The sequence below is a fragment of the Ricinus communis genome, chromosome 7 (assembly GCF_019578655.1).
Source record: "Ricinus communis isolate WT05 ecotype wild-type chromosome 7, ASM1957865v1, whole genome shotgun sequence".
NCBI lineage: Eukaryota > Viridiplantae > Streptophyta > Magnoliopsida > Malpighiales > Euphorbiaceae > Ricinus > Ricinus communis.
Window position 1 is genome coordinate 3418965 of NC_063262.1, and position 117106 is coordinate 3536070.

Sequence of the window (117106 nt, forward strand, 5' to 3'; positions counted from 1 at the left end):
GTATATCCAAAAATGTGTGAACATGATCTAACTATATTCTTCATTTAGATAAATCTCAATGCATATGCAACTTGGTTGGTACTTTAAATATGGCTCAAACTTGGCAAAAGTCGAGAATTATCTTAATTATTAAGCAGATTTTTTTTAGAAAAAGACACTTTCTAATTTTTAATGAAAGAATAATTATAAAATCATAATTTAATGAAATTAAATACCATAAATTTTATGAATTTTACTAGATTGAGTGATAATATAATGTGAAAACATCTTATCTATTTATAAAAATTTATTCGTCAATGTCGATATAATTAAAAATTATATATTAATAAACATCAACTTATTATACTTATTATTGTTCCCGGAGTTTTACTATAGAATTCATCTTTATATATATATATTGTAATGGGTCATAGCAATAAAGATAACCATCTTTTCATTTACCATAAAACTCATAATTCAATTGGTGAAAAGGAAGAACTTGGACCAAAGATCTTTTATCCTAAAAATAAATATTTTTACTATTTAAACTGGAGCCTCAAGTGATAAGTTGCTGCATATATCAAAGCACAAATAGGCCAAGCTTTAGAAAGCACCAATTTAATTCTATATGGGAAATATGATTAAAATTGAGATTCGGATGTGAAGTGAGCTGGGGCCAAATGGCTTAAAAAAAGTTGAAAATAAAAGTATTTGAATGACATACCATGTGAGGGAGGGCCCAAAAGCTATGTTATTACATCTCTAAGTCTTTCGGTTTCTTTCACTTTTACTAAATACCATGACTTTATGATATAACTAACTAACTAGTATGTTCCCTACCTCTTCACCGTCCAAACAAACCTTTATATTCCTTTGCACCGTTGCCAACTTTACTTTACAAGCACCAACCTTCCTTTTAAGTTTTGTTCTTAAATTAGTGTACCTTTCTTACACAACAGCTCGTTTGATGCAGACACAGGCCTTTTCTTTTCTATGAAATATGCTTTACCATGTACTTCTATCCTCAAGTTATGGGATACAAAACAGATCCGTAAGAAATTAACATTGACCCATCTACCATTTAGCTTATTTTTTGCTTCCCTGTTTAACAATTGCTTCATTTTACTTGAGAGTATACTCTTATTATAATTATTTTCAAATGGTTGAATTAATATTCATTTTAACTCGTTTTAAATTTATTATTAATGTAATTAATACTATCAGTATATTATCTGATTTTAAATAATATAATTATCAAACTTATTTATATAATTTAATAAATTTGGGCACCGGTGGATAGCCATGAGTATATATCAAATTCATCGTAGTACCAAAACATCAAATCTAAAATCTGCTCAAAATCAATTATCAAATTTCTTAAGTACATCCTGTTATTAGGTCAGATAATATCAAATATGAGTAACTACCCGAATCGTTGGCATGGTGCCACGAGTCATAACATAGCTCCAAAACTGATAATAAATACAAGTATTTGTTCTAAACCGATTGAAGTAAATCCACTTGTCCCATCCGTTATATCCCAGAACAATCATCATCCTACTTTATTTACCTCATTATTAAGTTTAAAAAGAATTAATAAGTGGGTCTCACGGTAGATGCCAAAATTTGGACTGTATATAGAAAAAGAGTATTATACTATATATATTTAAACACAGCATCAGAGACTTTTTAATATATATAATTTTCTTGGTTTTTGGTCAGTATATAGTATACTTAACTGGTAGCTAGCCAGCTAACAGCAGAGCAGTGAAGAACAAGAAAAATGATAGTCTTATATTTGATTCAATCTATATTCTAAAGAAGTTGTTGTTGTTGTAGATTTTGTGGGTTGCTGTTGTGGTAATTGTTGTTATCTTGCAGTTACAGTTATTCAAAATTCCCTCTCTTAGAAACCAACCCGTGTTCTGTTCTATGTCTTTCTTGTTCAACCATCATTTTGCTTCTTCTCGAATCTTGAATCAAATCTGATTTTGATTGTACATTTGCACAAAATTAGAACCCCTTTTTTTCTTTTCCTTAATTCTCCATTTCTATCAGTTGTTTGTTTTGTTCATTAATAAACGATGGAGGCATCAGAAAACTGTAGTGTGAAAGTTGCAGTTCATATTCGTCCACTTATCGGCGATGAACGCATTCAAGGTTGCAAAGAATGTACTACTGTTACGCCTGGAAAGCCACAGGTAACCCGCATTCTATTTTTTCTCTTATTTTGTTTTTTTTTTCTTCTTCTAATTTTGAGCTTAATTATACATAGAGATCCTTTTTTCTTTTTAGTTAATTATGAGAGTAGGTTATAATAATATCTCAATATGTTCCTTCTAAGATTTTGATAATTACTCTCTTGCTTGTCTATTTTCTTTGTTTGCTCTATTAAATCTTGAATAACAAACAAAACAAGTGAAGTTTATGTATGCATATTGAAAGGTCTGAATTCTTAAGTTCAGTATGCATTTTAGTTTGATAATGGCATTTGTTGTAATCTAATTATGCTGAACAGAGTGTGTATATTTATATATACAGACACATACTACAAGTATGCTTTGTTTTCGAATAAATCACATGCAAAAGTTCAATTGAATTTAATTCTTGCAAACTCATGTCATTTTCTTGCATGATTTCATTAATTGCAATTTTCTTTTTGAATTTGATATAATTGAGTTGTAGCGCCTGTAAGTTTTCCAAACATGAGAATCGACTAAATAGATTCAATTGAAGTGAATTCTTGTAGTTTAGACTTTCCAAACAAGGGAAGTACTGATTTTGTGCGCCATACTGGAATTATTTCACTGGTTTGATTATGGTGCAGGTGCAAATTGGTACACATTCTTTTACATTTGATAGTGTATATGGAAATGGTGGTTCTCCATCATCTTCCATGTTTGAAGAATGTGTTGCTCCACTTGTTGATGGACTATTTCAAGGATATAATGCTACTGTACTTGCATATGGTCAGGTAATTTTTGCCTTGTTTTAATTGTAATTTGCTTTAAGTTGAAAATTTGTTTCTCATGCGCTTATGCTTTTCAATTAGTTTCTTCTTTTTTTACATAGACTTTGACTTGCAGACAGGATCAGGGAAAACATATACAATGGGAACTAGTCTCAGGGATGGCTGCCAGACTGGATTAATTCCACAAGTTATGAAGGCATTATTTAATAAGATTGAGAAATTAAAGTATCAAACAGAATTTCAGTTGCATGTTTCCTTCATAGAGGTATATTTGGCGCATTAGTTTATTTCGTACACCAAAAAGAAAGAAAATACGTGGATTGTTTTCTGGGCTATTGATTCCTATGAGAAACTCCATTTCTGGACTATACATACTTAGGCTGAAGTTATCTTTTGATGCTTTGCTCATTCTCTGATAAACACCATGTTTTCTCTAGTAGACTGTCTAATCTTTAGAGGTTTTCCCCTCTGTAGTACAATCTACCGAGTATGGAGCCAAAAGATGTAACATAATTAAAACTCCTGATCTGGAAATGAATTTGGCTGTCATATGGTATTCTGTACTTTATTTTCGTCATCCTTCTTTTGTTTTATGATAATGACATAGCAATTCAGAAGAATTCCTTGGGGAGGAGTGAACTTTGAAGCACTGCATATATTGACAAGCTGATATAAGATTCAACTTTGTGGTAGCTCATTTTGTGAGTCTTTCTATCTGTGTACTAATACTTGGGCTTTGATTTTGAAGATTTTAAAGGAAGAAGTAAGAGACTTGCTGGATTCTGTTTCTCTGAGCAAATCAATGCCTGCTAATGGACATTCTGGGAAAGTTTCTGTTCCTGGGAGGCCCCCTATACAAATTCGTGAATCATCGAATGGAGTTATAACACTATCAGGATCAACTGAAGTAGCTGTTAACACATTAAAGGAAATGGCTGGTTGCCTGGAGCAAGGATCATTAAGTAGGGCAACAGGAAGTACAAATATGAACAACCAGTCCAGGTAAACCTTCAATATCAGAGATTGCCTTTCCTGCCTAATTTCAAGATTTATTCTAATCAATCCAAATTTTTATTCAAGCTAAGAAGTTCAGGTTTCTGTTAACCATGATATTATGTTGATCTTTGAGGCTGTTACAAATTCTATTAATGATAAAGAGACATAATACTAATAAGAAATTTCATTTTAACATCAATGTTAACCTTATTGCTTTAAATAATTAATTAATTTTCCTAAATTTTCTCAGAGATAGGCATAATGAGAACCTGTCTTAAATGCAAGAAAAGGTTCTAAAAGGAAGAATAAGAGGCTGTACAACATTGTGCGGCCTTATAGAGAATTTTGTTACTATATAAAGGAAGCAAATGTCTCAGAACATTGGTGTTTTTGTCTCTGAGACTGTTATCTATCTTTATTTGCTGAGTTTACCAAAAAATATATCATTATTTATGTCCCTTTGGTTGTGAAAATGCAATTCTCTCACCTTTTTGTTACAAAAGTGTAGTTTAAAATAATGATCTCGGATGCTGAAAGATTATTTCATGGTTATATTTTGCAATGGTTTTAAATCTAATGGCATGCCATTCCCTTCTGCATATTGATTAAAGTCGGTCGCATGCAATATTCACGATCACATTAGAACAGATGCGCAAACTGCATTCAATTTCTCCTGTTAATGACACTCCAGATGAGGATATGGGTGAAGAGTATTTCTGTGCTAAGCTCCATTTGGTAGATCTAGCTGGATCTGAACGAGCAAAAAGAACTGGTTCTGATGGTCTTCGCTTGAAAGAAGGTGGGTAAATTCATATTATTTCTATCTATTTTTCCAATGCTTTATCATCAGCAGTTGTTTCTATCACAACTATTATGATTCCTTATTCATTTATTTATTTATGTTTTTCTGCATACAGGTATACATATAAATAGGGGGCTTCTTGCACTTGGTAACGTCATCAGTGCACTTGGAGATGAAAAAAAGAGAAAAGAAGGAGTGCATGTTCCCTATCGAGACAGTAAACTGACTCGACTCTTGCAGGTTAGATTGGCTTAATTCAGCCTATGTATTAAATTTGATTCGGGAAACTGCAACCATATGTTGCTTTCTGATGTTGAAATGATGCACTTCCCAATCTCAATGCATGCTAACACTTTAGATTGCTAACATATTTTAGGCATGTTTTTACTATTTTCTTAACCTGTCTAAGCAAATTAAATATGACCATTTAGTCTTATCCATACACGATAACAAAATTCTCATAGCATGATGAGTTTAATGCAATGTATCATTGCAAAATCCAAAAACTATATATTTGGTTTAATAGCCTAGTACTTTATACAGTATCTCTCTCTCTCTCTCTCTCTCTCTATATATATATATATTTATGGTTGTCAATTAATTTATATCAGCAAAGGTGACCTATTGGTTTGAATTTTTTAAATTGAGTGGTTTTAACATAACAAATTGTATATAAAAGCTATCTTTCTTAAAAAGTCCAGAGTTATCAGTATTGCCGACGGTGTTCCAATGCCTATGAAAAGAATACTCTTGTGCCTGAGGGTTTAGTTTCCTTCTATTAAACCATATGTTTTACTGGAATATGTCACTAGTCCCTTTATATTTCAAAGTGTGCCCATGTCTTAGCAGCCTTATCTCTTTTCAGATATCCAAGATGGCTCTATTCCTTGTCATATTCAATACCCTTAGCTCAAACACTCTGTTTTTGACAAATGCTTCGGACCATGCAGAAAAAGGGTGTTTAATTAACAATATTATCATAGAGAGGTTTATACATAATATGGTCTATGGTTTATACTCTTACGCTCTAACCTGTTATCCAAGAGATGACTTGTTATTGCCACTTGTCAATGTACTAGGCCAATATATTGGAATTTGCTTATTATTTTCTGCTTCTGTACAAATTCTTAGTATGACGTACAACAGATAGGTGGTACTGTTGGTACTAGAAATGAACTACCTCTGCTATCTGTTTCTGGGCTTTGACAGGTGCTAGTGTAACTACAAAATAAGTGCTGATTTCTCTTTCCATGGCAATCCCTTTCTCTTAAAGCTTTCTAATCATTTAAGGTTGCTTATGCTCTTTGGCAGGATTCACTAGGTGGAAACAGCAAAACTGTCATGATAGGTGATTATTTTTCGCTTTCTTTCCAGAAGTTGTACCATGTGTTTGGTAACAGCAGCAGCATATGTCATGTTCGAAAAGAATATTTAATAAAAATAGCAGCATATTATTTTATTCCTGTCTCATTTAGAATGAACTTTTGTGCCCTTTTTCTAGCGTGCATCAGTCCTGCTGACATCAATGCTGAGGAAACTCTCAACACTCTCAAATATGCAAATCGTGCTCGAAATATTCAGAATAAGCCTGTTGTAAGTTTGCTTATAAATTTTTCTATTACTTGTTATGTTATCATCTCTTTTTCATTTCTACAATGGTGTAAATATAATACTTCTCTTCTTCTTCTTCTTCTTCTTCTTCTTCTTCTCCACATACAGGTTAATAGAGATTTAATATCCAATGAGGTGCAACAGATGCGCCAGCAGTTAAAGTACTTACAAGCTGAACTTTGTGCTCGTGGGGGAGGATCTCCACCTGATGAAGTCCAGGTATGTACCTTTCGCAAAAAATGTCTTTCGACCCAATCTACCTTTTGTTTTCACATTGTTTTTGGAGATATTTGCATTTCCATTGTGTATCGTGTAATAGCTAATTAATTTAGTTTTGATAGGCGCTGAAGGAACGGATTGCTTGGCTTGAGGCTACAAATGAGGACCTTTCTAGAGAACTTCATGAACATCGCAGCCGTTGTGCTGTTGTTGACCAGTGTGAAATAGATTCCCAAGTATGTCAGGTGGAAATAAATATGGCTGCATATACATTCATTCTATTGATATAGCAATATTTAATCTCAATTGCTAGATTTATAGTCTCCATTTAAATTTTAAATCTCAGGAAGGCCATGCCTCTTTTACAAAATGTGATGGACTGAAAAGAGGCTTTCAAAGTATGGACTCATCTGACTATCAATTGGATGAAGATGTATCAGGTAATTACTTATTTAATCGACTCGGCTGTGTCATTCTTGATGCTAGGACTAGGATGAAAGGAGCTTATGCATGCTTTATCCACAGATCTAAACTGGATTAGCATTTGCTCTAGATTATTTGACTTGGCATTTTATTGGAGTTGGCCCTATTGTTAATCCGTCAGAGTTTTTCCTATATTCTGCAGTACATTCATTTACCTTGGTCATTTCTCTTCTGTATTGGTTAAAATTGCATCCTATATCTGCAGGTGAAAGTTCAGGGGAAATTGATGAAGCAGCAAAAGAGTGGGAGCATGCCCTTATTCGAAGTACTATGGATAAAGAATTGATAGAACTAAACCGACGTTTGGAGCAAAAAGAGGTTTGTTTTTATGGGCATTGTTTTAGGAAACACACAAAATTGTTGGGTAAATGGATATATCTGTTTTTCTTAATATTGAATAAACAGATTTGTGATTAAAGAATTAATAGAGAACAGTTCTAAGTTTATCAATATTTCTGTTATTATTGGAATTGGTTTCTACCTAGGATTTTATCATAAGAGTCTTACACTAAGAAACAATTAAAAGCTTCACCCAACTGGAATACTGTCTGTAGAAAAGTGATGCAATGCACTTTAAGCAATTTTGAGTAATGTGATATTGGAATGATTTATTTCCAGATTCTATATAATTGCTTCTAACCTATCTGAGGAAGCTATTTGTCCTTGCTTGATGATCATATTAACTTCATGGTGATGTATTATCATGTTCTTATATTAATTGCCTGATCGTAAGTCATGACCAAGTAGAATCAAGTCTGTGGTTGGATGAAGTCAATTTCACTCCCACAGCAAACTTAGACTATTGACAAAAGCTTTTTGACTAAAATCTATTCTTTTTCTTTTTTAAGAAAAAAATTAAAGCACTAACAATTCTGTGATCAGAATCTTTTGTTTAATTTTGGTATATCTAGGGCTGCTTAATTCTTTTTCTTCTATTTTGATGCAGTCTGAGATGAAACTTTTTGGAGGGGTTGACACTGAATCTTTGAAACAGCACTTTAGGAAGAAAATCATGGAACTTGAGGAAGAGAAAAGAATTGTGCAGGTCCAGTTGAACATTATTCAGCTTTCATTGTTTATTGTGGCTTTAGTATATATGATTGACATGAATAACAAAATGGCAGCAAGAGCGTGATCGTTTGTTAGCTGAAATAGAGAACCGTGCTGCTAATTCTGATGGACAAACACAGAAAGCACAGGAGAGTCATTCACAGAAGTTAAAAGCACTTGAGGCGCAAGTAAGTTATGTGGTTTTGACTAGATAATCTGTCATCATAGACTGTTGGTCCGTTTTAACTTTTCTTATTCTTATTCTTTCAAATCCAGATTTTAGATCTTAAAAGGAAACAAGAAAGTCAGGTTGAGCTTTTAAAGCAAAAGCAAAGAAGTGAGGAAGCAGCAAAGAGGTTGCAAGCTGAAATACAACACATCAAGGCTCAAAAAGTTAGTTCTCATTCTGGTGTGTCTAAATTTCCATTATGCCTCAGTAAAATTTATTTTTCAACTTTTATAATCGTCCTATTCTTAAATTTGTAGGTCCAATTGCAGCATAGAATAAAACAAGAGTCAGAACAATTTCGACAATGGAGGGCTTCGAGAGAGAAGGAAGTGCTGCAGGTGCTTCATCACATTAACAGTAACTTTTATATGTTTGTTGATACTTTATGTTGCAAGCTGGTGGTGTGTGGCTTTACTAGATATCGCGGGTGACTGAAATTTAAAGATAAAATTTTTTCTAGTTTTAATCAAATTTTAAGAAGTTCTTGGCTTGGATCACCCAAATCATTTAAGAATTCAGAAAGCATTCTGAGAAGCAAATTATGTTTGATATGAGATTTTTTTTTATCCATATATTTCTTTGTTCTGTACTTTGGATATTCTTATTCTAGTCAATCCAATCTGTTTCATATTGAAATAAATCTATTATTTTATTTGTGGCTTCGTATAGTCTTGCTGCCATGCGCACGGAACGCATCGGTCATCAATAGACTCCATCCATAACATTGTAGATCTTATCAATGCTCTAACCTTTCCTTATGTTTCAAAGCATTCCTTTTCTATAAGAAACTATATTCTATTTTCTAAATCTTTTTCCTCTTTTTCACTGATTTCACATTTGTATGATGTTTTCTTGAGATCTTTCATTGTCGGATTTTTGCCTTCTAGTTGATGCTTCAGTTTAACCCATATTTCTCTCTCTATTTGATGGTTTATTTATTTTCCCTTTTCTCCCTGTAATCTTTGATGTTTTTTAAACATCTGTTGGCCTACTCATGCTCGTAAGTTTCTATCATATTGAAACATTTTGTTTACTGCTCCATTTCCCCTGAATATTGGTTTTGCTCGAGCAGCTGAGAAAGGAAGGCAGGAGAAACGAGTATGAGAGACATAAACTTGAAGCACTGCATCAACGGCAGAAACTGGTAAAAATTATTATCTTTCAAGAATTTACATTGTCTTTTAAATAATTACTGCACTTATCCTGTCTCTGTAAACTGGCGTCTGTCACTCTGATTTACCTCAAGTTGCAATCCCTGTGTGATGGAAGGAACGTGATGATCAATGTTTCATAGTTCTTGTTTTGTTCATCAGCTTTTCATGCTGTTACATCAGCATTCTTTTATATCTGTCTCCAAGTACTAAATTGGTCCACCATAAATAGTATTGGTCCGATCTTGCTTATCGTGCATGGTATATAGCTATTAGTGTACAGAATATCCACTTGGTTTATAATTCAAATTCAAACTGGCTTGGGATATGCTGACTCCAATCCTTTAGAAAATAATACATTTAGCCAGATCCAGCAAAGCAGTAGGTTATGAAGTACATTTGTTAATTTTCTTAAGAGTAAGTAAGTTGTATTTGTTAATTTAAGAAAATTACACAATCTAATCTCTTGTTAAGTTTACTTGGACTTTCTTGGAAAAGTAGAAAATGAAGACTGAACCCTTCAAGCTTCAATGTAGTAGAAGTTGAAAGGAACCCTACATCCATTGGATTTTCCTTTTTCTTTCTAAGATAATAAGATTTTAAGAGATTGATGTCATTATTCTCTTTCTTCAAGATTCTACAAAGAAAGACAGAAGAGGCAGCAATGGCTACCAGAAGGCTAAAGGAGCTTTTGGAAGCTCGCAAGTCTTCTGCATGTGAGACCTCAGGTAATTCTATTCTCTTTTCTAAGAGGTTCCCGTAGTAGCGACAAGCAAAATGGGAGGAGCCTAAATCGAGTTTTAATTAGTTAGTCAGACATTTGGACATTCTGATTTATTGTGAATATCTTGCAGCTAATTCGAACGGGCATACATCATCTAGTCAGGTGACTATCTGAGATTAAGTGATTGCTTATGCTCTATTTTATTTATTAGGAGTAAGACTGTTCCCATACCTGCAGCCTCTACAGATTGGTTGTGTTCAGATAAGCAGGGGCAGATCAACCTTGTGACTAGAGGGGGGGCATTGCACCCTCTAAATTCAAGAGATTTCCAGTTTAGCCATATATTTCTATTTTTGTTCTTACATATCATATTTTGTTGTGGTATGTTTGGCCCCCCAATATGCAATGAGCCTCCTTTTTAACTATTTATAATTTGTGTTCTTACATAAATAACATTTAATTGTGCCATGATTTACGTCAACTTAAATTTTTTGTCAAAAGTATCCTTACTGACTTCTACAACGTCATTTAAAATATATGATAATTTTATCTTTTATATATCTTTTTAAGTTAATTGTAACATTAATTAGTTATGAAATAGGAACCTATCCTATTTGACATGATAAAGATTTAATCTTAAAATTCTCTGAAATCATTTTCTCTTGCATATAAAATAAAAAGAATAATCTTACAAAAAATTAAAAAATCCCGGATTCATTACTGCAGGTGAGTCTGCTAATCAGATCATGAGTCATAAATTCATACATGATATACCATACTCAGTTTCTTTGAAAAGATTATTTTGTGACAAAACATACAATTCAGCTGGAACTGTTGGCCAGATTGTTATGCATTTGGTTATCTACAGCTTCATAGCCTTAGGACTGCACGCCTTTAACCTTGGTCTACTTAAAGTGAAATATCAATGTCAAGTCTTTTTGCTTTAAGGCTAAGTTGGAATAATATTGATTTTGAGTTGCACTGTTAGGTCAATGATAAATCTCTACAAAGGTGGCTTGATCATGAGTTAGAAGTAATTATGAAAGTGCATGAAGTTCGTTTTCAGTATGAGAAACAGAAACAAGAGTATGTCATCTATACTTTTCTTAGTTTCCATCAGTCATAAGTTCTCAACTGCTGGGATTATTTATGCTAAAATTTGTTTTTACAGACAAACTGTAATGGCAGAGGAATTGGCCTTGTTGAAACAAGTAGATCGGTTTGGTCCTAATGAAGGGAAGAATGGACATCCTAGGTGTGTAACTATACATTTTTTTATCATTTTTTTAATTGAGTGGATTGAAATCTCCACTGGATTCAGCAAATTAAGGACAAGTGCAGTTGAGAAAAGTCAAGAAGATATCTTACAATTAAGTTAATCAGACACGATTAGATCAATCCTATTTGACTCCGATTATTTACTGGTTTTTTTCTTTTTACTTTTTCTTTCAACCCAATTAGATTATCAGTGATGTCATCAAATGCAAGGATGGAGAGAGTGGCTTCTTTAGAGAACATGCTGAGCATATCTTCAAATGCACTAACGGCAATGGCTTCACAACTTTCGGAGGCAGGAGACAGGGAGCGTTCCTTAATTGGTCGTGGACATTGGAACCAATTACGCTCAATGGGAGAAGCTAAGAACCTGCTTCAATATATGTTTACTGCTGCTTCAGAAGCAAGGTGACATATTGAAACCTTAAAAGGATTTTTTTGTTATTAAAATAGATACTGTTATTAGTGATAATATGCTGGGGGTTATAGTAATGTCAATATTTATCTGTGACAGGTGCCAACTTTGGGATAAAGATATGGAGATGAAGGACCTAAAAGACCAATTGAATGAGCTTGTAGCCCTACTGCGAGAAAGTGAGGCCCAGCGGAAAGAACTTGTGAAGGAGCAAAAGCTGAGAGAACAAGCTGTTGCCATTGCCCTAGCTACATCATCTTTGGTGAGAATATCCACTGATCCTTAATTATAAGCCAAGTCTTCTTTAAATTCTAAGCTTGCGCATCAATTGTGATATCCTACCTTCTTATTGAAGTCAATTGAACATAAAAATCCTATGGAATTTAATATCAAGTTAACTATCATAGTATAGCATGTGGCTAAAAGACCTTGTGTTAGTTTATTGCTTGTTAGTTCATACAGCATCATATCTGGTTATTTAATGCATGCATCTTCAATAATATTTTGAAATGTGGGAGAGAAATCATCGCTGTTTTCCAGAAATATCTTGATTTATTGCACTCTATTGTCCAGCTTGGGGCATTGGCCTTAAGTTCATTTGTGTCAAGGCACCAGCCTTTTTGATTATTGTTAAGGGCCTAGGTGCCAAAGCACTATTGGATGGGAAGTATTTTCTGAGAGTTGGACCATGTTCTGTTAAATAGGAAAAGTGAATTTTCTTTTAGTTAAAAAGAAGAGCCAATGCTACTGTATTTACACTTCTGAGTGAAAATCAACAGGGTAACTCGCGCAATTCATCTAAGCACTATGCAGACGATCTGAGTGGTCCATTGTCTCCAATTTCACTTCCGGCACCGAAGCAACTGAAATTTTCACCTGGGATTGTTAATGGGTCTGTCAGAGAATCAGTGGCCTTTATAGATCAGACACGGAAGGTGACTCCCTTCCTTCAAACTTTTTCTTTGATTGTGGCCTTCCATGTGAATAAGAAAATTAAGGTACTCTCAGTGCAGATGGTACCAGTTGGGCAGATGTCAATGAAGAAACTGGTAACTGTTGGGCAAACTGGAAAGCTCTGGAGGTGGAAGCGGAGTCATCATCAGTGGCTGCTTCAGTTCAAATGGAAATGGCAGAAGCCATGGAAGCTTTCAGAATGGATAAAACACAGTGATGAGACAATCATGAGATCAAGGCCTCGCTCCCTGGCCCTTATTGATATGATATGAGAACTTAACTTTCACTAGCTTTCTGACTGCTGTATGTACAACTTGATTGCCCTCAATGATCCAATACAGAGCTGATTGGGACCTAGAACAAGTGAAGGTACTCTACTTTTCTTCTCTTTTTTTTTTTTTTTTTCTGTCCATATCTTAATATTATCAAGTCTGATGCCTGCAGAACAAAAACAATTACTTCATGCTTAGTGAATACCATTTCTTGTTAGCTCATGACCTAAAAGCGTGCAAGGCCCAGCACCGTAAAGTGGATCATCCACTTTTTCTTCTATATTTTCTATATGTCTAGTTACTTGAAACATTATGCTGCTTCTGCATATACCTATTTATTAGCAATCTAGCTTGATCACTTAGCTAGTAGCAGCAGTTACATATCAACTAGGCCAGTCCCAGTTGCCATCTTATGAACAAAATTGGTTGTTTTACTGGTTAAAATGCAGACATGTTGTACATTGGGAAGGTGTTCTGCATGGTCCTACTGGCATGAGAATATCAAACGGGGTGATTCTGTCTTTGGACTTGGACTGGTAATCTTTACATCCAAGGATCTGGTTATGCTAATGACCTCTAAATGAGGTTCTGGAAAATGATCGAGTGGTCGAGTGAGTGCACATGGCCATGCATAACGGAAAAAATTGGCTCTTGATTTGTATTGCACGGCATGATATTGTAGATTTTGTTTGTTAATTCTTTTCATGTTCTTGGCATGATAATTGATGAGGAAATGATGCCAAGTGTAGGTTTTGTGTAAAAGAAGTTTGCTATTTTCACGTACATATTGTGATTTTTTTTTGAGTTATATATTAATTTTTCAATTTAGGATAATTTGTTTTCTCTAGATTATCGATTTCCCCATTTCACCAGTAAGTTGAATTGAAGAAAGGAAAGAAAGACAATGGTTAATTAAACCAATTATGATTAGGTTCTGTAAGATCAGGTTGTGACAGAATTCAATCTCCATGAACTCGGAGCCTGCAAAACCTTGGGCAAAGTGCAACCTTCTTCATTGTCAATGATATATAGTTATCAACTCATCCAACTTGTTCGCCAGCCTGTATCGTACAGCTATTGGCCTTCCCCAACTGAAACCATTACCATAAACATCAAACGGGGTTGAGCTGCTAATGCTCAATGTGTTTCGATGTTATTAGATTAGGTTATTTATCCATGTCTTTCAGCTTCTCTTTCGTGCAGTCAGCAACCATCTCGTTCATCTCTACAACTTTGTTCAATCTAGTAGCGCTCTTCCTTTTGTTGTCGCTGTACCACCCTTTTTGCAGTTCCCAAATACACTTTGGTGATAAATATCGAGCAGAGATAACTATCTTGTTCAGGATCAAGGTGTTGACAACTTCGGATTACTGATTGCCAAACATGAGCCAAGAGTGATTTCAGAGAGATCTTCTGAAGCCTATCTTCTGAATACCAATTTGCAAGTGGAAGATCTTCTGAAATGAAAAGTTTATCTTCAAGATATGATAGAGTGAACTCATCATCAATAGTTTTCTTTTAAGATTGAGCCAGGAAAGCTGATATGAGAAAACAGCTTTTCTCGCCAAACCAATTCTCAAAACGCAGGAGGTTTGGAGATGTGCTCTGAGTTGATGAAATGCCATCAGCAATGAATGGCTTATGAACCCTAGCTATTGGCCCCAAAATCGAACCCAAGTTGCTAAGGAAAAACAAAATTATTTATTCATTTTTTCTCTAAAAATGTCACATGGTCAATGATATTTTAATACCAGATGTTGGAAATATTGACGAGAGCAAAATATTTTATTGAGCACAAAACTTGCACGCACAGTCTGATTCAACAATTCAAAGTGCATTGAAATAGGCTTGACACAATAATATTAAATCATTAAAAGAGAAATGTTCTTATAGCACTTGAATTAATTTCCAACAGTGATAGCATCCATGAACTCGGAGTCATTTCCAATAGCCTGCAAAACCTGGGGCAAAATGCAAACTTCAATATCTATACTCCCTTCTTCAGCTCCTGGAAATATTGTTACCTTCCCATCAAACTTGTTAGCAGGTCCGCTTCTTACTGCAATTGGCCTTCCCCAACCGAAATCATTACCGTAAACATTGAACCTCGGTGAACTGCTTGTGATTAATGCGTTTCTTGTCAAAGTGTTCATTGTTACTAGCTTAGGACTCTTTATTGAAAACTCTAAGTTGTTTCTCACATTGTCTTCTGTGTAGCAGGCAATCATCTTGTTAATCTGGAGGGCTGCGTAGCCAACTCCATGCTCTACTAGCTCTCCTGCTTTCAGATTCACTGTCCCAACCTGAATTGCATTTCCAAAATACTCTTCTGGTATTTTTGGCTGCAATCTTGATCTAATACCAATTTGCAAGTGGAAATTTGGTTCCTGATTAGGATCGAGTTTTCGGTTTCTAATTACGCCTCGCCACAAATGAGCCAAAAGTGACTGGAGAGAGGAGATTTTGTCAATGCCCGCCTCTGCATTTGCTCTTGCTTTGAGCCCTGTAATTTTCTCCTTGCTGAAATGAAAAACTCTTTCTTGCAGCGGTGGTGGAGTGAACTCATCGTCAGTTTTGATGATCGAGATAGGCAACCTGACAGGGCAATATCTTTCGCTGCGAAACCAATGTTCAATGACAGGAGTTCTGGGAACGTGATCAGAACCACGAGCGATTTGAGACCAACAATTGATGAAATTCCAAAATGTCGTTCCATCAGCAACTGTATGGTTCATGGTGCAGCCTATAAAGATTCCATCAACTAGCTCTGTAACTTGAATTGCGACAAGTGGCTGCGAAACACCCTCGTGGTTTTTGATCCCATTTAGAGGGAAAAAAGAGTGAACTATAGGAGGAACGTAGATGGGTTCAAGAACATCAGAAATGGTGACGTTTTCAGCTACAGCGTGAACAAACTGAGCTCCTGCGTTGTTGCAGGAAATGAAAAAACAGGTGGTGTCGTCGTCGTTTTGGAGAGTTGCTAGGCGGCCTGCAAGGGGAAAGAAGAAATCAAGCGTGCGAGAAAGAGAGGTTCTCAAGTGTTGGAGTAAGTTTCTGTCATGCCATGATTTTGGTTTAGGGAAGAGAAGTCCCTTTTGGATGGCTCCAACCAAAAGAAGCTTAAGATCGCTTGAAGTTAACTCAATCCTTTGTATTGATTCCTGGTTAGCTGTGGCCTGAACGATAGTAGTAGAAAAAGATAGAATTCCTGCCATTTTCTCACTCCCTCAGAACAAGCTTCGTTTATATTCAAGAATTTGAACTTGGGAAATGAACCATGTATCTACTTTGGCACTACCATTCATTATCACCGAGTCCTACCAACCTACCCATTACCACTTAATTTGGACCCAGCAAAAAGAAAAAATTAATTCAAATGGTTCTTCAAAATGTTGTCGTGAAGTGGCGTTTGACATGTGACAAATAAAATAATTGTACCTTGTACGAGTCTTTTGGGGGTAAATTGCATCCTTTGTCACCTAACTTTTGGACTTTGGCCTTTGTTCCCAAAAAGTATGGTGAATTTTATTTTATACTTTTCCTAATAACTTAACTTTTAATTTTTTAAAGTAAAAATCACTTATAAAATAAAGGTTTATTTTTATCAAATACCTTTAGAGCAAAAATATTCTAAAAATGTGCTTTATTTTAAATATCACATCAAGATCCATGTAAGAGATTTTCTTACGTGGATGATTATGTGATGTCTAACAAGAAGGATGCAATTTACATTCTTAGAATATTTTAAGAGATTTTGTGATGTCTAACAAGATCCATGTAAGAGATTTTAAATATCACATCAAGATCCATTTGACATAAAATACATTCTTAGAATATTTTTACTCTGATGTCACGTTAATAAAAAATAATAATTTGAATTTTACAAAGGATTTTTACTTGAATTAAGAATCAAACTTAAGTTATTAAAAAGAGAAAAATAATAATTGTCAGACTATTTTGAAATAAAGATCAAGATTAGGTGACACACAAAGCAATTTACCATTATTGATGGTTTTGCCATTCCTAGGCTCTGCCTCTGTTGTGAAGTACAATAATTTTGTTTTGTCTGTATTAGACATATCAATCCTTGCATCTTGTGGTTGAACCTTATAATATATAAAAAAATATATGTACAATTTATAATAGGAAAAAGAAGGTAAATAGATATTTATGTTACTAAACTTTTTAGTTTAATATTTAATTTAATAGATATTTAAATTTTATTTTTTAATATTTAAATATTTTTAACTTTCAATTTGATTTAATATACATTCAAATTTTATTTTTTTATTATAATTAAATATTTTTGTACAATATATATTAAATGTATTGCATGAACACACTTGTTAAAAAGTGTAAGCTATCACAAAAAAAATAAATTCATTTATTTATTAGATTATATCGAAAATTAAAATGTTAAATTAATTAAATAACCAAAAATATTGGTTACATAACAAAACAAGGCAAAACTCTAACTAATAAATCTGAAAACTTGTTTCTTCCTTTGGGTAGCAAGAAGGAAGACCTAAAGACCACCCACCTTGAATCTTCAAAGTTTGAATAGACAAAGGATCAATTCAGTATTGCCTTCTCAATAAAAATGAGACATGAATAGACATAATATAAATGATATATAAACTTGTTAAACTTCATTAAGAAAATATGAAGTTTTGTCATTTGCTAAAACATCTCTTTATTTTAACTTTCTTTTGAGAAGATTTTCAATCACTATAAACTTATATTTATGTCATCTGAATTGAATCCATTTTATACGTAATACTAATGATTCCTATATATATATATATATATATATATATATTTAAATTTTGCTTGTGGAAAATGCTTTTAATATTATTTAATTTGGAATATTTTATGATAGTTCAGTATATAAAATTTTGGTGTAATTTATTTAATTTGCATGTTTCTTAGTTATGATTTACTTACATCTGTCTGATTCTCCTAAATTCAAGAATATTAAGTGTTGAACTTTTTAGCACTGATATATTCAGAGCATTAAGAAAGGGATGTTACAGGAAATGTTCTGAATCTGAATATATCAGTATTGAACTTCATTTCTCTCTGTGTACATACAATTTGCAACGAAAGGAGAAAAAAACAATTTGCAATAACAGGAGGAAAAAATTTATCCTGTCTATATGCAAATTTGCAATATTTAAAATTATATTGGGGAATTGATGGAAACAGCATTACTAATGATTCAGAATGTTAAGAAGAGAAAATCTGATTTTCCACTAATCCCCTGTAGACGCACTCTAACTGACTCCTCTGCTTCTTGAAGGCTCAACCCCATTTCCTCCAATTCTTTCCCAACCTTGACTGATGTCTTTGTTTGACTTCAATACCAGTAATTCGACATCAAGAGCTTTCAATTTTCCTTTTGTTTAGAAATGAACGAAAAGATTGACTCAAAACACTGCAACTGTAATTTCCTCAGCACCTTTTAGCATGCTTTGAGCGACAGTTGAATTAAGTAATCAAGACTTTCATACAACTCTTCCAGGCTACCCAATTTGTGACGTATTGATAGTGATTTGAATTCTTCAACTTGTAAAGCTGTTCTTCAATGCATTCTGTTAGAGGATGAGATCCAGAGGGCAAGCTGATCGAACGGAGATGAAAAAGCAGCCAGTTTTCTATTTCTGCAAAGGCAAAGGATATCAAGAAAGTGAATGTACAAGTTCTTTTGCTGTTTTAGCCACCCCGTTATACCTATTTTATATGGAAGACTAATACAGCATATGGTATCCCCAGCTGTTATGTTCGAAGTTATGTGACAAGTCACGCCAATGTCTGATCATTGTTGTACTGCAATTAACAGTAATCCTGTGAAAAACTCCCTGACAGGATTATAATATTTCCAAAACAGTCAGAACTTTGCTTCCATGGCTCCCAGACAGAGAAATCACCAAGAAATTGCATAGTATTTAATTATAATAACCCTTGCGAATGATAATTAACATAGACATCCGACACAGTTGCTTCCTGCTTTGTTTCAATGATGAATGCAGGAGCACATTGACTTTCAATTAATAATTGATACCTAAAGAATAGAATATAAACATGCACGAGGGGAGTCTCGCCTGGTTTACCAGATAGAATAACAACAAATTATGAGTTTGTTGTGCCAAAATACAGCTGGAGTTGATGCAGGTGCATTTATCATGCAGATGAATTAGGAAACAGTTCTGCCAGAAACATTAAAATAGTGCTCCCTTAATTGATTACGATAACCAAATGATAAAAATTAAGAGATTATAAATTCAATGATATACAAGTTGATTGTATATATACCAATTGATTATGCATGGTGATAGACTGATGAGATCAAGGACATGACAATGATATGAGAAATTGGTGGGACTGTTACGAAAATCAGGACATGACAGCTATTGTAGATCAAGAAATATGGTATTCTTTATAGTTTATTGCTTTTATATATATAAGAGGTGCAAATGAGATGGTTTCAACAATAACCAAGACCGCTTGAATATTCACATTCTTTCCTTGTGCAAGGCTTTTATGCGCAAAGAAAAAGAAATGGCAGCTGGTCATCTTCGTTCAATCAGTTTACCCTCTAGATCTCATCCTCTAATTTCAGGCATTGAGGAGCAACTGCACAAGTTGAAGACATCGGAATCTTCATTGATCGGTTACAAACTGAGTGGCCTAAAAGATTTGTACGATTGCATCGACGATTTGCTTCAATTGCCGCTTACTCAACAGACTCTCTCCCACGAGAAGCAAAGCCAGTGTGCGGAGGAGGCATTAGACGGATCCCTCAGGCTGTTGGATATGTGTGCTTCCACGAGAGGTTTTTTCTCGCAGATGAAAGAATCTGTGCAAGAACTTGAATTATCTCTTCGAAGAAGAAGAGCTGGAGACACTGGCTTAACAACTGAAGTTAATGCATACATGGAATCTAGAAAAAAATTGAATAAAGTGATTTACAAGAAATTAAGAAATTTGAAGAGACATGAAAAAGACTGCAGATCATCAATCTCGTCTGATAACTCCGATTTGTCAAACATGATCAACATGCTAAAAGGTGCTGAGGAGAGCAGTCTTGCATTGTTCGAGTCCATCTTATCATTCATTTCTGAGCCAAAGGTGAAATCAAAGCCATCAGGCTGGTCGTTTGTGTCGAACATATTGCAAGCTAAGCGTGTCTCAAGTGAAGGCAAAGTAGAAGCCAACGAAGTAGAGAAGATTGATGCAGAATTGATCACCCTGAAGGCCAGCAAAGACATCAATTCAGCAGAAGTGCACAATATTCTGAAAGGACTAGAGGCATTGGAATCAAATCTTCAAGAAACAGAGGAGGAGTTAGAGTGTGTATACAGGCGACTGGTGAAAACCAGAGTTTCCCTTCTGAACGTTTTAAATCACTAGTGGAGTTACTTCCGTTAACAACTCCACCACAATTTTGTATCAGAAAATATCATTTCCAAATTGTATATATACAACATACAAGTACAAACAAAGTCAGTATAAATATACTTAAATTCAAAAAAAAAAAAAGAATTCTCAGTATGCCATCCACCTTTTTTTTAATCTCAGTATATGCTGCAGATCAGTAAATTATTGATCAAATTTATAACAGTCCTGTACGTGGTGATGAGAATCCCTATGCATATGATAGAGGTCAACACCTTACATTTCAAAAGGGTTTAAGTAATTGATCTCTGATATCAATTTACTGTTTTAAAATATTGTCATTGCAGTAATAGATGCTAACGCATCAAGACTTGGAGCTAAACAAAGATTATCAAACTAATGGGGTGGGTATTGGAAATTTGAAAGTATAAGGTGTGTATTTGGTACAATTGCTTCAAAGATGAAATATTTCAGACCATGGATGTCATTCGTATATCAGAATGTCTAGTATACTCTTCCATTGATTCAGATGCAAGGGTGTTCCTCAGGTGTTAAATCAGATCAAACCCCATGTATCTGATAGGCAATTAATGAATTTCTGATGACTAATATTGACCCTGTCATGAACAGTATCATAAGACCAAAGACGGTCTTTTCTCTTAAAGCTGTGTATATAAAAAAATTTGGTTCCATTATTCATACAAGTTCAGTTAGTCTTTCCAAATTATTCTCTTTATGTCTTTTAAAAGATGAAGTTGTAAATGGTAAAATCACCATAAAAAAGCAACAAAACAATCCATATTCTTTCTTGCTTGTAGAATCAGAGTCTATTGTAGCTTTGTATATAAACAAGGAACAAAACCTGAGAAATTGGTATACCGGCTATAAAGTTGAAAGTTTTCAGATAATGATGTTATATTTCAGAATCTCTAGTCTGCGCCTTCTGTTGATTTATTTGGGAATCGAGGTTTAATTAAAAGCTAATCAGATTAAACCTCATGTCCCTGAATAACAAATATCTGACGAATGATAAGGACACTCCCATAAAACAAGAAATATATCTCTCTCAAAGCTCTACTACAGAAATATCATGTGATAATACATCTTTTTCTTGGTATTTTACCTGGTTGCTCAAGAAACTCAGTTTTCTTAAGGTCAATGATATCACCTTCACATATTTAAGGATGATGTTGTTTGGAAGATAAGCAAAGTTTTACCTGTCGGTTCATAAGTTTTTGCACAAAATTTATATGCATAAAATTAAATTCATAGGAGAAGGAATACAAAATGAGAGAAATCTTCTCGTTCTGAGTATTTTCATTTGATATGTGTATATGTATCTACAGTTTGGTATAAGATTCTATAGTACAAAATCTGTGCTGGTGGAAGCATCCCCTAACCCTAATGATTCAAAATGTTAAGAAGAGATACTCTAATTTTCACCAATCTCCTGTAAACACAATCTAACTCCTCCTCTGCTTCTTGAAGGCTCAATCCCAATGCCTCCAATCCTTTCAAAGCATTTTGCATCTGATTGATGTCTTTTCTGGATTTCAAGACTTGCAATTCAGCATCAACCTTCTCCACCTCATTGGCTTCAACTTCCCCTTCACATGATACATGCTTCGGTTGCAATAATTTTGAGACAACAGAGAGCTTTGATTGTTCCTTTGCCTTAGAAATGAAAGATAAAATTGATTCAAACACTGCAACACTAATTTCCTCGAAATCTTTTAGCGTGACAACAACATCCCCCAAACTGGACTTGTTGGCCAAGGTTGTTATTCTGCGATTCTTGTCCTGTTTCTTTAAATGTTTTTGGTACTTCCGGATCGCTTTATTCAAATTTTTTCTTGATACCATGTATGAATCAATTCCAATCAAGCCGGATTCTCCGCCTTTTCTTTTACGGAGAGACAATTGTAGCCCCTGCACGCAATCCCTCATCTGTGAGAAAAATTCTTTAGTGGTTTGGCACATATCCAACAAACCCAAGGACCCATTCACTGTCGCCTCCACAGATTGGTTTTGCTTCTCGTGAGAGAGAGTTTGTTGAGTGAGTGATAGTTGAAGAAACTCATCAATACACTCAGACAAGTCTTTAAGGGCAGCCAGTTTATGGCCTATTGATGATGACTGTGATGTCTTTAACTTGTGAAGTTGCTCCTCTATGGTTACAGTTAGAGGATGAGATCTTGAAGCCCAACTGATCGAACGGAGATGAAGAGAAGCCATTTTTCTTGTTCTGAAAAGGAAGGCTATGAAAAATGTGAATATACAAGTGGTCTTGTTGTTTAAACCAACCCATCTTATATAATGGATTCAATAATGAGCGCAAGCAATCAATGCTTTCCTTCTATATTAGCTGTCATGTTTCCACTGTTTTATGACAGATCCACCAATTTCTCATCATTGTCCTGTTGCTATCAGTTGTAATCTCATTAAAAAAACTGCTTGTGGACTGTAATACTGTCAAATTCAATGTTTGTTTCCATGGCTCCCAGACAAAGAGATCCCGATCAAATTGCACAGCTTTGAACTAGAACCCGTGCATGTTATTATTCTGTTATTATAACTATGATGACATGCATATCTGACAGAGTTGTTTCCCGCTTGATTCAGAAGATGAATGCAGGAGGCAGCAAGACTTGTAAGAAATTAAAATATATCCATCCACGAGCAGAATGCTTCCATATCATTCTTTGTGTCCGACAAACACAGAAAGAATACCTGTACATTCACCGTGCAAATGAATTAGGGAACAAGTATATCAGAGACTCTAAAATATTGCTCATTTTGGTTTTTATAACAAAATAATTATATTATAGAGATTCATACTCAATAAATACATGTTGCTGGTGTGTACCAATTGATTATGCATGTACGATGATGAGGCATTGATGAGATGCACCAAATTATTAATCAAACTGTCTCAAAACGAACAACATGACAGCTAATGTAGATCGATACTTTCATTACGTTCTATTGCTCTTCTATTTATATATGAGGAGCAAAATGAGAGAGCTTGAAAAATAACCAAGACCACTCGTTAATTCAAGTTCTTGTGCAAGGTATTTCTGCAGAAAAAGAAAATGGCAGCTTGTCATCTTCGTTCAATCAGTTTATGCTCTAGATCGCATCCTCTGATTTCAAGTATTGAGGAGCAACTACATAAGTTGAAGACACCAGAATCTTCATTGATTGGGTGCAAGTGAAGTTGACGCATACATGGTATCTAGAAAAAAGCTGACCAATGTGATATTCAAATATCTAAAAAACTTGAAGAGACAAGAGAAGAACATGACCGTTTGGGTCTATTGTGAAATTAATAATTAAAGAAAGGTGCTGAGGAAATTAGTCTTTCATTGTTTGAGTCCCTCTTATCATTCATTTCTCAGCCAATGGTGAAATCAAAGCCATCAGGCTGGTCTATTGTGTCGAACATATTGCAAGCTAAGCGTGTATCAAGTGAAGGGAAAACAGAAGCCAACCAAGTAGAAAAGACTGATTTGGAATTGGGTGCCCTGAAGTCCAGCAAAGACATCAATTCAGTACAAGTGCACAATGTCTGAAAGGATTATAGGCGTTAGAGTCAAGTCTTCAAGAAATAGAGGAGTTAAAATGTGTTTATAGAAGACTAGTGAAAACCAGAGTTTCACTTCTTAACATTTTAAACCACTAGTGGAGTTACTTCCATAACAACTCTGTACGATTTTGTATCAGAAAATCTTGTTCCCAATTGTATACACAATATACGACAGAAAAGTGTAAAACAGATTCAATATAAATAAAAACAGAATTCTCATTATGCTGTCCATCTTTTCTATCTCTGTACATACCTTTGCTCATTCTCAAGGTTAATCCTATTAAAGAAATTTCCTGTAAAGCAGCATTCCATATACATTCTTCCCTTTAGGCTGCTGTAAGATAAACACATGTAAAGTATGTGGTTGGTCATCATTGTACTTCACTATCTAAGAATTTTATGAATGAAGCAATAAATTTCCTGTAGTACCACAAACCATGAAAACAGGAAAAAGCTTCCTCGTCGTTAAGACACATAAAGTTTTCCTGTCATATGCAAAATAGATTCTTTTTATTTAACTTTTTGCATGCAAATTTCCATGAGTGTCTTGAAGAACTCCAACTGTAACAATAGCTGGTGCCTGGTGTCCAGAAACTAAATACCGCCAAATGTTTAGGAGGATCAGTTGCAGCTATTTCTTTTATAAAACTTATATGCTCTGCAAATTCCACCACCAAGAATTAAAAAAGAAGAAAAAAGAAACGATGTGAAAGAATAATTAAAGAAACTGATTAAGTTTGAATTGGTTATATGATTCTCACCACGAAATGAAGAACATGAGGCAGAAGAGAAGCTGTGAAGAGTTGGTCTGCCGTATCGGAGAAACAGAGTGGTGGCGCGTGGAGTTCCATTCATTATTCCTCCGCCAAGCTTCATGTTCACTTACAGTGGTGCTCACTCTGCTCACTGTCACTGATCACGCTGTTGCCGTAATAAAATGGGTCAAGGACTAGGCCCAACGTCTTGCACTTGTCAATCAACAGAATTGAAAAGGCAAAATCCATTTTTAACTTTTTAAATTTCTCAGGTTAACTTTTTTTTGAGACAATAGACCAGCCAGAGAGCTTTGGTTTTGCCTTTGGCAGAGAAATGAAAAGATTGATATTCTGCGACATTTGTCTCGTCTCTTCAAGTTTTTGCTTAGAAATTTATAAATCACTTTATTCAATGCTTTCCTACATTCAGTGCATGCATCAATTCTGCGCAAGCCAAATTGTTCGCCTCTTCTTCTTCTGAATTCAAGTCCTTGCACACATTCCATCATCTGTCAGAAAAAATCCCTTGTCGTGCTGCACATATCTAAGAGCCCCAATAATCCATTCAATGCCTCCTCTGCGGATTGATTATGCTTTTCATTGGAGACAATTGGAAGGCTAATACAACATATATAATCCCTTTCTTCTGTTAGCTGTAATGTTCCAAGTTTTCTGAGATTGTCCCGCCAATGTCTCATCATTGTCGTGCTGCAATAGAGAGTAATCCTGTCAAAGTGATTCCTGTTGGATTATAATATTGCCACGAGCAATAGTTGGGTTCCATGCCTCCCAGACAGAGAGATCACCAAAATAGTGTATAATATTGACTTTGAATCTGTACAGGTTATCATTCATTCGATTATTATTTTTCCATGATAAATACAAAATCATGTAGCCTCCAATTAATAATAGATATCTGAATAAACATAACATGTAAATGCACGAGGGAAATGCACCCGTTTACTTGATAAGAAAAAGAACCAGCACTTATGAGTTATGTAATCAATTGATAAACAAAACCTTGAAAATAAATAGAGCAATTATGAGCTGGTTCTGGCAAACATAGCTGGAGACGATGCTAGTGCATTTATCATGCAGATGAAGTAGGAAACAGTTCTGTCAAGATCTTTTAAAATATTGCTTACATATTTTATTACGATAATAAAATGATTAAATCAGTTATGTCTACTGATTATGCATAATGGGACACTGATGAGATGCAGCAATATTATAATGACAATGATTAGAAATTGGCGGGGCTGTTACGAAAACTCAGAACATGACAGCTATTTTTTAGATCAAGAAATATGGTATTCTTTATGTTCTATTGCCTTCTATATATAAGAGGTGCAAATGAGATGACTTCAACAATAACCAAGACAGCTTGAACATTCACATTCTTTCCTTGTGCAAGGCCTTTGTGCGCAAACAAAAAGAAATGGCAGCTGGTCATCTTCGTTCAATCAGTTTACCCTCTAGATCTCATCCTCTAATTTCAGGCATTGAGGAGCAACTGCACAAGTTGAAGACATCGGAATCTTCGTTGATAGGTTACAAACTGAGTGGCCTAAAAGATTTGTACGATTGCATCGACGATTTGCTTCAATTGCCGCTTGCTCAACAGACTCTCTCCCACGAGAAGCAAAGCCAGTGTGCGGAGGAGGCATTAGATGGATCTCTCAGGCTGTTGGATATGTGTGCTTCCACGAGAGGTTTTTTCTCGCAGATGAAAGAATCTGTGCAAGAACTTGAATTGCCTCTTCGAAGAAGAAGAGCTGGAGACACTGGCTTAACAACTGAAGTTAATGCATACATGGAATCTAGAAAAAAATTGAATAAAGTGATTTACAAGAAATTAAGAAATTTGAAGAGACATGAAAAAGATTGCAGATCATCAGTCTCGTCTGATAACTCCGATTTGTCAAACATGATCAATATGCTAAAAGGTGCTGAGGAGATCAGTCTTGCATTGTTCGAGTCCATCTTATCATTCATTTCTGAGCCAAAGGTGAAATCAAAGCCATCAGGCTGGTCGTTTGTGTCGAACATATTGCAAGCTAAGCGTGTCTCAAGTGAAGGCAAAGTAGAAGCCAATGAAGTAGAGAAGATTGATGCAGAATTAATCGCTCTGAAGGCTAGCAAAGACATCAATTCAGCACAAGTGCACAATGTTCTGAAAGGACTAGAGGCATTGGAATCAAGTCTTCAAGAAACAGAGGAGGAGTTAGAGTGTGTTTACAGGCGACTGGTGAAAACCAGAGTTTTCCTTCTCAACATTTTAAATCACTAGTGGAGTTACTTCCATTAACAACTCCACCACAATTTTGTATCAGAAAATATCATTTCCAAATTGTATATACACAATATACGATAGACAAGTATAAAACAGATTCAATATAAACAAAAACAGAATTCTCATTATGCTGTCCATCTTTTCTATCTCTGCACACACCTTTGCTCATTCTCAAGGTTAATCCTGTTAAAGAAATTCCCTATAAAGTAGCATTCCATATACATTCTTCCCTTTAGGCTGCTGTAAGATAAACACATGTAAAGTTTGTGGTTGGTCATAATTGTACTTCACTAAGAGTTTTATGAATGAAGCAATCAATTTCCTGTAGTACCACAAACCATGAAAACCGGAAAATCCTTCCTTGTCGTTTAAAGAAGACAAATAAAGTTTTCCTGTCATATGCAAAATAGATTCTTTTTCTTTAAATTTTTGCATGCAAATTTCCATGAGTGTCTTGAAGAACTCCAACTGTAACAATAGCTAATCAAATTTATAAATCAGTCATCTAGGTGGTGATGAAATGCCTATGGATATATAGAGGTGATCAAAACACTATACAACTCCCTTCTACTTTCAAAAGGGTCTAAGTAATTTAGAAGGCTACTTAACTTTCTAGATATATTTCATTTATTAATTTACAGTTTTAAAGGATCATTACAGTCATAATACTAAATAGATATTATCAAACTGATGGGATGGGTGTATTTGGTACAATTGCTTCAAAGATGACAATTTTCGGATCATGGATGTCATTCGTATATCAGAATCTCTGCTATGCTCCTTTTATTGATCAGATGCAAGGGTGTTCCTCAGGTGTCAAATCAGATCAAACCCCATGTATCTGAAAGGCAATTAATAAATTTCTGATGAGTGATAATGACTCAGTCATAAACAGTATCATAATATCAAAGCTTCAGATGAAAAGATACTACGGCAGTTATTACCTTTATCCTGTTGTCATAATCAAGAGTGATTAGCCATTTCCTTCTTGGTAATTTAGTATCATGTTGTTCCCTCGATTCATTTTCTCCTTGTTACTCGAGAAACTTAATTTTCTTAAGGTCAGTGGTATCTCCTTTATGATGAACTTAAAGATACTTTCTGATAACATTCTTCTTACGGTCAATTATTTACATATAAAGAATTAATGCTGCTGTTTGGAAACAGCCAAGGACAAGCAAGATCTACCCATCAGTTAATGAAATTTTTTGCACTGAAATATAGCATCAAAATGAATTATAAATAAGGAAAATGTTCTCAATATGAGTATATTCATTTGCTTTGTGTATATATATCTACAATTTGATTGAAAACTGTATGTTACAAAATTGTGTTGGAGTTTGATGGAAGCAACCCCTAATGATCCAGAATGTTGAGAAGAGACACTCTAATTTTCACCAATCTCCTATAGACACACTCCAACTCTTCCTCTGCTTCTTGAAGGCTCAATTCCATTGCCTTCACTCCTTTCAAAGCATTTTGCACTTGATTGATGTCTTCGCTGGATTTCAAGACCAGCAAATCAGCGTCAATCTTCTCTATTTCATTGGCTTCAACTTCCTCCTTAGATGATACATGCTTTGATTGAAAAAAGCTTGGGACAATAGAGAACTTTGATTTTTCCTTTGGCAGAGAAATGAAAGCTAAGATGGATTCAAACAAAACCGCACTAATTTCCTCAACACCTTTCAGCATGTCAACAACATCGGAGTTATTGGCCGAGGCAGTTGTTCTACTATTCTTCTCCTGTTTCTTCAGATTTCTAAGATACCTATATATGACTTTTTTCAATTTCTTTCTAGTAACCATGTACGTGTCAACTTCATTGAAGACAGATTCTCCAGTTTTTCTTCTCCGGAGAGATGCTTCAAGCCCCTGCATACATCCCCTCATCTGTGAGAAAAAATCTCTTATGGTGCTACACATATCCAACAGGCCCAAGGAGCCATTCAATGCCTCTTCTACAGATTGGTTTTGCTTCTACTGGGAGAGAGTTTGCTGGGTGAGTGATAGTTGAAGAAAGTCATTAAAACACTCGTACAGCTCTTTCAGGCCAGCCAATTTGTGGCCTAATGATGATGATTGTGATGCCTTTAACTTGTCAAGTTGCTCCAATACACTTACAGTTAGAGGATGAGATCTAGAGGGCAAACTGATTGAACGGATATGAAAAGAAGCCATTTTTTCTTTTCTCTTTCTGCAAAGAAGGTCTTGTTGTTGAAGCCACCCCATTGTACCTCTTATATACAGAAACAATAATGGGCATTGGCAATCGATCCCTTCCTTCTATAATAGCTGTCATGTTTCAAGTTTTATGATAGATCCACCAATTTCTCATCTTTGTCAGCTTCCTATCAAGAGTAATCCTATTAAAGAAATTGCTTATGGATTATAAAATTGTCAAACTCAATACCGTGCTTCATGACTCCCGGACAGTGAGATCGCGATCAAATTGCACAGCGCGGGAATTAGAATCTGTGCATATTACCAAGTGTGTATCCTTCTTGGTTTTCAAGATGAATGCATGCAGGAGACAATAAATGACTTTTAAAAGGATTAAATATATACATTCACGAGCAGAATATAATGCTGCCATATTACTAAATAGTAAATTAAAATGTACATAAAGAGTCTTGTGCCAAATTGCTATATAAAAGAAAAAAAAAAAAAAGATCATTTATGAGCTGGTTCTTGTTGTGTCTGGCAAACAGACCAGCATTTTCGTTCGTGGGTGTATATGTATTCTATCAGAGTCGATGCTTATGCGTTCATCATGCAAATGAAGTAGGGAACGAATTGACAACTATGTCAGAGTCATTAAAAAAGTTGCTGATTTTGGGGATGATAAAATAGTGATTACATTAAGAAATCAATATTCAAAAATATACTTGTTGATGGTGGATATATACCAAATCATTGAGCACGGTGCGCCATTGATGAAATGCAGCAGTACAATAATCGCAGCATGAGAATATTGAGAAATTGTCTGGACTGTCAAAAAAACGTCAGAACATGACAGCTAATGTAGATAAAGAAAAAGGTATTCTTTATGTTCTAGTACTCTTCTATAAATATATAGAGAGAGTTGCAAATGAGCAGCTTCTCATCTTTGTTCAGTCAACCTCTACATCTCATCCTCTAATTTTAAGTGTTAAAGGAGCAACTAGAAAAGTTGAAGAAATCAGAATCTTGATTGGTAGGTTATAAGTTGGGCCTAAAAGATCTGTATGACTGCATAGATATTTTGCTTCAGTTGTCAGTTAGCAAACCCTCTTCCATGAGAGGCGATACTCATATGTAGAGAAGGCATTGGATAGATCCCTCAGGTTATTGGATTTTTTTTTCGCAGATGAAAGAATCCATATAGGAACTTGAATTGTCTCTTCGAAGAAGAAGTGGGGACTTAAGCTTGACAAGTGAACATCATCATAGTATCTAGAAAATATTGGAGTAAAATGATGTGAACTTTGAAGGAACAGGAGAATAGCATAGCGGGCAGCTTTGGGCTCTAGTTCAGATTTGATAATTCATTTCTCAGCCAAAAGAAAAATCATGGCCCTCTGATGATGCTTGGTCTATCTAAAACATATTGCAAGGCAAGCACATATCATGTGAAGGGGATGTTGAGAGCAATGAAGTAGAGAATATTGATGTTCAATTGTTTACCAAGAACTCAAGTAAAGACATCAATCCAGTAGAAGTCAAAAATGTTATGAACGGATTAGGGGCATTGGAGTCAATCCTGAAGCAGAAGAAGATTTGTTTATCGGTGACTAATGAAAACCAGAATTTCCCATCTCAACATTCTAAACCACTAATGGAGTTACTTCACGAACAATTTTGTATCAGAAGATTTTGTTCCAAATTGTATGTGTACAATATTCAGCATTCAAGTAAAAGACAAGCCGTTAATATACTTTCACTCGGGAACTTCTCAGAATTTGCCGTCCGTCTTCTTTATGTCAAAGATATTTTGAACAATTAAATTAACATGTGTATAGTTTCTTCCCCATGAGGCAACATATTTAGTTTAAAGATTCTGAAAAACAAGTCACAAATTTTTCACTGTTGTCTTTTCTGTTTCTTTATTTCTTGCAGACAAATTAACAATGAGACTCTTTAAGCAACTCTCAGTGGAATGCCTGCTGGTAACTGGAATAAATATAATCTTAACATCCCTGGTTTTTATTGAAATTAGAAAGATTCCATGCATGCTGTCGAGTGGCCTGATGAGAATCACTATAAATAAGATCAAAAAATCATTAATGAAATTTACAATATGCAGTCTTGCAGGTGACCTGAAGTGAATCACTGCTTCAGGTGTTAAATCAGATCAAACCTCAGGAATCTGATAGGCAAATAAAGAAATTTCTGAATTGATAATAGCATTGTCACAAACAATACTATACTGTCAATGCTCCTGAACAGAATGCTCCTATTTAATGTAATTGTTGTTTATGATAATCAAAAGTGATTGTTGTTTCCTTCATGCTAATTTCATATGTCCGACTGCTCGAGAAACTTGATTTGCTCGAGTCTTACCCGTTAATGAAATCTTTTGCAGGGAATGAGTGAAACAAAACATCAAAATAAACTTATAGGACAGAAGAAAAAAATGAAGAAATGTTCTCAATCTGACTATATTTCTATGAGTATATACATTTTTACAATTTGGAATAAAATATCAGTGGAAAAATTGAGCTTTATTTTTTGATCAATGATGAATGTACAATATTTGTTGGTATTCTGAGATTACATGAGGAATGAATATCTTGTTATATACAAGCTTTGATGCAACGGTCCTATTGCTATTTCTTGTTACAGTCCAACGTTCAATTCCAGCTTAGGGAAAGGTAGAAGCAGCCTTTTTCCCTAGGGGAGCGGTGTTGCTCCTTTTCCCTAACTTTTGGCCTGTGATGATCAAAATGACTGAGGCCATGTCTAACAGTCAAAGACTGTTGGTCCTTACTAGCAGTCTTTGACTGTTGTTCCTTGCTGACTTGTTCTAGTTTTGGTGCATCTTCAACACTCCCCCTCAAGGTGGGTTCGAATAAATTGATAGAACCCATCTTGCTAAGGAGCTTTCGGTGACCTGCTTTGTCCAGGGCCTTTGTGAAGATGTATGCCAGTTGTTCGTGGCTTCTGACGAATGGAGTTGCAATTTCTCCTGATTGAACTTTTTCTCTTATGAAGTGACAGTCAACTTCAATATGTTTAGTCCTTTCATGAAAGACTAGGTTCGATGCGATGTGTCTGGCTGCTTGGTTATCAAAGTACATCTCCATCGGACCTTTGTATTTTACCCTCATGTCAGTCAGTACTTGCTTGATCCAAATGAGCTCGCTAGCCGTCAATGCCATGGCATGATACTCGGCTTCGGCACTGGACCTTGCGGTTACTGATTGTTTTTTGCTTTTCCAAGTTACTAGATTTCCCCTTACAAATGTGCAGAATCCTGAAGTCGACTTCCTGTCACAATTCCCTGCCCAATCTGCATCAGAGAAACCAGTAATAGTGTTAGCATTATTGTTATTTTTCATCCAGATACTTTGTCATGGAGTACCTTTGAGGTATCTTAGGATCCAATCAACCGCATCTAAGTGAGGAGTACGGGGAGCATGCATAAATTAGCTAATCATACTCATAGCATAACTAATGTCACGTCTGGTGATAGTTAAGTAAATTAATTTTTCCACCAGGCGCTGGTAATGGCCTATGTCATCTAAAGGATCACCATCCTCCAAGTTGAGTCTAGTTTTGGTCTCCATAGGGGTATCTATAGGCTTAGCTCCTATTTTTCCTATTTCTTTTAAGAGATCAAGAACATACTTTCTTTGAGATAGAAATAGCCCTTTATGAGATTTTGCTATTTCTATTCTGAGAAAGTAAGTTAATTGACCAAGATCCTTAATGTCAAATTCCTCTTTCAATTTTCGTTTTACTTTCTCAATCTCCTCATTATTGTTCCCTGTTATAATAATGTTGTCCACATATACTAAGATAATGATTGTGTATGTGTGAGTGTGTTTAACGAACATAGACAAATCAGAAGCACATTTGTTGAAGTCAATCTTTAATAAAAAATGGCTTAGCTTGGCATACCATGCTCTGGGTGACTGTTTCAATCCGTAGATTGCCTTTTTTAATTTACATACCAGGAAGGAGTTAGAGGCAAATTTGTGACCTGGAGGGAGAGTCATGTACACCTCTTCTTCCAGAGATCCTTGCAGAAATGCGTTCTTAACGTCCATCTGAGATAGGCTCCACCCTGAGTTAGTAGCAATAGACAGTAAAATACGAACAATGCTCATTTTAGCTACCGGAGCAAAGGTTTCCTGGTATTCTACGCCATAGGTCTGGGTGAAGCCTTTTTCTACCAGCCTAGCTTTATACCTTTCAATTGTACCATCATGCTTGTATTTGATTTTATACACCCATTTACAACTAACCAGTTTTTTATTTGGTGGTAAGGTGACAAGCTCCCAGGTTTCATTTTTCTCTAGAGCCTGGAGTTCTTCTTTTATAGCCTTACACCAATTAGAGTTGGTGTTAGCGTCATAGAAAGAAGTGGGCTCAGTGTGTGATGTGAGAGTGTTTAGATAATGCCCTATATGAACTTGATACAGAATTATAATTAATAAAGTGATGGATAGGATACAATACCGAGTGGGACACATAGTCCCTTAGCTTAGCAGGAAGTCTGGTTGGTCGAGATGATCTCCGCAGGGCAATTGCTTCTTCTCCCTGTAGTTCATTTCCTCCCCCTAAAGAAGTTGTCGCGGGAACGGGATTGCTTCCCCCTGAAGGAGTAGCCACAGGGGGGCCTCTAGAGTCTCCATACCTGCTGATGAAAGAGACTGATCTGAACTGTCAAAAAAGAGAAAGTTATCTGGAAATAATAAAGATGAAGGCCCAGAGGTGGCGTGAGGAGCAGCGGGGAAGTAGGGTGTACTCTCATCAAATGACACATCTCTGGAGATATAAGACTTGTGTGTGGAGGGATCATAGCACTTGTACCCTTTTTTTTCATTTGGAGTACCCTAGGAACATGGTTTTAATGGAACTTTTATGGGATTGTCTAATATGAACAAAAGCAGTACATCCAAAAACTCGAATGTGGCCCAATTCTATTTTTCGGCCTTTAAAGATTTCAAGAGGACTGAGGTTTTTAAGAGTGGGGCTAGGTAATCGGTTGATAAGATAGGCAGGTGTGAGGAGGGCATCCGACCAAAAAATATGTGGAATGTTGTTTTGAAAAAGGAGCGATCTTGTAACTTCGAGAAGGTGCCGGTTTTTTCTTTCAGAGACACCATTTTGTTCGGGAGTATAAATACACGTAGTTTGATGTAAAATTCTCTGTGTAGAGAAGAAATAAGAGAAATTTTTATTAATATATCCAATGTCATTGTCGGATCGAAAAATTTTAATTTTGGCATTATACTGAGTTTGAATAAAATAGAAAAAATTTTGAAAGCAAGAAAGTACTTCATTTTTGCCTTTTAGTAAGTAGACCCAAGTGAGACGTGAGAAGTCATCAATAAACGTGACAATATAACAGAAATGATTGTAAGAGGTACAGGGGGCAGGTTCCCAAACGTCGGAGTGAATTAAATCAAACATCTTTGTTGATATAGTAGTGGACACAGGAAAAGGTAATCTGGTATGCTTTGAAAATTTGCAAGTGTCACAACAACTAGAATTGATTTTAAGATAAAATAATTGATTTAAAACTTGATCGGCCAGATGCCCAAACCGCCTATGCATTAATATGCTGTGGTTGAAGGATTTAGTGGAGGTAAGGTACTGATTGGTAGAGTCGATGAGGTAGTATAAGCCATTTTCAAGGTATCCCTCACCAATCGTCTTCCCGGTAGTGCGATCCTGAAACATTACAGCAGACGGTGAGAAGATCACATTACAATTTAAAGTGCAAGTTATTTTACCAACAAATAATAAATTGGATATAAAATTATGTAATAAAAGCATATCATGTATTGGATTAGTATTATTAAACAAATTTGAGGAGCCAAAACCAGAAATTTTGGCTCTATCTCCATTTGCAACGATCACATGTTGGGAATCTGTAGGGACAAAATTGTATAATCTTGTCGGGTCCCAAGTCATGTGATCGGTTGCACCGGATTCAATAATCCATTTTGAAGATTCTTTTATAGTTTTGAGATAATAAACCTGTCCCACGGGACTGTTGAAGCTGTAAAATGGACTGAAGTTGAGAAAGGATTTGAGAAATTTGATAATTTTCTGCTGGGCCAGATTCTGGTCGGGTTGGCGGGATAGGCCTTGGATCCGGGTTGGCCTATGAGTTACAGTTGGGCTGGGCCGAGGTACTGGGGCCGGGTCGGATGTAAGTAGCGGGGTCGAGTCGGGTTGAATTAAAAGACGTTGACCCCCTTGCTACGTCCGACCTGCTGAACGCATCATAACCTTTAGGGTTAGACGCGTTCAGCACGCCCACGCTGCCAAACTTCACTTCTCTTCTTCATTCGTCCCTGTCTCTCCTTTCTCCATTTCTCCCTCGCTCTCCTTGGTTGAGTGTCGGCCGAAGGTGTAGGTAGAGATGCCAGTAGCGCTCGTGGTGTGACCCTGCTTCTTGTAGTGGTCACACCTCTCGATGTTGTTAAGCGTCCCCCGCACCAAAGCTGACTCTCGCGAGTGAGAGGCGAAGGCTCGGTTCTCTGTGTTGTGCTGGTTCGACATCGTTCCCATGGTAACACGCCTGGTCTCCTCTTGTTGTACAAGAGCGATGACCGCATCGAGTCTAGGGAGTTTGCTGGATAGCAGAATTTGTGACCTAACTACCTAGTAGCTCGAATCGAGCCCGCCCAGGTAAGTGAACACTAAGTCCTGCTCCGCTCTCTGCCTTGCTTCTTCTAGGTCCGTTGTGGGTGGGAGGTAGCTCTGTAGCTCCTCCCACCTTCTCTGTTTTATCTGCGCTAATTCTTGTTTCAAATTGAATATATGAGCATAGTTTTGCTCCTGTCCATACAACTATTTTAATTTCTCCTATATCGCCCGTGATGATGCCAGTAACATGCATAATCTGGCAATCTGAGGCTCAATCGTGTTGGTCAAAAGAGACATGACCATATGGTCAGTCGTCTGCCATTCTTCGATTGCCTTAATTTCTTCTTTTGTTGGTTGATTAGGGTCGATTATTTGTGGCTTTTTTCGAGTCCCTCTGATGAACCCTAATTTTTTCCTTCCACTGAGGCCGATATAGACTACCCTCGACCATTCGAAGTAGTTTTGATTGCCTATTAACATTATGTTGGTGAGTTTAGTAAGATCATTTTGAGACATGATAAGAATTTTGATTGGTTGGAATTTTGATTGTTTGGGTAAATGATGACAGGATCAATCCTGCTCTGATACTAAGTGGAAAAATTGAGCTTTATTTTTTGATCAATGACGAATATACAATATTTGTTGGTATTCTGAGATTACATGAGGAATGAGTATCATGTTATATACAAGCTTTGATGCAACGGTCATATTTCTATTTCTTGTTACAGTCCAATATTCAATTCTAGCTTAGGGAGAGATAGAAGCAGCCTTTTTCCCTAAGGGAGAGGTGTTGCTCTTTTTTCCTAACTTTCGGCCTATGATGATCAGAATGACTGAGGCCATGTCCAACAGCCAAAGACTGTTGGTCCTTACTAGCAGTTTTTGACTGTTATTCCTTGCTGACTTGTTCTGATTTTGGTGCATCTTCAACAATATCAAAACTGTACTGGGGTTTTGATGGAAGCAACATTGTCAATTATTCAGAATGTTGAGAAGGGATACTCTAGTTTTCACCAATCGCGTATAGGCACACTCTAATTCCTCCTCTACTTCTTGAAGGCTCAACTCTAATGCTTCCAATCCTTTCAAAACATTTTTCACCTGATTGACGTCTTTACTCAATTTCAAGACGAACAATTCAGCATCAATCTTCTCCACTTCATTGGCTTCAATTTCTTCCTCATATGATACCTGCTTTGGTTTCAATAATTTTGAGACAATAGAAATCTTTGATTTTTCCTTTGGCAGAGAAATGAAAGATAAGATGGACTCAAACACTGCACACTAGTTTTTTCAACACCTTTTAGCATGGCAATAACATTTTCCGAATCAGAGTTATTGCCCGAGTTGATTGTTTTCCAGTTCTTCTCTTGTTTCTTCAAGTTGCTTAAATATTTGCATATCATTTTATTCAATTTTTTTCTAGATATTTTGTATTCATCAACCTCATTCAAGCAAGATTCTCCATCTCTTTTTCTTCGAAGAGATGATTCAAGCCCCTGCACATATTTCCTCATCAAGTGAGAAGGTGCTGCACATATCCAACAACCCCAAGGATCCATTTAATGCCTCCTCTGCAGATTGGTTTTGCTGATCATGGGAGAGTTTTTTGGGCTAATGATAGTTGGAGAAAATCACCAAAACACTCGTACAACTCTTTCAGGCCAGCCAATTTATGACCTGTAGAGGAGAACTGTGATGTCCTTAACTTATAGAGTTGCTCCTCAATACTTACAGTTAGAGGATGAGATCTAGAGGGCAAGTTGATTGAGCGGATATGAAAAGAAGCCATCTCTCTACTTCAGTAGAGGAAACAAGGAATGAAAGAGAAGTAAGTACCCGGAGCTATTAAGTATGTGAATGTATTTGTGGGTCTTGCTGTTTAACCCATCCCATTGTACCTCTTATATATGGAAAACAAATAATGAGCATAAGCAATTAATGCATTTATTCTATATTAGCTGTGATGTTTCAAGGTTTTACTACAGATCCATCAATCTTTCATCATTGTCATGTTGCAATTAGAATTTCATTAAAGCAATTGTCAATGGGTTGTAATATTAGTACCTTGCTTCCATAGCTGCAGACAGAGAGATTACCATCAAATTGCACAGCATTTTAGAATCTGATCCTGTTATCAGTTTGTTTTTATGGGTATGGCATGCAATAATGACATGTGCATCTCACAGAGTTGTTTCCTGCTTGTTTGGCAAGATTAATGCAGGAGATCAAATTAGTGATATCTAAAAGAATAAAATATGCCATATCACCAGAAAGAAAAAGAACCAGCACATAAGAATTGCATCAGTATTGGTATACACAACCTGAAAAGAAATAGGGCAATTATGAGCTGGTTCTTTCTGTGTCTGATAGCTGCATTTGATTCATAGGCGTATAAATTCAATTAGAGTCAATTTCTCAGCATTCATCATGCAAATGAAGTAGGAAACAGCTCTGTCAGAAACATTATAATATGGCTAGTTATGCAATATGATTACATAATTTATGCTCAATGACGCACATGTTCAGAATTGGTTATGCACGATGAGACATTGATGAGGTGCAACAATACTATAATAACAAAACGACAATGAGGAGAAATTGGCGGGACTATCACAAAACTTGGTACATGACAGCTAATGCAGATCAAGAAAGATGGTTTGCCTTTATTTTCCTATTGCTCTTTCTATATATATGAGGTGCAAATGAGGTGGCTTGAACAACAACCAGGAGCACTTGTAAGTGCGAGGCTTTTCTGCAAAGGAAAATAAAAATGGCGGCTTGTCATCTTCATTCTATCAGTTTATCCTCTAGATCTCATCCTCTAATTTTAAGCACTGAGGAACAACTGAAAAGAATAAGTGAAAAAGCTTTTCTTATTATTTTGACAGCAAAAAGAGAACGTATATATATACACTACAATGACTAAAATAGCTCCTAAAACAAAGTATATAAACGGTTAATTCCTATTTAGAGTCCCATACAAATAGAAACAAATAAATACAGATTTGACAACTGTTGATTGTCCTAATTAGAGGAATATCCTGATTTGATGTAATGGTTGACTTTACTTTCCTTAACACTCCCCCTCAAGTTTGGAATGAATATTGATTATTCCTAACTTGCTCAGTAAAGTCGAGAACTGCAAGGAACTCAAAGGTTTTGTGAAAATGTCTGCTGGCTGACTTAATGTGTTCACATGAGTCATCTTGATCATCCTTTCTTGAACTTTCTCTCGCACAAGATGACAATCTATTTCTATATGCTTTGTACGTTCATGAGAAACTGGATTTGAAGCAATATGTAGTGCCGCTTGACTATCACAAAATAAATTGACAGGTTGTGAATGCTTAATACCCAAGTCTTGTAAAATACCTTTCAGCCATGTGATCTCACAACAAGTTGCAGCCATGGATCGGTATTCAGCTTCTGCACTTGACCGTGATATAGTCGTTTGCTTTTTGGTCTTCCAAGAAACTAGTGAGCTCCCAAGAAATATGCAATATCCAGTAACTGATCGTCGTGTGTCACGACATCTAGCCCAATCCGCATCACAGAAAGCATTTAACTGAATTAAATTTTCTGCAGGAAAAAATATTCCTTGTCCAGGTGTTTGTTTCACATACCGTAAAACACGGTAAGCTGCTTCTAAATGTGGCACTCTTGGTTTGTCCATAAATTGACTTAAAACATGGACTGCATATGCCAAGTCTGGTATTGTTATAGTCAAATAAATCAACCGACCAACAAGCCTCCGATATGAAGATGGATTATCAATATATTCTCCTTCAAAATTACTAAGTGATAGGCTCTGTTCCATAGGGGAAGAAGCTGGTTTTGCACCAAGATATCCTACATCTTCAAGAATTTCGAGAGCATACTTCCGTTGTGAAAGAGCAATACCTTTGTTGGATCGTGCAACCTCTATACCTAGGAAATACTTTAATTCTCCTAGATCTTTCAGTTTGAACTGATTCTTCAAAAATGATTTGGTGTCTTCGATATCTTGTAAATTGTTTCCTGTTAGGATAACATCATCTACGTAAATAAGGAGACAAGTAAATTTACCATGCTGGGATCGGATGAACAAAGAATAGTCAGCCTTGGATTGTTTGAAGTTGGCTTTCTTGAGGGCATTAGAAAGTTTAATGAACCACTGTCGTGAAGCTTGTTTGAGGCCGTATAAAGACTTGTGGAGTTTGCAAACTCGTGTCTCCCCCTTTCGTCCGAAACCAGGTGGTAAGGACATGTAAACATCTTCATCAAGATCTCCATGTAAGAATGCGTTGTTAACATCAAGTTGGTGAAGGTGCCATTTTTGAGTTGAAGCCACGGCAAGAAGAAGGCGAACTGTAACAAGTTTTGCAACAGGAGCGAAAGTCTCTTGGTAGTCGAGTCCTTCAACTTGATTGTAGCCTTTTGCGACCAACCTGGCTTTATAGCGTTCCACTGTACCATCAGATCGAAATTTGATCTTATATACCCATTTGCACCCAATCGGCTGCTTGTTGGGAGGCAATGATTGCAATGACCATGTACCATTTTCTTTGAGTGCATCAAGTTCTTGCTGCATAGCAAGACGCCATTTTGGATCACAAACTGCTTCTGCAAATGAGGATGGTTCATTTTCAACTGAAAGAGAAGTGGTGAAAGCCTTGTGTTTGGAAGATAATCTATCATATGAAAGGAAAGTAGATAAAGGATAGGTGATACCTGCTGCAGTAACCAAAGCCGAGTTAGACGTCGAGATGTTCCGTGAAGGAAGAGAAATACCAACTTGATACTCATTGAGGTGTTTGGGTGGTTTTGTAGTACGAGTTAATCGTGGTGGAGTGGTTTGTGGAACTGAAGGCGACAGTGAAGTAGATTGATCAATTAATGGAGAAGAAGTTGTGGCTGAAGGGTTGTTTTAAAGAGTGGTTTCTGAGTTGGCAAGTGAATTATCTCCTTAAGAGGGGCTGTCGGGTGAGAATGTTTCTAAAGTGGGACTATCATAATCATATATTGGTGAAGGATGAGGAATAAGAGGTGAACTTGCAGCGGAAGATGAAAAAGGGAAAATTTCTTCAAAGAAAATGATATCACGTGAAGTGAAAATTTTACCTGTTAAGAGATCATAAACCCCCGCACTTTTGATTGTATGGATAACCCAAGAAAATACATTGTGTGGCTCTAGCATCAAACTTTGTAGGACGATGGTGATGAGTTGAGACAAAGCACAGGCACCCAAACACACGTAGATGGTCATATGTAGGCTGTTTACGAAAGAGTACTTCAAAAGGTGATTTCCCTTGAAGAAGAGGTGTGGGTATGCGGTTGATGAGGTATGTAGCTGTCAAGATTGCATCCCCCCAAAATTTCTTAGGAAGATTAGCTTGGAATAATAATGCTCGGGCTACATTGAGAAGATGCCGATGTTTTCTTTCGGCTACTCCATTTTGCTGAGGAGTGGAAACACAACTAGTTTGATGAATGATACCTTTGTCCAAGTATAGATTTTTCAAAGCGAATTCAGGTCCATTATCACTGCGAAGAATTTTGATTTTCAAGGAAAATTGTGTTTCAACAAGGTTAATGAATGCAGTAATATATGTTTGTGCATATGATTTATGAGACATCAAATAAGTCCATGTGCAACGGGTATAATCATCGGCAATCGTAAGAAAATATTGTGCCCTTGTGATAGAAGGAACATGATATCCTCCCCAAATATCAACATGTATTAATTCAAAAGGTGCTTTAGTGCGAATAGAGCTTAATGGAAATGAACAACGAGTCTGTTTAGCTAATGGGCAAATTAAACAATCAGAAATATCACAATATTGAATGTTCATAACTGAATGAGAGAGTAAATGGAAAATCTTATTGGATAGGTGACCAAGACGTTGATGCCAAAGTTTTGGAGAAGAAGGGACAGGTGCAATGGCTGCATTACAGCTGGTTCTTTGTGAAGTATCAAGGTAGTAAAGTCCTCCTCGCTCAGTTCCCATCCCAATCATCTTCCCCGATCGTTGGTCCTGTAGCAAACAAGTATGATCAGTGAATGCAGCAACGTAATTGGATTTATAAAGGAGTTTGCTAATTGAAATCAGATTTAGTTTAAAGGAGGGGACACATAGCACATCATGTAAAACAAAATTGACAAAATGAATGCTGCCTATGTGCGTTACAGCAGCGATGGCTCCATTTGGTAGAGACACGGTTCAATTGATCACACGACGATTGGTGGTTAACATATCAGTTGAGCATACCATGTGATCTGTGGCTCCTGTGTCAAGTATCCAACACATTCCTTTGTCAATAAGTGATGCACAAAAGATTGTACCTGAAACATCACTCATGGCTGATGTGCTACCAACATGATTGGCCATGAAATTTGACTTATTTTCATTAAGTAATGTTATCGGACTACATTCTTGTTGAGAGTATATCGATTCTGGCTACAGTGTGGGCTGCGTTTGCATGGTTGGCTTTGGAGGGAACATTCTTGTGTTCTCGTTGATCATGTTTATTACCTGTGGAGTTCTTTTGTAACTTTCTACAAACATCAATGGTGTGACCTTGCCAGCCGCAATAATCACATTTGAGATGGGATCGACATGTCTCTGAGGTGTGACCAATTTTGTTGCAAGTTCCGCATTTTAAATGAGGATTTTTGACATTGGAATTTCTTTCCGAATTTCGGAATTATTCTTCACAAAGAAAAGTCAAGCCTTGACCATAGATGTGCCTCCTTTTGATATACCTCGCTGCTTTTCATCTTGAAGGATTAAAGAATAAGTTTTGTTGACTGTAGGTAGTGGATCGATGAGAAGAATCAGTCCTCGAAGAGCAGAGTAGACTTCATTAAGTCCCATGAGAAATTTCATGGTCTTTTGATTTTGTTGGAATTGTAAAACTTCCTTCATAGCGTCGCGAGTTGGAATGTTGCATAATGCGTCACGTTCATCCCAAAGGCCTTTAAGCTTAGTGTAATAACCTCCAATGGTCATATTGTCCTGTTTGCAATTATGAATGGCTTCTTCCACATGGAAAAGATGAATGTTGTTGGTGTTTGAATAACGCTCTTCCAAATCGGCCCAAATCTCATGGGCACTATTAATGTATATTATGCTTGCTCCAATATCTGGTGATATTGAGTTAAAAATCCATGCTCTTACAAGATTATTGCAACGTTTCCATTGTTGGTATTCTTCAAGAGAGCTCTCCAATGGTTGTTTGATGGTACCGTTGACAAAACCTTCTTTATTTTTTATGCTAAGAGCCATGAGCATGGCACGGCTCCAGGTACTGTAATTTTCTTCATTCAACAATTGTATAACGAGTACAAGACCAGGTTGGTCTGAATGGTGCAGGTAGAAGGGATCAGTTGGATTGTCAAATTTGCTAGCTTCAGGCTTGGCTGAGCTTTGAGTGTTATCTTTCCCTGCCATAGATGTTGGCTAAAGGAAGGTGGGCAACATGTTTTATGTAAAAGAGATCAGGAGCATGGCCGCTCTGATACCATGAAAAGAATAAGTGAAAAAGCTTTTCTTATTATTTTGACAGCAAAAAGAGAACGTATATATATACACTACAATGACTAAAATAGCTCCTAAAACAAAGCATATAAACGGTTAATTCCTATTTAGAGTCCCATACAAATAGAAACAAATAAATACAGATTTTGATTGTCCTGATTAGAGGAATATCCTGATTTGATGTAATGGTTGACTTTACTTTCCTTAACAACAACTAAACAAGTTAAAGACATCAGAATCATCATTGATAGGCTACAAGTTTGGAGGCCTAAAAGATTTGTACGAGCAGATGATTTGCTTCAACTGCCACTTGCACAATAGACTCTCTCTTGAGAAACAAAAGCCAATGTGGAGAGAGGAGGCATTGAAATAGATCCGTCAGGCTATTGAATATGTGTGCCACCACAAAAGATTTTCCTCGCAGACTAAGAAGTCCATGGAGGAACTTGAATTATCTATTCGAAGAAGAAGAGGTGCAGACTGTGGGTTTACAAGGGAAGTTGATGCATACATGGTATATAGGAAAAAAAATTTGAAAAAAGTGATTTGCAACTATCTAAAGAATATAGACAGGAGAAGAATTGAAAAGTAGCAGTCTTGAGTGATAATTGTAATTTGATAAACACGAATAAGATGAAACAGAAACAGAAAAACCCTTAGATGATGCCTAAAAGCAGTGCTTAATATTGAAATGTAAGAATAAAAAAATTCCTTACTGAGATGCAAACATGAAGTTGACACTTATCTAATCTGACCTGTACAAACTCTCTTAGATATTTGAGGAATACAGGTTGCTGCACAAAATGATAATGTAGAGATCCTAAGCCTATGTAGTAATGCAATCCTTAAACAGTTTCCTTGTTTCTGTCTTAGTGATTACCATGGCTGAGTTGGCTCCCATTCTGCTATAGCTGCCAGTTCCAGTTGAATTGGGGACATGACAAAATACAGTTTGAACCCAAGATCAGGAGGAGCAAGACATCGGAATGCTAGCGGCTGTTGGAAAATTTAGCAATAGAAGTTCTCTCTTTCCTGTTCGGGGCTGGTGATTATTTGGCAGTAAGGGCCCAACCTAGCCACATAATTTCAGACCTTCATTAGCTGAAACTGTAGCTCCCTCTCATTCAGACATGCAGTGTTCAACCCGGAAAAAGGGAAATGCAGATGTGTTCTTGGAGGGGGAAAGGTCCCCCTAATCTAAATAAACGAGCCATTTATTACATTGCAAAACCAAATAGATGATTAAATTTGCTGCAAAGTCTAAAACAAAGGTTCAAACAAACAATACAAGATGGTTATCAGGCCTGCAAACAAGCAGCATGTTTAGTGTGTTTGTCATTATCGTCCTCTCATTACTTCCTACTCCACTATCTCAACCATCTTAGCCAAATGCAATTGCTAATACCTTACTGCTACCCCAAAATCTAGTTCTGCATGTGCTCATATTGTGGAGCAAAAGATGAACACGTCACCATTCAAGGAAAAAGTGCTCTATAATTCTGCTTTGAAGAATGGAAAACCCCATATTTAACAGGTAGTTAATTTGATTGATTCTTAACCATCAAAGATTCACTTGGCAAGCAGTATCAGAAACAGCATAACCAATGAAGAAGCAAGCTTCAAAATGATAACACTCCACGGAAAAGAATAGTAGAATTCTTTACAACGCATGATTTATCTGCCATATAAACATGACATCCCACTAATGTTCTTGTAGCCTCCTTTTGTCAAATCTCATTCTTGGATAGTGGACCGCATCATTTCCGGTTAAAATTCCTCTGGAAAAATAACTACCTTCCGGAGCTATGATTTGGATCACCCGAGTTCATGATTTCTATGTATCCAATCATGTAAACCACTATGAATATCCAGCAGCTGCATTGTCCTCTACCATGACACTTTCCTTTATCTCATGTATCATCTTCAGCACCTGCCACATTGCCGGTCTCTGTTCTGGTGATGTCAAGCTACAAACACTGGCAACTTCAGTAAGCATTCCAAGCTGGTTATCTTCTGCGCCATCACCTTCCCTCACTGTTCTGACCCAGTCCAACATATCAGCAGGCGCAAGAAAAGGATGGTGAGATGGATGTTTACCAGTCAAAAGCTCAAGTAATAGGACGCCAAATGCATAAACGTCAGATTTAGAAGTAGCTCGACGGTTAGAATTGCGGGTCTCAGGTGCTTTACATGCTGTGGAGTCGGGATCTTCAGTAGTGGAAGTGTCTGCAAGGCTGGCAAGGCAATAGTCTGTGATGCAGGCCTCAAAATCAGGTCCAAGGAGAACATTGGATGATTTCAGGTCGCCATGAACTAGCTTTGATGCTTGGTGGATGTAGGCAAGACCCTGGGCCACATCTTCTGCTATTTTTAAGCATGATGTCCAGTGTAGAGGTTTTGCTCTTGTCGATCTTGAACCTGTCGGCATTTCTCGTCAGTTACAAGAAAAAAGGGATCAACATCCAAAATGAATACAAAAAGCAGCACCCTTCATTATTGGATAAGCGTCCTCAAGAAATCTCCAAAAAGGGGAACACCAAGAAGGAAAGCATCATAAACCAAATAATTATTTTTCTCATTCATCAGAATAACCAGTATGTAAATAAATGAATGAACTATCAGTAATCACCACTAGCATCGCTGCATCGCTAACAATAATAGTGCCAACCCTGAGGATCTGGTCTAGAAAGCACATAATTTTGTATCATTAGAAACTGTTGGTTTGTTTTACAGAAGAGACGAGAATAAAATTGAGAGAAGAAGATTGATTGTTATTGATGGCATAATTTCATAATTAAATACATTGATTTAAAAACTGAAAAAGCAACTAACTAGCTGAAAATCAGCAACTGCCAACTAATGCCACTAAGGCACTAACTGCTTAACAAACTCCCAAAGACTTGGTAAAAGAAATTAAATTGAACATGAGAAAAAAAAAAAAACAAATTAATCACTGATGCACACATTCAAACAGAAACCTAACTGCCAAACAAGAGCTATTTGATTAAAAGATGTGATAAACATAGGTCTTCCTAGCCGCATGGAAGTGTTATGGCATCAAATATGCCATTACCAAGCATGAAAGACGCAGTAGGTTTCCTAATTCGTTCTAAATCATCTAGTCTTAGATCTCCTAGATAAAAAATCCTTACTTATATGTCACATGGATTTTCTGATTGGGACAACATGCTTTATCAGATTATCTTAACTTGCCAAACAGCATAAAAAGCTGTAATTGAGTATCATGAATTGCATTTCTTGGTCTTTAAATTTGATGAACGCAAGAATATATATAGATACATAGTCTCACTGCTGCCCAAACCTCCACAACTACATCGATTGAGTAACCTTTGATCTAGCTAAGCTCGCATATCCAGCCACATATAGCGCTATGCAGAGCAAGATGAATAGTGCGAACCCAACTAGAGTTAAACATTCTATTTTCTCAAATCATACACCAATTATTTTTGCCGATAGTTGAAGATTAACTTCAGTAAACAAATAAAACAAACAAGTAGACAAGAAGAGCAAAATGGACTACCAATGTTTACAGACCCACACATCAAAAGGTGAACATTTGCTGAATGAGGTTTAGAACTAGTCAATGCAGAAATTAACTGTAAATTTGCTTCACAGCAAAAAAACAAAAAAATATATATGTGTCAATTTCTGTACTGCCCATGTTTCAAGATCTGCCTATAAGCATGATCTGGATTCTCTTAAAGAAAAACTACAGTAATAGGACAAAATATTGCCAATCTCACGATGAATTACGGCCGACACCTTAAAATAAAAAAAATAAAAATAAAAGAATTTGAAAAAGGAAACCTATGCTTTTAATAATTGATCATCTTGAAAGTTACAGCGTGATTGTCGGCGTAGCTCCAAAAAAATAAAGAAGAAAAAAGCATTAAAGTCCAAAGCCTAGAAAGAAAGCTGCACAGCTTATCAGGATTAAAAGCCACAAGTTCTGATCGATGCTGGAAGTGAAAGAAAGAGCACCACATATACTCACATTTCACCAGCCAATGAACGAAAATAACACATCAGAAAGTATAATAGCTAAATGCGGGGTAGTAGTGGGCTAATACTGTAGTTCCATGTGACACATGATATATGAATTTGGTACACACGTGGCTCATGTTTCCCATCAATGTATTGAATGCAATAAAGGACATAGTTCCAATCAATCCTCAAATATCCTTAAAAGACAAAACCTTAATTAAGATAATTGCCATATCACTCGCAATGTAAGCATGAATATAAGAAATAGTGAAGCAAAAACAAATAAGATGTATAAATACCATGAATAAGATTCGAGAGGCTGCCATTGGGCTGATATTCATACATCACAAGTCTCTCTCCTTTAGCTTGAAAATAAGCCACAATCGGCACCAAATTAGGATGCTTAAGCCCACCAACAGCTTCCATATGCGATTCGAAAGCATCGGCACTAGTAACAGCAGTTTTACTAGCATCAAGCCTTTTTACTGTGACTATTAGCTGATTATCAAGTACAGCCTTATACGTAGTCCCTATCGTACCCCTTCCAAGTAACTCCGCGGACGCTCTCATTAACTGCTCTAATGTATACATTTGTCTCATATTTCCACAAAATATTAAACCACCGCTCTTTTGCGGTTTTTTCAGTTCTTGAATCTCAATTACGTCTTTAGTTTGCATATTCATTTCTACTTGAATTTGATCGTTCTTTGTATTAATAAAAGCTTCAGGTTGCGATGTTCGTTTTTCTTTCTCATTTGAATCTGTTTGTTTTCTAAGCAAAATAAAAAATATGCATAAAAGAGATAAAACTAACAAAGCAACACCAACAGCAAACCCTAGAATGACACTAGTTCTCTTGTGTTTCTTCGGGGACGATGACGCCGGCGGAGACAAAACTACAACTCCGCCGCCGCCTTCCGCCGTAGCGCTCTGGCCTAACGGAGCCGCCGGCGACGTGGCATTTGGCGAATCAAAAAAAGGAGAGCGAAGCCTAGCACATGCTTTGTTAATAATCTCGCCGCAGAGATCAGGGTTTAAAGAAAACGACGAGGTATCGAACTTCGAAAGAGTAGGCGTAAGTGGAATAGGGCCTGTGAGATTATTACCTGAAACATTGAAGAACGCCAATAAAGACTGGTTTAACGGCGGGAGAGTTCCGTTAAACCGGTTAAATTCTAACTGGAGGGAGTTAAGCCGGTCCAGAGAAGACAGCTGAACCGGGATCGAACCGGTGAAATTATTAAAAGAAAGATCAAGAACAGTGAGCCTATGAAGGAACAAAATAGAAGGAGGAAAAGAAGCGGAAAAGGAGTTATGGCTTAAAAAGAGAGATTTCAAGTTATAGAGAGGTGAAAGGTCAGGAACGGGACCGGTAAGCGAGTTGTTTTGGAGGCTAAGGACGCGAAGCTGGTCAAGCCGGGAGAGAGAGTAGGGAGCGAAGGTGCCTCGTAGAGAGAAGCTCTCGAGCGCGACACGTACAACACGGCCTTGTGCGCATTTGACACCTTGCCATTGGCAATAATCGAAACGCTCGTGGAGTGTGTAGAGAAGCTTGTTGTCTAAGTCGGCATTTGATTTGAAGGAGAGGAGAGAAACGGCGTCGGATGGGATAAGGTAGGTGGTTGTTTGGGAAAGAGTAGAGAGGGCGAAAGAGAGGAGGAGGGAGAGGAAGAGAGAGGCGTCTGTCATTTGAGTTAGTGGCAAAGGCAACGCATATTTGTGCAGAGCTCAAATGGTTATGATGCGATGATGGTGTTTTTGAGAGAGAGAGAGAAGGGTTTAGTTTGGGAAGCAGCTGGATTTTGTAGTGGAGGAATCAGGAAGTCACGTGGGAGTGGGGACGAGGAATGGTGAATATTGAAGAAATTTGGTTGCCTTTATTCAGTTCAGGCGCGTGACACACTGCATATTCTTGTTCAAAATAATCGACGCAATACGACGACATCCATGATTCTGTTAGTGTTGAGCTTTGCTTACAACGGGTCTTCTTGCTCTATCTTATTCCTCAATTCAAATTTAATTGAACCGATTTTCCTTACTACAATAAGCTTATTCAAGAGTTAACAATTTTATTGTCTTTTGTCTTAAATTGCTGGCACCTGATTATGTGCCCGCTGTATTCAAATATTTTCTCTACGTCCTATTTTTAAATACTACTGTCTAAACTAACTAGACGACTGCTTGCCTTTTGGGCAAGCTAAAATAATATTAAATAATTTTAATATTTTTTTATGTAGATAATAATGAAATGTAATAAAATATATTAAAATATTATTTATTGAAATAAATATCTGAAAAAAAAAATTTAATTTAATTTATATTATTAAAAATAAAGGAGAAAATAATCTAGATAAATCATTAAGAGAAAAAAATAATATTTTAAAAAAATATACAAATATTTTCAAAGAATAAGGAAATACTATATAAGAAAGAAAAATTATATTAAAATATACGATAAAAAATTTAAAAAAAAATATATCAAATTGTATAAAAATAATTTAGAAAATAAAAAAAATATATTTAGAAAAGAGAAAATGTCTTTTAAAATGCTCTTTTTATATAGAGACTATTGATTTGAATTTAACTAATCTAGAATATAAAAAATAAAAAAATAAAGATAAATTTATATGTTCATAGAAAAAAATCATGACAAATATAAGAATAATGGGAAATTGAGTTGAAAAATATGGCATAACTTGTGAATAAAATAAAATAAATGGTAAAAAAATAATAAATAAAATATAAGAATTAAGAATTTTTGTTTTTCTTTAAAAATAGGAGAATAAGAGTTAAAAGAATTAAAATCTATAAGATATATATAAAAAAATGCTAAGTTTTCCTATGAGTGTTTATGTGGCAATATTTTATAAAGCTATGTCATATTGTTTTCCAATGAGAAAATGACACATGGCGTATATTCATAAAAATATTAACTTATAAATATTTATAAAATAATTAATGTGATTTTAAATAATACTAATAATTAAAATGATTATAATAAATATAATAATTAATAAAGGTACTACATATTAATAATATATCTTATTATCTCCCTAATAAAATATACGTCTCTGTTCATATTTAATAAAATAGTAAGAGAATAAAAATTTACATTTGAATCATAAAAATAGTTAAAAGAAATTTATGACATATTAAAGAATTATTTAGTCCAATATAATAAATAAATAAAATTTTAATTTATATATATGTGATATTAAAAAAATAATGATAAAAAATAAATAGCAAAAGTTCTAACAATATTATTTATTAAAAATAAGTTATATGAATATATGAGAATTTATTAGTGCAATAAAATGGATAAAGAGTTAAAATTGACAAGTATATATATTTCTCATGTTTATTTATCTTAGCATATAAAAATACAAGAATTTTATAAGAATGTATTATGATTTTTATAAAATATATATATATATATATATATATATATATAAGTGTCATAAAATAAAATGGAGATTTATTTTTATACTAATATAATTATAAATTGAATTATATAATATATAAATAAAATTTTTAAATATAAAATAAATAAAACAATCATACAATGACATAAGCAAAGTTCTAGTTGTTATATATGAAAGAAAAAAAATAATAAAAGAAAAAACTAAAAAATTCGGATGCGAGATCAATAAAAAAAATAAAGCTAAAAAGTTTAAATGAAATAAAGTATCTCAAAAACACAATTTTAAGAGGAAAAAAATAAACTTAAGAAAAAAAAGAAATAATCTATAAAAATAATTATTGTAAATTAAGAGAAATACCTCTAAAATATTAAAAAAAAAAAGCCATGTAAAAAATAAATATGTTCAAAACTTTATATATATATATATATATTAAAAAAATTAAACTCTCTTTGCCATTTAAATTTCTTCTTACTTCTAATTTATTTATAATTCATGAAATGATTCAAGGACGGTAAATTACATAAAATTAGTATATGAGACTGAAATGTTTCATTAAAAATAAAGACTCTTGCTATTTAAATTAGATATTAAATATATTCTTACATTTAGTTAATAGTTATTGAAAAATTATTTTATTTATAGCTAAATTCCATATTGAATGTGTTAAATAATACTAAATAAAATATAATTACAAACAAGATTTCTATTAAGCAATTACTATAGAATTCATTTTAAAATAAAATTAATATTGTGCTTTAAATAAATTATAATATAATATAATTTATTAAAATTAAAAATTATTTTAGTCTTGAAATATATTGGCTTAATAATGCAGTTTTGATTTGAAAATTTTATTGATCTTATTATAAGTTAATTCAATTAGAACTAATTCCATAAATTTGAAATGAATTTCCTTTAAACTAAATATATAAATTCTGAATTCCAAATAAATTCAATCAACTACTATAATAAAATCAGTTCAATTGACTTTAATTGAACCAATTTGAATTTAATATTGAAAAGAGTTAAGGCTACATTTAAATAGTTTAGTGTTTAAATTGATATAGAATAAGAAAAACAGTTGATAGTTTTATAAGCACCTCAATTGAATCATTTTTCTTTAATAATTAAAGAATGCATTTTTCATATTCAACTTAAAAATACTGATTACCAGAATTCGATAGTGAATTATCAATAAGACCAAGCCTCTTGTTTCGAAATTTTACAGTAATATAATTTGAATAATTTATGTTCTTATAAATAGATGAAACTCTACGATTTTATTTGAGTTATTAATAATAAGAATAAGATTTTATTCGTGATTTTTAAAATAATCAAGAGGACGTAGTCCTATCAAGTTGAATCGAAAAAAGAAGAAGAAGGATTTAAAGAAAGACCAGAACTTCAGTTCTGAATGGAGTCCTCCTCCTCCAGGCCTCTGATGCCGCTGTCTCAGCTGATAAGGATGTAGCAGGAATTGCTGTAATTTGTAAAACTCCAGAGAAAAGCTGATTGATGGATATTCGAAAAGAATCAATGTTGCCGTGAGACTCACCAAACGTTACTCAGACTCTCATTGGCATTTTTGAAGGGGATTATCGGGTCCTATTTAAGGCCATTAGTAATAGTTCTTTTGTTTATTGGGAGATACATTCCATTTTACAAACTATTTGGAAGGAGCTTGCTCGTGTGCCTTCCTTTTCTTTTGTTCATTGGCCTGGGGGCTTGTATCAGCAACTGTGAAGGGAGCACTTTGTAGTTGCTGGTTAGCTACCTTACCTTGTATTTTTGTGGCTCTGTCGAGGGCTTTTAATTGATTTTTTTTCTTTTAAAAAAAAAAAAAAGTAAAGTTTGGATTGAATTTCTGAGTGCATTCAAATTGAAGCTCCGGTGGAAATGGTGGTTCCGAGAAGGAGTTGACGGAGGCAGAAACTGCAATACAGAAATAGTATCGGATACCGATACAGATAATATATAAATAAAATAAATAAATATAAGAAAAAGTTGGAGACAGGCAGGACAGAAGACAGGACAGCATTCGTATATCCACCACCAATAAAACGCAAACTGAATCCTGTTGGAGTCCAATGGTCCCATCAAGTTTCGAATCAGGGCGTTTCTATTTCGAGTGGTGGTGGTGGATTAGCTTGACGTTAAAAATTCAATAGAGCGTGATTGGTTATGGAATGGGGTCACGCGCGCTCGTCAACTGGTGTAAATGTATGGAATTCTTATTTTGAGTATGCATTTCTTCTACGCACCACCACTGGAGAGTGACAATAAATTTTTCTGCTGCATAATCCCTTTTCTTAAAAAGAACAATTGTATCTGTATTAAAAGCATGAAATTATATATTTTTAAATAAAATTAACAACTTCACTTTCATCTTCTCTAAGCTATGCTCTAATATTTTTTCTAAATTAAAAATAAACTTTTCTAGTAAAATAAAAAATTTTAAAAAATATATAATAAAATCTTTCTATAATCATATATTTAAAAATATATAAAATTTATGACTATAAAACTATTTGATTTAATAAAAATTTAAATATCAAAAAATTTCTTTATACTTAATATTTAATTTTATCAGCGAATAGCGACATATGTTGTTTAGTGCCATCGAATGAAATATTATTTTCTCATAATCGTAATTTATTACATCGTCAATACGGTTAATAATTATCATAAATATATTTTTTTATATATATTTTCAATATTTATTTTATTTTTTATACTAATATATATCTACTAATTCTTATTAATATAAAATATATTCGTATCTTCTCTGAAAAAGAGAAAAGGCATTGAAGCCCAAATCCATGCAAGTTACCTTGCTGGGAATGAATAAAATATCTTTTTGTTTAGGAAGAAAATCATTTAATATCTTTATATTAAATACATATGATCTACTTTTTATTTTAACTTATCATGATTAACATTATTTAAAATTTATATTATACTGTTAGATGCATCGCCTTCAACGAACTCCTATTAAATTGAATTTGACTAATTCACGAGTAACTTGTTTTATTTCTAACCCTAATCATACTGACATTTTTACTGTTGAAACCTGATTTTTAAATCAAAGCCTCATGTGAATTTTTTTTTTAAGTGGCAAGATTAAGTTCTTAAACTTTAACTCATGTGTTTGGTGTTAATATAAAAATTATACTTCATATTCCTTTTTCAGAAAAACATAATCCAATCCGGATTTTAATCTGAAATTATAGAGAATTATTCTTTATAAAACACCATTCAATTTTTATTTACTATATTGTGAATCACACCGATCTAATCTACTAAATTGAAGGTAAAAATCTTAATTATTTAGGTGTGTTAATTGTTTGGTAACAACTAAATAAGAGTCTAAAAGGATATATCAAAAAGGGAGCTAGCTTAAGCCTGAATTAGGAGCAACATGGCATTTTATACACTTGAAACCAAACATATGCCATCATAGCAAATTTATTGGTTTGCAGCTTAAGTGTACGACAAGGCTGAATTCAATTGATTAACAATAGGTTAACTCTATATACTCACCTGCCTTTTCATTTTCTACTCATCCCCCTTTTCCCCTTTATCAAAACCCTTTTCTCTTTAATATGAAAGTAATCCTTTTATACTCTAATTCAAGTTTGGCTACTTTTTTTTTGTATTTTTTTTTTTATTTGCTTCCTTGTTGAGGTGTTATTGCACTTTATTTTCTTATTAGGGTATTTCTTTTTCAGATGTTTAACAATGTTTTTTTTTATAATTTATAAACATAATATGGAGGTCTTAATTCTATGATCCTAGAGCAAACAATAAAAAAAAAAATTAATTGATTATTTTTTTCTATAAACTGATTTTATCAAATGTGTTTTTAAGAAAATGATCAATTTGACTATTTATTTCAAGACTATTATTTTAATATTAAGAACTGTAGAAAAGAAGAAAAAAGAAAAAAGAAATATTAGTCTTGATTACATCCCAAAACTAGTCAAAAGTTTTAAAATGAAGGGGGAGGTTTATGTTAGAGTAACGATATTTACAAGATTAAATCATTGGGTACCATTTTGATTGATTGTTATGAAACTCTCAAGTTTGTCTCCACTTATAAAATTTGGTGGGATAGCATAGCACTAACAATTTCTTGGGTGCTAGTTAATTCAAGATAGAATCATGTTACCTTTTTTAGAAAGGCAGATCTCATCTTTCTAAAATCTAATCTAATCTAATCTTAGCCCACTTAAAAACATGTGCCAACCATAACATAAAAACAATAAATACCCTCTTTTCCTTTTTATTAATTCATCCATTTACAATCCACAAAAGTTGGCAGATGTTGATGATGATGAAGGTGAATAATTGATGCTTTACTGTCTTATCAGTAAGGTTTTCTAGGCAAACTTATATGATGGTGATTGGGCCACCAAGCAATGCAAGACCAAAGCCCAAAGCAGTAGAATGAATGAATGAGCAAAAAACAACAAAAAAGAAAAGAAAAGAAAAAGCCTTTTTATTATCAAAATCTGTGAGCTTTTTACACAAAAAGAAGAGATGAAAATGGTCTCTGTGATCATTATTATGGGTTAAGTTTTTAGGTGAAAATGATGGTGTAGCCCTTTGAATGAGATTCGTTGTCGGCAATACCCTAAAGCTCTGCATGTCCATTTCCATTTGAGTTGGGCTTCATTTGTCATCAACTGTAACTGGGCTATTGCCCTCTCCCATGGACTGCCATTTAGCAGATAGCATTTCTTCTGTCACTTCAAATCCATAAACTTTAAACTTTCAATCATCCATCAACTAGTTATTTAATACCCATCGCAGCCGCCCGATTGACGTTTTTATTTATGAAAATTTAAAAAGATACCATACCATCACCATTCACTAAAATTATTAGAAAAATGCTTGCTACGTATCTCAAAGTGGTACAATATAAATTTGAAAGTTACATTAAAAAGAAAGAAACATTCATCATGATGTATTGAAATTTAAGTATGAAGGCTTGAATTTGAAATTTTTATAAACAGCTAGTGGATATCTTTTCTTAGACCTAAATTTAATGTTCTTTTCAATAATGTTAATGGTTAAGGAATAGCACATGGTATTATGTAACACATGTACAATAATTGTAATGTAGAGGGATATATTTGATAGATAACACTTCAACTTCGAAGATGGGTTTGTTGGTAGAATGTCTAATATGTCAAAAGTTGAATAAAACAAATATTTTAAGGACCAATTAGAACATGTGTACGTGGTAGGTAATGCCTCCATTGTAACATTACAATCCATTCTCAAGAACTATTAGTAATCCCAATCACTGATCCATATATATATTTTGAACATCTACATGTACTTGTGCTTGACATTGTTAGTTATAGCTACAATTGTCTACATCCTACACCAAATGAGAATAACTTTAAGGAGGTAAAAATTTTTACAATTGATACGAAAAAAAATAAAAATAAATTAGAGTAAGGTTCATGACATTCAATATTAATTTATAGAGTAATTATAAAAAAAATAAAATTTATTATCTGAACGAGCAGAAAATATAATACAAATCTAAGTGGATAATATTTAAATTATATATTATTTTTATCCGTTATTTATATATACATTCGGATATATAAGTCATACTTATTAGACCTAATAAATGAATGCTTTCAAAATTTTATAGATGACATATTATTTTGAAAATTTAACTTATACATTATATTGGAAGATAAAGCAATCAGCATAGATATGGACTATACACTGTTAGCAGTTGAATTTGGGTAGATGGGGCGCAAATATATCTACGATTACAGTTGTTTATAACATTGATAGACCCTTAACCAACTTATTTACTTTAATAGTATAAGATCAATGGTGGTAGCTAGAACTTAACTAATGATTAATTTCCAATTTGAATCTGCTGTTGCAGGTAATTTGTCTCACTCAAAAGGTAACATCTTGTTTACGAAATGCCTTACTTTTATATATGATTAATAGAAAACTTGTGACCTAATACAACAATGAAGAAGGAAAAGCGACTTGTGGCTAGAAAATTAGTTATTGGGTCGCTAGAGTTACACCAGCTACCTTCCTCCCACCTGCTCCAGTCCAACCACTTCTGTGTTTTGCTCCCATTGCACATATTCTTCAAATTGATACTCCAAAAAGAAAAAAAAATTACATATTTTGTCATTTTGACCAATCACAATTGCATGGTAATAACAACACATCTAAATTAAAATTTGAGTTTAAAAAAATGTGGTGTAATTAGGTTTTCTAGAATATAATCTTGGGTTGATTAATGGTAAAGTGACTAATGTCTTAATCGTATACATTTTTATTTTCTTCTTTTTGCTGATGTAGTATTGCTTCAAACATCTCCTTTGGCCTTGTAGCCAGCTGCTAACTCAAATCTTTAAAATCATTCCTTCTTTTCTCATTTCCATCAAGATTCAAAAATCTTGACCATCAAAAAGAAAGAGGAAGAGAAACAGATTTCCCATTTTCTTGCTTCTCTCTTTCTCTTTGCAAGGAATTAAAGATGAAGAATAATAATAACAACAACACAAAGCTCATTCTTCTTCACCCTTACATCCAAAAACAAGGAAGCTCCAATCGTTTATGGCTTCTTGCATTTGTCTCATTCTTCACTATTGCTTTTCTTGTTACACTTATCTACACTAGAGATTCCTTGCCCACTAAAGCCACCACAGCTGCCGCTACGGCTGCCATGACCGCCGCTGCCTCCTCCTCCATCTCTGCCAATGCACAACTGCCTACAGCAGTTATCAATACTCTCCTTCACTACGCATCAAGATCAAATGATAGCTTTCATATGTCCTACTCAGAAATCAAACCTATATCTGATGTTCTCAGAAAATGCTCGTCTCCATGCAATTTGCTTGTTTTTGGTCTAACACATGAAACCCTTCTCTGGAAAGCATTAAACCATAATGGACGAACAGTTTTCATCGAAGAAAATCGGTACTATGCAGCGTATTACGAAGAGCTACACCCAGAAGTTGATGTGTTTGATGTTCAATACACAACTAAAATGGGAGAGTTTAGAGAACTAATAACATCCACAAAAGATCAAATACGCAACGAATGTAGGCCAGTGCAGAATCTGCTCTTTTCAGAATGTAAACTTGGGATAAATGACTTGCCAAATCATGTTTATGAAGTGGACTGGGACGTGATTTTGATCGATGGGCCACGAGGAGATGGAGCAGAAGGACCAGGAAGAATGGCACCAATCTTCACAGCAGGCGTGCTAGCAAGAAGCAGGAAAGCTGGAAATGGGAAGACTCATGTTTTTGTGCACGATTATTACAGAGAAGTGGAGAAAGTGTATGGAGATGAATTCTTGTGCAGAGAGAATTTGGTTGAAGCTAATGACATGCTTGCTCATTTTGTGGTGGAGAAGATGGATGAGAATTGCTTCCAGTTCTGTCACAAGAAACCATCAAAATCAAAATCAAAATCAAAATCAAAATCAAAATCAAATCCTTCATCACCAACATCCTAATTGTTTTTATCAGGATTCAAGAAAGGCAATATACTTCTTCTCTTGGGTCTAATGGTATAAAGTGGTAAAAAAGACTGGCTATTTATCATCATTTGCAAAGTATTAGACCTTTTCTTTTCTTTTCCTTTACCTCATGGATTGGGGATTGATGGGAGTGTAAAAAATAATTCTTTTTGGCATGGAAAAAGTTGTAATTTCGTGGATATTGAAGCTTCAGATTGTCATTTACATCCTTCTTTTATTTGTCTATTGACATTCATCAGTGGAGAAACTTTGAGCAGTACTGTTTTGTTTCTCCAAAGCCAAGCAAAAGGAAAGAAAAAAAAAAAAAAGAAATCTAGTCATTTTATAAATATGATAAAAAGGAATCAAAATTTACAAAAGTAATATAGAAGAAGCAATAAGATTTCAGGACTGAAAAGTTTTAAATTTAAATTTTCTAGAGTATTCATTAATATTTATTTTAATTTATAGTAAAAAGTTATCTCAATCCTGTAGCTACATCTTCACAGACCAATTAACAAAAGTTCTTTATTTTTTTTTTTTTTATATGCAGAAATTTAAGGCGTCTAACTATTATTATTCATAATGGGAAGCTCCCTGTATTTTACATGTTTGCGCCCTAAATTATTAATATTTACATTTTTATTTTATTTTATTATTTTTAGCATAGGTGAAGGGCATAGATATTCTAAAAAATCACTTTTCTTCAAACACCAAAGGAGAATGAGGTATTCTTTCATATTCTATTTCTCTGCCTTTTTCTTTTTCTTTCTCTTTTTTTTTTTCCCAAAATATAATAATGTAAAAGAAAAATGATAATTACTGAAAGTGAAAGATATAATGATGCAATAATAGACAAAATGCATGAGGGATCTCTTTTCCTATCTATTTAATCTGTAAATTAATATTATCCAAATTTACCATCTCATTAGATGGTATTGTACATCTTTTTAATGTGAAGAATTTCCTAAAAAACAAACAAACAATATAATAATAATAATAATAATAAAGTTACGTGCAGCGACAAACACAATAAGAGCAGGTTGTGGAGGCATTTTGGCCGAAGTTCACAGTGACAGTCTCAAGCAAATCGACATGGCCACCGACTTCAAATCTATCCCGATCATCGGTCATAATCTTATCCGTACCTAAAAGTCCCAATAACCCTAAATACCGTTTTCTCTATTCTCACAACTTCTGCATCTTTCTGATTCAATAGCACAGTAACCGTTGTAAAGATTTGATTTTTATTATATGCTTCTTTTTTCTTTTTGGTATGTGCAGATGTTAGTCCTCTTGTGGCTAAATGTGATGATCCAAACGTGGCTCAAGAGCCTGCTGTATGTGAGGTTGTTAAACAATTGGACCAAGCTTGTAGAGAGGCTGGATTTTTCTATGTGGTATGTTTCCCTCTTGATTTTTGCTCTGTGTGTTTCATGAATTTTATTTACTTTGATGATTGTGGATTCAAAAGTTTAGTTTCTGTTTATTTGGGAAAAATGAGGGTAAACTAAGGTAAGGATTTATAAAGTAAATGAAGGTAAGATATTAGGAGGTAAGATAGAGTTTTTAATTTTACTTTATTTGGGAAGAATGGATGGTAAAAGAATGTTTTAGAAGGTAATATAGACTTTTTTAAACTATAACCTTCCCAACCTACTGATTTGATGGGTTGATATTTGAAGGGTCAATATGAAAATAAGAATTGCTGGTGTTTCCTGCTGGTCTGTTGCTAGAACTATCTTTTGTTCCTTCTGATGAATTTATGGAACCTTGTAACCCTGGTTGTTCTTATTTTGCACCCATGTTTAGTTTCATTTGCAAAAGAAAAGTATACACTGCTGAAATGGTTGTTTCAAGGTTGCCTCTTGTCATATATCTATTACTCTTCTATATCCCTTAGAGCATTTCTCATGTTGTGAATCTCATAATGTTCAATTTAATACTTGGAAGAAATACATTCCCTCCTTGTGCATCCCCCAGGAAGCAGCAAAGACGAGGAAATTGGAAAATAACAGCCTGTTATTTGGATTTTCTTTTTGGAAGTGTGCTTGTGTATTTATATTTATGGTTTTATAAATGGCAATTTAGTGAAACTACTACCTTGATCACTGCTTTTTAAGTGAAATGATAATACAGACAGCATTTCTTTTCTTCTTGATATGTTCTTATTTCCATATATTATCTGGAAAAAGGAAATGTGTTTCCTAGACTGCATTTTCTTTAGCTTTTGTTCTTTTTTAATCATTATTCTTCTGCATGCTTTTTGCTATGTGGTTGATTAGAAGGGCCATGGTATTCCTGATTCTCTCATTGAAGAGGTTAAAAAGGTCTCGCACAAGTTTTTTGATCTTCCCTACAAAGAAAAACTAAAAATCAAGATGACTCCTGCTTCAGGATACAGGTTTGCAATGTGAAATAGCCTGCCAAAAAGTAACAGCTTATGATTTATCAAAAGAAAAAATAAATGGCATCAAAACTTTTTTAGTTTTTGCTATTTTGGTGTTTGAATTTTTTTTATTTTTTTTTTTAAGTTTGAACTTTAAAAATGTGATAAATTTTAAATGCTTTCGGATGATTTAGACTTATCAAAGCACTAACTGATCAAAATTCAGGTCAATCTTTGCTGAATAAGCTAGCCATATCATATAAAACTGGAAAAAAAAAAAGAAGACAAAAGTAACTTTATTTTCATCTCTTTCCTTTTTTCTTTTCTTCTTTCTCTTTTTTCCGCCAAATATATTTCTTGTGTCTCTATAAAATGCAATCCATCTTCAAATACAATAATTTATAGATGCATTCCTTAAATAACATATTTATTAAATAATTTATTAAAACTCACTCAATTTTCGAAGTTAAAAAGCATCAATCCTTTAACATCTAATGTCAACTCATAAAAATGCACTCACCATAAGCTTGCTCTTGTTTTAATTAATTTTGAACTTAGAGATCATATGTAGAGATATAAGGAATGGATGCAGAGAAAAGAGAAAGAAGAAAAGAAAAGAGGAAGGAGATGAAGATGAGATTACTTTTGGGTTTTCATTTATTTTGTATGATGTGGCTATATTATTCAGTAAATGTGAGTCCAAATTTTGCTTAACAGTGTTCCGATGAATTTAAATTAGCTGAAAACACTTGAATGTATCGCATCATTAAAATTAAGACATAATATAATTGAAAAGAAATATTTCGGATATCAAAATAATAAAAGTTAAAAAGTTGATACATCATTTATATAATTTTACCTTATCAAATTGATATAATATATTTAAGTAGTGCGCTCTGCCTTTGGATGCAGGGGATATCAAAGAATTGGAGAAAATATAACCGAAGGCATTCCTGACATGCATGAAGCTATTGATGTAGGTTCTACTTATTCAGTGCCATCCTAAATACGTGATCCATTAAGTGTCATGTTAAGCATGCAATGCCATTTAAAATAAGATGCTATTCCAGTCATTGCTTGGAGGTTCTTAACCATTCTATGGCTATAATCACCAATACTGTGGGAATAGTTTTGCTGCTTTCTTTTTCTCCCTATCTCTCTCTCGCTAGAAATGATTATAGATCTATTGTTTTATGTTCATTACAGTGTTATAAAGAGATTAAACCAGGGATGTATGGTGCTCTTAGCAAACCTATGGAAGGATGTAATCAATGGTATGCAAAACTTTCAATGTCTTTATGCTAACTTCTCCATTTTCCATATTTTCATGCCAAATATTGTATTTTTGGATGCTGTTTTTATTCTTATAAATTGAGTGATTGACATCATATCATTTGAGATTGGCTGGATGCTGAATCATCAAAATCTCAAGTAAGATCGATTGCGCATGCTGAAATTCTTATGGACAAAGCTATTATTTCAGCAAAAGTAGCCTTGTACAGAGGGTTTCAGTAGAAACTAGGAGAAAGTTCTGCTTGGTGGAACAAAGACCTTATAATGATCCGCTTGTCCGCCATGTTTGACCATTATGTGCAACCCTTCACAATTAATAGATAACCGTTTAATAAGTTCAAATAAATTATTGTTGTTTCTTTTACTTCTTTTAAATGGCTACTCTGAGTAACTTTCTACAATGGCTTATGCACATGTCCAGAGTGTTAATAAGCTCTAATAATTCTAATTTCTTCAATATTTCATACTGAAGCTTAAAAGTTCAGATCATAAACTTTGTTTCCGAGTCTATAGACTTTTTGAAGTTTTATTTGAGTGGATGTTAGATTGTTTCTCAACATGTCTGAACTTGTGATTTTTATTCATTTTCTGGTATTTTCATAGGCCGCTAGATCCACCGAACTTCAAAGCACTGATGGAGGAATATGTAGCACTTTGCAAAGGTATACATTTGTAGTGTTGTTCTGTTCTATTTGTCCCTCAGATTAGTTGTTTGATTAACAATTTATTCATGTCTTATAGACCTGTCAAGGAAAATTCTGAGGGGAATTGCTTTGGCGTTGGGTGAATCAGCTGACGAATTGGAAGGTGAAATAGCTGGAGATGCATTTTGGGTAATGCGTATTATTGGTTATCCAGGTGTATCAAAAAAACAAGATCTGGCTGAAAATGACATAGGCTGGTATTGCATTCTCATTTCCTTTCAGTGCTTTAACTTCCCTTGTGTCATTGGGTCTAATGCAAACTGCTTCGGCTTTTCTTTCTTTGCTTCTGTTCATGTCTTCCGGCCAAATGATTACAGTGGAGCTCACACAGATTATGGTAAAGTTTATGAACTTTAAGATATATACTGACCTCATAAAACTCTAGTTTATTAATTTCAGTCATCCTAATGGCGTCGTACAACAGGTTTGTTGACATTGGTTAATCAGGATGATGACATAACTGCGCTTCAGGTACAGACCTACTATTTTGATCCTCTTGGTTTTAGGGAGATCTATCATGTCCTACAATATATTTGGCCTAAAAGCAGGGTGCTGACTTTGTGGGCAGACTCTTGATTTCTTCAACATGTGCCTTTACTTGGCATTGCAGAAATCACACACAGTAAAATCTCCATATAATCGTATACTTAAAACCAAACAAAATTTTATGACTATGAGGAGGTTATAATATAATGGAGATTTGAGTACTAAAATTTTTTTTATTTAATATTTAAAACTTGTCAGTGAAATGATAGCAACCAGAGGTAAGATACATTAATATCTTGTCATATTGTATAAATAAGATTGAAGAGACAAAATAGTGATGCTAAAAATAAATATAAGTGCTATAATACTTGTAATGGCATTTAGAGGTGTTCTTCTATCCTTAAATCCACTAAAAGTGTCTTGTTAGCAAGTTTAATTATAAAACTAGTGCAATTGACCCAAATATTACTATATAGAAGGATATTTTCTTAAAACGGGATTTAAAAAATTTATAATTTATTACAAAATAGAGTTTATTTCTATTTATAATCAGCCCGAATTAGGACCGAAATTTGTTATTACTGTATAAAGGTTATTCAATTAGGACCGGAATTTGTTATTACTGTATAAAGGTTATTCCTTTATGAAGTATCATTATAGAGAAGTTTTACTGTATTATCACATTCCATAAATCTCTTGTTGATATGAGCAGCGCAATAACTTGAAGTTGCATATTATTCTGCACTTATGCCCACACCTTACAGTGGAATTATACTGTTGTTTTAATATTTATAAATTATCTCGACTATTTCTCTACGAAACTAGTCGGAATTTTATTATACAGTGAGGTTAAAGGCATTTCTCAATTAGTAAAGCCTGAACTTTGATTATCGGTATTCTCATGTAAGTTCCAAGTATCTTTATGGTTAGGTTAAGCACCTCTGCAACTTCATCTTTGTTTTCTTTGTATTAACATCGCGGTTCTCAATACTACTTGCTATTATTTCTACCAACTCCTGAATTATATGAGTTGTTGAAGGTGAGAAACCTGTCTGGCGAGTGGATATCTGCACCCCCAATTCCAGGAACATTTGTATGCAACATCGGAGACATGCTTAAGGTAACAAAAATCTGATCCATCTCTATTTATGCCTTCTGGCTTCAAGTGGATCATTCTTATGAAGCCTCAGCAAACTGCAGATTTGGTCAAATGGTCTGTATGACTCAACTCTGCATCGAGTTATCAACAACTCTCCAAGATATCGGGTATGCGTGGCTTATTTCCACGAGGTAATAGCTCCATTTATCTACTGCCTTCACTTCCTCATTGAAAGATGATCCTTTGTTCACATATTGTTTTTGTTGCATGGACAGACCAACTTTGATGCAGCTATAGAGGCTTCTGATATTTGTGTAAAGAGGACAGGTGGTGTCAAGAAGACTGGAAAAGCAGTTTACGGAGAGCATTTAGTGAGCAAAGTGCAGACGAATTTCATTTAATATTTAATCTTGTAAATATTGTGTTGTACATGCCATTGAATAAACTTAAGTATCTTTCAAGCACTGAAATGTCTGTTTGCAATATGCTATGCATTTATAAATTTTTTACCTGGCATTGCTTAGCAAAGAGGGAGGAAAGATCTGGCAGGAACTGAAATTGCAGTATATTTTCTGATTGAATAAACTTAAGTGTCTAAGCACTGAAATGTCCACTTGCAATATGCTATGCATTTATAAATTTTTTACCTGGCATTGAAAGATCTGGCAGGAGTCGAAATTGCAGTATATCTTCTGTAAAAATTACATTTATTTTTTTCTTTCCAGATGCATTACATAATTCCATTTCCAGTATTGAACCTTCAATTCAAAAAAGTTAATACATAAATGGGGTACGAGGATAAAAGGCATGGCATCAAATGCTGATTGCAGCCTTCGACTGCCCGCATGTCTTTACTTCCTCAACAAATAGACACGTATCAATAGCACCACAAATTGCAGGCCAGTTCTAATCTAATAAATAAAACAATAGTACAAATAAATTGATTAGGTCAACAATAACACCCCGTGACACAAAATTCAATTGGTCAAACCATTTGCAGCAACTCCTGTTGCACTAGTATCCAGATCTTTCACATAAAGCGGAATCCTCACACCCAGCGCTCTAAGTTGATCCACAACATTATACAGAAATTCAAAGGTCAGCCTGGACTGTGCATTGAGTTCCTCTCTTACATGAGGATGTATCCGGAACCAATCTCCCAACATCTTGTGCACATGAGCACGAATCATTCTCCAGGGCACAGGGTACTCTTCACAAAGCTTCAAATACTCCACTAAGAGATCTGCCTGGTCCAGTTTTCCATCTCTAGTGCTTTCTTCATCTCCAACAACCCATTCAGCTGTCCGAAATCCAGCAAAGAGAGCTGGATTCTCAAGAAGAGACTCAGCTGAAAGCACCCCATCAGCACCTGTCTCCTCCAAACAGTTCCGAACATCATCCATGTGCCGAACATTGCCATTAGCAAGAAGTGGAATTTTGACAGCATTTCTTACAGCCTTAATCGCCTTCCAGTCAGCTCGGAATTTCTTTCCGTCTTTCTCATCTCTAGTTCGCCCATGAACAGCTAAAAGAGAACAACCAGCTTCCTCCAGCATTCTAGCATAACTGATAGTATCATCTAATTTCGGGAATAGTCGGATTTTGCAAGACACAGGGACATTAAGGTTTAGAGCCAACTTTTCAACTAAGGATTTAACAAGTGGAAGATTATCCATTAAGAAAGCCCCGTAATTCCCCCGCCTGGCAATCCGCTGAGGACACCTGTATTGAAGCCAATTACGTTATAGGTATAAGACTAAAAGGTTTTGGCTAATGATGGATCATGTAAACTAAACGAGTAGAGTCAACTGGTGAGCTACTTGATATGTACTCCATACTGATAGAGACAAGCTCGAATTCGAATTCAAGCAACTCGACTACTAGAGTAGGTTGACAAGGCAAGTTCGAGCTCCATATTAATCGGCTTGAAAGCTCGCGACCCTAGTTGAGCTTTAACTATTTACTATATTTATATCTATAATTCAATAAATTTACAATTCAAGCTCCAATCAAGCCTCTAATCAAACTCATTTCTACGATTTTCAAAAAATTTATCAAAATAATCGAGTTGAGCCTAGCTCAAATAAAAACCAACGCTAGATTCAGCTCCAATCAAGATTTGACTATTGCAATTAAATCGAACTTTAGTTTGACATTGTCCCGACTTGATCCGATTACAACCCTATTTGGAAGATATGCTGTGTCATCGATTCAAGTCTAATGAAAGAAGTTGACTTGCTTACTCACTAAGATATGCTGTTCAAAATTCTCACCTTACACTTCTTTTATCCATCTGTTCCAAATTAAAATTCATCTCAATAGGTTTTATTAACCACGACTAATGTAGCTTAATAGTGACACCTAACCACTATAAGACAGCTATCATTATATCTACCAAGAACGATTATTATGGTAACAAATACTGTATTAAATTTAAGGTAACAGTAAATTAGAAATCCTTTTAAAAAAGAAATGAGATGATTAGTTAAAAATAACATATATATATTTACCCAAGATTGATATCAACGTAATCACAATAAGGCTCCACCTTCCTTGCAGCTTCTAATAGAATGTCTGGGTCATTAGCACAAAATTGGACAAATAATGGGCGATCCTCCTGCAGTCATTTATTATTGAATTCAAATAAATAAAATGTAGTCATATGCTGAAAATTGAAAGAAATTGAATTAAAAAAGGATTAGAAAATTACGTTACAAGTGGTAAATTCTTGGGTACGGTACTTTTCATTCTCAGTAAAAATTCGAGAATGTAACATAGGAGTATAAGCAGCATCAGCGCCATACTTTCTGCAAAGCATTCGAAAAGGAAGTTCAGAATTATCTACCATTGGAGCTACTAATAACTTCGGTTTACCAATCTTATTCCAGTGAGCCCATGCCCGGTCCACCCTGGACTCTCCATTTAAATAACAGCTCGGCGTGGCCGAGCCCAAACACGAAGACGACACCGTGTCCGGCAGAGTAGAAAACGAGGTATGTTCTTGATGTGCACTAGAGCAGAGAACTTCGTCGTCGTCGTTGTCTTGGTCTATAGCCACGGTACGAGTTAGAGAAGAGGCCATGAGAGGTTTTAAGGATGTAGAGAGGAGAGGTTTGTGCAAACAAAAGAGAGATCTCATGAGCGTACGATGGGACTCGAAGAACAACCCATCGCCGGCTCGCTGGGGAAGAGAGGGTTTAGCGTTAGCGTGTGGTATTGAAAGCAAGCCAGAGGCGGCAGAGGTTGTGGCCAACTTGTGGGTTTATGGATTAGGGCTGATATACATGGGCTGGGCTTGATGTAGGCCATGACAAATTGTATCACCAAAATTCTGAATCTTATTTTTGGTAATGTTCTCCTGTTTATTTTACAAACCTTTTTATTATGAAAAATAATCTGGAAAATTTGCATAATTATCAGATAATTTCTGTTTATTATGAAAATTTATGGGACAACAGTAGCTCGAGGTACGTCGAATTTTAATCTATGTGTTATTTAAGTATAAATAAGCATGTTTACATTAGATCTTAGTCTTCCATAATATGGATGCCTATGTCAATAAAGCTGACAGATATCAACATCACTTTTTTTCATATAACGTATTTATTTTTTACAATTTTTTTAAAATAGTTTTTCCCCTTTCAAATTATTTTAATATTTATTGATGCCATTCAAATCTTTACATCTATTTAGATGTATAATATTGAATGATATATAAAAAATTGGAGTGGTCGAATAAAATATTTTCTAATAAAGTTTACAATATTAAAAAGAACTAAAGCTAAAAAGAAATTTCATGAAAATTATGAAATATTAAAAAATTGGGTGTTCGAGAAAAAAGCATATTATTTGAAAAAAGAAAAAAAAAATTAAAATGTATTTAATTATTTTAATATAATCAATAGCATTCATGTTCATATCAGTAGCCAAATGTTTAAAAGTAGTCTAACATATAACTAGTTGACATATTTAAGAGCTTGTTTTGTAAAGTAAAAAGGAACTAGAGATGTTTTCATACAAGTTTAGGGGTCTATATATGCATATGGTTAAGCTCCACTCGGATAGTCAATAAGGTAATAATAACACATATCAAGACTATATCTATCATTTTAGAAGTAAAAGAAAGAAGAGAAACAATTAATGTAGAAAGAAGAATTCTCAAGTAAGAGTAAGCAAACAAAAGTGTCATGTAACATGTGGGGTATGTCCAATGTTGGCATAATCTCCACTTCTATACCTTATTTTCTTTGCTTAAATCAGAGAATGGGATATAATAATATTGTTAAAATATTCAAAGGGGCTTGACTAGCACAATCTCTTATTCTGCTTTACTGAATCAGTTCCCACCATGAGTTGCCCCTTATTATGCCTTGCATAAGTCCCACGCACACCTTTTCTTTTCTTGGCTTTATTCTATTCATTCTTTATATACTTTCAACGTTTAAGAAAGAAAGGAAAAACAAAATAAAAGTGAGATTAATTGAATTAAACTTGATTTCACATGCTTTAATTTTAACTAAACATTAGACCGTTAAATTAATGGAAGATGACTTTATTAGATAATGGATATCACTTTTCTTACTTGCAAGCCTTTGCCTTTTTTAATGTTAGTGCAAAGCTTCAGGCATCATCCATCGTTAATCTTATCTCCATGAGGCTACGTATTGTTGACCCATAATCTTTTCCTTTTCTTTCTTTTTTCTTTTTTAACTTTGGAATGCTATTTGATTGTATAAACATGCACTGCATAAGATTTTGGGGTGTTGTGCTTACGTGTCGACATTAGAAATAGAAAGATTTTCTCGTCAATTTTTCAGTATCTCATCACAGTTTCTATCTACGGATTGCTAGCTTAGCTATACATATATGTACTTCTTTTGTCCACGTCAGTTAGTTGCGTGTCAAAATTAATAGTTGAATCTGTATATATCTTTTTATATAAATTATATAATATTATATATATATATATATATATTAGTTTAGATTTTTTTAAATAAATTATACTTAAATTTATGATTATAAAATATTTTAATTCAAATTTAATTAATAGTAAATATTAAATAAGAATTAAAACAATTAGTAAAAATAATATATTTGTTTGAAATGTTATTTCAGTTGGTATTTATAGTTAGCTTTATACTTAATAAATTATTAGTATTTTTATTATTAATAATATTAATCAATAAAATTAACTAAATAATCAATAAGACTATTTTAATAGATTTATTTTTTTCGCATTTTTATTTATGTTGTAATATGTAAAATAGCGGCCAAAGAGATAGAAATAATCTTATTCTTACCAAGTTAATTTAATTGTTATGTCTAATAAAAGCTTGTTTTATTCTAAAATAAATTATTGTTGAAAATAAATCATTAATAATTTTTATTAATTTAGTAAAATAACTACTAAATAAATAAATAGAGATCCTGTATGAAAATATTCTATTCTTATTTTATTCATTAGTTTTGACTCCAATATTAATTATTGTAAAATAGATGTCTAATTACTAACAATATCTAAAAGAGAAAATAAATTAATTACTGGATTAGTAATTCCAGTGGTTAATTTTGGGCGATGAAGAAAGTCTCAATCTTGCCTCTCTAGTCACTGGATTAGTAATTCCTGCAATACTTAACATCAAAATTCTTTTAATGTATAAGATGAAGATGGCTAAACATCAAGATCTAAAACTTTTGACTTTTGATATCATATATGGAAAATCTATTTTTGAATTAAACTATTCCAGGAGTAGTTTAGACTGAATTAAAAAGAATTATCAATATGCCAAACAGTCATCCTCAGTTTTGTAATTCATATCAATTGTGTTTCTCATTTAACATTCTGATTAGAGAAAAATAAAAAGAAAAGAAAAAACAATTCTGATACTTGAATCATCAAAATTTTCCGTCTTACTTACAGGTTTGTTTAGACTGTAGGTAGAGAAAAGTGGGAAAGATGTTGACAAAACTACGAAGACTAAATTTAGAAACTAGGGTTTGAAATATTGGCAAAAGAACAAAAGATTGTGCGGCACTGTGAGGTAGCTTGAGCAGAAATATTGCCATCGAGAAACGTTTCTTTCTCTGGATGTAAAAGATTCTGTAATTATTATATATGTATTTACACGTGAACTGAGGAAACGAAGAGACCCAAACATCCAACAATGGCCGTTGGCTTACGCAATGGGGCGCAGCGCACAGCTACACAAAACAAATCCACCCACCATTCTTTCTTTTTTTTATACTTTCATCTTGATGTTTCGAAGAAGGTACTTTAAGCCCAGAACAATATTTTTAAATGCTGTTACTCCGTTTGCAGATTCCAATCGCTGGTCATAATTGATGTTCTGATTTATTATAATTACATTTACACACACGATATTAGATAAATAATTTCTTTTAAAAAATTATAAGGGACTTAAGCCACAAAATGTTATTTTATATATAATATATCTAATTAATAATTAAATTCTAAATTTTATAGTTTTAATTTATTTTTTTATTTTTTAAGAGAATAACTTTTATAATTTCACAGCAAGAAAAAATGACGTGGCAAGTCGAATGTGCTAGCTAGAATTTTTCTTCAAAATTTATAATTTAATCATTAAATATGTCTTGTATATATATACATTATTTTCACATTTCTTGCATCTATCACGCCAATTTTTTTATTGATTTACAAACTTAATCGATATAAATATTATTTTCTATTGTAAAATTATAAAAATTATTACTGAAAAATATATTTAGAAATAAAATAAAAATATGAGTATTTATTTTTTAAATTTTAAAATAATTAAATAAAATTATAAAAAAATATAAATTTTAGAATTTAAATAGTAATTAGATATATATTATAAATCTAATAAAAACAGAGCATAAAACGTAAATTCAGAATTTTAGATATTTAGAGTTTTGTCTAATTAATTTAAAGTACATCAAACTATAATAAATCATTATCTTTAACAGTAAATATAAAAATTAAATTTTAAATATTATTTAGTAATTTAGAAAAGTGTCGAATAAGACTTTTATAAATATTAAAAAATTGAATTTAGAAATTTAATTAAATTAAAATAAATTTTACCCTACTAGTCGGAAACCTATTTGTTTTTCAATAAGAAACGTTGTCATCAAATGAGTTGGGCGTTGAATGTAAAAGAAGTACTCATAAAGAACTCGGCATCTAGCACTCTGGTCGTCTATGATAAAATAGTAACAGCGAATTCAAGAGGAATAATGAAACAGTGTGTCCCAATGATATTACGCCACCACAACATACAAAACTATGTGTTTGATAGTGATGGGTGAAATTAGGGGACCATTTTGAGTACAGAAACGTTGACGTTGAGGAAAGGTAAAGCAATAGCAATAGATGGGCGTAAGAACAATAACAACAGCAAATTATTATTTTCAAAGAATGTAGGGCCCTTTTAATGACCCGGATAAAACATAAAAGAAAACAACTTATCAATTCTTCCACCCACCCGTTTTGACTTTTGCCATTTTGCATTCCCCACCCATTCTTAGACTCGAGTATTCATCACTCTCTTCCTTCTTCTTTTTTCTTTTTTCTTTTTTCTAGCCTTTTTTTATGCTTTTAACCTCAATCAATTTGTCTCCCCTTTCTCTTTTATTTAATTGCAATACGGAGAAATTACTAGTAACGCTCTTTTTCTAACTCTACTTTATTCTACTTTTTAACTACTTTCTATTTATTTAATAAGTTAAATTAATTTTTATATTTTTTTTAATAAATAGATTTTTTTATAGATAAAAATAAAATAAATTTATTTACCAACAGAAAAATAAATCTCTTTTACATATATATAATATATTATAACTTGAAACTTACTATTTTAATTTAATCTTACAATATTTTATCATGTGAATATAGTGTTTCTATTTTTAATAATTTCATATTTTTATAATTATTCATCTAAATATAAGTTCTCTTTCATGTATAATTTAATTGTTTGTATTCAAAGTTCAAAACCGTGTCTAAGCTCAAATCAATTAGGTCATTTATTTGACTGCAAAATTCTATAGACACACATGCATATCATTTACGAGCTAAAAAAGAGTAAGAATTCATGAATTTTAATACCCATTATTCTATGACAACTTTTAATGACTTTATATTTTAAGATAACTTCTACCAATTCCTATATTGTATATTTACTTAAAATGATAAATTTTGTATAACTTATTAATTTTACTATTGTGGATTTAAAATCTGATTAAATTCATCAACTCTAAATCCAATATGCCTAATTAACAAAAATAGTTACAAATTGAGATCAAACCTTAAATACTTCTTTTATTTGACACAGGGAGTCTATTCTTTCACAAATTTAAAGATAATATAGGCTTAACATATAAAGTTGACTGTGATACAACCTATAATATTTGGCAAGTTTAGGTCCAAATAAAGTAGGATCAATTCCTTCCTACCACTGACCCAACAAACAAAAATGTCACATAATTTATTTCACTAATTCATTATGACCTACCTGTAATATTTTCAACAGCAATAGCTACTTTGGTACCTATGGTCAACCGTTTTAAACACGACATATTGGTGCATTTTTTTCTTTGCTATTGTTTGACCATGTCCTTTTCCTTACTTTTCTTTTTTTCTTCTCTCTTTTACTATTCTAATCAAAGATTATGATCCAAGAAAAGTACCAATTAGGCATCCAAATTCAAGAACCCCAAGGAGAAAGCAAACAAAAAGAATAACATCTATTCAATTGTAGTAATAAATTTGTAGAAATATTTATGTTATTTGCTTTGCTTTTTCTTTTTCTTATGTGATTTATTATTCAATAGATATTAATTTTTGTTTATTCATTTTTTTTTTTTTCAAAAGGGAAAGAAAAAAGGATCAAGGAATTCAAATTAATTCCAAAATATTTTACAAAGAGAAAAGAAATTAAATGAAATGAACCAACTCTCACTATAATCTCCTTCGAGATAATTAAAGCAGAGAGGCCCTTTTTTTTTTTTTTTTTTTAAAGTCTGGAGTCCTGTCCTTCTTCCACACCACAAGCTACCACTACTACTACCACTAAATATTACTACAACTATTTGCCTACCTTCTTTACTTTCAAACTTGCAATGGAGCTAATTCATTACACTCTTGCTGTTGATGATGATAATGGGATTCATGATTAAATTATCTATGATGATTCTAAGATGAGATTGGTCGTCTCTGCAACTGAGAGAGTATGATTGTGCTCTCCTTCATATGTCACTACAAGCATTGATGGATCATCTGAAGCTCTTTCCACATGTTTACGTGCAGGACATCCTCTCACACTACTGCACTTGTAGTATCCTCTGTTCACATAAATAATGCACAACCCAATTACACTTAATTTATCCAAAATTATATTCTTCTCATAGTCTTAAATAAACTAGTCACAAGATCAAAACCGTTATGAAATCATTTTTATTCTTTAAGAAAATTTACCTTGGATGAGGAGATCCTTTAATGGGTTTTTGCCCATACTTTCTCCAAGAATAATCATCCGGTGGTATATCAGACAACTTCAAGCTAATTGCTGGAATTCTGACCACTCTCTTCAATCTCAACTTTCTGCTATAATAAATCGAAAAATCAAGATCCATTTAATTTATAATTTAGGAAAGAAAAAAAATCAAGATTAACCAGAAACAGCTGAAATAAAAATCAAGATTAACTAAAAGGAAAGAAAGTTATACCTCTTCTTGGAGCAATGACATCGACCAGAAGAGCCACACTTGCCAGAACCCAGATTTTCAGAGCTACACTTCCTCTTCAAAGAAGAAGTAGACAAAGGAGGCTTCACAGCGGAAGAAACCTGAGAAAGATTAGTAATCTGGAAAGCTGATGAAGGTGATGGTTTACTGTCATTAGTATCACCCGTCAAAGAAGACACGAATGAGTTTGCAGCAGAAGAATAAGAAAAATTAATGGTAGTTGACGATTCTTTTCTGTCATTAGTAACTCCATTATTACTATTGTTATGATTATTCTTTGGCATAATCACCATAGAAGAATAATCATGGTAAGAAGGCGGTGGCGGTGGCGGTGGCGGTGGCGGTGGAGGTGGAACCTGCTGGATCGGCGTAGCGTAATAGACCTTACTTTCAAGAATTTGATATTGATGATGATTTTCTTGATCTTGACTAGTGCTTATTAAAGGAGTAGATACAGGAGCTCTTCTAAAGCGAGCATGACCGGTTCTTGTTCTACCAAGAAGAGAAATGACTTTCTTGAATTTAGACACAGCAGCATCAGCTACTGCTTTGCAGTCAATCTCAATATCCATGGTTGAGCAAGGAGGAGATGATGAAGATGATGATTGATGAATTAATTTATCTTGATTCTGCTGTGAAAGTAACTTTATTAACTTGTTCACACTCTCTAACCCTGAAGCTGCTTCTTGAACAACTGCGTTTTCTTCCATAGTTTTAGATACAAAACTATTGGTTCTGCTGTAACCCATCATGAGATCAACAGCCATCACTGTGATGGTGAAACAAGAACATGAAAAGAGAGAGAGAGAGAGAGAGAACAGAGAGCAGAGCTATGGAAGAGAAAAATGAAGGGGAGTAGGCTGTTGATAAACGAGAAGAGAAAGGGCGAAGAGTCTTTCTTTCTTCCTCTCCTCTGCAGTCTGGTCAAAATGATGGCATCGGCTGTGTAAGATTTAAAGCATGTCACTGATCTGTCACTCTAGCATTTGCCGTCTAACATGTAGGTACGAATAAGATCCAACCACAATCACATTTCCTTTTTTAATTGGTGGGTTTTGGCTTACTGTACACCTATTTGATTGTGATTATTATCCTTAACCCAACCTTAATTTTACTCGATTCTTTCTCACTTAATGTGCATATAATAATTTGACAAAATTATTTTATTAATTAAGATATTAATAATTACATACCACATTATATACAGAAAATAATGAAACAAATTAAAGTGAACTATATAGGTATATAGTATTATTCATTTATTTTAGACCAAATGTTTTTTTTTTCTTTAGTTAATATACGGTAATATAATTATAACATAAAACTGTACTGTCCTTTTTCTTTCGAAACATTCGTATTTAACTATAATTTATTTATGCTAGAATGATGCATGTAAAAATCAATTTAAATAAACTTTGATTACCAAAGAAATAAAACACCTCAATTATTAACTACTTTAATCATCTTAAGTCGGACTATCTTCTTGAGGAAAAGAATGTAAGAAAATAAAATGCTATTAATGATGTAGATTTTCTTGAAAAAATAATTATTTTGCTAAATTGCTCAAAAAAAGTTATTTATTCAAAAATGATAAATTTATTTATTAATTAGAGATGAATCAAATCTCATAACTCTCAAAGAACTTATGCTGCATGATATGCTATAGAATTAAAATTTATTTATCTTTTTAAGTGATATCATTAACCAACTTAATCAATAGTATTTTATATATATCCACTTTTCAGACTTGATTTTATCAGAAATATGAATATTTTCTTCATATATTTTTACTAACTTAATTAGGCTAGACAATTAAATTAAATATGAATATCCAAATTTTCATATTTTTTCTAAATTTGATCTAGATGAATGTAAATTCAAAAAGCTTAGTATTTAGTCAAAATCTTTTTCTTGGCATTCTTTTCAAATTTATGGACTAATTATATAAAAAAATATTCATCAGGATATTCCTTTAACTATGACCAGAATTTATTCACATTTATCTGAATTTCAGTTAATAGTGTTAAAGAAAAATTAGAATAAAATATAAAAAATTGTCATATAACTTAACATTTTTGTATGTAAGTGACTATTATGTAATTTTATATTTTTATACTTATAAGTTAATAATTTTAAAATTTTATGACTTAATATTAATATAATATTTAATTTTAATAATAATATTTATTAAATGATTTAGTATATATCTAACTACATTGAATTTACATTAGATAAAATTAATATATTTTTCTAGTTTGATTAAAAATAAAATAGAATAATTTTAAGTAAAATTAATATATTTTAATATATTTTAATAGTTGATTTAATAGTAAATTACTTGTAAAATAATTTACTATGAGAAATAAAATCATAAAAACTTAAAAATATTAATTTATAAGAATATAAAAATATAAAAAAAAATAAATTATAAAATATTTTTATCATAAAAAATATTATAATTATTTAAATATTAAAAATACCTAACTGTAAAATATGTTTTTGTACTTTTTTCAACAAATTATCGCAAGTTTGAATAAATGTGAAGGAAGGACATAAATGGGGTCCATGAAGGTAAATCTGGTCTAAGGGGTGGGCAGATCAAGTCAAAGCATCGTCTTCAGCCGTCTGATATTATTTAAAGTGGTGGGTCGTTTCCAGCATGATATAGTTGACTTTTGTGATTTCAAGAAATTTCTTATACATACTATACTACTACTAAAGACAAAAACAAAAGTTACATAAAAGCCTCGACAGTTACTTCAAAGTATATATTCATTTTTAATTTTAATATATATATTATATTTGATACAAAATTTAAATTTATATATAATTTTATAATTTTTATTAATTTATTGATTAATAAATTATATTTCTAATTAAATATTAAATTTAATTTTAAAAAAATAAGACATTAATTATATTTTAATATTATATTATCCGATAAATATTTTCTTAACCAATATTAATTTTATTCTAAAAATTAATATATTAATTATATTTTAATATTATATTAACTAAAAAATTAATTTATAATTAAATAAAAATATAATTCTAAAAAATAATATCTTAAATTATATTTTTAATATTATATTCATAATAAATTTAATTTCTTAATTATATAATAAATTCTTACTCCTAAGAATAGTAATATCAGTTATATTATTAAGTTATATAATATTAAAATTAATTAATAATTATTTTTAAAATAATTTTTATACCGAATTAATAAAATTTTAAAATTTTAGAAAAATTAAGAAAGATATTTAAAAATAGTTAGTTTACTATTATCTTTTAAAATATTATAAATTAATATTAAATATTAAATATTTTATTAAATTATATCTATCAACTTAATTTTATAATTAAAATAATAATAACAGTCATGCAATATGCATAGATAAATGACTAGTTTTTTTATAATTTAAAATTTAATTCTAAAATTTATAATAACCATTATCAGCAATTAAATACCATTAGAATGTTGCTTTCAAACGTTCATTTAAATGAATCCAACGATATAGGTACTTACACTAAATTTTTCATATAAATTAAATAAATAAGTGATTTAATAGTTTAATTTTAGTGATTAAAAAAGTATTTTTAAAATATAAAATTAATAGTGAATCATTTAAGATGACACGAATATGGTAAAAATTAACCGTTACTTTTAAATAATTCATGAGTTAGTTTGACTCAGTTATACTTTTATATATATTCTTAAAATTTATTATACATGTATTATATTGAGTTTGATTGACATCTATAAAATTTATAAAATTAATTTTTAAATTTAAAATTTATGTACTTTGGTTGGAATAAAAATTAATTTAGAATTCTACATAATTAAATTTACATGAAATTAGTTATAAAAAAATTAAATTCTTACAAAATATATAAGATTTCTGAATAAATTTATATTAGTAAATTAATATATTTTATAACATCAAAATTTTGATGGTATGGCAGTAGACTTCCTATAATTTAAAAATAAAAAAAGAAATGTTTAGCCACTCTTGCATTATTAATAAAATAATTATCTGCTCAATAGCATCTAGAAACTCTTCTAACGTGTTAATTAATTTTTCTCTCGAGAATCTTTTCTTTTGTGGTTTTGCATTTTGTCTTTGAATGTTTACATTATCATAGATTGAGCCCTTCTAATCTCACCCATGCTGTCTTTATTTCTATCCTTTCCTATTCATATTCCCTCTTCTATGTATTTGACTATGTCATATTTGATTATGTTTGTTCACAGTATGTTTTATAGTATTTTGTTGAAATTTTGAACACTTATAAAATTTATTTTGAAATTTAAAATTTATATATTTTAAATAGAATAAAAATTAATTTAGTATTTTACATAATTAAATCTAAATAAAATTAGTTATAGTTAAACTAAATTCTAACAAAATAGATATAATTTTTAAATAAATTTTATATTAATAAGTAAATACATTCTATAATATAAAAATATTTCTTTCAACTTTATTATTTCTATTTTATTTTTTCTCTCATATATTTTTTTAAAATAAAATAAATTTTTGATGGATTTCAATCAAATATAACATTAATATAATTTTCAACTATATATATATAACCCCTTTGCAGTATTTTTAAAGTTCCTATTCAATAATCTCAAAATTTGAAATTTTACTTTATAATAAATAAAGGGTAAGCATTACATATCGGGTCTATTATTTATTATGCAGCATAATTAATTTATCCTTTTAATTATCTCGAAGCTTAGTACAAGTGATAAAAAATTTCTTTTTAAAAGCTAGATATTTTAAATTTGAGTCGCGGCTTGTTGGTCCACTTTTTTTTTTTAAATATCTCACTCCTTCATATAAAAAGAAATATAAAAAATAGAGCAACTTTTATCTTAAACAAAATGATGTCATTTCATCAACCAATTTAGATTAAGATCTAAGTTATAAGAGACATATAACTATAAGGAGGAATAAGAAACCAACCAGGAATAAATCTACGACTGATCCAGTCGGCTATATAAAGAAATGTAAACGCATAATTAATTGAAAAATGAGGTAGTAATGGGGTTGTAAACAAACTATAATGTTAATGAAATGTTAAGAGTTGGACTTAATAAAAGATTTGTTTAAATCTCTTTTTCACTTATATATAAAGAGCTGAGGTTAAGTTTAATTTCGAGATCAATATTGTTATCAAGTCAATTTCGAGTTTTAATAAGTTTAATTCATTAGACATGCGAGCCTATTGATTTATAAACTTAATAAACAAATTTGAATTCCAACTATATATTTCATAGTTTAGTGCTATTGAAGTTGGTTGTCCTTAACAAGCTCGAGGTTGAATTTTTATTTTAATATCATGATTTAATAAATCGAATTCAACAAGTTAAACTAATTTAACATAATAGAAGGGTTATTTTGACACCAAATTCAAGCCAATTATGAGTACAGTTATTTCAAAACAAACTAAACTCAAATTTAATAATAAAACTCTGAGCTCGAGCTAACCACAATGCTATTGTAGATTATACCAAATCTAGCTCCAATTCTTCAAATGGGGCATTAAGAAATTGAGAATTAAGTGAATGAATGGAGTACAGATTCTAATATTAAAATCAAATTATGGTCTAATTAATACCAGAACAATTAAAACTAACTATTTGATCAGTTGGATCTTAGCAATTATAAATTATTCATATTTGTTATTAGAGGAGCATAATTTGTTAAAGTGGTATTTCTGTTACTTTTGAGTTCCTTCTTTTGGAGAAAAAAATTATACCCTATTATGAAAACGAGTTTTCTTGACATAATGCCGAGTGATACTAGTTAAGCTGAAGCTTCGTCTACTTTTTTCACACATCATGTGAAGCTTCCTCAGCCTTAATAATGTATATTCAATTTGTCATCTACCCTTCTGTCAAAACTATAACTACTTCTTGTTTGTTTGTTAGATTGCATAGTAAGGATTGCGGTTCTTTGTTAAACTAAGGATTCGTTTGATTCAAGATCGGAAATGAAAATAAAAATTAAATTTATTCGTAGTGAACTGAGTATGGAACAGAAATTAAATTCATTTATAGTTAACTATTAAACGTGATTAATAATAAAAATAATATTTATATGAATGACAAATTATTATTTTATTTATTTGGTCATTCACCGTATTCTTATTTTCACCGTCTTTTTTTTTTACAGACTCTAATATAATTAAGTTGGCGTGTTATCTAACTATTGAAAAAGAAAAAGAAAAAAGGAAGGAAATTTTATTAAGGCAGTTGAGCAGATTATAATCCGAATGATTTTTCCCCAAATTATACAAACTAATTTTTATGAGTCTAAACTTACATAATTAGAAGATGAATGTTGTGATATAATACCCACAGAAAGAAAATATACCATTTTCAACAGTAATGGAAATTGAAAAACTTCTTGTCAAAAAAAAAAAAAAAGAAATTGAAAAACCAGTTGATTATAGAATTTATTTATTCCAGATTTCTCAACCAAACATGAAAAGAGTAAATGATAACTTTTAACTTCTTTTTTTTTTTTTTTTCCTGAGAAAACTTTTAACCCAATTTTCTAAAACGTCCCTTATTAGATATTAATTTTTAGGTATCTCGAGTAAATTATTTGAAATTAAAATTATAAAAGGAAAAAAGAAAACACTTTTATTTATTCAAATTGAATTATTATATTTCTATTTTATCAACTTTAGATCATTTTTAACTAAAAATTAATGCATGCAGCGCACATTCCATCTCGAGTTAACTTTCAAAAATTATTTTTAATAGTTGCCTCTATACTTTTATTTTCTTTGACATTTAATCTTTGTACTTTTATTTTAGTGATTTAAAATTCTTAAAATTTTTCATTTAAAATTTAATTAATAATAAGTATAGAATATTTATTATAATCTAGTTTAATTTATCATTTGAAGTAAGAATTTGTATAGGACTAGCCAAACCACTAATCTATTGATAACATTATACAAATCCTAATAACCAATCAAGCGTTTTATATATTATATATATATATTGCTAAATTTGAATTCTTATTTAAATATTTTATAACTTTACATCGTATTTTTAGTTATTAGTTATCTATCAAAAATAAATTATATATATTCTACTTTAATGAGAAAGGATAAGCAAAACCATTTAATTTAAATTTTTTTATGTAAATTTCTAGTTTCTATAGTTATTAATTTAATAAATGATTTATAAATTAAATTAATGCTAAGTAAAGTTTATGATAAGTCAATCTTCTAAAATATAGATTTAATTTATAAATTTATTTATTATTTTTGTAAGGTCAATTTTATGAGATGATCAAAATAATTAAAGACTTAATTAGTAAAATAAAAAAACTTAAAAATTTATTTGATAAATTCAAAAGTTATAAAAATTTTAAAAATGTTCTACTCACAGTATTTACAGCCTATCATAAAAAGAATTTAATATGGATAAAAATAAAAATATATTGACCTAGAAATAATTATATAAAAATTCAGTGAGTAAATAAATAAAAATATAAAAGAAAGTGCACGAAGATAAAAAAAAAGTGATTTTCCATTATAAAAACGTGGGACCACATGACGATGGTAGGGACATATATGATATGCCTGTCAATGGGACCAAAATCATATATTGGTTGCGACTATAGTGAGTTTTTCTTTTAATTATTCATACAAAGTATAATAGAAATGAATTATGCAATAAAAATAGAAATAATTATTTTTTTTATTCTTATTCAATATAGAAAAACGGATTCAAATTCAGTAGTGAGCTGAGTCCGGAGTGTGGTTGCATAATCACCTTTTTGCACGTATATATTTATTTTATTTTACCTAATGAGAAAAGCCTAAGTGGCTTCCTTGTAACATTTATTTATATTAAATCGACACCCAAAAGTCCTATTTATTTTAGTTTATCTTATATATTATTTTGGCACAAAAGTCCAATTTCATATTCACGGGGATGCATGATTCTGCCCCCCCTTTTCATCAGTTTGGAATTTCAACGCCATCCCTAGTAACTGGGTCCACTCTCCTCTTTTTCTTTTCTTTTCTCCTTTAAATTTAAACTAAACAGTAGATTCCACTCATTTTCTGCAATTTTATTACTTTTTAATTTTAACTTTCAGATTCTGGAAATTGAATAATATTTGAAATAAAAAACCCACTGTGATTTTTATATATTTCCAAATTATCTCCTAAATAGTAAATTCACTTAATTCTATCAAGAAAAAAAAAAGAGTATATTCACTACAAATAAATATATATTATTTTATTTATTTTTTTGAGATCATTTAAGTAACTTATTCCAACTTATAAAACATCAATTAATTTTGTCAAACTTAACTTCAATTTATCTACTATTTATATCAAAATATATACTTTTCAATGCATGGCTGTCTTTAAGCCGATAAGAATGAGAACTTGTAGTAAAAGAATTGGAAGCTCCGTCCTATTTGTAATTTTTCTTTTTCTTTTTGAGCTTTGGAAAAATATATGTTTATTGCATGCATGCATTTATGGTGATTGAAGATTTTGGCACGTGTGGGTGCCTGTTCCACGACAGGCACAAATAAGTCAAAGACGTGAAGTGTCTGGCTGCCTAAACATTGACTATGCACCGAAAGCGTGTCAATCATTCCTTTCATTATTATTCAAACATGTTTTCTTTTTTTATTCATTTTTCTTTTTCTTTTTAATTGAAATATATTTATTATAGACTAATGATTTTCTAACAATAGGGTTTAAAAGTGAGTATTATACTCACCGACTGTCCATTAAAAAATTAAATGGCATACAATTACGTACATAGGATTAAAAACGGTGTTATGATTTTCTTATTTTATTTCATTTAGGAGCGATACCAGAACTACACATCAAAATTTTTTAAAGTAAATTAATAATTCTCTTAAATTGCCTTTTCTTTTTAATTTTTGAGAAAACTAAATCAAAATTTAGTTGGACTATATAAAGAATTAAAGTAATATTTTAATAGAAAAACCTAATAATAGGTTTTAATATGTATATTTATTATGTATATAATAATAATAATAATAATAATAATAATAATAATGTGTAATTTAAGTCTTTATTTGATCATATCACACTGTGTCATCAATTTATATTATTAATAAAAAATAAAATTAATTTTTAAATATTTATATAATTATTGAAATAAAAAATAATTATAAATAAATCTTTCATTTATATTACATATAATCGACAAAAGATAATTTATTATTTTATTAATAATTATAATTAAATTTAACAAACTTAATAGTTTAAAACAACACAAAATCAATTACCGTATAATTCAATTTCTTGCTTTTTCTTTTTCTTTTTAGTTTTCTCTTTATCAAACTATTATCATGGAGGCATCCTTCCTTATTTTTGATAAGTTATAAGGTGTAGTTCAGTTTATATAGCTTTATGGATCGAGAAATTCAGTACGTATCAATTTTTAATAAAAGAAAGTTTGTGTCAGCATCTGACACGTGTGACAGATATTGACGCGCGTCAGAAGCTAACGCGTGCATCACACGCTAATACAATTTAAAAAAAAAATAATAATTCATATTGATTGATTTTGTATTAAATGTTCATTACTTTATATTGAATATTAATTGTTTAAATGTAAAATATTTGTTAATTTAATTTTATTAAAAATATATATATTCTAATATAAATATTTGTTGTATAACTTTAGCTTGATATTTTTTTATCAACTGTGTAAGGACGATTTATGTTATATTTATATTATATATGTTCATTTGAATAGATTAGTGGTATAATTTTTATTAATGATGAATATTTATTGAAAAATAAATAAATATTATGCCTATAAATAATAAATGTTTATATCAATCATAAATTTTTTTTCAATATGTATCACAAGAAAAATGAAAACTTTTATAAATAATCAATATTTTTATTTGAGAATATTGATGAATATTTTATATCCGGATAATAAATATTAATGAATAATACAATAAACAACATGAACATAGACATTAACCATAATGAATATTAAGTTAACTGATAATGAATATTTCAATACAAAGAAAATTAATTATTATAAAACATTATATCTAATGGACATTATACATATAGAAAATGAACATTTTTAATACATGTAAATAAAAAAAATATTAATATGTATATGGTCTAATAAAAACTTTTTGACATGTGTTACTATATTTTGACACATATGATTTTTAATTTTGACAAATATTCTTATTATTGACACACAAAATTAAAATTTATGTATAATTTTACAGTTTTTATATTAATTTATTTATAATTTTTATATTAATAAAATCTTAACATATAAAAAAACTAACAAAGACGTTAAAAATATTTAATTTATTATTATTTTTAATATTTTAATTAATTATAAAATATTAAAAATCTATTTAATTTTATATATAAATTTAATTTATATTATTATTTATAATTAAAATAATTAAGACGGTCGATAACAAGCGGGTATATGGCTAACTTTTATAATATATAATAATAGATTTAAAATATTATTTTTAATATAATATTAAATTTTAAATTTATTTTATTACAATTAAAAAATAAAAATTTCATGTATAAGAAATAAATATACATGTCAAAATTAAAATATTTTAAATAATGACAATAAAATAATTATAACAGTCCTATAACCCATTAATAAATAAAAATATATAAAAATTTATTTAATATATAATTTTTATATAATATTTTAATTTTTATAAATATATTTTTAATAATTCTAAAAAATTAAAATGGTATAATTTTAAAAAAATGTGATGAAGTGAGGATAAAAATTTCTGTATTATATAATTTGGAAAGAAGGAAAGAGCTGTTATACTCTTTAATTCTTTGTACTTGGACGCACGTGCTGTTTATCCACTCCGGTCCATGTAGAATTATCGACGGAGTGCATGTTATAAGCATTGCTTATTTTCTGGGTCTGTTATATATAAAAGGCCTCGCCAGAATAACTTGAGTGTTGATAATTGGGTGAGCCTATGTGTTTCCATGCTGAGTACTGGTCCTGGATTCCTTCGGCAATCTCTATTGGGCCGAAGATCGTGTAAGCCTAAAGTGTGTGGTAACCCAATCGTAAACTAAGCTGCCTTGGACAAAATTCAGTTTGGGCTCCCTTCCACGTTCAAAAGCCCGTTTGTAATTGGGATTGAGAAAAGTAATTTTCAAAAAGGAAAAGTTATTTTTTAATTTTGAAAACTGCTTTTGACAAAAAATATGTAACATAATACTTTCTAGAAAAAGATTAAAAGAAAAAGGAAATTTAATAAAATATTTTATCTATTAAATCTGAAAAAATTTAATTTCTTTTTTTGTCATCCAATTTAAATGGCTCTAAAAATACAAATATGAGTTCTTCTAGAAAATGAACTATCCATTGAAAAGTAGATGGCATGTTAACGCATTTAATACTGAAACAAATCAAGATCCACTTTGATTTTCAATTAGGGTCAATAGGAAAGTTTTTGGATTTCTTTCCTTTTTAATGAGATTCTTTTGCTTACTAAAGAAAATCATTAAACTTTTTATTTATATGAGATTTAATTTATAGTTGGCTACAAAATATTTATTTTTTTATAATCGTCATAAAGGTAAAATCTCACTTCATACAGACGTGGAGTTTAAATTCAAGACTTCTACCTTCCAAAAATAATTGTGATTACTATTTAAATTAGACCTCAAATTGAATTTTTTGATTCAATAGCTACATTTTAGATTTTTTTTTTTTTTTTAAATTTTATAAATATTATAGATGCTGTAATTTAACTGAAAATTCCAATATTGGTGATGATAGTTGGTCTGCAAAAGTAGGAGTGGCAATCACGATGAATCAAGTTTTATGATTATTACTATATTGAATAAAATCAACTCGAGTCGAAGGTAAGAGCAAATAGACAGCTCCATTCCATTACCATAAATAAGATCGCAATTTCAACTTAATATGGGGCCTGGGCAAAACTCTTCATTGGGATGAGTGTTTGTTTATTTTTTTTTTCTTAAAAGGGTATAAATAACGAAAGTGAAATGAATAAATCTAGTTATTGATGCTTGATTCATTAAATAATATTTCAAAATTGGAATTAAGTTCTCTCACTGATGAAAAAGCCCACTCCCTTTTCTATCAAAAAAATGAACTTTTTATTTTTATAAAGATTAAATCAAATCAATTATAAATTTTTCAGATAAAAAATAAACAATTAATTATTAATATTACATATTATTAAAAAACTAAAAAATACATAATATTTAAATAATTAAATATATCCAATAATTTAAAAATTATAAAAATATTCTATCACATATAAAAAGAGAATAATAACAATAAAAATTAAGAATTAAATAATTTAGATAAAAGGTTCACAAATTTTTATCGTGATTCCAATTCCTTATTCAACTAAATAGTTTACCAGAATTTTCATTCTATTCCTAATTCCTTTTACTCTGATTTTTCGGAGTCGGAATCAAATCAGCCTATTATTTGTTTTATAAATTAAATTAAAATTTTAAAAATAAAATTCTAAAGTATAATTAATGGAATTACAAATGGGTTAACATTTTTATTTATAAAAAAAAGTAATTTTGTGAAACAAACTTATTAGGAAAACATATCTCAATTTTATTATATTTAGAGTTAATGAGTGATAAAACACTACCTCAAGAATATTAACGTAATTGTATATTCAAGGTTCAAAATCAAGACATTAATCTAACTAGAAAAGACTATTACCATCCTATCTACATACTCTTGGTTTGACTAGTTTATTTATATACAAGATCCACATGTGTAGTAGACTTACTTCACCATCAAGTTAGGTTTCAAAATTCTCTTCTGCTCTTCTGAGAAACAAACAAGAGGCACTGCAGCACTACAAAGGAATCCCTCGATGATCTTGACACTTTGATTATGATGAAAATGCTGCTTATTTTCTTGATCGACTTCCATTAATGCAACCTCAATATCTTCTATATTAAAACTCAGTACTCGATATCAAATTTATACTATGGCTAGTGAGTATCTTCTTATTTTAATGTTAGTATTCAAAAATAATTGTGGTTTTAGATTGATGAATTTCAGGTTATTTTTAATTTTGGAAAACATGACAAGTTATTCTCTACAAGTCTTACTATAAAATTTAAAATTAACGATTGAAATTTAAGTTTTATTCTTTTGATAAAATCTCTATTATTGACGGTATTAAATTCTTGAAAATAGAGATTATAAAATATCATAATAATATCAATTAAAAAGAGATCTGAATCGAATATATGAATATAAGAGCATTCGAATCATAAGTTGAGAAAAGACGAATCTTTCAAAATAAATAAAAAAATAGAGATATTTTTTAATCTTAATAAATATTTAATCTCCTTTTCATGGAAGTAAAGAAAATAATACCAAACTACATCACCTATTTTTGCTTTTGCATTACACGTTAGGTTAGCTGAACAGTGCTAAAAAGAAAAGAAAACTAATTAGATCGATTTAGTATATTTCTAAAATTAGAAAAATTTGTCAATTAACTGAAGAGAAAATATCTAAAAAAAGAAAAAAATGAAATTCAATTATTATGTTAATAAGTTTTTGGTTAAATGGTGAAAGTCTTTAAAATTAATTTTTTATATAAAAAAATTATTCTTAAAGAATATCATAAAAATTAAATTTCTAAAGAAAATTTTAAAAGATTACGTAATATATAAAAGAGTAAAAACAGAATCGGTTGGTTTGGTTAATGGTTAATTCTTGAATCAAAAATTTAAAACCGACTGGCTAATGAATTGTTTTCAAATCGACCGATTCGATGAACCTATTTAGTGGTTCGATTCTAAACAATCTTCTGGTGGATTCGTTGGCTGGATTGTTTTTTATCTTCTACCGTAATAGACATAATGACAAAGCCACATTTCTTGAGCAAGAGGACAATTGCACCCCTTATTTTCTTTTTGAAAGTTTTTTATATTAACAATATATTTGATAAAAAAACAACTATAATTTTACCTTTAAAAAATATTGATTACCTTTCTCATTCGTTTATGTTTTATAAATTTTAATTTCGCTTATAATTAGAACTAAAATCAAAAAAATTTTAAATAGATTCAGTATATCACGTCATCCATAAACAAACTAAATAATGTCGATATATGATATTACTTATTAAGTATTGCAATTGCGTTAGTTAGTTTATTAATTACCATTAACCACTTATGAATAAAAACCAACCAATACAAATGCAACAATTAATTAATAATGCTACAAGTCATTATATAATTAATTTTATCTATAACTGACATGTATACTATCTATTTAAAAATTTATCGACTAGAATCATAAAGAAAAGCAATAAATTATAACAAAGTGGAAAGGAAATATAAAGAGAGAAGAATCCAATGTCTTGGGCATTATTATTATTATTATTATTATTTGGTTTAAAAGAAGTGGGTGGTTTAGTTTGTAGTCCATGGGAATATATATAATAAACACAAACAATGAGGTGGTTAATCAAGTTTCTTTCTGTTCAAGTGTAGCACGATCTTGCAACCTTTAGGATGCTGCTGAGTACTCAATCCATGGACATCAACGTAGCAACCGCTGCTTCCTTTTCCTATATATAATCTTTTGACTTCCAAATCAGCGCATAGCGAGGCAAATTGGGATTGGTGGTTGCAGCATCTCCAAAGATTAGTGTGTGATAGTTAATTGTTAGTGCATATACCATGAGGACTAACTAATTTAAATGTAGAGAAAGAGCCACTGGGCAAGTGATGGAGCACCTGAAAAGCACACACAGAATAAGAGATGGATGCAAATTTCAATGTCAGGAATTGGATCATTTGGTCTTTAATTTAATTGGTTGTGTGTTCACTATAAAATAAGCAAGCCTCAACAGATTGCGACACTATTAAGAAAACTAACCAAATTTTAGGTGATATAAAGCTATTCACCTTACCCACCACCACCAACCAAAACCCTCCCTTTTCTCCTTCACACTCTACATGCTTCTTCTTCTTTTTTTTCTTTTTTTTTAATGATCAGACTCTTAGTACTTAATTTTGTTTAATTAACTGGACTAATACTTGAATCAGAGGCATTCCAGAATTGGACCCATATGCCCAAAGTTAAATTAAGTTTATGTGCTCCAGTTTCTTTCTGGTCTGACATTTTTGAGGTAGTTTTTCAAGCAACACCACATTAACATGGACTTTGTGGTTACTGTTTAGATGATCCATCAATTATCTTTCTGAATAAGTTGTGTGATTTTGATGTTTTAATATGTAATCACTATGCAACTCTTGCATCACTAATACGTTTCTGAAGAAGAAATAAGGAGTAAATAAATAGATATATAACTCGGTTCTTATAAGTATTTAACTAAGATTTTAATTTTTAAGAATAAATATATATATTTTTCTTAAGAGAAAATAGCTGTCATTAACCAACATAATACCATAGAAAAAGAGAGCATAATGCCTCGCTAAAAAAGAAAAACTTTTTAAAAGGAAAACCGAGAAGGATAAAACCTCAAAAAGGAAAAAAAACTGCATCAAAGACTATCCTAATAAAATCAATAAGCTAATATCAATATTATTAAATATAATAATGAAAAATATCTCATGCTTGGGTTCTTTTTTTTGTTTAAGTATGTGTGATTATGTTATCATTTTAGGGTCTACGATTTTCATGTTGGATCCAGATATGTATCCACCTACAATAGATGAATAAACCCAATTCAAGTATCTAATTAAGTAAAATTAACTTTAAATTGTAATTATGTAACTAGAAAGAAGAAGTTATTCTCTTCAATAATTATACATAGAAAACTCTGTATTCTCCCTCAACCAAGCTTACATAATATGAGAAGAAACAAATATAGTCTTTCCTTGATTTCTCTATAAAAACATAGAGCATTTATGACCTGATCATCAATTCGTTGATCCAAACGACTTCTGAAAAGTAATAGATTCAATATGAAATTTGCTATTATAATTAAAACAACCAAAAAAGAATAAATTCCCATGAAAATTCAGCAACTGCAAGAAAATTGACTATGTTTTGTAGCTTTGTTGTTTTCTGACCGTTGACCTAATCTCTAATCGCCTTTGTTACTTCCTTTGAATATAATCATTGGCTAATTGCTGTAGGTGAAGATGACTCCTTCTAATTACTTTCTCTTAATTGTAATTATACACCATAACTTCACTTCAGAGCTCCAAATTAAAGTGGTTTTGTATTAGTAATATAAAATTAGTTAATCAAGTCAAACGTAATATACATTTTCTAAGTTATGCATATAATTCTTTTTGCAAGTCTAACCTTAGAAAATACTAATTAGTTAAATTTCAAAACATATTTATTTAAATATAAGATAGTTAAATTCAAAATATCATTTTAAAACATAATGGAATATTTATAAAATGATAAAACTACTTATATAAAAAAGAATAAATGTGTTCAAATAAATAAATATTATCTTTTAAATAAATGTATTTATTCGTATCGATTGCCAATTAAGCATTTCAATCTATTTAAATAATTTTTTACTACTAATAACAAGATAAGAAAAATAACTTTTAAATTAATGCTTTACTATTTAGTAAGCACAATCTAAATTAATTCTAAATGCATATATATCGAAAAAATATAAAAAATTGGTGCTAGATAATCTCACAACTGGAAGTGATAATTGAAACTAATATTCTCCACATTTATACCACTAGTTTTCTTTTTATTTTAATATTATGATTATCAAAACTTATATTCATTATGAAACAATTTATGTGCTACTATAATTAAGTTCATATATTAGCCAACAGAGAAAGATAACATTTATCACATAAAAAGTTAGGGGCAGTAGAGAACTGTAATATGTAGGAATAGTGACATTCCTTTCACACAATGCCCGTGGGGTTCAGGTCAATTTTGTAGCATATGTTTAAGTGAGGCTACATTTGGGACGTGCAATTTCAAAAGAGGCATTAATTAATTTCTCTTACGCACATGGACTATGCCCCCTTTTTTTTTTTTTTTCCTTCTAAAACGGAACCACTAAAAAAGATCCAGCTCGCTGTATATGAATACGATATACCCCCGAAACTTTCCATTTATAATTTTATATGCCTTTTTCTAGCCCCGACCGTGTTTTAGAACTGGAACCAAATCGGAAATTTTCGGTTGATTTATATTATCGGTTTAGTTTCTATTTAGAATATTATAGTTTCACTTCTGGTGGCATTAAGGCAGAGGCTTGGTAATTTAACAGCAACATGCTACCGGTTCCTTTTTTCCACAGTTTCAAATCAAAACTGGTTCCGTAGTTTTGATCTAATTCTGAAGGCAAAAATGGACCAAGATCACCATGTTGTATTCAATACGGGTAGGAGTACAACTGACTCGGTAATTTAAAAAAAATAAAGAAATTAGAACTAAATCAAGATGATAGGGGTCAATTTTTATTTCTTGCGTCAAAGATCTTACCAATTTTAAAGAAGTTGGAATTATATTTTTTTTCTATTTCCATTCAAGAGTTTTTATGTGTTTTCACACTCTTAGATCTCGAAAAATAGATACATTTTTTTCTTAGGAATATATATAAAATTTGTCACTACACAAAAAAAAAAATGATAATCCTATTATTAACTATTTTATTTATTAACTACATTTATGAAGTTCATAGTAATAGAAATACATATATATATCATCGAGACAAAATTTGTAACTTACTAACCTCTTGTCTAGCAGACACAAATTTAGTTCCGTAGAAGATTTCTTTTCTTTTTTTAATTATTTTATGCACAAAAAAAAAAGCATGATTGAATTAGAGTTATTGATATAAATTAATTTAAAATATTTTATTTTTACTAATTATATCAGTAAAAATGGAATATAAAAGTTATAAGTATTTTAAATTAAAATGAAAATAGAAATAGTAGAATTAAAAAGGTTAAGACATTAATACTTATTAATATGTAAAAATTTAATACAACAGAATAGTTAGAAATCAAAAGAGGTTGGAGGTAAAATAAACAGCACTTTAGGAATGTAATCCACATGGTTAAAGATAAAGCAAACGAATTTCAACTCTCAAATTATTAGTAGCAGCTGCCATCTGTTAATCACATTGAAATTAATCTACTCCGTTAAAATTTTCCGAGCAAGTGAAAAAAGAAATTTAAATCTAAAGTTTCTTTTGTTATATAAAGAAAAAGAAAAAACCTTGTCCTAAATCAAGCAATGGAAATTGCCACCTGGCACCCAAGTCATGGACCACTGTCTCTCTCTGGTTCTTTCATCTTTCTCTGTCATTTCTCATTCTCTTTCTTAGCTGCGTTTTGTATAACAGACACTAGAGGAGATCAGCAACAGCAACAGCAACAGCAACACAATCACAGTAACGAGCAAATTGAATCGTGAATTCAAAGAAATCCTTTCTCATTAATTAAAAATAATCTTATTATCTCCACCTTAACAAAACCCCTCACCAAGAAAATAATTATAAAAGTAAAATAAAAACAATCTTAACAAATACCTCTCCTTCCCTCATCTCTCTCTCTCCAATTCTCTACTTTCTCTCTCTACAAGCTTCTCTTAGAGAGAGAAGCAGCTAAGAGAAAGAAGAAGAAGAAGAAGAAGAAGAAGAAGAAGAAAATGAAGCTCTCGGCGTTACACCAGAGCTACATGAATCGGCGAAGCAACAGTTTCAGAGGATCAGCACCGTTAGATTCATCAACTGAAAGTTCAATTAAATCACCAGCAGCGATCTTTTGGCTTATATTACACGGTGTTTGTTGTCTCATTAGCCTCGTTCTAGGTTTCCGTTTCTCTCGTCTTGTCTTTCTCTTCCTTTTCTCTACGTCCTCCGTTACTCTTTACACTTCTCCGCTCCGTCAACTCACTACCACATCTGACCTTTCTCTTGGCGTCCCGTCAGCTCCTGTTATCAACACCGAACTTCCTCCGTCAATTAACAAAACGGCGAGTTCAACTTCTTCTAGAGTTATCGTTGGTCGTCATGGGATCCGAATCCGGCCGTGGCCGCATCCGAACCCGACAGAGGTGATGAGAGCGCATCAAATAATTGAGAGATTGCAGAGAGAGCAAAGGATTCAGTTTGGAGTTAAAAGCCCAAAGAGTATTATTGCTGTAACGCCGACTTATGTACGAACTTTCCAGATGCTTCATTTGACTGGAGTTATGCACTCGCTTAAGCTTGTTCCTTACCACGTTGTTTGGATCGTTGTTGAGGCTGGTGGTGTTACCAATGAAACCGCTTCGATTATCGCGAAATCTGGTGTTGAGATTGTTCATATCGGGTTTAATCAGAGAATGCCGACTACTTGGGATGGACGCTTTAAATTAGAGGCTAAAATGAGACTTCGTGCTTTGAGGTATTTTTTTTTTCTTTTAAAATGTTTTAAGTTAATTGAATTGCGAATTTAGTAGTAATGCAGTTAATAATGTGAATTAGATGATTAAAATATGTGTGGTAATGTTGGTGGAGCAGAGTTGTGAGAGAGCAGAAGCTGGATGGGATAGTGATGTTTGCGGATGATAGTAATATGCATAGTATGGAGCTCTTTGATGAGATCCAAAATGTGAAATGGTTTGGTGCTCTTTCTATTGGTATTCTTGCTCATTCAGGGGGTGCTGTTGATGACTCATTGTCATTTGATAAGGAGGTTGAGAAGAGTACGTCGTCCATGCCTGTTCAAGGTCCAGCTTGTAATGCATCTGATAAATTGGCTGGTTGGCACACATTTAACTCACTTCCTTATGAGGGAAAGCGGGCGATTTCAATTGATGATAGGGCAGTTGTGCTGCCTCAGAAGCTGGAGTGGGCTGGGTTTGTCATGAATTCGAGGTTGCTTTGGAAGGATGCTGATGATGATAAGCCTGATTGGGTTAGAGATTTAGATTCTCTTGATGAGGACATTGAGAGTCCTTTATCTCTTTTGAAGGACTCTTCTTCTGTGGAGCCACTAGGAAGCTGTGGTCGACAAGTTTTGCTTTGGTGGCTCCGTGTTGAAGCTCGTAGTGATAGCAAATTTCCTCCAGGGTGAGCTTTTTGTCCTCTGCCGTTGCTACGTTTCTAATAATATTATTCCCTATTTCTTTCTTTCTATATTGTTAAGCATTACCTATTTACTTGTTTATAATCATTGATTTTGAATTTAATGACCTTAGGTTCTAGAAATGCGAGTCATATAACTGGTTAGATCAGGCAAATCTCTGTGTGGAAGCTTGTTTTGGGTTTTATAATCTGTGAATAAACAGGTTCTAAATCTCCAGTTGGACAATATGTACTATTAGAGTTATATCAGTAAGCATAGTTATAAGCAACAGGATGAAGAAAAAGCCAAAAAAGATTATGTGAAATTTTTCCAGTTATTCCATTTTGACATGGTATGCTGTGTATTGAGAATGTAATTTTGAGGGTAACTTGTCTTTTATCTGCTGGTGCCTAAGCAGTATTTAGTACATTAATCAAGGGCGACTAGGTAGCCACACTTGGTCATTTGCATTTCTGAATATAGACATCTTTGCTGTTTGGACTGTTTTATATTGTGGATCACTGACCTGGAAAGAGAAATCAACAAGAACAAACAATTAGAGGCCTAGTAATATATGTATATTATGTAACATATATTGAAAGTGTCTCCTTGCTCCTAGTTGGTGTGCCAATACTATTAATGAACTGCCTCCACCATGCTTTATGGGTCTGACACTTCATTAAATATCAGTTGGTGTAATGAACATGGACAGTGTGTTGTTTGTTGATTCTGTTATAAAATTTTACTTTCTGTTACTTACGAATTTTTTATCGGCCATCAGAATTTTCACTTGATAATTTTAGAACCCTCTATGCTTATAGGTTGGTACATGTAATTTCCAACTACTCCTCAATCAGTCCTGTCCAGTCCCAGAACATAGACTGGTGAATTGGTACTTGGGTTTACTATTAAAGGGAAATATGGTTTGTGCAGATGGACTGTGTGAATATATTGATCCTAGATGTTGTGAAGTATAGGCCTAGAATGGATGTGTTGTAATTGTTGATGGCAGGTGGCAGAGATCATCTATTATTGTAGAAGATGGGAATGTACTTGAGCTTGCGAATGTGTAACTTCCTAGCTAATCACATGATTTCTCTGCATTTTGGGGCCATTAAATTTCAGATGTCTTTTTGTAGATAAAGGTCTGGACAAAGTCTGAGCAGGATAACCTGCAGACTTTAAGAATTGCTTAGGTTTGATATTCATTACCGAGGACAGGCTAAAGACTAAGAGAGTTGAGCCTTTCCTAGTTCAGTAGAATCTATTTCTCTTCAAGAAGTCTAGTTCCCTTTTTCCTTTTCAAATAGAGAATTTTACTTTTCACATAGGGAATTAGAGGTGTGGAACTTTGCTGCATGTTTTATTGGCCAACTTTTGTTTCATTCGAAATGTTCGGAAGTTAACAGTTCTTCTGTTCTTATGGCTTGTGTGGGTTTCATATTGGACAGGCTTATAAAGTACATAGTTGTATAAGAGTATTTTAGTTCCCATGATGTGTTTCACTGTGTTTGGATCCTGTTGAGTGTGGCCTACGTAATTGGTCATGGTGTGCTGGCCTTGGATAAAATCTGCCATTAACCCATGGTCTTCCTATATTGATTCATGATGGTGATATGCAAAGGGGCTTATTTATTGTGCTGGGTTGGAACATAACTTAAGCAGTGAATTAAATATTAAATTGCTTGCAGTCATCATGTTTATAGGACTGAACAATAGGTAAAATTATTGTTATTATAATATTCCAATTGAATTGGGCATGGCATAAGTGAATCTTGGTTCATTATACTTGGTTCATTCCAGGATTAGGCTCGCAGTTTGAGCTTGAGCTAGAGTAGTCTAGTGGTTAAATAAAGCTTAAACTTGGTTGTGGATGGTCCTGGCAGTTGATATTGACATGAAATTTGGTTTGTACTATATAGCCTTGCTAGTTTGATGAAGAAGGATTTGACTAGTTTGCTGAGTATTTTGAAGTTAGTTGGCTTTGTTCTCTTTTGCAAATTAAGGGTCAATTATGTCATTATGACAATTTATGTCATTGTGACAATTTATGTCATGGCGAAGCTGACCTAAAAAACCATATGGACTTGCCTTCATGTGGTAATTACTAGAAGTCTCTGATGACCATAAGCAATAATGAGGTTTTAGTTGTTTCAAGTAAAAAATTGGACACGCTTTTTATCAAAATAAGCATATCTCAGCATCCGCTAGAACTGAAGTGATTTGCATATTGCTTATTAGTAGAGACCATTACTACTTACAAATTAGGAAGTCCACAACTTCTGTGACTTAGTCTAGCATTTTACCTCTTTTCGTATATAATCAAGTACTGTTTTAGCCACCACCAGAAACTGATACTTTTGTGTGCTAGTTTGTTCCATGTGTTAATAATTGAATTTATTTCATCATAAATGCTGCATGATCTGTCATAGCCATATGCTCCCAAGCATGAACAGTTGCAGTCTTAATTTTTATTTTGAAGTGTATTTTGGTTTCTATTTATGATCTGATCTAGAATATGTTGCAAAGAGAGTCAACTTCTTTCTCCATCCTGTTTGTTTAGCCAACAATACCTTAGGGAACTGGCCATTCATTGCACTATTTACAAATGAATTCTATTTTCTTTGACCAATTTTAGATTTACAGTTAATCTTACTTCTGCAACTTTGTGCTATTTACAGATGGATTATCAACCCACCCTTGGAAATCACTGTGCCATCAAAACGAACACCATGGCCGGATACTCCTCCTGAACTCCCTACTGCTGAAAAGGTGGTGATTAACATCTCAGAGCAACCTGTTAAGCATACAAAGGGCCGGTCATCCAGATCAAAACGCAGTTCTCGAAGTAAGAGAAAGCATGAATCAAAAGTGGTGGATCCGCAGGGTTCTGCAAGACATTCTGAGCAAAACTGAAACTTTCAATCAAGAACAGCATATATACTGCTCTATGAAATTTGAGACTGCATGCCTTCAGCATCAAGGAATCCCATTGATAAAGCTAAAAAAGCATCACACGATCTTACAGATTGGCAGCTACATCTCTGAAGGCACCCCTTACAATTAGGACAGTTGATACGTACGTCTGAGTTTGAATTCCACCTATCACATCATTTTTTTCTTTCATTTTTTTTTCTCTTCCATCATTTTACATGTTGAGGTTGATTGGTATTGTGGTTTCATGGGAGGGGTATGTCATAGGCCTTCTACGGTCACCGCGGCCATGAAATTGAGGGATCTTGTCTCTGAAATCCCCCAAATTTAATACATAAAATCTTTCTAAATAGGAATATAGAGAACTTGTGTTCAGTTGTTGGATTCAATAGAAATGAAAGCCATTGTAATAAATTGTTCATTCATCCCAAGAAACAAAATTGGCTATTATAACTGAGTCAATATTCGACTGATCATGGCAAGCAATATTTCTGCCGAAACTAATAACTTTATGTGGATAAAATGGAGTAGTAAACCATACGATAGAATGAATCTTGAGAAATGTTCGCAGCAGATTGGTTTATAAACTGTTTTGGAGGGGCAGCACGGACAGTTAGCTGCATCTAACTTTCTACAAGCAGGAGAACTTTGCAGAGAGAGCAAATCAAATATTCTGCATATTGCTATCATTTTGGTTATCTATTTTTAGTTTTGTTCTTTTTCCTTTTTAACTTCTGAATGTTTATTTTCTGAAAAATTAATTGATTTTAATGTCTTAAAAAAGTAAACTACTTTATTAATATATTTTTTCACTCGTCTTTCTGTGCTTTGCTTTCCCTTGTTCAAATGGTAGGGCATGGTTTTTCTTTTAGTAGGCATAGAGTAGAAGAAACTGATCGATCGAGATCACATTTCCACCAGAAAGAGGAAGACAGAAGCAAGAGTCCCCCAGGGCGAAATGTGAGTTCATCGCCGGATTTGGAGTAGTTCAAATCAAAGAGTTCAAGATATGCGGATAATTTGAAAACTGAATAACAAAAGTTTGTTGGTAATATAATAGTTAGTTATTTAAATTTGAAGTGCTAGCAGGTGGCACATGCTTCCTGTTTTGACTAGCTGGTAAGAGAAGAGAACCAATTGTCTCAACTTCCTCTTATCCATATTTCTAGTTAATTTCCTGCCAGTTACAGTTGCCACACGACTCGGTTGGCCTTGTATTGACCAAAAAGAAGCCCCTCCATTTATCCTCTTATACTCCTATTTCTTCGAGTTAGGTCACTAAATTAATTAACATTTCTTGCAAAATTTGCATTCCTCTTATAAATATACACATACCCCAATCTCCCTTACTCTTCATGTATAACCCTCTTCTCAAAAACCAAAATTCTTTCCACAACATATCAACCATGGCATTACCCATATCATTATCAACCCTTCTCTTCCTTTTCTTCACTCTATCATCTGCCTGGGACATGTCCATCCTCAGCCATAACCATGGCCATCATCATCAATCAAGCTGGAGAAGTGATAATGAGGTCATTAGCATGTACAATTGGTGGCTTGCAAAGCATAGTAAAACGTACAATAAGCTAGGTGAGAGAGAGAAGAGGTTTGAGATCTTCAAGAATAACTTGAGGTTTATTGATGAACACAACAACTCTAAGAATAGAACATACAAGGTTGGATTGACTAGGTTTGCTGATCTTACTAACGAGGAGTACCGTGCCAAATTCTTGGGCACAAAGAGTGATCCTAAGCGTAGATTAATGAAGTCCAAAAACCCAAGTCAGAGATACGCTTTTAAGGCCGGTGATGTGTTGCCGGAATCCATTGACTGGAGGCAGAGTGGAGCTGTTAGTGCGATCAAAGATCAAGGAAGCTGCGGTAAGCAATTTCTATATCAATTACTAATTAGAAAACTACATGAAAAATGCTACATACAGTTATTAGATATAAAAAATAATAGAAGATTAATCAAGGTATCTCAATGCAATTTTTTTTTTTTGAGTTGCTTGGAAGAAGAATGGTGGTTAATTTTCTGGTCATGCAGAAAGGTAGTGAAGAATGGTAGTTACTGGATCTTCTAGTTAGCTAGTGGATTCTTTTCAGATTACTTATAATATATATGTAGGGATTGTCCCATAAATGTCACAAAAATATAAAATAATTATAAAAATATTCTTGTAAATTTCTGATAATAAAAATACTAAAAACAGAATTTTATTTATAAAAATACTCTAAAATCGAGTCGAGTTTTATTTATAAAAATATCCGATTTGATTTTTTCAAATTAAAGGGTATATGTTGGATATATTTTGAAAAAAAGTATATATATTCAGTATAATTTTGGTAAATAATAAATTTAAAATATATTAATTTTTATAAAATATTATTGTAGTTTGTTTGATTTTGTAATATTAATAATGAATAAATAAATAAATAAATTTAAAAGATAATTTTTAATTTAAAAATTTGAAGATGCATTGAGAATATTATATCCAAAAAACTAGATAAATTGCTATAAGATAAAAAAAAATGTTTAGTATATAATGAAGAAAAAAAGTAGATATTTGGTATATACTTTTGACGTAAAAAAATAAAAGATATATATTTAACTAAAAAATATAAATTAGGTATATCAATCCTTTTCAAATAAAATAAATATAAATTTAAGAAAATCGAACGATAAAATATATACATTTGCTAAATAATAGTATATTTGAAGTATTTGAAACTTTTTAAAATAAAATAAATTTCAACTCAAATGTTCTAACATCAAACAGTGTATGTTTCTTAAAACATGGTATACGTTAGATATGTGTAAAATATTTTAAACTAATTTTGAAAAAATAAAAAAGATAAAAAAAGTAAAGAATTGGTAATTATGAAAAGTGAAGTACTTTTATAATTATTTAAAAAAAGATAAATAAAGAAATTTCCTCTAATATTTAAGGTTTGAGTTTGAGCCCAGGATCCAGAGCCCATTAAGTCAAAACACCCAGATCTATATCTAAACTTCTAAGTTTCAGTTTGAGTCCAGACCCAAGTTAAAGTCAACTTGGACTAAGGCTAGTGTCAACTTAATGAGCGAGATAGCGACCCCACCAATTGGGTGGCCACAGTTCTGGATTCACGGTTCCATTTTCATTGGAACCGGATCGAAAGACCAATTCCAAGCCGGTTTCAGTTTACAGTTATGGTTCGATCAGTTTAGATATATTTAAGAAAATAAAAAAAGAGTTTAAACTCAATTATACAATTATTAAATACTTATTAAATATTAATTACATAATTATTAAGTATTAATTACATAGCATTATATTAATTAATAATTTAATTGTTGTCTTTTTTAAATTTTAAGGGGTTGGAACCTAAATGGATAGTTCTGATTCCATCTAAAGGAAAATCGGACTTGAACCGACCTCCACAGTACTGAGCTGATTCAAGCCAGGTTTCAAAATTGACCAATTTCAAGCTGGTTTTAACCAGCTCCAATTTCGAACCGGTTCGTGGCCACCACTACACATCAATGTTGAGCGAGATTCAAAATTAACTTAGTTCAATCTTTAGGCCAATCTAATTATCAAAATTAAAAAAATTATTAGGAATACTCATGTTTTTTATCAAATTTATGGTTTTTTTTTTCCATTTTTATTGTGTTAAAAACAATTGAAAATAATTGAGAAACAACTAATACCAACAGAAAAAAGATTACCACACTCTAAATTTTTTAAAAATTTAAAACTGTACTTAAAAAATATTTATACAATAAAAATGATATTTTTTGTTAATTCTAATATATTTTTGAAAGATTCTCTATAAGATTTTTCGGTTTAGATCAGCTTAGTTTTATCCTTTTTTCTTGAAATAATTTGACTTAATTTTGTTATCAAATCCAACTCATATATTGGAAGTACACACAAAAATTATATTGAATTGCTTATGAACTTTTTTTTTTTTTTTTTTTTGTGTTCTTATCAAATAATTTGAATTGTTTATGAACTATTCTTTGTGTTTCTATCAAAAAAAAAATTAGACTGAACTTCAAAATTGATACATTTTAGATGATCTGATAGGTCTAGTGTGGGGGCACCTAATGGAGTTGCATAACTCTTGCTATAACAAAAAGACTTATCAAATTTTTTTTTTTAAAAAAAAAGTTAAAACATTATTATGGAAGAGAATCAGTAAATCAAATTCAGGTACTTTCAGCACAAGAATAAAATAAATATGCAATGCCATTGTGTTGGTGCAGGTAGTTGCTGGGCATTCTCAACAATAGCTGCAGTAGAAGGCGTAAACAAGATAGTAACAGGGGAGCTAATATCTTTATCAGAACAAGAACTTGTAGACTGCGACAGGTCATACAATGCAGGTTGCAATGGAGGTCTGATGGATAATGCTTTCCAGTTCATCATCAACAATGGTGGCATTGACACCGATAAAGACTATCCATATCAAGCTGTTGACGGCAAATGTGACACTACCAAGGTATTTGAAGTGTATATTACTAAGGTCATTGATCACTTCTAATCTTTTCATTGTTTGTTTTGGGCGTTTATTATTTTGGATTGTTTCAGGTGAAGAATAAGGCCGTCACCATTGATGGGTTTGAGGATGTTATGGCTTTCGATGAGATGGCCTTGCAGAAAGCTGTGGCACATCAGCCTGTCAGTGTTGCCATTGAAGCCAGTGGCATGGCTTTACAGTTCTACCAGTCGGTGAGTTCTTTCCCATTTCTTTCAATTCTTGCAGAGAAATGAGTTTCTTGTTCCTTATCTATTTTCCTGAAACATTAGTTATCAAAGTAATTGCAGAAAGTTTTTTAAATTCTCTTTTTGAGAGATAACATTGGTGAGACATGGAAGTGGTGTCATTTTGCTTGTATGTTAAAACACCAATTGAGTAGAAACGTTGAGTTAGTTTTCTTTTAATTTTTTCAGGGTGTATTCACTGGTGAATGCGGATCAGCCCTAGACCATGGAGTGGTTATTGTTGGCTATGGAACAGAAGATGGTATAGATTATTGGCTTGTTAGGAATTCATGGGGCCGTGATTGGGGTGAAAATGGATATATCAAAATGCAGCGTAATGTGGTTGACACATTTACTGGCAAATGTGGAATTGCGATGGAGTCTTCGTATCCAATCAAGAATACCCAAAATCCTGTTAAGATCAGCAGTGTTTGAATTTGTCCTTTTGGTTCTCTGTAAAGCAAAGGGCACCAAGAGAAGGAAAAAACAAGAAGATCAAAGGTGCAAAATCTTATCCTTCTTCTTAGTCTAAAGGGCAAGAAGGCGTTATGCGATTGTATGAATGATTGTTGTTGTATATAAGCTTTGAATGTGTCAAAACAGCACCTTAAAAATGAGCTGATCGTGGAATCTGGATTGCATTTTCTCTGAAGTTGATTGTTCTAATAAAACTTACCGAGCACATAAATATGCAGTCGTTATCTTTTCTGCATTTGTTAATTGCTTGCTAGCTGAATTGCTTAATAGACCAAAGGTGCCTAGGCAGTAGGGCCAGGCTCAGTAGACACCAAGAGGAGAGAGTTAGTGGAGACAGGGCACAATTTCTTCTCTGAAACCAAACAAATCAACAAGAAGAAAGAAACCCAAAAGAGCGAGCAAAGATCTCCATCAAAATGCATGATTTCTTCTCCAACTTTCTACATGTGCAATAAAGTTAAACAAACTTGCTATCTGTAAGCTTTTAGAATTCTTTTTTATATTGATAATTGCCAACTTTTTCAGTCCAAAAACAATATCCCATGACTTCTTTTTAGGCATTGGCTATGTTAAGTTAGAAACGCACACAAAAAAAAAACAATGAAGCATTAAGTTTGCTTGATAGATAAGGTGCCTACTATCAATTCCATCATCAGACTGGAAGCGGCTCTTACAAGGGGCAACTTTTGTTTTTTCTGTTATTATTATTTTTCTTTTAATTGTTGCCGCGCTTAGAGATGGATTTTAAATAAAAGGGTATGACAATAGATAGAATCTGGTTCAATTGTCTAAATGCTTCAAACCTATTCTTTTTTTCTTGTTTCACATAGAATTCAGTCTGATTTAGTAACTCAATTTATAGTTTTATTTTGTATCATGTAAGAAATGGGGAAAAATGGCGAAGCTTCTTCATTTTTCTTTTTTGAAGTAGCTTAAAAGGAAGAATGCATCGCTTAAGCAACCATGTTTTCTACAGTAATGGCTAAGGCAAGGCATGTTTCTGATGGAAACCATCTAAACTATCCCCATCAATGTTTCTGGTTTCTAGCTCTCTTCTTTCTAATCTAAACATGATTTGCTCAGATAAGCTTGATCTTCTAGTTAGGGTCAATGATTGTTTATCTATACTGAAATAGTGGAGAAGGTTCAGGTTCAAATTCTGACAAGTCCTTGCTGATTAAAAATTTTCAACCTGCCTAAACAAAATAAAATTGTTTTAGTGCCTCATGTTACTTCTCTGACAATGACTTTTAGGTGCATAAGCCAACCCACTCCTTTGAATGATTATATTTCTTTTCTGTTGAAATACAAGAATAATGTCAAGTTTCCTGCACCTAGACTTTAAAGAATTTATTTAATTGATTAAGAGAAATGGTATAATTAGCTGCTAACTGCATACAAGTTGTAATGATGTCTGTACAATTAAAATATGTGCCCTTAATATATTTAAGCAGTGAAATGAGCACATATTTATATAAAGAAAATGGAGAATATGCTTCATTTAATTCCTCATCAGCTCCTCAAGTTGCAGATAAGTCATCAATTGACCTATTTTTAGTTCATGTGATTTGGTCCTTATTGATCAAGATCTGGGTTCTCTAATTTTTGTAATTATGAGGGCATGGAAAATCTCAAACAATCTAAAAGGCACATTTTAAAATATAACATTTTTTTCAGCCAACCAGCAATTTTCAATTTGTTTAGGACCCCACCTTTCCACTACCATAATTGCTTACCTGGGGCTATCCCCAGTCCTCTTTCCTTGCACATGAAAAATATTTCAAATTTTGTTTGGTGAGATGCACAACAGGCAATATCTTAGAAAAATTGCATCATTGGTATCTTGTCTATATTCTGTTTGCAAAACCTGATACAGAAGAATTGCATTTTTTGGTATGTTAAGATGCACTAGTGATTTCACAAATAAATATTACAAATAGTTGTGATTTGATACCTTATTCTCCTGTAAGCTTCATGAAACTTCTGATCCTTTGTTCTTGGATACATTGTGAACCATAGAGCCTTTTTTCTTTACATTAGTCTATGACAAGAATTTGATCACACCTTAAAAATTAATAAATGAATGAATATAAAAGCAGAAAGTGAATTTCACCTTAAAAGTTGAGAAAGAAACATTCCAACTTAAAGTTCTCAAAAAAATCATTGTGCCAAGCAATGGGGGGTCCATGTTGTGGGCTATATAATTGGTTCAAGTCAATTAGGAAAGCATAATTTATATCCAATACTCTTTTTCATCATGTTTGGATAACTACTTTTTTTTTTTTTTTGTAATTAAAGAGATTGGTCTCTACAAGTTAAAGAATTGCCATTGTTTAGTTTTCTCTTTTCTCTTTTCTCTTTTCTCTTTTCTCTTTTTCAAGCAAAAATCATATTCCACCGTAGCTTTGTCTCAAGAAATAAAACATGGTTGCAGTGTTTAATAAAGAGCTACTAAGTTGGTATCTTATCACACTCAAACTCAGAGAAACAGTAGAATCGGCAATTCCAGCATCGTCTAATGCTACCCCATTGCCTGAATTTCAAGAACAGGCTAAGCAAGAAGTGCAGAAGCAGCAGAAGGCAATATCAGATTCCCAGCAGATTGTGATCGAAAAAGATAGCGAAAACTTCGAAGAGGAAACCAAGTCACCTGATTTTGAATGGGTGATATCCATAAAAGAAAAACTCGAACAAGCTCACCAAGATGATGCAGCAGGTTCATGGGCAAAGTTGTGCATCTACAGAGTTCCTCACTACCTGAGAGAAGGGGATGATAAAGCTATTGTTCCACAGATTGTCTCCTTAGGACCTTATCACCATGCGAAGAGACGTTTGCGCCAAATGGATCGTCATAAATGGCGTTCCCTTCAACATGTTCTCAAGCGTACTAATAAGGACATAAAGCTTTTTCTTGATTCTGTAAGAGAAGTTGAAGAAAGAGCTCGTTCCTGCTACGAGGGAACGATTGGTCTAAGTAGTAATGAATTTGTTGAAATGATGGTTCTTGATGGTTGTTTTGTGCTTGAACTCTTTAGGGGTGCTGCTGAAGGTTTCAAGCAACTTGGTTATGCTAGAAATGATCCCATTTTCGCAATGCGTGGATCAATGCATTCTATTCAGAGAGACATGATAATGCTAGAGAATCAGCTTCCACTCTTTATACTTGATCTCTTACTGGGACTTCAGTTTGATAATCCTGATCAGAAAGGATTTGTAGCAAAGCTTGCACTCACATTCTTTGACCCACTAATGCCCACAGATGAGCCATTGACGAAAAGTGAAAAGAACAAATTGGAGTCTTCACTTGGATATGCAACTACTTTTGATCCATTAGCAGATCAAGGAGGTCTGCATTGCCTTGATGTTTTCAGACGAAGTCTCCTGCGTTCAGGGCCTAAACCTGTGCCAAGAAATTGGATCAAGAGATGGTCAAACAACAACCGTGTTGCTGATAAACGGCGAACACAATTGATTCATTGTGTCACAGAACTCAGAGAGGCAGGTATCAAGTTCAAGAAAAGGAAGACTGATAGATTCTGGGATATAAAATTCAAGGATGGGGTTCTTCGAATTCCTCGTCTCTTAGTCCATGATGGGACTAAGTCACTTTTCCTTAATCTAATTGCATTTGAGCAGTGCCATCTTGATTGTGGCAATGACATTACCTCTTATGTGGTCTTCATGGATAACTTGATCAACTCTCCCCAGGATGTTGCTTACCTTCATTACTGTGGTATACTTGAGCATTGGCTTGGCAGTGATGCTGAAGTTGCAGACCTATTCAACCGCCTCTGTCAAGAGGTTGTGTTCGATATAAATGATAGTTATCTTTCTCAGCTGTCTCAGGATGTAAACCAGTATTACAATCACAGGTGGAATACATGGCGTGCTAGTCTGAAACATAACTATTTTGGCAATCCTTGGGCCATCATCTCATTAGTTGCTGCTGTTGTGCTGCTCGCTCTTACTTTCGCACAAACTTTCTATAGCGTTTATGGCTATTACATGCCACTTTCTTGAATGCAGTTGAGGCTTTCTTCTTGATCTCTTTTATTTGGAGTTGCAGTTTAGGTTTTTGAGACAAATGGTTTCCATACAATCCCCTGGACTTCTTCCTTATTTATTAATTTATTTATTTTGAGTTATTTAGCCTACAATCAGAAGTTTGCTGGCCTGGTGCCATTTTTATACCAAGATATTACGTCCCAAGACAATATTTGATTGTTTCACTACCAAACACTGGATCTTTATACAAGTATAATTGTTTGATTCTTACCAACTATTTGGCAATCTTTGATAATGCATTGCTCTCCAAGACTTGTAAACTTGGCTGGAATTTTCCAGCTTGACTCAGCGGAGCCTGATAGGACAATCAGGCAACATAATTGGCTCGCAACTAAAGCAAACCTTAAACTAAGCAGCAGGCAAACAGCTAAGTAACTGTACAAACTCGTGAAAACATAACAGCTACTGAATTACAATCTGACTATTAATCATTCTATGATTAATCACTAAGTAGCATTTATAATTAAACAGTTAAAAGAACCAGCTAATACTGGAAAACACTCGGTATTCTCCAATAATTATGTGCTCTATATCTGTAGGACCACTAGCCAATAAAGTGCAAAGCTAAGACGCTTAGAAAAGCTTCCCTACACAAATTATAAACTTGATCACGCATTGCCATATAAAAATTGTGATTTTAATTAGGTGATGTATGCATGTGTGTCACAAGAGGCACAATCCAAAATATGAAGAAATTATTGCACAACTGTTTCACCCCAAATGAGATATTAGCATTTTCAACCAAGAAAGAGCAATTTCTAACTGAATTTAACATAATCCTTTAGTATTGCTTAAAGCAACTCCCCTCTATAAGCTACTACTCATAAACATAAAAAGCTGCCATATATACAAAATCTTCTTCAAAAATAACATTATGGACCACTTTGCATTGTCAAAGTTGCATTTCATCTAGGATATAGGCGAGCTTGCCAAGTAAAAATGTGGGGAATCTGATGAACAAGAATGACCACTCTGAGTTGCACTAAAATTAGCTGTCAAAGTTCTACAACAACCAAAGGTTTCAAGCATTTTACCTGCAACAAAAGAATTTCTCAAAAACATGAGTCACCTGTTCAAGTATGCCTTCAAAGAAGCAAATGCAATTCAAATACAGTTCAAACTACCTGAGGAATTCAATCCTTAGAAAGGCTTATGCTGTCAGTCGAAGTTGCCTTCTTGCCATACCGCTATAAAGACAAGTAAATGACCACAATTAAATTTTAGAAAATCATGCCAAAAGGAAAAAAGAAATAAAGTAAGACACATTACAAGAATAACAGAAACTTAATGGGTTTGTAAATACCTGTTTACCAATGGAGAATGGAACGTATTTGTACTTGATCATGTGCATTATCTGTCTCCTCATAGTGAGAACAAATAGTAAGACCCAGTAGAAGAGGAGTATTGGCCAGAAAACAGGTACATTGAAGGCATCAAAGAATGTCATGAGAAAAGCAACGCAGAAAGCCTTGGTAATCGAGTACCTTACGTACAGGCAAAACAAAAATAGAGCAACTTCAATAAATTGAACAAAAAGAAAAGCATCAGGTCTAAAGTTTTCACAATTTCCACCACAACCAAGGCAAAATGTAGCAGAAAGTACAGGTCAAATCTTCGCCAAATAACTTAATTCAAATAATAACCTTACAATCAAATCTCTGAATCCAAAAAGGGTCCTCCTTCTGGAATGGCAGAAAAGAATAAAAAGAAAAGGGAGAGACTCTGTTTCAATTTTATCAGGTAAAGTTCCATTACGATCACAAATCTCAAACCTGGCATTACGTCCTTGATTCGAGCTATAAATAACTAGAGTTTCTAGCCCCTATTATTGATATTATTGTGGTTGCTCTTGTTTTCGCTTTTCTACTTTCACATATTTTTCGCAATTGAGAATTTGATAATTGCTTGTTTTCACATATTCTCCAAATCAAGCATTGCTTTTATCTTTCCCCATATCTTTAAAACAGAGCTTTGCTTTCGGTTTTCAGCCTATCTTCGATATTGGGGATTAGTTTAATTATTGCGGTTGCTAATACTTTCTTTTTTTCTTCCACAAATTTTCGAGATTGAACATAAATGAACTTCCCCTAATATTTACCCTAAATTAAAATCCAAATTCTTTATAATACACAAATTTCGCAGGCATTCAAAAATAACAACGAAGGATCAAATCAGAAAAATACCAGAACTTAAATTCAGGGAGACGGCGAACGAAGGGGCGAAACTCATCGGATCCACGAGTAGGAAGAGTGGGACCATCAAGGACCTCAGGATCAATCTGAGGGGAGAGAAACCCTATCAAAAGATTAAGCATATAGATACCTAGACCATAGGTGATTATATAAAAACCCTGGACGAAGTACACGCGTAGAGCGTAGATTAATGCAACCACAAGACAAGCGATCCAACGGCGGAGGACGTGAGGTACTGTCTTATCAAGCAGATGCTGATAACGCTGGGAGACGGTGAAAGTCCACCGTGAAATTACGGTGGCTGGGGTTGATGAAAGAGATGATAGATCTTCTCCTCCTCCTCCTCCTCCACCACTGGGTTGCCCTGCAGTCTCCATTTGTAGGGCCCAGAGATGAGTGGGTTCTTTCTTCCTCTCCTTCTTCTTCTTCTTCTTCCTCTTCTTCTAATAATAATAATTATTATTATTATTATTATATATAGAAATCAATTGAGGAATTTATGTTTTTTTTTTCTTAAATAAAATTCTTCTTTTATTTCTCTGGTTTTCGCTGAAATTGGGGATTTGTGTTTGCGTTAAAGTCTCTGTCTGCAGCAAATCGATTCGGGCCGCTGATATTTGTTGTTTTGTATAACTGAAGTTGCTTGCTCTTTTCCAAAATTATTATCTATTTTTCTCTCAAAATTTTCTTTTTCTATTTTTCTAAGGAAAAACTGAAAGGGAAAATCTACAAATACTCTTTCTTTTTCTTTTTCTTTTTTTCTTTAGCTTGCAAATACTCTTTTTTCATAGATGAACCGAACCGCATATATAAAATTATAAATCTTTTAAAAAGACTATGACACGTCATAATTTTATAATTATTAGGTTTATATTAATTAATCTTTTATTATAATTGATCAATTATATTTGCATACACATCATTATAAATATATTTTATTATAAAGTATGTTATTTATCACAATTCCAATAGGAAATTTTTTAATCTTTATATGGTAAATATTATTTACCTAAGAGTTTCTAGATATTTAAAAAATTGATATATGATAATAATATTAATAAAAAGTAATTGTTATGGGGCAGAAAATACACATGTTACATTAGACTTTAAAATTATGCAAGTTATCTTTTGCATGCATCTATTAATCGAATGAATCATAATGTGGATCTTTATTTAGATATGGAATATGATAAATCACATAGTGTAAAAGAAATTTAAAACTTAGAATTTGAATTTGGCTATTTTTTAAATTTCTTTAAGTTTGTTTTAAATTTTATTTTATTTTATGTTCATGAGCTTTACCTCATTTTACTTTTAATTCTATTTTTATCTAATTAGCTGTATACCTTATTTTTGAATATTGAGTATTTATTAGTCCTATTATTACTATTATTATTGTTATTATTTTATTATTATGAAACTAGGTATATTAGTATATTACAATGATAATGTAAATTTATTTGCAATATGCATGGCCACGAAAAATAAAGAAAATAAAAAAAAGTATTTTTAAAGGAAGGGAAGATAAAATATTTTTCTTATTATGTTGGTTATGTAAAAGATTTTATTAAAGGAAAAAGAAGAAAATTAATTAATTTTTAAATTTTATTATTATAATTATAAAAATAAAAAGGATAACTAATTATATTTTAATTTTTTTTATCAACCTAAATTAAAGTGTACAATGGAAACGGGGGAAAATTATTCCCCTTCAATTTCCTTTTCTCCTAAAAACTTTTATTTGTCAAACATGATGGAACTAATTCTTCGTCTAAAAACTTTACTTTTAGATTACTCTCTATCAATACATAATATTGTTCCCAAATCTACTTTAGGATTTTACTATCTTATTTTATTGTATCTTTCTTAAATCGATTCAAAGGCAATTGAAACGAGAATAACAACTTTTTCCCAACAATGTAAAAGGAGTTTTCTACTAAGTTTACGTCCAATCTTCAAACCATTAGCAAACTTTATATAGTTTGAGAAAATAAGACCTCCATATATTTACAATATATGCGATATATATTTTAAAATTTTATATATGTATAAAATGTTTTACTATAAATAATTTTGTTAAATTATTGATGCATAATTGTTTATGTGATCATATTAGATGAAGATAAAAATATAAGCCTCAAAATGTATTCAAAAGTTAAAAACTTAAAATCTTAAATTAATATGAAAGTCAAGATGAAATTATGAAAAAATAAAAATATAAAGAGCTATAGAATATAAGAAAATAGCATGTGAAGTGAAGAATAATATCTATGAAATCAAAACCAATATGTAAATTTAAAAGAATAATTTGTACTATTTTGTATCGATAAATAAATTTAAAAGAAAAATGTGTACTATTGGAGAGAGTGTACCAAGGCAAATCATAGATAGATGGGTAATTGTATTAGTCTAGCTTAAGAATAAAAATTGAGATAATTTTTGGAATAAGATTTTAAATTTTAAAATAATTTATGCTCAAGCTGTCAGATTAAATCTTTACAACTAAGATTATTTCTTGCCAAAGAAGGAAAAACAGTCATTGACGTTTCTTATGATGAGTTCAAGGAAATTATGGCACAACTCAACATTGAATATGGCAAACCCCTTCTGCGAACGGAGATTCACGATCCAAAGGTTTATGAAACCCGCTTTTGCAGAGGTACAAAACGCTGGGCCAGGTATAACAATGCCACGAACTTTTGGACCTACTTCATCTTTGTCACCTATATCAGCGGTACAACCCTTGGTTCAAGAATGTTGTTGAAAACAGGGTTCAGCATAATCCATATCATCATGACATAGGCATTCTGGCTTGCACATTTCTGGGGCTACATCCCAGACAAAGTGTCCCCTGACTTGTGCAGCATAGATCTGGTTCTGGGGACAAGTCTCACAGCTCCGAGATGGAGATGAGAATAGCCTTGTTTCCGCCATTGTTCTATGAAAGAGGTGGGAATTTCTAAAGTAACACAGATACTGTCCTCAAAATACTCCAAGCCTGTACCAGTAATAGCTTTCTTTGACACTGGAGCTCAAAGAAGCATGATGAACCCAATGGTTCTCCCATCAGAGTATTTTTGTTTCTTGAATATGTTGTAAGGGTTGATGATAGGTACTAAAGTATCTTCTATCTGTACGTTATCAGGAATATGGGAGATTTCAACAAGATGATCTATCTTGTTAGATATGGTTTTCTTACAAGAGGGAGATAATTGAAGGGTGGAAGTATGAGAGGTAATTTCAGTTGACATGGTGTTTAGGGTTTTCTCTTCTTCTATCACCAAGGCTCTGATACCAATTGTAGCCAAGAGCTGTTCATGGCATAACCCTCATGCTGTAAACTCAAAGCATGGACAGATCCTCATTTGCTGGGTTTCTGAGCTTTTTGGGTAAAGGTGAGAAAATGTGCCAAAGGGCTGATAAAGGGTTTCTTGTGGTTGTTCTGGTTGTGAAAGAAAAGGGAAAGAAGAAAAGTATGAAGGAGTAATAGCCAAGTGAGGTTGAAGCCATATGAATGTTGGAATTGCGATCGGTCTTTCCGGATTTCCGGCCTATAAACCTTTGGATCTCGATCGAATCTCCGCCTGTCGCGAAGGGGTTTGCCATATTCAATATTGAGTTGTGCCATAATTTCCTTGAACTCATCATAAGAAACGTCAATGACTGTTTTTCCTTCTTGAACCAAGGGTTGTACTGCTGATATAGGTGACAAAGATGAAGTAGGTCCAAAAGTTCGTGGCATTGTTATACCTGGCCCAGCGTTTTGTACCTCTTGTACAAAACTGGACGGGTAGTGGATAACCCACTAATTCTAATAATTCAGTAAAAGTTAGTGGATATCCCACTAATTCTAATAATACAGCAAAAGTTAGTGGATATCCCACTAAGGCTAACAATGCTGTAAACTCAAAGTATGGACAGATCCTCAAGTTAAGACACAAGCGACCTCTTGCTATGGGGGTCTTTCTACTCTTTTGGATCTTTAAATTTGCTGAGTTAGCTCTTTTGGATGCATTTCAAGAATGGCCAGTACACATATGGTCCCCACCTAACAAAGGAAACCCACAAAAGATAGTGGATAACCCACTAATTCTAATAATTCAGCAAAAGTTAGTGGATATCCCACTAATTCTAATAATACAACAAAAGTTAGTGGATATCCCACTAAGGCTAACAAACAAAAGTACAGCACAACTATAGCGGCCTACCACTATCACGCGGCCTACCATGGCCCCTTCAAGGGTCATCTGAAGATCAATCCATGCCAAGAATTCAGAAAGCTTATCCTTCCATTTTGATGGTGGCAAGTCATCAAAAGTGAACCAAGGTCCTGCGCTAGCTGGTTTTGACCTTGGGTTTGGAGCTTCAGCGGGGGCAAAGAATGACTGAGCTGGACTGGGATCAGTAGCAGAAGTGTTCATAAGAATCTCAGTGATATCCGCCATCTCTGAGTTGTCTGAAGAGGATTCTGAATCATACGGACTGATGAGAGATTGCTCTGAAAGTTTGTCTTTAGAGGCTAGAGGAGGAGAGGAAGGATTTCAGATCTTTTGTTCTCTGTTTTTCCCAAGGGAGGGAAATCCTCTGGTTGTAACATGAAACATTCTTGAACCAAGGGTTGTACCGCTGATATAGGTGACAGAGATGAAGTAGGTCCAAAAGTTCGTGAAGATGTCTCTGGATACTTCTTGTTCAGTGATCCATCCTAAGCCAGATGATCGGGATCCAGATGGTTCCCAGAGAAAGAATAAAAAACCACTGCCAATGTTCGATGAGGCAATTGAGTTTCTTGCCAAAGAAGGAAAAACAGTCATTGACGTTTCTTATGATGAGTTCAAGGAAATTATGACACAACTCAACATTGAATATGGCAAACCCCCTTCTGCAGCTTGCAGAACGGAGATTCAGTCAGATCCAAAGGTTTATAGGCTGGAAACCCGGTACCCGTCTCTCCCTCGAATCTCAAATCTCAAGGTCCACATCCAAAAGGCCCAGTACTATTCCAAATTTGACCTAAAAGCGGGCTTTTGGCAACTCGGTATCCAGCCCACAGAGAGATACAAAACTGCATTTTGTATCCCTAATGAGCTGGCCCACAATCCGCCACCTCTTACAATCCCGTCAGTAGGAGAACTTATTCTCCAAACAGATGCATCTGACTATGCATGGGGGGCCATCCTCCTAGAAAAGCTCCACGACAAGGAACAATTGTGTGGATATGCATCGGGTCAGTTTTCCTCTTCAGAAAAACATTGTTTTGAACCAAGTGCAGTGCTTGATCTAGTTTGCCATCTATCTTCTTCAAATAAGTGTTTTGGACAATAGAATTAGATGTTTGCCAGTTGAGTACTTCTTCAGGGGGTGTCAGTGGCTCTAAGTTTCCAGAGGGAGAAATCCGTGTAGGAAGGATTTCAGATCACACGTGCCACCTCTCAAAGATGCTCAAGAAGAACCCTCCTCCATGGGGAGCGGAACAAACAACAGCTGTCAAAAAATTAAAAGAGCTGGCCCACAATCCGCCACCTCTTACAATCCCGTCAGCAGGAGAACTTATTCTCCAAACAGATGCATGAAGTATTTTGAGGACAGTATCTGTATGGGAATATATGGGACTGGAGGAGGTTTTGTAGTAGATTGAAAAGTTTCAGGAGGTGGAGAAGAAACAAAGAAGGAAGATAATAGGGTTGGAGAGAGAGGATATTGTATTACATCTTCCAGAATATTCTTCTGACTTCTCCATTCTATATAAGGAGAGGTCCTTGGTAATAAAATCTCAAGCAAGTTTCTCTAAGAAAACCTCTCTCTCTTATATACTCTCTTATGGCTTTCTAATTTTCTCCTTTCTCTTCTCTTTATCCAATGCTGACTTTTCTGGATTCCTAGGACAATTTTTTGCATAGTGTCCCTTCCTTTTGCAGATGAAACATCTGTCAGACTTGTACCCCTGGTTCCGTTTTTTATGGAAGTATTTGAATTTCTTTGGGTTTTTTTTCCTGAACCACTCTGATCACAAGACAGAAGATCGGAATTCAGTTCTTTCCTGATTGCGTTGTATGGACGCACATCATTGGTTCAGATCTTCCAAGCAAGGATATCCTGATAGGATTTGATGTTTATCCCTCGACAGCTTGACAAGGAAGATCTACAGAAACTAATTCCTATTGAATGGGTAACAAATTATGAGAAGCTTCAGGCATCTCAATCAAAACCAGTACAAGCCACAGATCCCCTCTTTATTCAGCAAAAGGATGGGACTGTTAGGACGATCTTTACAAGAACTGAGGAAGATATAACGAGTGTCCAAAAGCGACATTCGTGCTGTAACAGGCAATCCCATCCTTCCATGATATGAAAGGACAAGTCTCACAGCTCCGAGATGGAGATGAGAATATGATTCAGAATCCTCTTCAGACAACTCAGAGATGGCGGATATCACTGAGATTCTTATGAACACTTCTGCTACTGATCCCAGTCCAGAAGTAGTGGAACCTGAAGATGATGATGCTCAGTCCTACAATAGTTCAAGCCCCTCGACAGCTTGACAAGGAAGATCTACAGAAACTAATTCTGAAAGAATCCGAGGAAAGAAGAGGCTTGTCATAGACTACAAACCCTTAAACCATTTCCTTCAAGACAATAAATTCCCTCTCCCTCGAATCTCAAATCTCAAGGTCCACATCCAAAAGGCCCAGTACTATTCCAAATTTGACTACAATTGGTATCAGAGCCTTGGTGATAGAAGAAGAGAAAACCCTAAACACCATGTCAACTGAAATTACCTCTCATACTTCCACCCTTCAATTATCTCCCTCTTGTAAGAAAACCATATCTAACAAGATAGATCATCTTGTTGAAATCTCCCATATTCCTGATACCGTACAGATAGAAGATACTTTAGTACCTATCATCAACCCTTACAACATATTCAAGAAACAAAATTTTGTCAGAAAAACCTTTAACCAAATCATCCACAAAAAACCCCTCACCATAAAAGAATATGTTCAATCCTCCTCACTTTTTCAGCGTTCACTTACTGCTACTTCTCAAGAGCAGTATGTTACTTTAGAAATTCCCACCTCTTTCATAGAACAATGGCGGAAACAAGGCTATTCTCATCTCCATCTCGGAGCTGTGAGACTTGTCCTTTCCTATCATGGAAGGATGGGATTGCCTGTTACAGCACGAATGTCGCTTTTGGACACTCGTTATCTCAAGTACGAGCATGCAGTGATTGGGACAATAGTCACAACACTCAACACTGGTAGTGTTGTTTTGACTTTCTTCCCAAACTATAACCTCTCTTTGAGTGATCCTTATCTATCCACTGCCTTAAAAGTACAAGTCCAAATCACGGGAGCTAGTCAAGTTGAAAATGCTCTCTCAGCAACTCTTCACCATCAGATCATTTATCGATTGCAGGATCATGCACTTAACTTGTAGAACCCAGGCTTCCAAGCCTCATCAGATGCTTTGTACATCATGGCTGATTCTAGTCAAACCCCTACAATAGTTCAAGCCCCTCGACAGCTTGACAAGGAAGATCTACAGAAACTAATTCCTATTGAATGGGTAACAAATTATGAGAAGCTCCAGACATCTCAATCAAAACCAGTACAAGCCACAGATCCCCTCTTTATTCAGCAAAAGGATGGGACTGTTAGGACGATCTTTACAAGAACTGAGGAATCTTCCTCAGCACCGTCAATTTTTCAAGCATCAATGATACAACCTGTATCACGGCCTAGGGAGAAGATCCCTATTCACTCCTTTCAAGCATCTGGCAACCAGATCTATGCTGCACAAGTCAGGGGACACTTTGTCTGGGATGTAGCCCCAGAAATGTGCAAGCCAGAATGCCTATGTCATGATGATATGGATTATGCTGAACCCTGTTTTCAGCATCAACAGAAGAATCCAAAGAAGATGTCTCTGGATACTTCTTGTTCAGTGATCCATCCTAAGCCAGATGATCGGGATCCAGATGGTTCCCAGAGAAAGAATAAAAAACCACTGCCAATGTTCGATGAGGCAATTGAGTTTCTTGCCAAAGAAGGAAAAACAGTCATTGACGTTTCTTATGATGAGTTCAAGGAAATTATGGCACAACTCAACATTGAATATGGCAAACCCCCTTCTGCAGAACGGAGATTCGGTCAGATCCAAAGGTTTATAGGTCGAAACCCGGGCCCGTTTTGTACAGGAGGTACAAAACGCTGGGCCAGGTATAACAATGCCACGAACTTTTGGACCTACTTCATCTCTGTCACCTATATCAGCGGTACAACCCTTGGTTCAAGAATGTTTCATGTTACAACCAGAGGATTTCCCTCCCTTGGGAAAAACAGAGAACAAAAGATCTGAAATCCTTCCTACACGGATTTCTCCCTCTGGAAACTTAGAGCCGCTGACACCCCCTGAAGAAGTACTCAACTGGAAAACATCTAATTCTATTGTCCAAA

At 33.0% G+C, this 117106-nt stretch overlaps 14 protein-coding genes and 3 pseudogenes across 22 annotated transcripts; 9 read left to right on the top strand and 8 right to left on the bottom strand.

The window, feature by feature from the left end:
* The first annotated feature begins 1686 nt into the window (after positions 1-1686).
* On the top strand, positions 1687-13965 carry LOC8272982 (kinesin-like protein KIN-4A). 4 transcript variants are annotated; one of them, XM_015727838.3, is made up of 26 exons: positions 1687-2180; positions 2807-2953; positions 3066-3215; positions 3699-3952; positions 4558-4745; positions 4864-4988; positions 6060-6096; positions 6250-6341; positions 6468-6578; positions 6701-6823; positions 6925-7018; positions 7267-7379; positions 8008-8106; positions 8186-8299; positions 8388-8504; positions 8598-8678; positions 9413-9484; positions 10126-10219; positions 10346-10377; positions 11204-11301; positions 11387-11470; positions 11677-11898; positions 12005-12167; positions 12685-12840; positions 12914-13228; positions 13581-13965. In XM_015727838.3, exons 1-25 carry the CDS (start codon positions 2064-2066, stop codon positions 12944-12946), a joined length of 2916 nt encoding a protein of 971 aa, XP_015583324.1. In that variant the 5' UTR covers positions 1687-2063; the 3' UTR covers positions 12947-13228; positions 13581-13965. The 4 variants fall into 4 exon arrangements, with proteins under 4 accessions (XP_015583324.1, XP_015583325.1, XP_015583322.1 ...); XM_015727836.3 differs by having other exon boundaries at positions 1689-2180; positions 12919-13228; XM_002533207.4 differs by having other exon boundaries at positions 1690-2180; positions 6701-6814; positions 12919-13228.
* A 932-nt stretch (positions 13966-14897) lies between these two features.
* LOC8270738 (uncharacterized acetyltransferase At3g50280) lies at positions 14898-16460 on the bottom strand. The gene has a single exon (XM_002533209.4). It carries the CDS (start codon positions 16344-16346, stop codon positions 15033-15035), a length of 1314 nt encoding a protein of 437 aa, XP_002533255.1. The 5' UTR covers positions 16347-16460; the 3' UTR covers positions 14898-15032.
* A 3158-nt stretch (positions 16461-19618) lies between these two features.
* LOC125368613 lies at positions 19619-20896 on the top strand. The gene has a single exon (XM_048377201.1). The coding sequence runs from the start codon at positions 19672-19674 to the stop codon at positions 20539-20541; it is 870 nt and encodes a 289-aa protein (XP_048233158.1). The 5' UTR covers positions 19619-19671; the 3' UTR covers positions 20542-20896.
* Positions 20897-21821: 925 nt separating this feature from the next.
* Positions 21822-22792, bottom strand: LOC125370699. The gene has a single exon (XM_048377202.1). The coding sequence runs from the start codon at positions 22759-22761 to the stop codon at positions 21928-21930; it is 834 nt and encodes a 277-aa protein (XP_048233159.1). The 5' UTR covers positions 22762-22792; the 3' UTR covers positions 21822-21927.
* Positions 22793-23727: 935 nt separating this feature from the next.
* Positions 23728-24216, top strand: LOC112536900 (annotated as a pseudogene).
* A 2042-nt stretch (positions 24217-26258) lies between these two features.
* LOC8272971 lies at positions 26259-27248 on the top strand. The gene has a single exon (XM_002533212.2). The coding sequence runs from the start codon at positions 26306-26308 to the stop codon at positions 27155-27157; it is 852 nt and encodes a 283-aa protein (XP_002533258.1). The 5' UTR covers positions 26259-26305; the 3' UTR covers positions 27158-27248.
* A 1227-nt stretch (positions 27249-28475) lies between these two features.
* LOC8272972 lies at positions 28476-30055 on the bottom strand (annotated as a pseudogene).
* Positions 30056-36937: 6882 nt separating this feature from the next.
* On the bottom strand, positions 36938-37757 carry LOC8272974 (annotated as a pseudogene).
* A 7333-nt stretch (positions 37758-45090) lies between these two features.
* Positions 45091-49413, bottom strand: LOC8272975 (probable inactive receptor kinase At5g67200). Its single transcript, XM_015727841.3, has 2 exons — positions 47790-49413; positions 45091-45903 (listed from the first exon to the last, which is right to left on the bottom strand). The coding sequence occupies exons 1-2, from the start codon at positions 49177-49179 to the stop codon at positions 45344-45346; spliced, it is 1950 nt and encodes a 649-aa protein (XP_015583327.1). The 5' UTR covers positions 49180-49413; the 3' UTR covers positions 45091-45343.
* Positions 49414-57255: 7842 nt separating this feature from the next.
* LOC8272976 (protein IRX15-LIKE) lies at positions 57256-58653 on the top strand. The gene has a single exon (XM_002533217.4). The coding sequence runs from the start codon at positions 57439-57441 to the stop codon at positions 58423-58425; it is 987 nt and encodes a 328-aa protein (XP_002533263.1). The 5' UTR covers positions 57256-57438; the 3' UTR covers positions 58426-58653.
* A 747-nt stretch (positions 58654-59400) lies between these two features.
* LOC8272977 (probable 2-oxoglutarate-dependent dioxygenase At3g50210) lies at positions 59401-64908 on the top strand. 4 transcript variants are annotated; one of them, XM_002533218.3, is made up of 12 exons: positions 59401-59557; positions 59713-59828; positions 60714-60832; positions 61730-61793; positions 62024-62091; positions 62714-62772; positions 62852-63011; positions 63132-63151; positions 63239-63285; positions 64340-64420; positions 64501-64590; positions 64675-64908. In XM_002533218.3, exons 1-12 carry the CDS (start codon positions 59524-59526, stop codon positions 64798-64800), a joined length of 984 nt encoding a protein of 327 aa, XP_002533264.1. In that variant the 5' UTR covers positions 59401-59523; the 3' UTR covers positions 64801-64908. The 4 variants fall into 4 exon arrangements, with proteins under 4 accessions (XP_002533264.1, XP_025015574.1, XP_015583326.1 ...); XM_015727840.3 differs by having other exon boundaries at positions 59428-59572; XM_025159806.2 differs by lacking the exon at positions 60714-60832 and having other exon boundaries at positions 59402-59557.
* Positions 64909-65089: 181 nt separating this feature from the next.
* LOC8272978 (tRNA-dihydrouridine(16/17) synthase [NAD(P)(+)]-like) lies at positions 65090-67653 on the bottom strand. The gene is made up of 3 exons (XM_002533220.4): positions 67110-67653; positions 66910-67016; positions 65090-66121 (listed from the first exon to the last, which is right to left on the bottom strand). The coding sequence occupies exons 1-3, from the start codon at positions 67536-67538 to the stop codon at positions 65377-65379; spliced, it is 1281 nt and encodes a 426-aa protein (XP_002533266.1). The 5' UTR covers positions 67539-67653; the 3' UTR covers positions 65090-65376.
* A 5619-nt stretch (positions 67654-73272) lies between these two features.
* Positions 73273-75130, bottom strand: LOC8272979 (probable WRKY transcription factor 15). Of its 2 annotated transcripts, none has more exons than XM_048377220.1 (3): positions 74126-75130; positions 73875-74003; positions 73273-73741 (listed from the first exon to the last, which is right to left on the bottom strand). In XM_048377220.1, the coding sequence occupies exons 1-3, from the start codon at positions 74908-74910 to the stop codon at positions 73582-73584; spliced, it is 1074 nt and encodes a 357-aa protein (XP_048233177.1). In that variant the 5' UTR covers positions 74911-75130; the 3' UTR covers positions 73273-73581. The 2 variants fall into 2 exon arrangements, with proteins under 2 accessions (XP_048233177.1, XP_015583329.1); XM_015727843.3 differs by having other exon boundaries at positions 73875-74000; positions 74126-75125.
* A 17274-nt stretch (positions 75131-92404) lies between these two features.
* On the top strand, positions 92405-97609 carry LOC107262651 (beta-1,4-xylosyltransferase IRX14). The gene is made up of 3 exons (XM_048377261.1): positions 92405-93562; positions 93679-94230; positions 96907-97609. Exons 1-3 carry the CDS (start codon positions 92823-92825, stop codon positions 97139-97141), a joined length of 1527 nt encoding a protein of 508 aa, XP_048233218.1. The 5' UTR covers positions 92405-92822; the 3' UTR covers positions 97142-97609.
* Positions 97610-98357: 748 nt separating this feature from the next.
* Positions 98358-102607, top strand: LOC8286418 (cysteine proteinase COT44). The gene is made up of 4 exons (XM_002524866.4): positions 98358-99043; positions 101415-101650; positions 101740-101880; positions 102103-102607. The coding sequence occupies exons 1-4, from the start codon at positions 98515-98517 to the stop codon at positions 102346-102348; spliced, it is 1152 nt and encodes a 383-aa protein (XP_002524912.2). The 5' UTR covers positions 98358-98514; the 3' UTR covers positions 102349-102607.
* A 150-nt stretch (positions 102608-102757) lies between these two features.
* Positions 102758-106627, top strand: LOC8286419 (UPF0481 protein At3g47200). The gene has a single exon (XM_002524867.4). The coding sequence runs from the start codon at positions 104815-104817 to the stop codon at positions 106408-106410; it is 1596 nt and encodes a 531-aa protein (XP_002524913.1). The 5' UTR covers positions 102758-104814; the 3' UTR covers positions 106411-106627.
* Positions 106628-107140: 513 nt separating this feature from the next.
* On the bottom strand, positions 107141-109386 carry LOC8286420 (protein RER1A). Of its 2 annotated transcripts, none has more exons than XM_015722824.3 (4): positions 108639-109386; positions 107759-107939; positions 107580-107642; positions 107141-107405 (listed from the first exon to the last, which is right to left on the bottom strand). In XM_015722824.3, exons 1-3 carry the CDS (start codon positions 109022-109024, stop codon positions 107589-107591), a joined length of 621 nt encoding a protein of 206 aa, XP_015578310.1. In that variant the 5' UTR covers positions 109025-109386; the 3' UTR covers positions 107141-107405; positions 107580-107588. The 2 variants fall into 2 exon arrangements, with proteins under 2 accessions (XP_015578310.1, XP_002524914.1); XM_002524868.4 differs by having other exon boundaries at positions 107141-107489; positions 108639-109380.
* Positions 109387-117106: the final 7720 nt, after the last annotated feature.

Coding starts and splice junctions, on each gene's coding strand:
- LOC8272982 (XM_015727836.3), top strand. CDS start 2,064: ATGGAGGCATCAGAAAACTGTAGTGTGAAAGTTGCAGTTCATATTCGT. Junction 4,746..4,863: donor TGGTCTTCGCTTGAAAGAAG/GTGGGTAAATTC, acceptor TTCTGCATACAG/GTATACATATAAATAGGGGG. Junction 8,300..8,387: donor TAAAAGCACTTGAGGCGCAA/GTAAGTTATGTG, acceptor TTTCAAATCCAG/ATTTTAGATCTTAAAAGGAA.
- LOC8270738 (XM_002533209.4), bottom strand. CDS start 16,346: ATGGCAGGAATTCTATCTTTTTCTACTACTATCGTTCAGGCCACAGCT.
- LOC125368613 (XM_048377201.1), top strand. CDS start 19,672: ATGCGCAAAGAAAAAGAAATGGCAGCTGGTCATCTTCGTTCAATCAGT.
- LOC125370699 (XM_048377202.1), bottom strand. CDS start 22,761: ATGGCTTCTCTTCATCTCCGTTCGATCAGTTGGGCTTCAAGATCTCAT.
- LOC8272971 (XM_002533212.2), top strand. CDS start 26,306: ATGGCAGCTGGTCATCTTCGTTCAATCAGTTTACCCTCTAGATCTCAT.
- LOC8272975 (XM_015727841.3), bottom strand. CDS start 49,179: ATGACAGACGCCTCTCTCTTCCTCTCCCTCCTCCTCTCTTTCGCCCTC. Junction 45,904..47,789: donor CCTCTCGAATCTTATTCATG/GTATTTATACAT, acceptor AAATGCCGACAG/GTTCAAGATCGACAAGAGCA.
- LOC8272976 (XM_002533217.4), top strand. CDS start 57,439: ATGAAGAATAATAATAACAACAACACAAAGCTCATTCTTCTTCACCCT.
- LOC8272977 (XM_015727840.3), top strand. CDS start 59,524: ATGGCCACCGACTTCAAATCTATCCCGATCATCGGTCATAATCTTATC. Junction 60,833..61,729: donor ACTCCTGCTTCAGGATACAG/GTTTGCAATGTG, acceptor CTTTGGATGCAG/GGGATATCAAAGAATTGGAG. Junction 63,012..63,131: donor GCTGAAAATGACATAGGCTG/GTATTGCATTCT, acceptor AAATGATTACAG/TGGAGCTCACACAGATTATG.
- LOC8272978 (XM_002533220.4), bottom strand. CDS start 67,538: ATGAGATCTCTCTTTTGTTTGCACAAACCTCTCCTCTCTACATCCTTA. Junction 67,017..67,109: donor AAGAATTTACCACTTGTAAC/GTAATTTTCTAA, acceptor AAATGACTGCAG/GAGGATCGCCCATTATTTGT. Junction 66,122..66,909: donor TACGTTGATATCAATCTTGG/GTAAATATATAT, acceptor GCTTCAATACAG/GTGTCCTCAGCGGATTGCCA.
- LOC8272979 (XM_048377220.1), bottom strand. CDS start 74,910: ATGGCTGTTGATCTCATGATGGGTTACAGCAGAACCAATAGTTTTGTA. Junction 74,004..74,125: donor TGTCATTGCTCCAAGAAGAG/GTATAACTTTCT, acceptor GATTTATTATAG/CAGAAAGTTGAGATTGAAGA. Junction 73,742..73,874: donor AAAGGATCTCCTCATCCAAG/GTAAATTTTCTT, acceptor TTATGTGAACAG/AGGATACTACAAGTGCAGTA.
- LOC107262651 (XM_048377261.1), top strand. CDS start 92,823: ATGAAGCTCTCGGCGTTACACCAGAGCTACATGAATCGGCGAAGCAAC. Junction 93,563..93,678: donor ATGAGACTTCGTGCTTTGAG/GTATTTTTTTTT, acceptor TTGGTGGAGCAG/AGTTGTGAGAGAGCAGAAGC. Junction 94,231..96,906: donor GATAGCAAATTTCCTCCAGG/GTGAGCTTTTTG, acceptor TGCTATTTACAG/ATGGATTATCAACCCACCCT.
- LOC8286418 (XM_002524866.4), top strand. CDS start 98,515: ATGTATAACCCTCTTCTCAAAAACCAAAATTCTTTCCACAACATATCA. Junction 99,044..101,414: donor CAAAGATCAAGGAAGCTGCG/GTAAGCAATTTC, acceptor GTGTTGGTGCAG/GTAGTTGCTGGGCATTCTCA. Junction 101,651..101,739: donor GCAAATGTGACACTACCAAG/GTATTTGAAGTG, acceptor GGATTGTTTCAG/GTGAAGAATAAGGCCGTCAC.
- LOC8286419 (XM_002524867.4), top strand. CDS start 104,815: ATGGTTGCAGTGTTTAATAAAGAGCTACTAAGTTGGTATCTTATCACA.
- LOC8286420 (XM_015722824.3), bottom strand. CDS start 109,024: ATGGAGACTGCAGGGCAACCCAGTGGTGGAGGAGGAGGAGGAGGAGAA. Junction 107,940..108,638: donor CTCCCTGAATTTAAGTTCTG/GTATTTTTCTGA, acceptor CCTGTACGTAAG/GTACTCGATTACCAAGGCTT. Junction 107,643..107,758: donor CATTCTCCATTGGTAAACAG/GTATTTACAAAC, acceptor TTGTCTTTATAG/CGGTATGGCAAGAAGGCAAC.